This window comes from Megascapheus bottae, chromosome 6, assembly GCF_031878675.1.
Source record: "Megascapheus bottae isolate mThoBot1 chromosome 6, mThoBot2.hap1, whole genome shotgun sequence".
Taxonomy (NCBI): Eukaryota; Metazoa; Chordata; class Mammalia; order Rodentia; family Geomyidae; genus Megascapheus; species Megascapheus bottae.
In genome coordinates, this window is record NC_143514.1 from 49787758 (window position 1) to 49929909 (window position 142152).

Genomic DNA, 142152 nt, shown 5'->3' on the forward strand with positions numbered 1-142152 from the left:
GGAGCAGTAGTGAAGTTTGAGGAATGCAGCTTTGAGCAGGGACTGCTCAAAAGGTCTGCATATATCTGAGTGTGCCAAGCTTCTGGGTGACTAGAAGATAGGGTATATATGTTGGACCTGAATGAGTTTTTAGGGTGCTTAAAGTATGTACAGGTATGTATGATTGTAGGATTACAGTGGGACCAGGGAGTTTCCTAGCTGGATGCAGCGATATGGGGGATAAGTGTGCATTTGGTGTAGGTGTGTTTATGCATTGGAGAGGGTGTTTATACAGTTAGATACATGTTATGTTGGGAGTGCAGCTGGGGGAGGGGATAATGGGAGACAAATATTATATAATCAAACATATGTCTGACCTCTTTCCAATAGTCTAAGAAGTATTCAGGGCAAGGATTATCACCCATTTCAGGGACAGAACTGTCTTCCATTTGGACTGTGAGGATGTAGGATGTGAGGGACTGAGCATTCAGAGGAGGCCCAGGGTACTCCTCCTCCCTCTGTGGGAGGTCTTCCATCCTGGACACAGGACAAAGTGTAGCTAGACCGCCATGGATCCCACGTGCTACCGCCCAACTTCCCCACACTTAAGTTTTGTTTTAGAAGTGTGACACAGTCATACTTGAAATTTTACAGACTAGGAAAAGAAAGCAAACAACCCCAAATTTCCTAGTAGATACTGATTTGGTATCAATTCTGATTCCAAGAGACAGCATGCACCAAGTGCCTACACCAAGAAGGTGTTCAACAAGGGCTTTTAACACCATTGCCAAGGTTTTCAGGATGTGAATCCCAGTCACCCCTTATTTCAGATGAGGTGTTGTGACCCAGGTTCCCAGTGGAAGTTGAGGGATTAAAAAGGATTAACATTGTTAAAAGTAGCATTTGAGTCACAAAAACTGGAATTTCATGGCACAGCATAACTATCGTGTGTGTGTGTGTGTGTGTGTGTGTGTGTGTGTGTGTGTGTGTGTGTCAGTATTATAGTTCCATCTGTGGCTTATGGCACAATTTACTCAGCTTACTGTTGGGCTTCTCTTCTCTAGTCATACTTTATAACCAGAATATTCTTCCATAAAAATTGTCTGATCTCCAGACTTGGTGTTTGGTGGATACCCAGATTCAGAGGTCAGAGGGCAATTTGGACCTGACTTCCATGCACAGTCAGCACTTGGAGGCAGAGACCCCCCAAGCTTCTGCTCCCCACCTCCCCAAATACTGCAGGCTTGTAGTCCCAGTGTGATGTGGCACAAAGCCAGGGATGCTCACTTGCTAATGTGCTAATGGTTGAGCTCCCTCTGGTGCTGACATAGTCATCCCAAATCTTCATCATCAATTATTTTTAGTGATGGTTCTAAGCTAGTCTGGAATCCCCATGAGAAGATATTCTTGCTCTTCCCAGTTGGAGCATGTGGGCTTATAAAGAAACTGCCTTCTTCCTGAATAAAATCTAGTCCAGATCTGTCAGTCTGGCAGAAGACTGGGGAAGCCTCATGATCCAGGCTCAGCCTGGTGGTCCTGCTGCCTATTAGAATCCTGTCTCCCTCCCAGGGTCTCCTGCTGCTGTTGGCCCATGCCAGCCCCAGGAGGACTGCTTCATAGGTGGTACTGCTTCAGGATGAGCCATGATCATCTACAATGCCCATGTTTCCACTCTGCTACTTCCTAGCTGGAGTTGGGACTGCTCTGTGATTGCTCATCAGTAACATGTACCTATTGTAGAGGAGAAAAACCTATAGGGCCTGGAACATGGTAAGGACTTCATAAATGTTAGCTGTTGTTTCAGCTTAAGAATTTGGTTTTTGCAGTTGTATTTCTGAGAAAGGGCATATACTTAGACTATCTTTAAGACATCTTATGACTCAGTAATCTCTAGAAATAGTATAGTAGCCTAATTTAAAAATGGATGCAAGACCTGTATGATGTTTCTACAGTGAGATATACTAATGACCAAAAGCATAGAAAAATATGTTCAACGTCATTAGTCATCAGAAAATGCAAATCAGAACTACAGGGACACACCATTTCACACCAGTATGATAGCTCTAATAAAAAAAGATGGTTGATAGGAAGTGCTCGGGGAAATGTAGAAAGCTGGAATCATCATCTACTGACAGTGAAAGTATAAAATAGTGTAGTGGCTTTGGAAAACAGTCAGGCAGTTTCCCAAACAGATTTACTATCTATGTGGATCTGCCAGTACTATTCTTAGGTATTAGCAAAGAGAAATGAGAACAAAATATTCATATAGGAACTTGCATGTAAATCTTCACCACAATATTAATATGATAGTCCAAAAGTGGAAACAAAAACCTCAGTGTCCATCAGTGAAGGAATAAAGACATACTTACAATGAAATATTATTTAAGAAAAGAATTAAAATAGAAGATATTTTACATCATGATGAGCCTTGAAAACACAGTACAAGGTAAGAGAAGCCTAGGATAAAAGACCATGTTATATAATTCAACTTTGATGAAGTGTCAAGAATAAATAAATATGGAGGATACCAGTGGCCAAAATTTATAATACTAGCTACTGAGGAGTCAGAGACTTGGAGGATCACAGTTTGAAGCTAGTCTAGAGGGGTTTAAAAAGAAAAACGGTGACACTCTACTAAAATTAATCAGCAAAATGTCAGACTGGAGGCATGGCTTGAGTAGAGTGCCAGCTATGAGCAAGAACTCTGAGGGGAGGGAGGGGCAGTAGAGAGATTAAGGCTCTGAGTTCAAGCCCCAGTACCAACATACAACAAACAGACAAAGTAGACCTATGGTTTTCTTGGACTCAGGTGAACACCTAGTAACAGACTTCACAGGGATGAATAACATGTGCCACCCCCTGGCACATATGGAGGATAGTGGTGCTCAGCACCCAAGAGAGCTAGCCCTGTGACTGTGAAGGGAGGTAGTAAGGCCTCCAGCAGGACCCACTGGTGCTTCTATTGCCTGCAACCCAAGTCTATCTGGGAGCTGGTGAGGCTTCTTATCCTGGGTCCCTGAATCAGCAGACCGGCTCTGAGTGTCCATTGTCAGGAATTAGAGCAAGGAGCTAATCAGACCAGGCCCACCCTGTGTTTAAAGAGACCCAAAGCTCACAGTTGCAGTGCTGAGTCTGGGGCTTTGATGGACAGAAGAGCATGACTGGGGACCCAAGGAATCAAGGGAGGTGGCTTATGAGCTGGAGCTTAAAGGGTGAGCAGGACTTTGCCAGTTGAAAAGACAGCAAAAGGGTGTTCTGGATTAAGATTGAAGGAAGCAGGCCTGGAGTTTGGCATAGTGGTAGAGTGCTTGCCTAGCATACACGAAGACCCGGGTTCGATTCCTTGGTACCACATACATAGAAAAAAGCCAAGAGTGGTTCTAAGGCTCAAGTGGTAGAGCTCTAGCCTTGAGAAAGTCCAAGGACAGGGCTCAGGCCCTGAGCTCAAGCCCAGGACTGACAAATAAATAAATAAATAAATACATAAATAAATAATAATTTTAAAAAATATTGAAGGAAGCAGAGATATTGTGATGGTATAGGCTACATAGAGTGTACCATCTCTCCCTGGAGTATTGGTATTGCTGGCTTGACCCTGTTCTGCCAGCTCTCATCTGTGTAGTCTTTATAATAAGCCCACAGTTTAACTGTGCCATCCTGAATATAGCTCCAGAACTGGGGTTTAGGTAACATGTCTGAGGACCTAAGCAAACAAATAAGCAGCAGCCCTGGGACTTACACCAGTCTTTCTGATCCAAAGCCCCAACCCATCCAGGCAGCTCAAGGCTGCATCTATTAGGGTACAGGAATCGTGGCTCCTCCCAGTGCTCTGTGCCGAATGGTGCTGCTCAGGAGTAGAGTGTAGCCCTTGGCCTCTCTGTCACTACTAATTAAATCAGCCACTCTGTCTCCCTGAGGTGCTTCAGTTGTCACTAGTCACCACCTGTGACACAAGAGCTTAGCGATGCCCTTTCCATGAAGAGGCATCCATGACTTCTGTACATCCAGTATGTAGACCTCAGAGTCCCTGATACAAACTTAGCACCGTTCCTAGACACAGGAAAGTTGGCTGTTAAGCTTCCCTAATGCTCAGACCCCTTAAGCTTCCCTAATCCTTAGATCCACTCTAGATGCCATGGTGTGGTCTCCATATTTTTATGCAGAAACTGAGTTCAGATTGTCTGTGTCATAAGTATCCAGCAGGCCAGGACTCCACAGGGCGGGTGTGGCCAAGGTCCTGTGATCAGTCACATGCTGAAGTAAGAAATCTAAAATTAAAACCTAGGTCTGTAAAAGTATTACATTGTCCACTACTTTTTTAAAATATTAATAGAATAGCACTATATGAAATAGGAAGCAATGAATATAGCATATGAAGAAGTTGAATGAAGAGAGTGGAATATAAAGGAAAATACTCAGAATTAACAACCATTTAAACATTCGAGAGTTTTAAGCTTTTTTCTATGATGCTGGTAATTGCATTCCTCACTAATGGAGATAATACTAATTTCGTTGTTTGGAATCTTGTTTGTTTATTAACAATGTATTTGAATATATCATTGTGTGCAGTTAGCTGAATGAGTGAATGAGGAGAGGGAGTAATGAATGAACAGCTAGAGAAGGATTGAATAATTTTAGTCTGCTCTTTTATTCTACAATTCAGACCCATTGACCCTGGCCAGACTTCCAGGAGCGTGAGTTTCTGTCCTGTCCTACTCCTTGTCCTTTGTGGCCTTCGATCTCAGGGTCTCCATCAGCACAGGGGGTGCAAGTAGCAGTAGACTGAGCTACAGCACTATCTGGCTCTGGTTTCCCACAACCTGAGGAAGCACCATCCTTATTATAGTGGTGTAGCAAGCACGCTGGAGCCCAGAAGTTAGGTGATTTATACCAGTCACAGACTTGGAAGAGAATCAGGTTCTAAATCTAGTATACCCTGTTCACCAGAATAGCTAGTGGAAGCAGGAAGGGTCTGCCCAAAGACTACAGGAGCTCACAGTGCTACAGCCAGATGGAAGGCAGCCTTGGTAAGTAAGCTCTGTGCTCTCTGTGCTACCTTGGTATCCTCACCTGTAACATGAAGGCCTTGGAGCCAGACCTGACATGGGGTAAGTCTCCACTTTCCTTCATCCTGGTCTGCTAGCCACCTGCTTTTACCTCTGGGCTTGGGTGAGTACAAAGAGAAGTCCAGTTTTGCCCAGAGCCTCTGCAGAGAAAGCCCTTTTGGAAGTGGGCCCTGACACTTGAGGAAACCCCAGACTTGGGAAATCACTGTGAGGTTCAGATGGCCAGATAGTCAGTGTAACTGCAAACTACTAGGGTAAAGAGGAACCAGCCATGGGTAGAAGGGCTACAGAGGCCATAAGGCAAGAGATTGGAGACATCAGGCCAAAGAGCTTGTATCCTGAACCATTGAATGGGTTTTAAGCAGTGACAGGAAGGCTAAAAATTCTGGAATCCCTGGTATAGGGCAGATGGCAGATTTGAGAGATAATGGCCAAGATAGAAGCAAGGAAGCCAGCAAGAAAGAGTCAAGGGGGGCATAAGCACAAAGTCCTCCCTTTGAGGGTCTGGACTACATCCAGACTTCCATCCTGATTTCCCCTGAATGCAGCTGAGGCCTCAGACTCTGTAGCAGCCTCAGGATCCTGGCTCAACTCAGGTAACAAGTGGCAATTTATTTTCTGTAAATTATTGGTGCCCAGGTCATAGCTAAGCAGCTCAGCACAATAACATCATTCTCTTTTTATCCTCAGTTTTCAAAGCCAATGCTAAATGTTTTAATTTTACATTATTCCTGATGTCTTGCTAATGAGTTCCAGGCATCTCCCTGAACAGAACAGTTCAGCTTTGCCTGCCAGCCATCTGTGCGGGCCAGGACTAGGAGAGCTCCTCTTGTTCCCTTGGGCTCTCAGTAGAATGCTTCAAGCCCTTCCCCTCAGGACCTCCTCTTTTTTCAATGTATGTGGTTAGATCTTCCCTATGATTATCAGGGGATGTTTTTCTCTGGCCCATGGGAGGGAGTACTCCTGTGAGAGCTGGGCAGTAGCCTGACAGAAGGGCACTTCTAAGGCAGGACCCTACAGAATGTCCTAGACCCATCCAGAGAGCTCTAATCTAGACTGGGCTGGCTGGCTGGAGACTTATAGTAGTTATTACTGCTAGTATTATATTCTGGTGATGTGTAGATACTTGTTTTTTTCTCTAAGGAATGTCTTTTTTTTTCTGCAGCCCAATTTTTCTTCAGTCCATAGGCCACTCTGTCTTTATTCAATATACATCCTGTAAAGACATCGAGGGCTTTGGTTTCAGACATCCCCGAGCCTTTCCTGATGCTTGCCCTTGAGTGTCTTGAGCTTGGCCTCTCTTAGAGCTTCATTTCCTTGTCTAAGAAAGGGGGTACTGTGGCTCTACTATCTAGAAGCCTCTGAAGAACAACCATGTAAGGCATAAACAAAGCTTCGTAGCTTGACTCAGAAGCGGGGTAGCAGCTGTCCTTCTCCCTTGCCTAGATCCCCTATCCTAGCTGGAGCACTGTTTTGGGGATGAGTCTCCTGGCCCCCTACTAATTTAAAGGCCCAGCATTACTCACTACCTCCAGCTCTGTTCCAGTTCCCCCCAAGAATTAGATGTTTGTTGCTATGTTTTACTACAAACAGATAGTCACAAGAATACTCTGTGCCAGGTGCCGTGCTGGGCACTCTCAGATGGGTTTATTGCAAAAAAAAAATATCATTTGGAATATTAACCGCAATATGACTCATGCCTGTCTCCAAAGTTCTTTCCATTTGGCCCTGAGGCCTAGGAGTTTGAAACCTCAAACTTGGGAACTTGCTGCTCCTCTGCTTTTTGCTTTGTTTTCTCCCCTTCCAGATTTGAGTAGAAGTAGGTAATGCTATTCCACATGTACTCTTCCACAGACAGTAACTGAGACAAGAACAGGGACAGGGGCTCTCTGTAGATGGCTGGCCCAGGCAGCTACTCCACATGTACTCTTCCACAGACAGTAACTGAGACAAGAACAGGGACAGGGGCTCTCTGTAGATGGCTGGCCCAGGCAGCTACTCCATGCCTGAATCTGATAGGTAACCAGATGTGCCTATGCACATTGGATAGAGAATAATTGGGGTAAAGTTGAAGCTGTTGGCTGAAGCTTTTTTCTTCCTTCTGGCAAACCGATTAGCCCTTAGACAGAGGCCTGCCCAAGGATATGGGCCTCCCTTTTCTCAGCCTCCTTGAGAAAAATCACCCAGCCACCATTAGCACTAGCTACAGAAAGAATTATATGGTACAGGCCTACTGTGTACTAGGCACCTTTGTTATCTCACTCTCAAATTCCCAGGATAGATAGTTCAAGGTTAAATCCCTATGTCATTTCTTTCACTACTCAGTGCCCTAGTTTATCCATCTTGAAAGCAGAGACCCAGTCTTACCAATTACAAGGTTACTGTCAAGACCAAAGAAGAAAGGTGTTTTAGAGAAGCAGAGAGGAACCTATCCTGGGGCTAAGAAGATTCACTTCTCTCTGTCCCTAGATTTTCATTCTTGTCATGGTTGGATTACATGTAGCTGGTTTCTGAGTGAACTGGATCTTGCTGATAACTTACTTCACTAGCTCACATGTGTGTGTTAGGCTGCTTATCTGGCCCAGGTTGTCATCATTTTTCCCATCTATTTCTACTGTGTATACTAAATGAGTTTAGGCACTGGTTTCAATTAATGATACTAAGTTATTACATGGAGCTCTGTGGTCTTATGCAAGATGTGGCCCTCAGTTGCTAAGAATGACAGGTGGGACTGGTGCTATGGAGATCTGTGACTAACGTAGCTTGGTTGGAAGGAAAGGTGTGATATTTTAGAAAGTGTGTCTGTTTTTCTGTGTCTGGGTGGCTTAGTAGGGGAAGGGCACGTGTGCAAATACACACAGGAACACCTATCAATCATTCTTGGCTGCCCCTCTGAGGCCCTGGTTCTTAGCAATTCCTCTCTCCATATCCCAATGTTGTCTAGCCACAGCTCAGCACTGGGATCTCCTGGGTCCCACTTCTCCACTGAGGCCCCAGTGGAAGCAGACTCAGTCCCGGGCATCTTCTCCTTTGGGGAGGGCTCCATATACTTGTAGAAGGCCATTGTAGACCTCTGGCTGTCTTCCAAGGACTCCCTCAACTAATGAAAACATATTTCTTGCCTTTCTCGCAGATCAGGGCCTGCATCATTGCATTCCTGATGAGAAGTGGTTAAGATGTCTGCATCCTTCATCACACCTTCCTCCTTCCAAACAGTCACCCCGCTGCCTAGCTCTGGGCAGGAGGCATATGACTACTCTGCACAAGGCTCCCTTGCCTTGCTATGTACTATCTGCCAGCCTCTCTGGATGGTTATAAAGGCTCAGTGAGCTGAGAACATTGAGAAGATTCCATATTGAAGGAATCTTATGAGGTCCATAGTCATGGCTAGCTAGGACAGGAGTGTGCTCTAGGGCACAGAGCTCAGCACTATGGTGAGATTCCATCCTTCCAGAACTGTGGAACCCTTACACATAATCTAAACTCCCTGGCCCTCTGTTTCTACCTCTAACATGAGCTGTTATACTTACCTAACCAGACTTAAGGAAATGGAGCTTAGGAAGGGTCTGGTCCAGTCCCAATTTGCTAGTGTCTGTGATAGCTGCCATAAGTACACAAGCTTCCTCCTGCACATAGCTGCCCATGCATTCTTGTGCCTGCAGCTAAACCACGTCCTGAAGGGTCCCCAGCTCCCAAATCCACAGCATGGAGCCTAGGCCAGTGCCTCCAGACCTGCCACCTCAGCGTTTCATGTTTGCTCCTTCCCAACTATTCCCCAGAGAACTGGAAGAACCTGAGTCTCAGGTAACTCTTGAAAACCCCAAGCAGGATCATAGGTCAATAATATCAGGAACAGCCAGAGGTGGGAGAGGGTGAACAGCAAAGTAAACTTCAGTTCCCAGCTTGCTAGCCTTTAAAGCTGGCCAACCACTGAATTATTTGACATCTTGGAGAAGGATGTGGCACCACACATTTCTCCCATCTAAATCATTGTAAAGTAACTTAAAAGTTTGTACAAAAATGAGAAGTTGATCCCTGAATAGCCTGCCAGACAGTTGTAACCCAATATAGTTTACCCTTAAACCAGAAATGTGTTTGTTTAGAAGCAAGTCACTGGAAATGCCAACACTGCAGGCATTTCCTCCCCTGTTTCCCCTGTACCCTGTTCCCCCAAAACTTCCTCTTTACTCTCTCTATATCTAGATCCTTCTTAGGGCATGAAAAACTGGGCCTTTCCTTTGGGCTAGTTTGGCCACAGGCTAGAAACTTGACGTTCATTAGGCACTAACTGCGTGCGAGCTCCTACTCTCAACTTTTGTTTACTTCTAAAAGATGTTTGTGAAGCTGGGGCATGGTGGCTCACACCTGTAATCCTTGCTTCTCAGGAGGCTGAGATCTGAGGATCAAGCTTCAAAGCCAGCCCGGGCACAAAGGGACCTGAGACTCTTACTCCATCTAACCTCCAGAAAAGGGGCTTGGCTCAAAGGTAGGGTTGTAGTCTTGAGCTGAAGAGCACAGGGACAATGCCTAGGCCCAGGGATGGGGCGGTAACCTTGAGCTGAAGAGCTCAGGGACAGAGCCCAGGCCAAGTACAAGCTCCAGGACCCACACACAAAAAAAGATATTTGTGGTAGACCCATTTTAGAGAAGAGAAAAATGAGGGGGCAGATGGGGTATGACTTATTCACAGCTCTCAGTGGGGTAGAGCCACAGTGTAAACCTCTGAGTGGCTTCTTGCACAGATCACTCATCATATATGAAATAGGCCCTTGATCCTTCACAAGAGGCCAGAGGGAGAGAACATTACCTAGTGCCATCTGTGCTCTGGCATCTATAGTCTGCCCTACATGGTCTTAGCCTTTTTACACAAGAATAAAAAGCTCAGAGAGGGTAATTTGATGATCAACCCAGTAGATTCCATGTTTGACCCAAGCCCAGCAGTTCCTCAGCTTTGGCCCTCCCCCTGCCCAGTAAGTAGAAGGATCCTCAGGCCTGGCTTGGAAAGAAAGATGCCATCCCCTTTTATGATGACGCCTCTCTGTCTTTCATCTCCTTCTCTCTGTCCTGAGAGCTACATGCAGTGGTAACGGATTGCAGTGGACTTTTTTCAATTAGGCTCTGATTTTTCCCCTACTATAAAACTCCAGATGGTCTGGGGCTTCACGGTTCCTGGGGTATTTTCCCCCATTATTTTAATCTTCTTTTGTAACACGCCCCACATGTGGGAACAGGAACTTTCAAGACTTTGTACTGTGGATCAGCCACATTGTCTTCTCCACTATATCACCCATTTTTTTTCTTTTCTTTCTGTGTGGTAGCATGACAGAGATAGTTTCCACCACCAGCTCATGGCCTGGGCTGGGCCTGGCTTTGTCCAGCATCAGAATACATGATGGCCTGGTTATCACACAAGAGGAGGAGAGGCAGACCTCTCACCTCCTGAAGAATGGCATCTCCTTGCACTGGTGGTAGGTAGGATGCTGAGGCCAAAGAAGATGAAACAGGGTCCTGATTCAGTTATCCAGGTAGAAAGTGATCTAGCCAGCAAAAGTAGCACTGGACTCCAGAAGTACCCTTGAGTCACACCATTTTCTGAGCTATGTCAGCAATTACACAGGAGAATTTTTTAAGTCTTTTAGGATCAAAAGTTCATAAACTTACCTACTCTAGAATCCATCTCCACTCATGTCCGTGAATGAAGGCAGCTTTGACTCTTCCTACTTCGCCTCTTCTTTCCCCATTGCCTTCATTCTGCCTCGGTGGATCATCAACTGTTCCATAATCCAACCAATCTCCCTGCTAGTGTTCATGTTTTGCCCTCTCCTTGAAATGGATGATACCCTGTCTGTCCAAAATCTTACCTAGACATCAGTTTCTTCAGGGAGGCTTTTGTAATTCCCTAGCCCACTACTAAAAGCCCCTTGCCCCAGATCAGGCCTTTCCTAGGGCTCTAAGTACATTCATCCCCATGTGGATATGGGGGAAGTGGGGAAGACATACACAACTCTGCAGAGGGGCAACGATCCAGGGAATTACCACCCAAGACAGACTCTACCACTGACCTTTGTTTTTCCTTTTCTGGTCCTGGGGTTTGAACCATGGGACTGGGCATTGTCCCAGAGCTTCTTTTGCTTGAGTCCAGCACTTTACCACTTGCCAGAGTGCCAATTATGACATCTGTTTAGTGGTTTATTGGAGATAAGAGTCTTATAGACTTTTCTTCCTGGACTGCCTTCAAATCTTGATCCTCAGATCTCAGCCTCCTGAGTAGCTAGGATTACTTGTGTGAATCACAGTGCCTGGCCTACTTACCTGTTTTGTGACCTTAAGTGACAGCTACAATTAATGCATTTTATATGGCAGCAAAATCAGAATTTGCTGTGTGTTATTTTAATTTTTACAATCATACTCCACAGTTGGTAAAACTCAACAGTCAGTCATACAAAGGGAACTGAGGCTCCCTAACTCAAAATAATGCGACTAGGATCACTTATTAATTATTCAAAGTAACAGCTGGCTAGTTACAGCAGTCTGTGTCTGAACCACTTTACTCACTGTGCTGTGCCATAGTCACACCTACCCAGAGGGTCATAGAGAAAAGAGACCACATTTATAACAACGCTGGGTCTAGCAGATCTGGACATACCAGTTGCTGCCCTGATGCTTCTCTCCATTTGTGCAGTTGTGGAGCACGGAAATTTTGGCAGATGCTGCAGGTAGAACTCACAAATCCATAAGGCCCAAAGCAAGTCTTGGTTTCCAGCCCTGAAGGGAGTGTGGTTCTGCTAGGTATATATGCAGCATCTTCATCCCAGGGGCAGTACTCCTTCCCCTTCTCTACCTGACTTCTTTTTTAGGTCTATCTGAAGGATAGGCCACTACCATCAGGCATTCCCAACAACCACAGGACAAGGCTGAGTTGACACTCAAAAGCATTCCGTGTGTATGTGTGTGTCTGTGTGTGTACGTGTGTCTGTCTGTCTGTCTGATGGACACTGGTGGCATAGTGTCCTCACACACTCACCATACCAAGCTACCCCGGTTCTAACCCACCTTTGCTGCCATGATGGAGATACTGGCTGTGCTCTCAAATCTGGAGTTGTTGCAAGAAGATAGGGACTACAGTGAGATCCTTCTGCTATAAGTAAGCTTAGAGACAGTGAAGAGGGGATGGGGAAGGTCTGTTTGAAGGCAGTGTTTAGGCAGAAGGGGTATGTGTATGTGTTTACTGAATGAGTAAAGGATGGAAAAACCATTTAGGCTTCAAGAAGGCCTGTGGGAAGGAGATTCCTGAGAGGTTTGTAGACAGCCATCACTCCTTAACAGATATGTGGGGTATGTAAGGATGGGAGAGGCAAAAGGGACCATTTTGGACAATAAGAATACAATCTGTAGATCCTAGACTTTTGAAAAATGTGTGCATTAAATTGTCAGAGAATTGGAAGAGAAGGTGTCCCAGGAGGAGCACATCTGAACAAAGCTGGAGTGAGAACAATTGTTCTGAGATGGAGGGCTGGCCCAGATAGGGATCCATGAACTCCTGGGGGAAGATGATATACTGATCCCCAGAGTGAGCAGACACTCCCAAAGTCAGAAAAATCACGCAACTTGGAGGAGTTATTGCCCTCAGCCGGCCCCATTCCCTCCCTGCACAGACCAGCAAGGAACAAAAAACAAGCTGGATGTTGAGAGGAAGCTCTTCGCTTGAGCCCAGGCTCCTTCATCACACATAGAGGTGAACCTGGCACAAGGCCATTGCAGATGAGCACAGGATTCCCTTCTGGTTCTGATGTATAGGGCAGTCACAGCATCTGGAAATAGAAGGGAGACCATTTCTGAAAAACAGTTGTAAAGGGATTGCCTTGGACTGACCTCAGTAGAGCAAGACCTGCAGTTGTGACCAGGCCTTCAGAAGGTATTATGTCTGGGTCCTTATCTAGCAGTTCTGCCCTGATTCCCTCTTCTGTGAATATCTAGTATAACTCTGTCTCCTCTCCTAGCCACATCTGTCACCAGAAGCCAAGGGTAACTTCCTAGAGCACCTATGTTACCCTGGCCCCTTTCTAAGGCCCTTTTGTGATCCTCACTATCCTTGAGGAAGAATGAAGAGTCATGGCTGATATTTGAGCACTGGCGATCTAGCCTCTGACCTCCTTGCAGGCTCTCCATCCACTAAGCACCTCACAGTACGCACTCCATGTGAGAACAGAGAAATCTCCACAGGAAATCTAATGGAAGTGACCCTGATGCTTCCATACTTGCCCTTCCCTGGCCCACTATGCCCGTGGCCTGTGCAGGTCATGGTTCTGGGCTTAAGCAGAACAGGGGATAAAGGAGTAAATGCGTGGGTGCTGGCATGACTGGATTCCCATACCTTCCACACTCACTCCCCAATTCTTTAGTCCCCCAGACAGCTGTCTCATGGTGCCCAGGCTGGCAGAAGTATCCATTCTGCATTGCCACCACCCATTTACCTCTATAACATCTCAGGCATGATGTCTTAAGACAGGATATATGTCTCCTTTATAGGCTTCTGTGCTTCTGGAGTGGCAGAGTTCTCTCTATAGCTCAATTCACTCCATACAGGCTGGAGCCAATAGGTCCAAATGAACAATTTCATGTCAGAAATTACCAGGTGTGCAGAGCTGCTCTAGGTTAGAACCTTCCCCACCCCACTGAGGGCCAAGGGGATGAGCCAGTTGGACCACATGTCTGATCTCTGCCCACAATCCTCTTTATGAAAAGCCTTTCATTTCACTAACAGATAAAGTAAGTGCCTTTGAAGGCAAAAAAAGAAACAGGTCCCAGCTCAGAGAAGAAGGAAGTCGAGGGTTCCAGATGCAGACACAGATTTGTGAAGCTGTCAGTAACTTCCTTCTTCTGCAGATGAGCTCAGGGGAAGGGTATGGAACATCAGGCTTGTGGAAGCCTTGGAGTTTGGGGAACATAGGCATCCATGCTTTGTCTACTACCTACTGCTATGAGAGCCCTTACTGCCCTTATGCTGATGGCTGGGGTCACTTCATTCCTAGTCTAGATTAGGTGCCCTGGCTAGTCCCTTCCTTCCAAAGGGTCATCTTCCCCTCCCAGAATGGCAGAAAGTAAAGCACCTGGGTTTTGGCATCACACTTAGTTTTTGTCCTTTGTTGTAGTCACTTTACCAATGTCTTTGAGAGGGGAACATTGGTGCTTCATATTTCACAGTTGCATAGCTAAACTCCTAGCACCACATCCTAGCCACTTTTGTGTACATCCCGAGTCTCAGTCCTGCTGAGGAGGTGGAGGGGAGCAGGAAGGGACAGCCGGATATACCACAGGGTTGAGGTCTGCTGCCTCTCCCGACCAGCCTTTGAGCTGGACTTTGAAGGCCAAGGAGGAGGGCAGTGCTGAAGGGCCAAGGAAGAGTTTATTCATTGCACAATCTACAGGAACAAAAGCTGGAAATGGCTTAGCTGATTTCTGTCATTTAGAATATGGACACACACAGAGGCAGCAAAGGAGGGGAGGGTGCGGAGGTTTGAGTACTAGGCCAGAACTATAATCAGGAAGTTTGCTTGAGGTGTCCATTTCTAAGTCACTTGCTTCTGGACAACTGTGTAGACTGGAGCAGAAGAAACCTGGAGGAAAATCATGTGAAAGCACTCCAAGAAGAGAGGTTGGAGCAGGGCAGAGGCCTGCCCACTGCCCAGGATGGGACCTGGTAAATGGTAGCTATAGAACACTAAATAGCTAAATGATAAATCAAAGACATATTCATGTGCGCATGTGGTTGTCTTGCATAGCAGTTAGCATGGAGGATAAGGGCCCTTGCCATTCAGTGTGGAAGCTCTGAGTGCTGGTTCACAGCCTCAAGTTTTTTGAAAACCAGGTACATATAGGACAGAGGGTCCAAAATACTACTGCTGCTTGGGGCAGAGGCCCCTCCAGTCCAGGGTGAGGTCTTACCTTCCTGGCTCCTGAGCTCAGAAATGACCTGCCCTTAGAGTCCTAATTCTGGCTGGGCTACAGCCAAAGCACAACTCGCACTGAAGCATTCTGGAAGCAGTAATAATTCTCTCCCAGCCTGTGAGGCCCATTCTAAAGCAGGGAACACTTTTGAGGCACCAAAGGACTTGATAAAGAGCTGACCAAAACTTCTGAGTGCTTGGGCAGGAGAGCAGAGTTGAGGAACTGGGGTCGAGCAGGTCTAAAGGGACGGTTCCAGGTGAGTGGGCCCTCAGGAAGCCATTCACTCTTCTTTCTTGCAGTTTGAAGGCTGCAGCAAAGCCTTCTCACGGCTGGAGAACCTCAAGATCCACCTGCGGAGCCACACAGGTGAGAAGCCTTACCTGTGCCAGCACCCAGGCTGCCAGAAGGCCTTCAGCAACTCCAGTGACCGGGCCAAGCACCAGCGTACCCACCTTGACACGGTATGCTCAAGAACAAAGTTGGAGGATAGGTGGAGTGTGAACAGCTCCTCCATCTTACGTAGAACTAGTATCTCACAGAGACCCTGCCTTTTCCCTCTAGAAATCTAGAGCAAGTGTGTCCTGTGCATTAGAGGCTGCTTTTTGGTACCCCTTGCCTCTATCCATTAGATAGACAGCAGATTTTCCACCTCCCAGTTGTGACAAATATCTGTAAACATTGCCAGATATCACTCATCTGGCAATGGGATATGAACCCAGCAGGCCTCCAGTTGAGATCTCCTGGTTTGGTCATGGGTACCAGCCTGGGCCCCAGCGTGCTCCTGTATCCTGTTGGGACAGTGTTCCCCATCCCTACATCTTCTCTTATTCAAGTCAGTATACTCAGAACAGTCCACTCCCTGTTCTTTCAATTCATCATCCAGGGACAGACTTGCTCTCCAGGCCCATTGTCTTGTCCCTTGAGGACTATAGATGAAGTGGAGGTGACAGCATGGGACACTTAAGCTCCAGCCACAGAAGCCTGTCCTCCAAGGGCCTATAGTTCTTTCTTCTGCTTCTTCTTCCTAGATAGTAGATAATCCACCACTCTATCCCAGGTCAGCCCAAGACTTCCACTTGACAGAGGAAGTAATCAGGCTCTAGGAGCCACTGTGTCATGATCACCCAGCTGGACAGTGGCAAAATTGATTCATAGCAGTTTTTTTTTGTTTTTTTGTTTTTGTTTTTTTGGGGGTTTTTTGCCAGTCAGTGCTCAGGGCCTGAGCACTGTCCTTGGTATTTCTCAAGGCTAGAGCTCTACTGCTTGAGCCTCAGCACCACTTCCAGCTTTTTTCTATGTATGTGGTACCAAGGAATCGAACCCCGGTCTTCGTGCATGCTAGGCAAGCACTCTACCACTAGGCCAAAATCCCGGCCAATTCATAGCAGTTTTATAGGTCCTGGGCAACATGGCAGGTGCCCTGGAGGATCCCAGCCTTCATATGCAACAGAAGACTGGAGTCTGCAACCAGAATCTATATCTGGGCCACAAGCTCACTTCTCTGAAAATGTTTGGGCAGCTTGGGCGGGGAGGGGGAGGGGAAGGGGGGTAATGCTGAGAGGTCTGAGTGGCTGTCAGGCCTAGCCTATTCAGCATACAGATGAAAAGAGAGAGATAACTCTCTCCACACTAAATAGGAACCATGAACTAGCAGAGGTTGAAGTTGAAAAGACACTTAATGACTCTCTGGTCTAAGCCCTGTGTTTTATACCTAGGAAAACATACCCATGGACCAGGAGTTTGGCCTAGTGGTAGAGTACTTGCCTAGTATGCATGAATACCTGGGTTCAATTCCTCGATACTACATATATAGGAAAAGGACAGTGCTCAGGCCCTGAGCTCAAGGCCTAGGACTGGAAAAAAAAAAAACCAACAAAAAAAACAAAACAAACACAAAACAAACACCAACATACCTAGAATGGAAGATGGGTCAAAAATACAGGAAATAAATGGAGCCAGGGCAGACCCTAGTTAAACATTCTACATATCCCTACAGTCTCACATGTCTGCCCATTGTCTCCATTTTGTAAATGAAGCTGGGAATCACGCAGTCTGTCTCTGTTGACAGAAGGAAAGTGGTGGAACTGGGGTACATACCTGAATCATCTGACTCCAAGTCCAATACTCTTTTCTGAAAAGTTCATCTGGAGGGCTAGATCTGAGAGGATAGGATGGTCAGCCTCTAGCCTGAACCTGACTCTCATCCATTTCGGTCTTGACTGACAAAGGCTGCTCTGTACCTGAAGTAAGATGTGGTTCTAGAAAATCTTTGTCCCTGAGTTACCTTCTCATCCCTAGGGCTCTTGACACCTTGGCCTGCCCTGAGAAGTGTCCTTTGTGGCATAAGATCCCTGGTTATGTTGGGCCACAAGGCATCCCAGCAGTGCCATCTCACCTCCTGACCTAAGGAACATCTCCACAGGCTTATCCCTGACCTACCTTGGTTTATCTCATTCCTCCCTTCCTCCTCAATGCATTTCCTGGACCTAGCCTCAAAGCAACAGGCTTCTGGCCCCAGTTGGTGTGTGAACAGAGCTCCAAGGGCTAGGTTAAGGCAGGCATAGAAAGTACCCACAGGGTTATTCCAGACCTCATCTCCTTACGAGGTCCTTGGGAAATATGGGAGGTGCAGCCACCAGTCGCAGCACCCCATTTGTACCCAGTTCCATGTGTAAAGAGCATAGGCAGATCCTTGCTGTTAGGCCAAAGTCCCAGCCTCTGCTGAGGCCCATGCATGTCAGTGTCTGTTTTCCAGAAGTTCCCAGCTGTGCTCCCTCCTCCACCCCATCCAGCATACAGAATATGGGGCTCCCTATGGACAGGAATGACAGAGTGGACAGAATGGAGAGGACCAGGGTTCTGGTTCTGGTTTGGGCCTTTCCACCTGTCCTAGAGGTCTGAGCACAGCCACCTGACTTCTATGGACTTGGTTTGTTTAAAGATAACATGTCTTTCTCTCAAGATGAGGGAGAGTTGTTGATGTGGGGATGGCTATTGTGGCAGTCCATGTGGTCTGTATGGCCCTTCTTCTTTTGCTACTACTCACAGACTAAATGCCACCCTAATCTTGCCATGTCCCAGGCCTCCAATGGGGGGTTTGATCCCTGGCAGCATGAAATCTCAGTGTAGAACTGAAAAAGCTTCTTTCCAGTTCTTACTCTTCAATTGGTCTGCCTCAGTTTCCCCATCCATAGAATGAGGAGATGATAAACTCTGTTGCCCACTTCACTGGACTGTTCAGGGCTGCAGAGGCAACATCCCAGCCGAAGGACCTACTCACAGTCTTGTTGGCACAACAGAGTCCTCAATTTCTCCACAAAGTGGGGATGAGTCTCATGGGGTAAAACTAGGCTCAAAGGGGCTTTAGCAGAGTACTGTACCTAGCCAATGCTCCAGAGAAAATCTGTCCTCTGCACACACCTAAGAGATTCTGTGAGCCACTGTCGCAGTCCACGCATGATGATGAGTAACCTTGTTGACAGGAATGGAACAGCCCTGGGCTTGAAGCCTGTGTGGGGACTCCAGGCCTAGGGTTTGGCTGGTGGCTTGGGACAGCCACAGGGTTTCCTGAGGGATCAGGGGGAGCTGGGCCTGAGGAATGTTCTATACACGTCAAGCCCTGGAAAAACAAACACAGAGATGGGTCTTGCTGCCCTGTTTCCAGGCATGTGTGCCTGCTACATGGAGCTCTGTTTGTTTGCTTTTTGACAAAAGCGTGTGGATTTGTATCAGCATCCTCAAGGGACAGGGCCTGGAGCCGGCTCAGGGACATGAAAGGGCCCATGATGGGGAGGGGGATGGAGGAAGGGAAGGAGGGAGGGAGGGGGGGGAGAGAGAAAGAGAGGATATGATTGTGTGTATGTGTTTTAGGGGATCAGGGCTCATGAGAGAGAGGGGGCCATGTGCATATGAAAGACACATTGGTGGTGGGCATTGGTCAGTCCAAGCAGGCCTCCCACCTGCCTCTACCTTACTATAAGCCTAGGCAACATCTCACCTCTGTCTCTTTCTTTTTGCTCTCCTCCGTTCTTTAACATGGCAACTCTCCGTGGCAGCTCCAAGGTATGATCACCTCTTCCCACTTTCCCTCCCCTTGAGAGCCCTGGGTTATGGTCACATCTCTCAACTTCCCCATAATCTGACGAGGGAAAAGTGGTCTTGAGGTCTAGTTATATCCATATAGTATGTCTGACAAGACACAGCAGTCCCAGAGAATCACTTTGAGAGGTGTCATTTTCTGCCAAAACTCTCCTGTTCCCTGTAGCCCTGGGAGGCAGGGGATCCCTTCGGTGTGTTTAAAAGAAGAAATATGATGACCTTTCAGCCACAATAGCAGCTAAATTCCACATCAAGATTTTTTGGAAGCCCTTGGAGAGATAAATGTGTAGGTGATTCCTGCTATGGCTGGCTAAGACGGGCTGTATCAGATGGGCCTGTGCCATGGTGGAAATTAGCATTACTGGTGGGGAGAAGCTTGGGCCTGTGGAGAAGGTGGGATTTAAGGACAGCTTAAGAATGTATGCCGAGTGGAGGTAGTAACGGTTTAGGTCAGGTCTTCTAATGAGAAGAGCAAAGGAAATGTACAGAGCAGAGAAAGCCACAGCCTCAAAAGACTGCAATACTAGTTAATGGTCTATGTTTTGAGCACCAGGAAGCCATGAAAGGGGTAATAGAGGCCAGTGTTTGAGATAGGCCTTTGCTAGCATGGGAAAGCACTTAGAGGCCTGAGGACTGAAGGAAGACAAGCAGGAGTATAAGTAGAATCAGTGGGAATGGCTTGGGGCCTCTCCTTTGTCCTCTAGAGGAGCAGTGGGAGCCACAAGTAAGTAGCTGGCAAAAGGTACATGCTCTCTGAGGCTAGCTCCCTTCTGACCCTCCACAGTTGTTAGGAAGAAGACCTCTGGTTGCCATCTAGACCTGCCTACCATGTGTGGTCAGTCCTAGGCTAGCCATGCGGTTCCCCACTTCCTCCTGTTCTTGACCAGGGTAGCCTGCCATGTAATTCCTACTGTATATGCTCAGTGCTTTTACAACTGTAAAACACAGAGGGACTTTTCTCAGGACCAGCCATATTACATAGAGGAGAAAAGTGAGGGTCCATGAGAGGAGGCAACTCACTTGGGATCTCAGATGGTAGAAGAAGATGCAATGCCCCTCTGTAACTCCCTTCTTCCCTTCATGTACTGGTTCTACCCACAAGTCATGTAGGTGGCCCTCTTCTTGAAAGATGGTCCCTTACCTTCTTCCTGTGACTTTCTAATATTACAGAAGCCGTATGCCTGTCAGATACCTGGTTGTTCCAAGCGCTATACAGACCCCAGCTCCCTTCGTAAGCACGTGAAGGCTCACTCTGCCAAAGAGCAGCAGGTGCGTAAGAAGGTAAGATGGCCTCTCAGCCTGGCTGCTTCTCAAGATTTTCTCTGTTGTCCTGGATAGTGTCCAGTATCAGGCCAGGTACCAATACTACCTGTGTATTTATTCCCACCTATACACCTGTGAATGCTACTGCTTGTCATTCATCAGCCCCCCCCACACACAGTTCCAGAGTGTATCTGCTGGCCCACAGCCCCTCTTTACCCCAGCTAGCAGACATTTGCCCAACCACAAACTTCCCCCAGCATCTCCTCCCTGCCAGCCCACTCACTATATCATAGAGATCGAGCCCCATGGTAGGCATGGAAAGCACAAAATAGGAAAGGCAGAGTACTCCTCCCAATAGCAAGAGGCAGGCATTTGAAGAATCAATACAATTCGATAAAAGTATCAGCAGGGGCACGTGAAGTCAGGGGTCAGGGGTACAGATAAAGGGTCTTGGCCATCTGTAAGAAAGAAATGGAGCCAGGAGCCACCCAGGCTCCATCAGTGCTAGCTCAATGGTTCTAGTAAGGTCCCTTGTGCCTCTGCTTCCTGCCCACTACTGGGGTGGGGACAGGGAAAAGAGGTAGTAAAGATTGAGAATATGTGCTATCATTTGTCTTGAGGCAAAATAAGCATGGAGAAAGTGAGTTCACATAAGATCCTCTGGAGTGACCAGTCATAAGCAAGAATCGGCACCTATGCCCCAGCAAGGTCCATGCACACTGCGCTCTGTTGGCTCAAAGTTCTGCCCAGGAGTTGAGTTATATCCTAAGGATAATCAGTGCCATATCTTAAGCAGAAAAATGACATGTCATCTTGAGAGGTCCCTTGGAAGCCATGAGGAGAATGAGCTGGGGTGCAGGGTGCTGGGGAGAAATGCAGGGCAAGAAGTCAATGCTAGGAACAAGCCCTGTGTGGCAGTTAAAAATGGCAGAAGAGTCAGCATCAGAGTAGGGGGACAGCAGACACCATAGAGCCAGACTTGAGCGAGGCAGGTAGCAGGGCAGGGTGGAGGAGACAAGATGGTGGTACCCTTTGATAGGGAAGATAACTGAGCAGGAGAATTTGCAGAAAGAAGCCAGTAGAGTGGTTTCTTTCTAGGAGAGCTACTGAAGGCACCAAGACCCATGGCAGAGGCAGGACAGCAATGTGAGGCAGAGCCTACTGGCCTGGAGAAACTCAATTGCCGAGAGAATGTGGGAACAGGGATACTTGAATGCCAGCAAAGCTGTGAAAGTGGAGAAAAATAGGGGAGCCATCCCAGGGACTCCAGTGTAGCCGAAGGACAAGAGTAAAGAGTCTATTAATTTGTTCAGCCTAATGTATGGAACACATATTCTGTGGGTCGTGTTCTACGGCATTGTTCTATGGGTCATGGACACTAACACAAATAAAACAATAAAGGAATGTGGGCAGAGAAAGCAGACTGTTTTCCCCTACAGAATAGGGCAAACAGGAATGGGGATGGAAGCAAGCAGACCCTGGTACGTGAGGAATGACAACCAGTCCACCTTAGGTAGGTCTCCATCCTGAAGGGAGTAGGGAGTCATTAGAAGCAGTAGAGCAGAGAAGGGACAAGTTGAGCACATGCTCAGTGAACATGCTGGTGAAGCCACCTCCAAATTCACCCGAAGAGTAACCCAGTTGCTTCCCAATTCTCAGGAACCAGACCTAGTGCTTTTCAAACTATATCTCATTTAGACTTTCCTGTGATTCTTTCAGCATGGGTACTCATTTTGTTCATATTTTAGAGAAGTGGGGACTGAGGCTGGAAGTACTAATGAACCAGCCTCAAGTAGTATAACCCAGGAAGAACAGAGCTAATCCCATCCTAAACCACTTGTCTCCAGAGCTTTCCTAACACCGCTCTCAGGTGGAGGGTCCTGAGCAGGGCCAGGAGTGGCCCAAGGTTCAGTAGGCTGGGGCTCCCTGCCTGGAAGGCTTCTGTCCCAAGCACACTAGTGCCCAAGGACTGGAATCTTTCCCTGGTTTTCCCAGGCTCCATGCTTGGCTTCCTCAGAGCCCCCAGGGATTCAGCCGCAGATCTGCAAACTTCCCAACAATAAGCATCCATTAGAGCCATCGGGGATGATGTATCTTTCTGGGTAAAGCGACCCTTGTATTATGACAAGTCCTTGGCAGCCCTGCTGCGTTTCAGAGAGAATTAGAAATGCTTTTCTTCCTTAATTCTCTTCTCCTGCTGTTCCTAATCCGATCGACATTGCGGTCTGCAAGAACATGCCTTGGCCCTCTTTTGCCAAAAACTTCATTTACATGGAAAACAGCTGCTAGGTCAGGCGCTGAGAGCCCAGCAGTGGCAGGCAGGCATGCTGTCCCCTGCCTGATCTTGGCATTCTGGCCTGGAAGGGTGGGAAACCCCTTCGGCTGACTCTCAGTTACCCAGAAACATGGGACAAGGCTCTGGGTCTGTTTTGTCCCAGGTAAAGTAAGTCAGTGTCCAGGTGCCTCTAACTCTGAAATCCAAATTCTGGGATTGCCTTGGGACAAAAGGCCCCTCCGATGCAGGTGTCTGTCCTTTGTTAACCACTTGTCCTGAGGACAACACCCTCTTCTCTTCTGGATCCCTCCAGAGAAGAGATAATGTTCTGAAGTGACTGGGAACAATCAAAGGGTATTGGTAAAGCACTGTTCACGGGACATAATAGGCAGAAGTTATCAGTGCTTTGTTTCACAGGCTGGATAGGTGAGACCCAGAGAGGGTAGATTATCTGTCTAGTGTCATACAGGGAGTAAGAGGTAGGATGAGATTTGAACACAGCTTTTCTGGCCTACCCTTGTATGGAAAAGGAAGAACAATGGAGGAAGGGGAAGAGGGACGGGCACTGCATGCCTGCTGCCCATCATGCCCACCTCTGCAGTTCACTCTTGATGGTAATTGCAAATACCTGAGAGTCATGCTTGTTGTCCCTCCTGACTTGGTGCTTCCATGGGCTGCTCTCAGCCACTGGCTGTGCAACCCTTGGGGACTATAGTTCTTCACCAACAAACCTCTTTTAAGAGACGTAAGAACCCTGACTGCCAGCCTAGGAAGCTCCCCATCAGTCTTTCCCTGGGTTGGTGGCTTGGAGGACACCCAACTTTCCTGGATTCCCTATATTGTTTAACACATGCACTTCCCACAGTAAAAATCTTTGTGTTGATCCCTTCTTAGCTTCTGTTAACACCTAACACCATTTTAACTGTGCAGTTTTAGCCCATTTTACAAATGCGGTCACTGAGGAGGGTCTTACCCTGGGGTTAATGACCTTCTTGCCCTATTCCCTAAACCAAGGGGTCCAATGGGAAAGTCTCCCACACAACCTTGACCTACCTCTGCTTGCTCCTCAGCTGCATGCAGGCCCTGAGACTGAGGCTGATGTCCTGACAGAGTGTCTGGCCCTGCAGCAGCTCCACGCATCTACACAACTGGCTTCCAGCGATGAGAAGGGCAGTGTTGCCCTGGGCCAGGAGCTGCTCCCAGGTATGCAGCGGGAGGCAGGGCCAGGGCACAGGAGGGGAGGCCCTTTCTCTACTGAGTATCCCCATAAGACAGTAGTGCTCTGTGAATCCAGGCCACAAGACACAACTGTTGCAAGGCACACACTCCTTTAGACCTTATTGCCTTACTTGGGGTTCCTTCTTCCATCTGTCTTCTCCTGTTGCTCTATTAGACACTCCTCCTCAGCTCCCGGTTGCCAGTGGAGTAAAACCCATATCTCTTCTGCCTGACTCCAGGGGCCTTCTGGCTTAAGTACTCATGGTTGCCTCTTGCCCAATTTTGGCTCCCTGGAGGTGAATCTCTAGCCACCTTTTGCTCCATTACACTCTGAGTCTTATGCACACCTTGCCAGTTCCCTCTCCTTGTCTCACTAAGGTGGCTCCTACGCTGCAGGCTTCCTTGTGTCCTTTAAAAATTCTTCCTCTGGACTATCACTGTTTCCCATCTCAACCCTTCACCAAACTAAGGCTTTGAGCTTCTCCAGAACAACTCAGGTTGTCTGCCTCTTCTAGGCGTCACTAGCATCCAGCACACAGGTTATGTGCAAAGCCATATGCCTTGACCCAAACATGGTTATGCTCACGAGTATAAGATCCAGTTTCAACCTGTGGCCTATCTGCTGGATCACCTGCAGGAAAGAACCACCTTTCTTCCCTTTACTTTGCTTGGAGTCAATCCTGCTATAGTGCCCAAGGAAAATGGAAGCACTGAGAGGGTGGGCCTCTTGGCCAATCACATCCACTCACCATTGAGCTCTATGGCCTGAGATGGGACTCCCTGAGCCCCAGACCACTGAAGGTCCAGCCAACTGACCATCAAGATCTCTTATCCAGCCCAAGAAGCCTGCATGTCCGGCAGCTACTGCCCATGGAGCAGGCTCAGGCCACAGCAAGAATTCCTGGCCTCGTGGCTTGGGAATGCAGTCCAGATAAGGGAAGCATGGCCTTTACATTTGGCTGGCAGTTCCTGTGTTCTGCCCCTAGTCCCTTTAAAAAAAAAAAACAACCAAAAAAAAAAAAAAACCACAGCCTCAGAACAGAAAACTCTGCCTGCCCTCTGGGATTTCTTGAGTTACTCCAATCATTCAAAACATTTTTCATTTTCTAATTTTATTCTTACCCTTCAACACTGAAGTAGCAACAGATTTTAAAATAACATCAGAGTCCTTACTAAATAGCTCTGGAAAAGAATGCATTTTCACCTTTTCTTCAGGCCCACCAGACAAGAACACTCCATGGTGCTATATAGTCCTCTTAACCAGAGCTGCTTCTCACAGGGCCAGAATTCTGAAATGACTGACCAGACTGGAAGAGACTATACATCCCATAGCCAAGGATAAGGATATCCCCAGGGCCCGAGTTGAGCAGCAGCTCAGGAGAAGGGCCTACCAAGATTAGCAATAGTGGCCTATAATTAAGATCCTGCAGGCACAACATGTGAACCTTGGAAGGACTAAGGCTGCACAGAAGGACTAACCCAAAGTCATCTAGAGAATTAACATGAAATACAGGATATTCAAGTCAGGGTTGACCCTGTAGATGGGGACAGGACCAACAGTAACCATCCTTTCTAAACACCATCTTACCTGTCCCCAACTGTGAACCAAGCTGTAATGAAAAACAAAGTCAATTGAGGTGGAGGGATCTTGCATTCCCACACCTACCAGACTTGCTGCTCTGCCCTCATTTTCTCTCAAAGGCCTGTTGTAAGAACATATGCCAGAATGTCCCAGCAGCTATCTTGAGCCTAACCCTATCTGTGTTAATTTCATACTGCTCATATAAACTTGAAAATGACTGTGCCCTTCCTGGCTAGGAAGGGGCTATACAAGACCTAAACCATGGCTGCATGCCTGAAGATGCCCTCTTATTCATTCATTCAGCCACTCATTCATTTTGCTGGAATTAGGGTTTGAATTCAGAGCCTTGTACTTGCTATGAAGGCATTGGCATTCTGCTACTTGGTTCACATTCCCAGCCCTTTTTGCCTTAATAGTTTTTTGTGTTTGTTTGTTTGACAGTCGTGGTGCTTGAGCTCAGGGCCTGAGCACTGTCCTTGGACTTTCTCAAAGCCAGAGCTCTACCACTTAAGCCTCAGCACCACTTCCAGCTTTTTTTCTATGTATGTGGTACCAAGGAATTGAACACTGGTCTTCATGCATGCTAGGCAAGCACTCTACCACTAGGCCAAACTCCCAGCCCCTGCTTTAATAGTTTTTAAGTAGGATTTCATGTTTATGCCAGGGCAGACGTGGATTATGAAAATCTTCCTGTTTATACTTCCTATGTGATAGGATTATAGGCACATGCCATTACACCCAGTTTTTTATTATTGATAGAGGTGAAATGTCATAAACTTTTTGACAAGACTAGCTTCAAACTTTCATCTTCCTGATTTCTACCTCTCAAACAGATAGGATTGTAGGTGTGGGCCATCATTACTAGCTGAGACTGCTGTCTAATATGGAATCTGCCTCTCACTCTCCCCTGCCATCCTGAGCTTCTCCTGGTCATTTACCACCATGCTGTCCCACTGCCCTCCACTGTAGCAGGTAGAGAAGGAGTAGCCTGGAAAACCCAAGCTAGACTTCCTGCCTGGGCCCATCGGGGCCCTCTACAGGCCACATGGCAGATGCCTGAGGCACAGTTGGGAACAGATGTTAGGGCCAGAGGTTAATCATTTATGGCTGATGATTGATGATGCTGTTTTACAACCTGGAATGGTATGTTTTGGGAGTTGCTAGATAGGGCTGGGCCCCCCCACTCCCACGGCCCCTCACATCCCCATTCACTGTCTAGTCATACAGTGTTCAGTGTCTCCATTTCACATACTTGGTCACTATCATGTGTCTATCCTCAGTGGGCTGTATAGACAGGAGCCTAAACTAGGGCAGCAGAAAAGGCTGAAGACTGATCCTGGGAGGGTCAGGGAAGATAAGGCTAGGACAGATGTGTAGAGGAAGAACTGGAGTGGAGACATTAGATTGTCACTGTTATCAGAGGCCCCTATAAGCTGTTCATTCTCTGCAGAGGATACAGACCTGAAGTCCTTGTCTAGTAGGCCCTCTATAGCAGGCTTTGATATTGTGATGGGCAGTGAGGACATGAGAAGCATGAGGTCAGCATGGCTGAGGGACATATCAGGATTCCAGGCCCTTCCAGCTGTCAAGCCCCATAATTGGTTCAAGATGGTCAGGCAGGAGGTACTAAGTAAATAGTAAAGACTTAGCAATACTGTTCCAGGCTTCTTCCATAATCTTCCCCTCCAGGTATATATCTGAATTAGCCAGGAAGACATGAAGATAGGGGATGGATGGATGGATGGATGGATGGATGGATGGATAACAGTGCTGCCTGTAGGGACAGAGGTCTTAGGCATGGGGAGTGGTAAGGCTATAGTGAGAGACTAGAGGGCACCTGGGGCTTGTCTAAGATGTGGGATCTCACAATCTGCTGGCACAAAGCCTAGAGCAGAGCCAAATCCCTCATCAGCACATCTAGAGCCTAATGAGCCACAGCCCCTGACATTCCTAGAACTGGCTCAGACTTTCTCCCCATATCATTTGGGAGACAAACTCTTATTAGCTGTTCACTGTATGACTTTGGCAAGTCACATGTAGTGTTTTTTTCTTTTTCTTTTCTTTCTTTTTTTTTGCCAATCTTGGTGCTTGAACTCAGGGCCTGAGAACTGTCCCTGAGCCTCTGTGTTCAAGGCTAGCACTCTATCACTTAAGCCACAGCATCACTTCTGGCTTTATCTGTTTATATGGTACTGAGAAATCCAACCCAGGGCTTCAAGCATGCTAGGCAAACATTCTACCACTAAACCACATTCCCAGCCTTCACATGTAGCATTAATATTAAGGTTCTTGGAACCAGGTGTAGTGGCATGTGTCTGTTGTCTCAGCTACAGGAAGATGTTTATAGGTAGGAAGATTTATAGGCAGCCTGAGACCTCAGTTTCCCAAAGCAGCCTTCTGAATCTTAGGCCTGGGCCAAAAGGGCCAGCATGGTATGAGCTAGCCTTGTAACCTAGCCAGTGGAACAGGAAGAGTTCCTTCCTCGGCTTATCCATGAAGAAACATGCTATGTACTTATGTTGCTCCTTATAGGATGTTAAAAATCACTGGGTATGGATCCACAATGACCAGAGCGACCTTCAAAGTTAACAATTGTCTAAGGCACTGGTCAATTAGAGTAGATATTGCATCAGTGTCCCCTAGAGCACAGCTCCAGGGACCATAAGGTCCTTCAGTGCATCCTTCAGTTCTCAGATATCAGGAAACATGATGGCACTTACTCTTCAAACAAACATGGTGACATTACGATAGAACACAAAATTGATCCCTATTCATTTTAGTGAAGGTGGTTAACCCTACAAGTGTGTCCTATAGGTTTAGAATCTGAGACTTGAGCACAGCTTTTTGAATGTCCTCAATTGGAACAATGGGGACCTTTGTGTAGTAGGCAGCCTAGACAGCTATATATGCAGTCCTATTCAGGGCTTTCCCAGGCCAGCTGGTATAGTCATTCCCTCCCTGGAACAGTGCATAACAGAACCCCAGGCTCTTCTTGGACACCTCTGAGGATTACAATTCATTCTTTCCAGAAGCTCAGTGTGCTATAGCAGCATTCCCGGCTAGAAGTCAGTCAGGTCTAAACTCCTTTCTGTCTCACCTGCAACAACATTCCTAGCTAGAATTCACTGTCAAGTCTGAACTCCTGTTTCTCTCAAGCTGCTCTTGATTCCAAGGACCCCATTAGTTTCTGGGGATACACAGAGCAGTTATTTTTCCTAAACAGCCCCATAAACGTTTGAGATAGCCATGTCCATGTAAGCTCTTACCCCAGCACACACATGCACACACACACACACACACACTCTCTCTCACACGAGGTATGACCAACCTTCATCTCTGGCAGCCCCTTTCCTGCCCACCTCTGCCATTATAGGAGTCCTTAACGCTGGACATGGTCCTTTAGCCAAGCGGAGTAGAGCTACCACCTTCTTTGTTTGAACCCTTAAACTCCTATTAGTACAACAATACTCATTGTCCTTCTTGTCATTCTTCCTTACAAACCATCGTGCACTGCTCCTGCTCATCATAGCCATCTCTGGGAGTGGAATAAAGCCCAATGATACTTGCTTGGTTTCCTGCAGGTGTGTATCCTGGCTCCATCAACCCCCACAGTGGACTTGCTTCAAGCATCCTTCCCTCCACGCACGACGTCCCTTCCAGGCCCCACCCACTGGATGCTCCCAGTTCCCACCACCATCTGTCCCCTCTGCCGACCACTGAGAGCACCAGGGATGGGTATGTACCCCAAACCAGTCTTCCATGGGGAAGATGTGGGCACTTACTTGGGAGGTGGGTAAAGCAGGCACTTCATACAACATGTGTTGTTAAAATAATAAGAATAGCCCACATTTACAGAGCTCTGTACTTTCTACCAAAGCATTTTCTGCTTTCTACCAAAAACATTCTCCACATATCATGTTGCCAGTGGTTCCCAGTGACCTAAAGGCAGGAAGTATTGGTATTTGAACTTTGAACACCCACCCTTTGCTCCTCACTAGAGGTCCTGGGAGGAGGCTGGGCTCACACCTGCTATATCCAGGCCTCCTTGAAATCTCCCTTGGTGTCTCCATGGCTCCTTTGTGCATTTGGTGAGCAAATTTCCCACTTCCTCTCCAGAGAGGCTTATTTGGTCTTCACCCATCTCTGCCACTGCAGCTGTGGCAATGGCTTAGCCTACCAGAGCTTCATTGGAACTTTACGGCAGAGTCACACCTTTTCAGCATCACTGTACCCACTTGAAGTCTACACATAGTAAATGTGCCCATTTCTAACCTCCGACAATGCTGGAATCTGTGTCTTCCCTGCATGTAAGCAGAGGAGATTCAGTCCTACATACCTGTCCTCCCATCGCTCATTAACAGCAGTGACTTGATTAAATTTGTCACCTAAAGTATGGCTCCAAAACTGTTTGTGACCCCAATACTTCCCTCTTTCTCTGCCCTGTTACCCTCAGACTGCAGCCCTGGCCTTAACCAGTATATACATGGGGCCAGCCTGGCTTCACCACCAAATTCACAGCTCCTACCTGGGCCCCTCTGCTACCAGTCATCCCTTCTTTTAGCATTCAATTGAGCCTTGAGAGTAGGCTGGGCACAGTGCTGGGCTACTACTGGCTCCATCCTGAAGCAGCCATGTGAAGGTGAGAAGGGTGGATAGGCTACAGAGACTGGCTGTGCAGGACTAGGTACTATGTGGGAGGAAGCAAAAAAGGCTGTGGAAGCCCAGAGGATTCCATAGGAAGACTGCCTCGCACAGGGTGCTAAGCTAGCCTATAAGGTGAAGCAGAGCTTTATAGGTGGACAGGTTGAGGGAAGGAGCAACAGGGACACAGACAGAGAGCTGGTCCAAAAGTCATCACGTGGGTGTTGGATAGGTTGCCATAATCAAGGCGCAGAGAATAAAGATAGCTAATATTATAATTTTTACTAGAACATTCAGATTATAAAAATAAAACTTAAAGAGAAAAATGTTTCCCTCCTCTAGGAACAGATGTGAGTTAGTCACATGTGCCTGGCATTGTGTGTGTCATTTGGTACAGCTCTTGGGACAGAAGCCTCTGCCTCCAACCTACTCCCAGCTTAGGGCACCTGCTCACTCACCAGCCAGTCCTAACATCTCTGGCCAAAGGAAAATTAACCATATGAGCTCTTCCTGCCCCAGCCTGTGCTCTGCGCAGCCTCTAATCACCTGCCTGCCACCTGTGTAAGTGCCTGTCAAAATTCCTGCAGTGAGAGGCAGAGTGATGACAAGGCAGAACCCCAGCCCCCTTGCCCATCACTGCTGGCAGAGTGGGTCCAAGACACATCTTCACCAACCAAGCACCCAGCCCCTCCGCTGCAGGAGAGAAGGGTCCTCGTGCCTGACACCAGTCTGAGGCTTGGCCTGAATGGGTTTATTTTTTCATCCACTGAGGAGAGAGGAGAGGGAAGGGCCTTCAACCTCCCCGTTCTGCCAAAATCAACAGAGAACGGCCACTTGAGGCTCCCCAGCGGTTTGCTGGTACATTTAAATAGCTTGACAGAATTATCTGATTCTCTCAAAACTATGCTAAGAGGGCCCGACTCCATGACCAAATGTATTTACCCTGGCTCAGAGAAGACGCCAAATAGGGTGGTTTTTTTTCTTCCTAGCTCTGTGCTTGGTATGAAGCCCTCTGTCTGCCAGGCCAGTGAGGTTTCACATTAATTTTTATTGAATCCAATTGAAGCACAAGTATTTGATGTGGGAGTTATTTCATGGCTCAGAAGGAGGCTCCAGGTGACCTCCTCTCTTTTCAGAGTCCAGGTGGAGCGGTGCAGCTTGGCCTGAACGTCATGTTGGCTGCGGGCAGAGTTGTGTTCTGTTTAATTTCACTGGCTGTGAAGGTGGCAAATGTGAATTTATGGCAGGGTGGAGACAGGAAAACCCATGTGTTTCCCCCTCTGATCTGTTCTTCTTACTTCTGCATGATAGTTCATCTCTGGGGCTTGGAACTGAGCAATTCAAAAACCCACTTAGTGTCATCCTTTGCCACATACCAGGCCCAAAGTTGGCCTTCCCCAGATGAGCTGCTGGGGAGAGCTGGCTTATCAGTCCGCAGATGGGATGGGGCAAGTCAAACACCACAGGCCTGAAGGAAGAAGGGGAACCACTCTCTTGGCTGTATCTTGGCCCAGCTTCCACCAGAACTGACTATGAAAATCCCAGCTTATACATAGCCCTGCATCCTCTAAAGGTCACCCTGTCCCACTAAGTGAGGATTTGGTTCTTGAACTAAAGGTCAGGAACCTGGGACAGACAGAGGGCCCCTTTTCTACCCTTCATGATGGTACATGTATAAGACAGTGCAGTGGAGAAACAGTGGTCAGATATAGGGCTCATGATGGAGGCAGCTGCAGATGGGGCCCCACCTTACTCCAAATCTCCTGCTCCCTCTAAGCAGGCATAATTTGTCCCATTAACACCTCATATGGTCTTGGAGCAACTCATAGACTTCAGGGAAGCAGGCAAGTACAAGCTACCTGGTACTATTTTAATGTGGATAATCCAACAAATCTACAGATCCAACAAGTATATAGAGACTGAGCATATTTTCTCTCTCTCTCTCTCTCTCTCTCTCTCTCTCTCTCTCTCTCTCTCTCTCTCTCTCTCTCTCTCCCTCTCCCTCTCCCTCTCCCTCTCCCTCTCCCTCTCCCTCTCCCTCTCCCTCTCCCTCTCCCTCTCCCTCCGTCCCTCCCTTCTTCCCTCTCCCTCCCTCCCTTCTTTCCTTCTCCCTCCCTCCCTTCTTCCCTCACCCTCCCTCCCTTCCTCCCTCTCCCTCCCTTCCTCCCTCCCTCTCTCCACCTTCTTCATGCTGTACATAAATACTTCCTAGGCTGCAAGCCTTCTGCCTCATCCCAGAGCCCAACTAACCCCAGAGTCCCTTTTGTCCCTGTGAACACACCCAAGGCTGAAGTGGGAGCCTGGTCAACATCAATGGCAGTCTATTTTGATTGTGCTTTGAGTGGCTGGATTAGGATACCTGCCCAGCTCTCAGCCACATGATCTTCCAGTGAGCATAAAATGGAGAGTCCCTATCACAGGAGGTATACAAGTAGAAGGGAGATGTCAGGACTGGAGATGGAGAGAAAAAAAAAAGGCCAGCTTAGACATCAGACAAACCTACTGCTAGCTCTTCTTGCTTCTGGTTGATAGAGTAGCTATTGTGTATCTGGTATTCACTGGGTCTTTGTACACATTGCTTTGATTTTGTACAACATAACTCACAAGGTTGATACTATGTGGCTGGGAAGAACATGAGTGACTTCTGTAAACCTTGCTTTTCTGATCTACAGAAGGGCATAAGAAGCCTGAATAAAGAAGGCTTGGATAAAGGGAGGGCAGTGAATGGTGATTTAGAGCTATGGACTCTTCTGCCAAACACTTTCCCAGGCTTTCAGTGTGGGCTGTCCAGAGCTCATCCTCTAGATAGCCCAGATGGTACCCAGCGTTGAGCACCCAGCGGGGCACCTTCAGTAATGAGAATTGTGGAGTGCCAGAAGAGTACAGCTACTTGTAGGGAACTAAGGTTCAGAAAGGTTACATTTGCCAGTTTGCTGGTGAGAGCAGGAGTTTGTCTAGTGCTCTGTGGCTTCCAAAGATTATGTGCATTTCTGTGGTTCTTTGCTGACTAGCTACTCAGATGCCAGGCTCACAATCAGCATTTAGTTATCACTTGAACATAACTGCACAAGGCTCTCTCTTCTACTTGCCCCACTGGGAGGAAGAGCCTCCCAGTGAGGGCCTCAAGGCCTCAAGTGCTTCTCCCCGGGGCCCACCTGCTCATGTGGTCTGTTCTCTCCAGGTTGGGATCCAGCCTCCTCTCGCCCATGGTCAGCCCACTGAAGGGGCTTGGGCCCCCACCATTGCCACCGTCTTCCCAGAGCCAGTCTCCAGGGGGCCAGCCCTTCCCCACACTCCCCAGCAAGCCACCCTACCCACCCTTCCAGAGCCCCCCACCCCCACCTCTGCCAAGCCCGCAAGGTAAGCCCTGCCCTGACCTTTTCCTGACCTCTACCCCGATTCCTGAAGGAGCAACACACAAGCCTGGGGGAGGTCGATGAGTCCTCAGAGAATGACATCCAGACATGGAGACTCACTGGGAGAAGCTGCTGGGAAATAGTGACCCATAGCACCTAGCCATAGTTCAGAGGAAGTCAGTCCAAAAGGTGAGGAAGGGCTCTTTGTCACCGTCCACAGCAGGAAAAACCATGTAAGGGAATGGCATGGAAGGGCTCTGGCCTTTTTCGTAGGTGGGCCAGGTGTGCTTGGAGACAGAGAAGGATTTGAGAGGGAGTGGGAAGACCAGGGCACCATGGTCCACCTGGAACCCCCTCCGTGCTCCTCTGTCACAGACTCCTAGCCCCTCCACTGCCCTGTACTCATTCCTCTTGTTCATAACCACAATGGACCAGATCATAGGCCTGAATGGTACAGTAATTCAGTCCCCTCACTTTCCCTTCATTAATGCAACCCTGGCTGCCCTCTCCTCCAGGCTACCAAGGGAGTTTCCACTCCGTCCAGAATTGCTTCCCCTATGGTGACTGCTACCGAACAACAGAGCCGGCTACAGGTGGAGACGGACTGGCAGGGGAGGCCCATGGTTTCAACCCACTACGGCCCAATGGCTACCACAGCCTGAATGCACCTTTACCTGCCCCAGGTACGTGCTGCCTGCTCCAGCACTATGCCACTTTAGATAGAGTCCTACGTTCTTTGAGAGTCCTGTGTGAGAGATCCTAGCGTGTACAAAGGCAGACACACAGGCTCATAGGGTTCCACAGAGCTGAGATTTGTATCCAAGACAGTAGATGGTTCTGCTGTATCCCCACACAACTGTGTGTCAGCTTCAGGTTTCTGAAAACCCAGGGAGTACTAAACTGAGGCTCACTGCAAGTGTTGATTGAGCACCTACAGTGTGCCAGCTCAACGGTAGACCCTACAGATATAGTAAGGACTGAGTCAAACACTGATTCCCAGTTACAAAGAGAAGACTAGGGCAGGCATTGCTTGGGGCTCACTTGCTCCCTGCAGGGCCTGGGATCTGAGAGGGGTGGAGGGCCTGTCTTCCAGTCCCTGGTCAGGTGAAGAAGTCTGATGAGGGAATAGACTCTGTGGGACCCATGCTGAATCAGGCTCAGCCCAGCACACAAGTGGGTGAGACCTCTTGGAGTTCCCTAAGCCAAACTCTGCCTAAACCAGCTTCAGGATCAGGTCTAGCTAGAGGCCACTGGGGCCCAAAGGGGAAGCTGCAACCTTGCCCCAGAGGGCTCTCAGGTAGCCAGAGGTCTAAGGTCAAGCACCTGGGTCACAGACAAGCACTCAGACCTGTGTGCCTGCCTGTGTTGGTCCACGTGTGCATTCCCCCACATTTGCTTCCTCATCTACGCGCGTCCTTCCTGCATGGAGGCACGTCTGTGCATGTGCACATAGGGCTGGACCAGGTCGCTCTGGGCAGTCTGAGGAGCTCCCAGAGCACATGCTCTTATATCTGCACACTTGTACTCCAACCGTGCCAACTGATATGCCACATCTGTCTCTGTGCACATTACATCATCCACCTATAACTACCTCTGCGTCTACAGACTTGTGTGTACCTATTAGCAATGTGAACTGTTTGCGATGAGTTTGCTGTGTGCCTGTATGTTGGAATACAGTATATATAGGTGGATGTGTGTCACACTCCTGCATGACAGAACTGTGTGTGGTCACCTGTGTGGTGTGTTCCAGGTTTGTGGGTATACTGATTGGTGTGTGATCAGACGTCAGTGCTGTGCCCACCCTACCAGCACTTACCATCCTGTCTTCCCTACCCCCATTCACCTGGGCAGATTTCTCTGTTTAGCAGCAAGGCCTGACATCAGGAACTTTGAGGAGAAGGGCAGAGAGCTAGAGAAGCCCCCAGCCAGAATGAGAAGCTTCTTTTGGCTTCTACCTTCCCCAACACTCACTGTAGCACCGCTTCTGTCAGCCAGCTCCCCTATCAAGATGAGCTTAGTTTCTCTGCTGTCCCAGGTTCCTGAAGGGTCAGGCTCAGGACTCCCTCCAGCCCTCTCCTTACCGTAGCCCCATCTGGACAGGCCTCATGGAGGGAGCTGTGAGAAAGGACCCTGGGCAGGCACCTGAGGTCTAAGAACTGACCCTTTCCTGCCTTCCTACAGGTTACGAAGCCCTGGTCGAAGTCCCATGTCCCATAGTGCCGCCCCCACAGTCAGCCGAAGATGTGTCCAGCGGCCCTGAGGACTGCAGCTTCTTCTCCAATGGGGCCTTTGACCACTGCTTGAGTCACATCCCGTCCATCTACGCTGACACCTGAACGAGGGGTCCCATGCCTGCCCGCCCAGCTCACAGACTCTGCCTTACCTTCTTGCCACGGGATCCTGCCCCCTGCACCTGCCAGCACCAGCCAAGTGGCCATCACAGGGAAACCTGGCACCGGTGGGAGAGAGTGGCTGGCTGAGCTTAGAGCTGCCCACCAGCTCCTTGATGGTGTCTTCTGTCTCTTTCCCCTATGGTTTTAAAATCACAGACCTCGTGTATATAAATTGTACAGAACTTGTTTTCCATTTCCCTGTCAGTTTTATATTTTTGGTTTTACCAAAAAGGCATTAAAAACTGGAAATGAGACTTGGAAGTCTGGTTCTCTTTTGGGATTTGACCTAGAAGCTAAGACCAGGAGTGTGCCACAAAGAACCAGGCGCTGGAGACTTCAGAGGCCCCAGGGAAACCAGCTTAGCTCTGGGTTCCAGGTGTGTAGATGGGAACTAGTGTTAACTGCCCCCGACATGTTGTGACCTTACAAACCCCCAGGGAGGGGTATAACCACAGACAGGTAAGAGACTGAGGCTAAGAGGGGCTCAGTGACTGCTGTGGTCTCACAGTCAGAGTGGCATGGAACCCAGGCCATATCCCCAGGTACCTGCAGGCTGCTGCTTCAAGTCCTCAGCCAGTGGAAGAGTGAGCCGAAGCTCTCCTGCCTGGCCCTGTGTAGACCACTAATGCCATGGGAGGCTAAAAAACGGCCTTTGAAGACACTCAGCAGCAGTAGAAGGAAGGAGCACAGGTGGGTCCCTGCAGACTGGCTGGAGCACAAAGGGGTTCCTTCATCCAGGAAGCTCCACATCCATCTCAGTGGCTGAGGCCCAGGAAGGCCTTGCCCAGCTCTGCCTCCACTCTGTCTGCCCAACACCCACACCTGTGCTGGTGAGCTGGATGAGGTGCATTTCACCTTGTCCCAGCGTGAGTCAAAGTGGGAAAAGATGAAAGAAAGGTCCTGCCTCCTCTCAGCTCAAGAGACACAACGCGAAGAGGTCATTTCCTCTGTACACCTAGTGTGTGGCAATCCTTCCCCACTACATCCTTCCCTTCTCTACATCCTAGAGATGGTCTCCAGCCCTCCCCCAATGCTTAGGAGCAGCTGCCAGACCCGGACACAGGTCAGGAGGCACAGCCCTTGTGTCTACAGCAGGCCCCATGAGATGGAAAGATTAAGTCCAACCCCTTCACAGGGGAAACTGAGGCCTACAAGGCCACCTAATGAAGCAGTGACAGAATTCCTGTTCTCATCACCTAGGGACATTCAGCTGGATTACACCTGAGTCTTTCAAGAACCCGCTGAAAAATCACGGTGCCCTGTCCTGTTCACTGCCTCCCCACACACACCTGCACCTCCCTTGTGGAGTTACATTCAGAGACTGCTTTCCTCAGTCACTGAAGGACCCCATGTGGGAGGGAGGTATAGGTGCAGCTATGTCACATTACTCACTCCCATCCAGGGAACTCTCCACCCAACCCTCTAGTTATGGTAGGGGGCTGGGAGACTCCAACTGTCAGAAAGCCAGGTGTTGTGCTTTCTTTTGTTTGCTGGACACCTTTTTTTTTTTTTTGCCAGTCCTGGGGCTTAAACTCAGGGCCTGAGCACCATTCTTGGGCTTTCCTCAGGCTGGCACTCTACCACTTGAGCCACAGCACCACTTCAGGCTATATGCGGTACTGAGGAATTGAACCCAGAGCGTAGTGCATGCTGGGCAAGCACTCTACCCCTAGGCCAAACTCCCCGCCCCTCCACACCCTATTTAAACTGTTCTCTACCACCTTAGTCTGAGCCTCCTCTGACTCTAGATGATATTTGTCCCCATTTTACAAATTCAGATTCCAAGAAATGGTACAGTAACTTGTCCCCATACTGCACCTTTTGCCCCTTGAAGACTGGGGCATTCTGGCTCCCCACTCTCACAGCCCTGGCTGCCCAGTGTGCACCCAGTTCAAGCCCCCACTGGTGAGGGTCCCCTAGCCAGGGTCCCTCCATCCTCTTGTCTCCTCCCCCACTGGTTTTATGGAACTAATTAGGCTGTGGCGAGATTCCTTTTTCAGGGATGCTCAGGAATCAATACTGCATGTCATTGTAAGTACTTAATCCACTCCAGATAAGCAGAATTAAACTGTACAATGAGGACATATTTCTATTAATAATGAAAAAGGCTGAGCCTCGAGCAGAACACACAGGGAGCTGGCAGTTGGATCTCATTTAATTTCAGAGAGAGAGCAAAGAGAGAGTGAGAGAGAACAAGAGAGCAAGCGAGCGAGCAAGCGAGAAGGGGGGAGGGAGGGAGGGAGGGAGGGAGAGAGAGAGAGAGAGAGAGAGAGAGAGAGAGAGAGAGAGAGAGAGAGAGAGAGAGAGAGAGACCTAAAGTGGAGGCAATGGGCTGGAGGGATCCAGACTTTTTACAGCCCCAGACTTGGGGCTGGCAATGTGATTCCTGCCTCACTGGGTCCTGATGCCAGCATAGTCTGCTATTTATCCAAGGTGAGCGTGGCACAGGAGGGCCCTTGGGGCAGGACATTAGAGGCACCTGAGCTCTTGCCCAGATATCATCCTAGCAGCTCATTTAGAAAAATGAAGTGCATCCTTTCTTCCTTCCACCCTCTATGGAAGGGCATGGGACATGCCACCTCTATTCCCAAGGGCATGATTACTGCCCTAAGTGGCAGGGAGGTGTGACTGTCACATAGCTGAGGGTTACATGGTGGTGGGGAGGGGGAAGCTGTTGTTTTTCACTGGGGGCCAGGCTGGGGTTGTGGGCCTGTGAGTATACAGCGATGGACGAGAGTTTTCCCCCAGAGACCCAAGGTACCAAGACATTGACCTCGAGTGCCAAGTGACTACTGTCCCTCCAGTCCAGCCCTGCTGCAGCCCAGGTCTCTTCCCACTGTAGACTGAAAATGCATGCACACATACCCACGCACGCATCCACACACAGCTTCCACCTTTTTGCTTCCCTGTCTCTTCTCCCTTCCTGCTCCTCTTCTTGTTCTCTACCTTCTGGTCCCCTCTGTCTTAACACTGCTCTGTCCTGGCCCTGATAACTTCTTTTTCTCCACCCCACCCAATTCTCTGTGGTTTGCTTCTTTCCTCTTTTTTACGCAATTTTTTTTTCTATCTCCTACTGCCACAGTGTAGGTGAGAACCCTTTACACTACCCAGATCCTGTCCGAGGTCAGAACATAGTTATCTCTCCTTCTTCCTGTCTTATGCTTCCTCCTCCTCACTGTCCCCTCTCTGTGGCCCAGAGAAGCCAAGGGACCAGCCCAAGGCGATAGAAGCCTAGTAGCTGGGGACACAGTTTAGCATTTGGGAGTGGAGGTCACACCCATCTCCTGTCCTCCATGCTGCCACACCCACCACCTCCTACAGACCAGAGGCAGCCCCAGTGCTCCAGCAGCAAGGCAAGTGTTGTAGCCCATTTTACAGAGGGCAAACTGAAATTTAGATGATTTGCTTGAGGCAGTCAGGCAGAACTAGAACTTGGACTCATCCCTCCTTGATGGTCTTCATCACAAACCTAAACTTGGGTCCCTGGACATGCCTGAGGATTTCTGGCACGCGCCTCTCTCACCCGCCCAAAGGGGACCATTACATTTTTACAAGTCCTGATTTATACACTCGCTTGGGCTGCAACCCTGCCAGGGATTTATAGGTTTCTAAGTGGTTCTGTCTCTAGGGGAAGTGCAAACAATGCGAGTCCGGAAAGAATTGCCAGCCCTTGTCAGCCGGCGGCTGCAGAGCCAAAGCTGAGGATTTACTCCCAGGGGCCCTGGGCCTGAGGCCACTCATCCCACTGGGGAACCACTGCCTTCAGGCGCTGGATGTGGGCCTGGGGAGACTGTCGTTAGGGCAGATAGCACAGAGCAGCCAGGCATCACCATACCCTAGATGGAGAGGCAGGCGCTGACCCTGGGGACGGTCTGTCCCGTTGGTCCCTGCAGTTGGTTGCGCTTAACTCTTGGATGCATTTGGAATTTGGGGGAAGAGAGTGTAACAGTCCGGTGTGGCCAGGCTGGGATCTTCTCTCTTGCCTGACAGCTTGGGCAAGTTCAGGAGACCCAGTAGGCTGGTGCAGGCTGAGGCTTGAGTTCACCTTTCCTGTGTGACTTGGTCATTCTTTCAGGAGCCCGGTGCCCAGGGCATAGTCTAGTTTATAGTTGAAGTTTAGTAGAGATTTCTTTGAGTTGATTTGCCAGTGATTAGAGTACATGCAGAACTCAAGCCAGGACATGTCTAAGGAAGCCGAGGGAGAAGGCTGAGGAAAATGGAGACTCTGGAGTCCTTATCCTCAACTGGGCAGGGTGACCTGAAGAGGGACCAGACTATGCTAAGAGATCCTCAAACAGGTTGGGAGACCTGGGTATGGGATTGGAGCAAATGTCAGATTCATAAAAGACCAAAACCAAGAAAGTAAACATGGACTTCTCTAGGACCAAAGGGAGCTCCCCAAAACTAGAAGGATGCAAGCAAGAGTGGACAGGAAACAGCAACACAGCCCTCTCACTGGGTCAAGGCCTGGATTGCACAACTTCTAAAGGCCACTTCTTGGGCCTACCTGGGACTCTGTGGCAGCAGTTTTCTCCCAGCTATCTAGGCCAGCCATTCCAGCACCATTCCTGTAACTGCACATAGGACAGGAACAGCCAGGTGATGGTGTGTTTGTAAGGAAAGCAGGCAGCCAAGGCTCAGGTTACTACCTGAATGTTTTCTTAGGAGTTCAGTGTTACAGAGCATGTGCCAGGCAGCTTTCTAATGCCTGACATCTCCCAGCAAGGAGGTTGCAAGTTAGGAAGATAAGCCTGTTGTAGAAGCCATCAGAAAAAATGAGGGCCAACCCAGGGCTGCAGGCTGATCAGACACTCAGTCCTTAGAGCCTTGGAGGCTGCCAGTAACTGGGTCCATATTTCCCTACAATCATACTTCACAGATGGAAAAACTGAGGCTCCAAGAAAGGTCCCAACAGGGCCTCCATCTCTGTAGTGTGCGGCCAGGGGTGGGCTTGGTTTCTGTTTATGGGAGGAGAGATCAAGTGCTAAAGAAGGAGGACCACGGTGACCCAGCAGGCCTTTAGCACTGGGGCCTGAACACCTGTCTCATCTGCTCTCCCTCAGAAACCCAGAAGACCTGTGTGCCAGTTTGCCTCTCAAAGACTCAGTTTACCCATCTGTACAATGACCTGCTTGAAGCAATGCCATCTGCTCTGCCGGTTACATTAGACCCACTCAGGGGTTCCCACTGCAGACCAGTGCTCAGCACCAGCTGTATCCACAGACTTTCCTCCAGGGAGCCTTTTGACACCTACCGGACATGGGCTTAAACTCGGACATTACTTCTAGCATTTCCCTTGGAGGGTGGTAAGTGGGGAGTAGAAATCATGTACTCGATAGATGACAGCATGGAATCCTGTCAGCCGCCAAGCCAGAGATGCTCAAAGTCAAAGACATCACCCCGAGGTCTGTAATTGTACTGCCTTTCTCGTTGCACAGACTTGGACCCTGTCTTGCAGACCTTGCTCCCACAACAAGAGGCTTTTGAGCCTTCTGATATGAACACTTGACATTTGTTCACTCATTCACCCTTCAAACAACCTAGAAAAGTTGGAAATCTAGCCTCAGAATGCCAGCCCAGGCCTCCTGGCACTTGATGTTAATGCCAACAGAATTCTAGAAGGAGGTTTTTCTTTAAGCTCTAAGGAAAACTGTAGGCAAAGTGACACTTGAGGTTCTTGCATGGAGAAGAGAGTGATTCACTGACAAAACCTAAGATATTGGCACCTGTTTTCCTTCTTTGCCACGGGAGCCTGTGGAAAGAGTTGCTGTTCTAACAGAGATTTTTTTTTAAGTCTGTTCATGACAGATTTTTTTTAGATTTTTAGAGAAAAATTAACAGCTAAAGGGCCAATCCATCAACAAAATACAACAAGCATAAACACATATGAGCCTTACAGTACAGCAGTGCATAAAGCAAAAACTGATGGAATTGAAGGAAGAAACAGATAAGTCAACAATAATAGTTGAATATTTTAATGACCTGCTTCAATAATGCATAGAACAACTAGGCAGAAGTTCAAGGACCAACAAGAAAATAGAGGATGATTAGAAACTACTAGCTCCAACCAATAAGTATAGCATAGCCCATTTAATGTTAGATTCTACATTATTTTGAGTTTCCCAGAAAACATAAATAAATTTAAGATCATTAAAATCAAGAAACATATGTTTTATGATTATAATGGAGTGAAATTAGAAATTACTGATGTAGATAAATATGGAAAAATCAATCAATAAATGGAAGATAAACACTCCTAAGTAACCAAACAGGTGATCACAGAAAAAATTACAAAGGAAATTAGAAAAATACTTTTTTAAGATGAATAAAATATTGTAAGTAAGGACTGTGTACCAAGATGCTGCCTAAAAACAGTATCTAGAGGGAATTGTAAATGGCTATATTAAAAAAGAAGTCTAGAAGAGTAGATCAAGATGGAGAGTGTCTGCCTAGCAACTGTGAAGCCCCAAGTTAAGAGGAGATGGAGGGCCAGGAATGTGGCCTAGTGGTAGAGTATTTGCCTAGCATGCACGAAGACCTGGGTTCTATTCTTCTGCACCACATACCTAGAAAAGCCAGAACTGTTGCTGTGGCTCAAGTGATAGAATGCTAGCCTTGAGAAAACCCAGGGACAGTGCTCAGACCCTGAGCTCAAGCTTCAGGACTGGCCAGTAAATAAATAAGCTAAAGGAAGAGGAGTGAGAAGAGGAAGGAGGAGGAGGAGGAGGAGGAGAAGAAGAGGAGGAGGAGGAGAAGCAGAAGGAGGAGGAGGCAGAAGAAAAAGATCTCAGAGTATATTAAGACATAGGAACAAGGAGAACATGACTAAGATTAGAGTGGAAGTTAAGAAAATAGAAAAACAATAGATAATATCAAAACGTCAAAACTGGATTAAATAAAAGGAAAACTGGCAAACCTTTATCTTGATTAAGCAAGAGAAAGAGAGAGACAGAGAGAGCAAGAGAGACTCAAATTACTGAAATCAGGAGCAAAATGAGGGCTATTACTATTGACCTTACAGAAATAAAAGGATTATAAAGAAATGTTATAAACAATGGCATGCTAACCAATTAAATAGCTTATATTTAAAATAAAAACGATCAGGACCAGGAGAGTAGCCTAGTGGTAGAGTGCTCACCTAGCATGCACAAAGACCTGGGTTCAATTCCTCGGTACTACATACACAGAAAAAGCCAGAAGTGGTGCTGTGGTTCTGGTGGCAGAGTGCTAGTCTTGAGCAAAAAGTGTCCAAGGATAATGCCCAAGCCCTAGGACGGGCAAATAATAATAATAATAATAATAATAATAATAATAATACCAATTCCTAGACATGAACTAGTGAAACTGACTCCAAAAGAGTAGAATGTCTGAATAAAGATATAACAAGCAAAAATATTGTTATTAATTTTTTAAAGTCCAGGTGTAAATGGCTTCAAGAATTAATATAAACAAAAGCAAACTCTTCTCAAAAATAGAAGAGGAGGAAACATTTTTCCAACTCATTCTGTGAGGCAGGTATTACCCCATCTGCAAACCAAACCAGGCTATCACAAGGAAACCTCAGCCCTATAACCTTTATGAAGGTTCAACCTTTATGTAGATTCAAAAACAGCAAAATGAGCTGGAGGTATGGCTCAAATGGTAACATGTCTTCTTAGCAAATAAAAGGCTTTGAGTTCAAATCTCACTACCACCAAAAATAAGTAAAATTAATAAAAGCAAAAGGGGGCTGAATGCATGACACAGATGATAAAGGTACCTTCCTAAGAAGCATGAAACCCTGGATTTAAATCCTGTTATGACCATTCATAAGAAATTTTGATTTAAAAACAGGTAAATTGGAAGTAGAGTTGTGGCTCAAGTGGTAGAGCTCTAGCTTTGAGTGGAACACACCCAGTCTCTGAGTTCAAGCCTCAGTACTGGCATGCAAAAAAAAAAAAAAAAAACAACCTATTTTGGTGGTACTGATGGCTCATACCTGTAATCCTGGCTACTCGGGAGGGCTGAAATCTGGGGGTCACAATTCAAAGCCAGCCAAGGGATAAAAATTCAATAAACTCTTGGCTCTAATTCACCATTTAAAAGCTGAAAATGGAGCTATATCTCAAGTAGTAGAGTGCTAGCCTTGAACGAAACCAGCTAGGCCCTGACTTCAAGCCTCTGGTCTGGCACAAAAGAAAAAAAAAGCACTAATTATAGCTAGTACTGGCGGCTCATGCCTATAATCCTCACTACATAGGAGGCTGCGTTTGTTGGAATCACATAGAAAAATGAGAGATTTCAAGGAAGAGCTAGACACAGGGGCCACACCTGCTATCCTAGTCCCAGGAAGCCTCATATAGGTGAATTGTGCCATGCAAGAAGGGAGACTTTGTCTCAAAAAAAACAAAAGCAAAAGTCATGGCTGGAGGCCTACCTCAACAGCAGGAGCGCCAATCTAGCAAGCACCAAAATTAGAATTCAAATCTCAGTACCACCCCCCAAAAAAAATCAAAACAACAAAAGCAAAGAGCTACTTATAGGATTACCCTTTTACCTATAGCCATTCATCTCTTAGGCAGAATAAGAAACCCTGTGAAACAAAACTGTGTCTCCACACAAGAGCATTTTTCATAATAGCCCCAAAGTGGCAACAACCCAATATCCATCAGCTGATGAGTGAGTAAACAAAGGTGGCATATCCTCACAGTGGAATATTGCTCAACAATAAAAAGAAATGAACTACTAATACGTGCTGGGACATGGGGTGAATCTTCTAGACATTGTGCTGAGTGGAAAAAGCCAGACACAAATGATCATACACTGCATTATTTTTTCTGTGAAGTGTCCAGCTGGACACAGACAGACAGACAGGAAAACAGACTAACAGCAGCTCAATGGTATCCAGCAGTGGGAGCTCGAGGAAAATGGGGAAAAAATGACCATGGGAATGAGGGTTCTTTTGAGGGGGTGACAGTATTCTAAAATCAATTGTGACAAGGTCACACACAATAACACCAAAAGTTAGAAATTGTGTGCTTGAGTACCTACTTGGAGGGTATATAACTCATATTCATTAAAGCTATTAGTCAAAATAAAGGATTCATGTGCAGACCGCGTTGCTTAGAATGCTCTTGATGATGACTGAGGCCCTGTAGTCTAGTTAGAACAGCAGCTGCGCAGAAGTGCTATTATTTCCCCACTGGCACTGCACTTCTCTGTCCCTTGGTCACCTCAGAGACAGAAAATGAACAGGTTAGGTATTAATTACGGAAAAACGAGCCTTCTCAAGTGGAAAAAGAAATAGCCAGGAAGAATGTGCCTCCCTGGCCTAGGCCGGGGTCAATCTTTCGACAAACAAACGTTGTTAACAGCAAGGGTCTAAGCCATCGGAGAACGTGCAGAGCACACCTCTAACAGATGCAGGGAGGAGCTGCCCAGGGAGAGACAGGTGTGAACAAAGCTGCCCCCCCTGGGGAACTGGAGCTGGGGCTGGGTGAGATAAGTTGGAGACTGGTCTCATGTGACTTTCTGTATTACTTTGAGAAAAAAAGAAAAATGAATGTTTCCTGGGTATGACTCTACAACTGAAGGCATTTGCTCCAGGTCCTACCTGGCCATGTCTGCCTGGGATTTTCCATGTGGACCATTGCTCCTTGGAACACCCCAGGCCACCATCTGCTCACTTCGCTGCCATAGGTGAGCATCGCCCCCTCCTGACCGTGGACTACTCAATAGCTGGACCCTTATGAATTCTCTGAGCAGCGAGGGCCCTGTGAGGACTTTCCTGGGCAGGAATTGATTGGTGTTTCTTAAATGAAACAAAAAAGGGATCACCAAGCCACCTTCCCACACACAATGGTGTTTCCTGATGTTGTTTTATAGTCCTGGTTCACAATCCCTTGAGACAGCACCTGCAAATGCAGATTCCCAGCCCCTAAAGACCTTGAAATGTTTGAACATCCTGTCCTGGCTGCACCGGGGTCCATGCCCTTCCTCTAGGAAATTCATCCATCTCCCCTAACCCTGAGGAACGAGTTCTGAGTGGTTTTTACCTTACTATTCCAAAGCAAGCCTGAAGAAACAGAGTCACCCTGGCCGCAAGGTCCCATGCATAGCTTATCCATGCAGTGAGGGTCTCTCGGCATGTGAACTCGAACGCACTCAGTTCTCTGAGCCTCAAATCCCTCAGCAGCATAGTCAGGACTCTTTCTGACTTCCCAGCTTTTGTGAAGACTGGCCAATGCAGAAACAGGCTCAGCAAATTCCAAAAAGGCCCCCAGGACTAGGAGGCAGTATGGCAGTCCACAGCACCCAGGGAGGATTCGGGTGGACAGACGGTAGGCAAGGTAGGTGTGAGATCACTGCAGTGCCCTCTTGCAGCCAGTCTGTCTCCCACTTCCCATTCCTACCCAAGAAAGGAAAGCATGTACCCTTGACCAATGGGGAAATCTAAGGCCTGAAGAGCCCTGGCAGGATTTGCCTAGTTTTAGCAGAGCTGGGGCTCGAGCACGGGCAGGAAAGGTCCTGCTCCATGACACACTTTTTCACATCTTCATCACGGCTCCCCTGGAAATACATGACACTGTGGGCTCCACTCAGACCAGCTGGTTGAGTTGGGGCCTGGCGCCCCCTTGTGGCCCTTTCTTTGGCTCTCTCCAAGGCCCAGCTGGAGGAGGAATCACAGACATGGGCCTGACAATTGTAGGAAGCTGTCCTGGGTGGTCCATAGACAGAGCCAGAGGCCTACAGCTCCCTCGGATTCACTGAGAGACCTGGCCAAACTAAGTGATCAGAGCATGTGTGGGCAGAAGGACCTCCGAGCATGGCGATGCCCTCCAAACACTCATTACTGAGAGGGGGGAGAGGCCTGAAGACTAAGACAGGTGTGATACCCGCCAGGTTCTAGGCCCAGAGGAGCAGGGAGGGCATGGCATCATGTTCCAGGTGGTCCTAGAGATGTGTCTCAGAGGTGCCAGAACCTGCCCCACCCCAACACTTGCACCCCTACCTGACTGCTGCCCAAATAGACCCCAGTGTCCCAGAACAGTCTCTCATATTCTCCATGGCCCCTCTCCCCCAGCCCAATCTAGATGTGTGAAGGTCACCAGGCAGGCTGGGGGTGGGGCCAGCCTCCACGCTGCCCCAGCTGCACACATGCACATGCATCTTTGTGCCCACAGGCCTGTTTCCGTCCCCCACCACATCATAGCTCAGTGTCTAAAAGCTGGGCTTACACTCCCTCACGGCTCCTTCCTTCTAGCCTTGCTCAATCCATTGACTCCACGTCCTCACATCTCAAATCCCGTTCTTATTCTTGTCGCCCTCGTGGCTTGGTTGCCTCCTTCCCGACCCCCTCTCCCTGTCTCCAGGCAGTCCTTTCCACCTGGGACTCCCCCATTCCTGTGGCCCACCAGCCCTTCTTAGCTCAGCCCCAGCACCACCCATAGCTCCTCATGCACCCATTCTCAAACTCCAGCCCAAATGTGGCACCGGGCCGCCCTGGCTCCTGACCGAAACTCCTCCCAGAAGGAACCTAGCCATGCCTGGAATGGCAGGTGGGTCACAGAGCTCTCTTATTCACCACTTTCCCGACTGCCCCCTTAAGTGAGAGCTGGCAGCACCTCTGGGAGCTGGAGTAGACGACATGTGTCAGGGTTGGGCATCCCCTGGTTAAGAGAGGGAGGTGAGCCTGCCCAGTGCAGCCCAGGCAGGACCTCTTCTCCCCACACCCAACACAGCCCAGCCCAGAGCCAAGCACAGGGGCTGTGTGGTAAGGGCTTTCCCAGCCCTGAGCTCCTGAGAACAGACGCTCCAAATCTGGTTTAGATGGAAACCAGCCTGGAGCTGCTCCCCCACCCCCTCCAGCCCTGGATGGAAGCCGTGCATCCCCTTTCATGCTGTTTATTCTTTTGAACAAATTGTGAGTTTTACAAGACATTCAAGGCCTGTGGTGGCAAACACATGTTCCCGTGGTGAGAGTCATTGACTGCTGGGGTGAGGGCTGTGAATGCAGCCCAGGGCCACCCAGACCCACACCGGGCCCTGCTCTTCCCTAAGGGACTCTCATCCTGCCACCCTCAGGGCCACCATAGGGAGAGCTTGTCTGCACCTGGTATGGCCTTCATGGCCCCTGGCCTCCCACACTCGCAGGAATCACCCCACCCCCTCTCTGCAGAAGTCAGGGCCTCCCAGCATCCGAGCAGAGGCCCTGTCAGAAGAGTGGCCCTCAGTACAGGGGACACAGCTAGGAGAGGGAGTTGACTGGTCCATGGCCTCATGGCCCATATGGAGAGACTAGGAACTGGAACTCAGTCTCCTAGCACCAAAGCCAGATCTCTCCCATGTCCTCTAAGTCTTTGGGACAAGGGAAGCAGAAATGCTGTGTGTCCTGTCACCTCGTCCCGAAAGAGCCCAGTAATTTGGGAAACAGGGCACTACATTCCAGGCCAGGCTCTATACTCACCTCCCAGACCTCCATTCCCCTATAAAGAACAAGAGGGTGGGCCCTGACCTCCCCAGACACCCTCACGGCTGTCAGGTCCCACCCATACCCCTGACTGGGGTCCCCAGATGGCTGGTGGTGTTGTTGTTTGTTGAGGCCTCTCACAAGCTCCTTTCAACCTATTTCACAGGCATCTATGGGAGCCTCTGAAGACGTGGGGTTGTTTCAGTCAAGTGCATTCTCCAGCCAGAACGTGGCCCTTCAGAGTGAGGTAACAAATGCACCACATAGCATGGCCAAGACTCAAATAGGTGGCAACTCACACTTTTTTGAAGGATGAGTTTAGAAAACAGCTTGTTTTATGTTCAGACCAATATGGAGGCTGGCCTGTGCCTGTGAGGAAACAGGAACTTCTAGCAACAGCTGTAGGGAACTGACTTTTTCCAGTAGCCCAGATGGATGTGGGAAAGGACCTCATGCCTTGGTTGAGATTGCTGCCATGCTTTGGGCCTGGTTGACATGCTGGGCAGAAAACCCAACTGAGTTGTCCTAGAGCTACTGGTATTAAAAAACTGTAGGTTAATAAGTGCATGTGATTTTTCATCCACCCAGTGGGAAGATCCTCATGTCTTGCACCCACGGCTGAGAGGATCTCAATGATTGGGTGCATACGATTGCCCATTCTACGCATGCCACCTAACCCCTAAGTGATCTTGGCAGCAAGTGTCTTAGCTTAGGCTTCCATAACAAAATACCATATGTGGGATGTCTTTAACAACAATAACTTATCCTATTGGAGGCCAGGAAATCAAGATCAACGGAGACAGCGTGGATACTGTAAGGTTTACAGGAGGAAAAGCCACACAGTTCAAGAGAAGAGGGTTTATTGTGTGAGGGAAAGAGCAGACCTCCAGTCCACGAGATGGAGTCAGGTGGGGGGAGGAGAGAGATTATATAGGGGGAGGGGAGTGGCCACAGGGGAAGTGGAGGTGAACTCAGAGAAAGGGGAACTACCTCAGACCTCCCACTGCCCCAAGGCATGCCAGTCCCCAGGGTGATGGGTTCTGGGCAGGGATTTCCAGAGTACAGGAGGAGAGAGCCAAAGAAGAGGCCATTTCTTCCCCGTGGACCTAACAGATACCCTGGTGTCTTTTCTAATAAACAATGCTAATCCTATTAGATCAGGGCCCCCTCTTTATGATCTTCTTTTATTTACTTAGCTTCCTTAGAGGAACCCGGGTGCCCTCCCCCTGTATGATCACTGGGGATTGGAGCTTCAGCATATGAATTTTGAGGGCACAGAAACACAGTCCAGGCCAGCAGAAGCAGAGGCTTGTCAGAGGCTAAACAACCATCTCTGGGGCCCAGTGTACCCGGAGCGCAACCAACACTGATAGTGGTGCTCAGGAGACCACAAAGATAGCCAGTTGATTATATTGGATGCTTTCCATCACGAAGGGCAATTAGACCTTGTAGAGTCCACCTTCCCTCATGGAGGCCATCTGGGGCCATTACCATATCATGTGGCCTCCAATACAGGAACTCAATTAATAGCAAGACAAGTATGACAGTGGCTTGCACCTCACAGCCAGGCCAGGTGGAGCGTGGAATAGTGAGCTGAGGCTCTCTTGTTACCAGCTGGGAGACAGTTCTGGAGAAAGCTGGGGGCCTGGGCCTACGAGGAGGCACATTCCCTACTGTGTGACCAGTGTTCAACAGTGCTGTCTTTCACCAGGCCTGTCTCTATTCACTTACATGTATGTTTAATGTAACAGCTTTATTCAGGGCTCACGTCTATAATCCCAGTGATGTGGGAGGTGGAGCTTGGGAGGATTTAGGTTCAAGGTCACCTTGAGGAAAAAAGAAGGAGGACTGGAGGTGTGGTTCAAATGGTAGAGTGCTTGCTTAGCAAACCAAAACCTTTGAGTTCCACCCCTCAGTTCTGTCAAAATTAAACATAATAACAGCTGGAGATGTAATTCACTTGCCATATCATTCACCTATTTAAAGTACACACTTCTATGATTCTCAGTCATTAACACAGCTGTGTAGCCATCACCCAGCCCACTCGTTCTTGGACTTTAATACTGTACTTACAAGATTTTTATTTCCCATCTCTGCAATGTAGCAGATAACACTGGAACCCAGCCAAGACTCCTTCTTTCCATCTTCGGGCCTCTCATGCTTGCTGTGTTTTTGCTTCCAAAAGCCACATCCAAGGCTCTTTTTAGAGAACATCCCTTGGGTTCCTAGAGCCTGTTTGGCCCACAGGCCCAGCAGCTGCAGGTGTCAGGGACTGTCTTTCCTCCCCCCCTTCCTCCCTCCCCCTCCCTCTGCCCCCCCCCCAGCATCGCTTAGCCAATGGCCAGGACAATAATGAGGGCAAGGAAGGCTGCTGCAGCCCAGTTCCCTCCCAGCACCTCAGGACCGTGCCAAAGTTTCCCTGTGGGCTGAGGCTGAGGATTGCTTGAGCCTGCTTCCTTCCTTGGTCTCTTCCCCTACCTGTCCTCATTCCCCACGCTGTCTTCCTAGTCTCTTCTGGGATTACATCTATAATAAATCACTTGCACACAAAATCTCATCTTGAGAAGTCTGAGTGCTTTCAAGAAATCCAAATGAAGACAGTAACCTGGTGCCATCTCAATGTCTGAAACCCAAAACTCTTTGAGTACAGGACTGATGAGGAAAAATGTCATATGTGACCTCATGTGACTTGTCACCATAAACACACACACACACACACACACACACACACACACACACACACACACACACACACACACACACACACACACCCCGTATCAGGCTATGTTTAAGGACCATGTTCGAAACATAAGTGAATTTTGTGGTTAGACTTGGGACCCATCTCTGAGATCACTCTGTATACATATGCAAATCTTCCAAAAATCCTAACACTTGGGCTAAGGGAAACTCCACCTGTATATCCCTATACCCACAGCCCGCCCTCCCCAGAAGGCACACCTTCCTCCATAGGAACCAGCCAGCACTGGGCTCTGGGAACGTGATGTCCTCCCCAGTCCCTTCTGCCCTGGTGGGGTAGTGGGGGAGGGGAGAGTCCTGTGGCTAGTCCATTAGGGGCTCCTTATTTCAATGTTCCCTTAACTCTGAGCACAAGTGAGTGATCCCCCACTGAAATCTCTTGAAACTTGCAAGCTGGCACCTTTCCCGAATGAACCTCACTTCAAGGTCACCTTTTGTACATGTGCAGAGAGAGGTTGAGTTAGAAGGGCAGTCCAGGGCCTACCTGGGTTGTCCGATATCCAGGGTGACAGAGAAGGAGGAAAGAGCTGCAGGCGAGAGCTGAGATTACTGTCCTGGAAGCCTAGAGGAACATGCACATTAGGCAATGGAGGGAGCAGAGGACAGGAAATCAAGCCCTGGACTTGGGGCACGTTGTTGCTGAGGATCCCAGTGGGTGGGTCAGACGTGGTATTGATCTATGGGGAACCCACAGGAAAGGAGATTGAGAGAATGGAAGGTCAGGGCAGGCCTGGCATCAAGGAGAAAGAGGCTGGACTTCTGAATCCAGGCACCATGGAGTGATGACAAGCCAAGAGGCAGTGCCATGAGCAAAGCCTGGAAGTCTTGAGGGAAGTGCTATGATGTTCTGACAAAGAAGCATAGCACACTTCAGACTGGCGTGGAAGAGGCCTTGCAGGTTAGCCTGGGAATGTGGGGAGCCAGGTAAGGCCTTCACGTGGGGGAGAGCTTGACCTGAGGATGAGGGGACTGTCCCTCTTGTCCCCAGAGCCTGACACATTGTAGTGAATGCGACTGTGCATAGCACACGTCTGTATCTGATGTTGCAGGTGGTAGCTGACATCACCCATGACTGATGTAAATATGCCACGGGAGTAAAAAAGCCACTCCAAACCAGAGACAAAAAAATAAAATAAAATAGGGGCCGGGAGTTTTGCCTAGTGGTTAAAGTGCTTGCCTAGCATGCACGAAGACCCGGGTTCGATTCCTTGGTACCACATACATAGACAAAAGCCGGAAATGGTGCTGAGGCTCAAGTGGTAGAGTTCTAGCCTTGAGAAAGTCCAAGGACAGTGCTCAGGCCCTGAGCTCAAGCCCAGGACTGGCAAAAAAAATAAAATAAATAAAATAAAGAGCCAGATGTAGAAAAACACCAACTTAATTAAAGACTGACAACTGAATGGCCAGGGCTTCAAAGCCAGGAGAATTTCACATATCAGCACAAGGTGTTCTGATCTCTGTTCCCCTGCAGGGGGCGGGGGGAGGGAAGTTGTTCCAGCAAGTGGTGGACTGTGTTGGGAGGCAGGGCAGAATTTTTTGGGTAACTGGATTATAGCTGGAATAAATGGCCCATAAATGTGGGAAGACAGATAGGTTTATACTGCTTTTGCAAGGGAAGGGAAGGGGAGGGGAGGGAGAAAATGAAAAGAAGGAAGGAAGGGGAGGGAAGGGAAAGGAAAGGAAATGAGGGGAGGGGAGGAAGGTAGGGGAATGGAGAGGAGGGGAGGGAAGGGAGAAAATGAGAAGGAAGGAAGGAAGGAGAGGAAAGGGAGGGAAGGGAAGGGAAGGAGAGGCAAGGGAAGGGAGAAAACGAGAGAAGGAAGGAAGGAAGGAAGGAAAAAAACATTTTCTGATTCCAATTTTAAAAGCAAAAGATGAAGAGAAGACACCACCCGCTGCTAATTGCTCACAGACCAGCGCCTGCGCTAGCTCAAATGCAAAAGCTGACATGATAAAAATGTTAGCATCTTGCGATCTGCTGTTAATAAACTGTCGCACAAAGACACAGAGGAGCCTTACATCTGCTCACAGAATGCTGCACATCTCATGGAGCCGTGCGCAGCCCGCCTACTCCATCGATGGCTCACCAAGTTGCCTGAGAACCTCCCTGTTCCCCCGCTTAAGGAAGAAGCAAAAGGTGTCATGGCACCGAGGGTGAACAGTCTGAGGAGGGGAAGGACTGGGGTCTACCTTGTGCAGACCAGATCAGCTGATGACAAGTCACCAACCAAGGGTGACTCAGTGCTGAGGGGTCATTGTGGTGGCCCTGCCACAGAGGCAGTCGGAAGAGAAATCTTTATGACGTTAAGGTAAAAGTAATAGCAAAAAATTAGGACCATCTAGCTGTCTCTTAGCAGAAGACTGGGTACCTATGTCAAGTAGTATAGATTCAATGAAGTATTACACGGGTAATAACAAGAATGAAGACTATACAGATCTTCAAGCTCTGATACAGAAACTTATAGTGGGGGTCTTGAAGCAATTTGAGAGTTCTGCATTTGAATGGAAAAAAAATCACATCTTAATTACCTATAATTCAGTCAGTCCCATTAAGACTAGCTGGGCCAGGCACTGACAGAGATCACAGAATTTCTCCCAGCACTTTACACACTTGCAGCAAAATCTCAGATCAATCACAGAGCAACTTAGGAACTTTATAATCATTAGGCCTTTGCTAAGTCTGGCTGTTTAATGTGTTATGCAAGAAGTACACATATGACTATATCACAAATCTATTTATTTTGACAGATGTGCTCAACTTAATTGGTTTCTTCTGTGACTTTATGAATTATTTTTCCCATGGAAGGCACCTCTCTGAGAAAGGGTCACAAGCTTTGCCAGCTGATCAAGGGAGTCATGTCACAAAAACTGAGTAACATGCAGAACCATGTAACACGTGTGTGTGTGTGAGAGAGAGAGAGAGAGAGAGAGAGAGAGAGAGAGAGAGAGAGAGAGAGAGAGAGAGAGAGAGAGAGAACAGATCATTTGACTCTAGAGACAGGCCCTCAGAAATATGCTCAATTGTTGCTTTTTATGTGTGCTGATCCTGAAACTTGAACTCAGGGGCTAGGTGCTGCCCCCTGAGCTTGTGTGTTCAAGGCTAGCCTTACTACCTGAGCCACAGCTTCACTTCCAGCTTTAATGTAGATGATTAGAGATAAAAGTCTCGTGGACTTTCTAAGCTAGGTATGAACCGAAATCCTCAGATCTCAGCCTCCTGGGTAGCTAGGATTATAGGTGTGAGCCACCAGTGCTTGTCTTGATTAAATTTGACAGAGGGACAGCAAAATCCAGTGCCAAAAGCTAGAGAAACTGAAATACGTAAGCCAAAACTAGAACCTCAACCTAGAGCTAAAGTAACTCAATACACAATATAAAAGTGCACCTAAATAGGCCAAGTGGATTATGTCAACCTCCTATGATACTGTTTGAGTTTTACACACTATTATCAAGGTAGCAACAATATATACAATTTCTCTGGATTATTTCTTTTTTCTTATTCTTTTTCTGGCAATTATGGCTTTTAACTCAGAGTCTCATACTTGCTGGGCAGATGCTCTACCACTTGAGCCATGCCTCTAGCCTCATTTTTTTCTTACTTTTCAGAAAAGGTCTTGTGCTTTTCATCAGGCTGTCCTAGACTGTGACCCTTTTACCATGCCTCCCACACAACTGAGAAGACGGAGGTAAGCCATCGCATCTAGCTTGTTGGTTGAGATGGGAATCTCTCAAACTTTTTGCCAAGGTTGGTCATGAACTGTGGTCCTCCCAGTCTTCACTTCCCAAATAGCTGAGGCAGAGGCAGGAGCCAGCTCTGTATATCTTTACAACCACATACCGTTGAAGAAACAAACATAACTAAGAGCAAAACCAGAACAAAACAGAGTATGAACTAGTGGTAGAGGGCTTGCCTAACATGCACAAAGACCCAGGTTTGACTCCTCAGTACCATATACATAGAAAAGGTCAGAAGTGGTAGTACCCTATTCTTGAGAAAGCCTAGCTCAGGCCCTGAGTTCAAGCCTTGGGATTGGCAAAAAAAAAAAAAAAAAAAAAAAAAAAAAAAAAAAAAAAAACCCCTAGAATCCTAAATTAGCAGATTTGTTCTACAATACTAGTACTTAAACTCACGACTAATAGAAAAATGCTAACTCAATTTTTTAAGGGCTTTGCTAGAATTAATAAAGTAGAGCGATCTACTACCCTGTTAACTTGACACCTGAGATCAAGGGGATGGAGGGAGACCTGGAAGGGCCCTTGCCTAAGTAAGTGACAGGCCTTGAACCCAAATCCCTGAAGCCTCCTCAGATTCCTGCCCAATTCAGCCCTCCACCAGAATTTTGAGAGAACAGACTGGCCACAAGGATTTCCATTGCTCATTTTATTTCAACAGTTAACTCTTCCCGGAAAGGAAACCAATGATGTGATAGACGAGTCTATTCTGAGAACTACTTTCATGCTTATAAGTGGCCTACGCTAAAACATTCAATAGTAAAACTTGAACAGATTTTTCAAACCAGAAATGATGCCTACGGCAGCTTAAGCTTCATGCAGGGGAAGTGAAGCATCCACAGGTTCAGTGTGCTCTCTAGCCAAACCATTGGAGAGAGGGGGGGACCAGTGGCCGAGTAAGGTGGGATATCGTAGGACACTGCAGACCAGCTGTCAGCGCCCGCTCCTGGCTGCTGCTTGCACTGGCCATCTGGATGGGCTGGGGGCCTGATGTGTGTGGTGCCCCATCCCTAGGGAGCAGGCAAAGGTGGCAGAAGACTGAAATAAATGGTGCCTTCTGTCCCGAGTGGAGCCTGAGGAAATCAAAGGCCGCGTCTGGTGGAATGCCTTGAAGGGCGTACCCCCAGGATGGTTCAATTCATTCAGCAACCTCCACTCCTCAGAGTCCTGGCCCTCCCTCCCAAGTTAAGTTTTCCCATGCCTCTCTTCAACGCCAGCCTTCCAAGTTACTCATCTTCCATCCTGAATGGAAATCAGCTGCCCTCTTAAACCTATCACTATCCTTCTTTCCAACACAACAATGAACACAGACAAGAAAATCCTGGACCTAACACCCTTGACTTCCCTGCCACCAGAGGTGGCCTGGGGCTTAGTCAGACTTCTCCTGAGACAACGGCTGGCTGGGCTCTTGGGGAGCCTCTGCACCCTGGTCATCTGTGAAAGACAAGGAAGACAGCCAAGTTAGAAAGTGTCAGTTACCTGTCCTTATGTGCAGAATTTTTTCAAGACTTTTCTACCATTCCCAGCCCTGTGGCCAGTGAATTGGCCTTAAATATGCCAGGTGGAAAACTTGCATTCCAGCCCTGGACACACAGTCCCGATGCCAGCTCTACCTCCCCCTCTGTTCCTCACTCTCAGAATTGCACCACGCTTGGTCCACTTTTGCAGATGCTGAATAAGGCCCGGAGGAGAGAAAGTGTTCCCCAAGTCACACAGCTAGAAGTGCAGGAACCAGGACTCATGTCCAGGCCACCAGCATTGAGCCAACGAGCTTCCAGCCACCTAGGCCAGCTTGTACAGGTATTATAGACACATCAAGCATGCAGCAGGCCTCTGTTTCTTTCCCCTTTAGTAAAATGGGGTTGGCCTCATCTGACTCCCCAGATCATGACATGGGGAGTCACATTAAAGACCCCTGTTTAAATCCAGTCCATGAACATAGAAGTGCTTGGGGCCTGCAAAGCCTGTGCCCCTCCTACAGAAGCACACTTATGGAAAATGGATGAGGGTGCGGGGACCAGCAGCTCTGATTCTGTGCCCTATATCCCTTCTTTCCACCTGCATGTCACATTTCTCTCCTTCTTCCTGGCTCTTCTGGATGTGGGAAGACTCACCAGTGTTCTCCCTGTCTGTATCTTCCAGGACAGCCAGAGAGAAAGGTGGTGGTGACGGTGGCGGTGGAGGTGGTGGGAGGAAGTGAAGTGCAGAGAGAAAACCTGGTGGCAGGAACTGGGGCTGTGGCACCGGGGGCGGTGCTGGTGGCGGTGGTGGGTAGTAGGTTGGCTGGAAGTCTCGCATTGGTTCGGACACCTGAGTGACACACACAGCAGAAAGGTGAAGGCCAGCTAGGTAGGCAGGCCAAATACGCTTCTCCTTCCCCAAAATGGGTGGCTCCCCGTAGTGTAATCACAAGCATGGGGCCCTTGGAGCAAGTGTTCATAAACACCAGCCAAAGTGACTGAAGGCTAGAAGGATTGCAGGCCTGTTCACCAGACCATGGCACCGAGTGCGCCTTCTGCATGTGCCCACGTCCTTAAGTACTAGGAGATGAGTTTTACTGTTACCTTGGCCCGCCTCATAAAAAGCAGGTTCAATGAGAGAATGGGAAAGAGCCACCAAGCCAGTCAGACGCAAATCAGTGAGAGCCCACAGTGAGAGTCACAGTGCTGCCGGAGAGCCAGGTATAACTTGACCCAGGACCCCCTTTCTGATACAGGAGATGAGTTTAACCTATGTCAGGACGCCTTTTGGTAAGATGTCAACAACCTGGGTGTAACCTGGCTGCTCCTGGCAAGGGAGGCTAGGAGACCTAAGGCTAGTAGCCTCAGAGACCAGACGCACATCTGGGCTCCTGGTGGATGCTAAGCCCCGCCCACTGAGAGGATCTGGAGGGCGGATACAGAGGAAATATAGAAAATGGTCATGTATTTGACTCAGGCACCACTAGGCCTCTGAGGTGCTGTGAAGTGCTCCTTAAAGTGCTCTTTGTCAAGTGAGTTTGAGAATCCTTACATCCTGTTCTCCACATTGGAGACACTTTCCTTACATGAAACCAGCATTTCCTGACTTGATTAGATCATCAGAAAAGGAAAGACTTCATTCTTAATCAGATGCTATGTTCCACACCCTGAGCGAGGCATGCCTCACTGAACCTGTTCGTGAACAGGTGGCCCTGGGGCTCTGTCACACTAGGACCTCACCCCGAGTGATCTCCTGGGAGGTCAGGACACTTGTCTGGGGCACAGGGGTGAAAGTGCACCCTGAGCCTGACCCACTTCTAGCCTGGAGGAGAACAGAAGCAGCAGGCGCAGCAGGAGGACAGGGACAGGACAGGGAAAGGGAGGGTGTCCCTAGGGAGTGTCCCTAGCCTGTGCAGGGGCAGCAGAACACAATAATACGACCTACCAGCTTTCGAATGGGTTTGGGTTTGAAACAGCTTCACCCACATGTCTGATCCTCCCTCAGATGTGACTGGGATGAAAGGGGCATTATTAGCACTTTAATCCCAAACTGCTCAGCGCCTTCCAGGAACCTGTGGTAGGAGCTCAGGCCCAGATAACTGACAGAGATCATAATCACAACCTCATCAGTCACAGCCCTGCCCTGGACGCCAAGCTGGGGCTTCTGTGTGAGTAGAAGGAGAGTTGTTGGCTCTCTTTGACTACAGACTCTCTCTCTTTATACGGAGGCTGGTGATGCCCTGCTTCTTTGGCTGCAATGGGGGAGCCAAAGGCCACCCCACAGGTGCTAGCCACCAGTGGCAGCATGTGAAGGGCCAAAAACCCAGGTCTGCTCCATCTCTTTGTGAGATACACACTTGGGGCAGGAGACAACTGCTGGGTGCCAGAGTCAATGATGGTGGTACACATCTTAGCTACCCACGAACCAACTGCATGGTCTGAATCTCAGTCCCTCATTCATGCAGGAAGCATGAAGGCCATTCTAGAAGCTGCATCCCTCGGATCAAAGCTGTGATCATCCCATGCTCTGGAGCCTTCTAGATTTGAAAAGTACACGTGCAGCCTATATCACAGGCACAGAGGGGCGTCCCCCTTTACATAGGGCCCTCCTGACATGGGCCATTTATGACCACTGGCTTCCAAGGACTACAAGCCAATAAAGGCAGCAAGGGCAGCTAGGATCAGGAGGAAGAACCATGGGAAGAGTTGGGGCTGAGACTCACCAAGCCTCCTCCATGGTAGTGACTGCAAGAGACATGCCGGAAGCCTCTCTGGGGGGACATCCCCAGGCCTGGGGCTGTGTCCTGGTATCCCAGAGAGAAGCTGCAGTAGGAATGCATGGTGGAGCAGCTGGGGTATAGCTTGGAATGCTCTCTCTCCATGTACTCGGTACCCACCACACAGCTGGAGTTCATGCTCAGAGGATGGCCTGAAGAAGAAAGGCAATGAGAGAAATATTATAAATAGAGCTGGGCCGGGCGTGGTGGCTCATGCCTGTAATCCTAGCTACTCGGGAGGCTGAGATCTGAGGATCACAGTTCAAAGCGAGCCCGGGCACAAAAGAATCTGAGGCTCTTATCTCCAATGAACCTCTAGAAAACGGAAAGTGGGGCTTGGCTCAAGGGTAGGGTGACAGCCTTGAACTGAAGAGCTCAGAGACAGCGCCCAGGCCAAGTTTAAGCCCCATGACCCCCCCCCCAAAAAAAACCCAAAAAACAAAAACAAATAGAGCTGGAAGGGAAAGGCTTCATGTTACTGTCCCAGGGTAATAATATATCAAACACTCATACCCAACTAAAGAACTCTAACATTTTGAGATGAACTGTGGTGGCTCATAATAATACTGCTAGCTACTTAGAAGGCTAAGATCTGAGGTTCATGGTTCAAAGCCAGATGGACAGAAAAGTCTGTGAGACTCTTATTGCCAATTAACCAGCAAAAAGCTGGAAGTAAATCTGTAGCTCATGTGATAGACACAAGCCTTTAGTGAAAAACCAAGCAAGAGCACAAGGCTCTGAGTTTAAGTACACAGTAAAAGTATGTGCATGCACACACACACTCACACACACATGCACATGTGTACATACACATGCACACGCGTGCACGTGCACACACACACACACACACACAGAACTCTCAATATTCCATATACTTTCAACCTCACTGCCCTTTAGTCCTTCAATCACACCCCTCTACTCTTACTTCATCTCAAGGCCTTTGTAGATGCTACCCCCTCAACTTGCAAGGCTTTTTCTACCTATTTCACCCTGCCTCCAAAGTCCTCAGCACAGATAGTGCCTGACTTTCCATGGTTCAATTTAATGATTTTTTATTTGTCCATGGTGTAAGAATGGTATACATTCTAGAGAAACCAGAAGGTGTTTTGATCTTTTCCTGTACTGGTGAAATGCAGTAATATATTTTCCTCACGGTTCCAATCATCTACAGAAATGTGCAGTTTTCTCCCAACCAGCCAGGTAGTCACCAGGAGAAACAGCCACTGTTCCATATGAACTGCTATTAAGATTAGCATGTTATATGCAATAAATAGATTTTTGACTTAAGTATTTTCAGCTTATGTTTATTAAGACAAGGCCCATCATATGTTGAAGATCATTTGTATTCTCAACTAAACCATCAATGATTAGAGCTCAATACATTTATTTGTGTGATTCTTTGATCACTGTTGCAAACACACACACACACACACACACACACACACACAGATCCAAGAGGGCAATAAAAGTATTAGTCAGTTACTCAGTCCTGTGACAAATACCTGAGATATAGTCAGAAGGAAGAAGGATTTACTCTAGCTTAGTTTCAGTTCATGCTCCCTGGTCATTGTTTCTGGGCTGTGGTAAGGCAGAAGATGGTGGGTAGGGCATGGAAGAACAAGCTGATCACCTCAATTTCTGTTTGTTGAGAGATGAATAAAAGAAATGGAGCCCCTTACTCTTGCCAAGTCCTTAAACTAGAAAGATGGCATTTTCTTAGAATTGCTGTTTGGGGTCTGTCCTCCCCATTATAAAGCTAGTTTTTTGGGTACCTAGGTTTCCCAGAAAGTTCCAAAAGGAGAAATGACTTTTGCAGCTCTACAAAAACCAATCCTCCTGAATACAAAAGGAAGAGATTGCCATGAAGGAAGACGCTTGTCCAAGGCTAAAGGGTGAACAGCTCCCTGACTCTGACCTGTGCCTTTCTACACCACCATGGAACAAAACACCAAGAAAACACACTTATGCTCATTCCAAGCTATTTTTTATTTTTAAAACCTCAAATCTGTCTGTAGTTCTAGCTACTCTGGAGGCGGAGCTTGGGAGGATGGAGGCCTGAGGTGAACCTTGGGCAAAATCACCATGAGCTCAAAAAGTTCCATCTCCATCACCTTTAAAATAACAATCAAATAAACAAGGAAAAAAAAAAAACTTTAAAAGTTCCGTTTCAACCAAGAAGAAGTTGGGTGCCGCGATGCCATCCTGTCAACCCAGCTACAAGAAAAGCATAAATAGGAAGATCCAAGTCCAGGCTGCCCCAGGCATAAACACGGAAACATAAAGCAAACCCCCAAGGTTGTGGCTCAAACGGTAAAGCGCCCGCCTAGCAGGGCGCACGGCCCGGACGCGCGCTTCAGCACCTCGCACACAGTGAAAAAGCCTCCCATCCACAGACGACCTGAAATTACGCGGAGCACGGGAGCGAACGCAGCACAGGGAACGTGCACCAAGGGAGGAGAAAGAACGTCTCCGCAGCCCGCCACGGCCCTGTGCAACCCCCCAGGAGCTTCGGTGGAGCGCACACCCGGGAAGGGCGGGACGGCCCCGCGGCGCAGCAGAAGGGTTTCCTGCGTGCGCAGGACGGGGAGGACGCGCAGGACGGGGAGGACGCGCAGGACGGGGAGGACGCGCAGGCGCACTCGAAGCCTCACCCGTCCACCCACTCCGGCCTGACAAAATGGCGGAGTTGGGGGGGGGGGTGCAGGGACAAAATGGCGGGGAGCGTGAGGGAAGGTCTAGACCCTGTGCAAAGGAGGGGAGTCACGCATGCGCTCTACGGCTGTTTTACCCCCCCCCCCATGTCCCCATGGAGATGCCACTGCTGGACTGCACAGGCGCCATGTTTGTTTGTTTGTTTTCTTCTTGCAAAAGGGGGAAAAGCAAACAACAAAATCCCGGCGTCTAAATACTACCAGGCCCTCGGTTTTCATTTTTGCAAAAGGCCTCCCGCTCATCCCCCACCCCGCCCTGGGCTCCCCGGCTCCCCGGGAGAGGCACGGCGGGCCGGGCCGCAGGGGAGCCCAGTGGCCCGGAGGCCCCACGCGCACGCGCAAGGCCCAGGACTTACGGAAGTCAGCGAACGGCAAGGTGGGCACAGGCCGCAGCGGCCTGCGCAGCTCCGGACGGCAGGGGAAGGGCCGGGCCACGGGCTCGGGAGGCAGCGGGGGCGCCACGCAGCCGGGCAGCCATGAGGCGGTGGGGCGATCGCTGGGCCCTGCGCGGCCATGGCCGCGACTGCCCAGCACTGGTTGGAAAGCGCTGGGCCCGGGGCTGCGGCCTCGCGGCGGCCTCTCCATAAATCGAGGGGCCCCGCAGCCCTCAAGGCCCAGGCCGACGCCTCCGGCCGCCGCCAAAGGAGGCGGCAGCAGGTGGAGGCCGGGGCCAGGCATGGCGGCCGCAGCAGCAGCCGTGGCGGCCATGGCCGCAGGTACAGTGGCCGTGGCCCCGAAGGCAGTGGCCGTGGCCGCAGCTGCAACCGCAGCCCCGGGAACCATTTGCGGGCCCTGCGCGCACAGGGTCGCCTCCGGCTCCTCCTCGGCCGCCTGCTTCTTGAGCACCTTCTGCGCGGCCATGATCTTCTGGCGCTCGGTGATTAAGTAGCACTTCTCGCAGGTGCAGTGCTTCCAGCTGCACTTGCCAGAATGGCCCTTGACCGGCACCAAGAAGCCATGGTTCCGGCATCTGGAGCATTTCGGGGTACGCAGCGTGTTGTCCGCCAGCTTGGCAAGGTCCGCATAACACACCCGCCACCTTTGGGAGCTGCAGGGCGAGTGGAGCAGGAGGGAGAGGCGCCCCACAAGTCCGTGGTGCCCAGGGCGTTGGATACACTTGTAACAAAGTGGCTCTGGGGCTGTCCCGGGAGCGGCTGCAAGACGCTTGCATTCTTTTTCTCTTCTTTTGCAGAGGATCTGTGCATTGGGCGATTAAGTGCAAGCGATTGGGCTGAATAACTTATTAAAAATGGAATGCTTTCGCTTGGCATGCTGTCTGGGTTATCTGAAGTCTTGGGCGCTTAATTTTCCAGACTCCCTATTCCTGCCAATTCACAGAAGGTGTTTTTAGTTTAACAAAACAAAACAAACAACTCAGTGATCCATAGATTTTAAACTCGTGAGGAAACAGCTCTCTGTAAACCCGTTCCAGTAGAAAAGCGTTGAAAAATGCAAGCCATTATTCTCCCTATAGCTGCTGCTTCTGCTTTATTTCATTCCCTCCCCCCTGGTGGAGAGGCCGTTCACAGAGATGCTTCCAGGACGTTTTCAGGAGCTTAGTGCAGTGCGGTAGACCCTTACAGATATTCGCATTTAAGAGTCTCCTGGGTGTCAGGTACGTTTCTGGAAGATAGGGTATTCCCATTGTTAATTCCTTCTGAAGTAAAGCATACTTTAAACAAACAAACAAAAATTTTTTTTGGTCAGTTGTGGGGCTTGAACTCAGGGCCTGAGCATGTCCCTGTGCTGTTTGCTCAAGGCTAGCACTCTACCGCTGGGGGCCCCAGTTCTACTTCTGGTTTTGTTGGGGTTTTTTGTTTGTATTTTGGGGATTTTTTTTTGTTTTGCTTTGTTTTGGGTTTTTTTTTTTTTGAGTGATTAATTTAACATAAGAATCTCACAGGGACTTTTCTGCCAAGGCTGGCGTTCAACACCAATCCTCAGATCTCATCCTCTGGCTTAGCTAGGATTACAGGTGTGAGCCACCAGCACTGGGCTTAAGACAGTTTCAAAATAAAATAGATTGGGGCCGGGAGTTTGGCCTAGTGGTAGAGTGCTTGCCTAGCATGCACGAAGACCCGGGTTTGATTCCTCGGTACCACATATGTAACAAAAAAGCCAGAAGTGGTGCTGTGGCTCAAATGGTAGAGCCCTAGCCTTGAGAAAAAAAATCCAGGGACCGTGCTCAGGCCCTGAGCCCAACCCAGGACTGGCAAAAAATAAAAATAAATAAGATAGATTTAGGATACTATGAATTAGCTTGACTCATCATTCAAATTCTCATTGATTTAGTTATACTTGTAAAGCAAGGGTGGGGAATCTTCTTTCTGCCAATGGGTGTTTGGCAGAAATACATAAAGTCAGGAGTAGGTCATACAAAATTATCAACTTAAAAATGGGCCTGTTATATTTGGCCAAATATTTAATGAATCCACCCCTGTTGTTATCTGGTATTGATGCTGTTACTTTTCTATGTTTGGTCAGTCAGGCTGGAGTGCAGTTGGCTGTTTTCATTGGTAAATTTTGAAAAGCACTCACAGCTGTGAGCCGTTCCAGAGACAGACACTGATTTCAATGGATGGCTACTCAATGTGGGAAATCCATGATTGTTGGGGACTGACTGTGGGGTCAGTGACCTTGGACCCGCACAATTGAGTACACAAGGAAGTAAGCTCTTATCATGATTTTGGGCTGTGTCAATAGCTTCTCATTTAACCTGTTTGGGACTTGATAGCTTCTCATTCAACCTATTTCAGACTTGATACTGTTTGTACGAATGTAGCCCCTGGCAGTTCCCTAGTTTAAAGATGTGTATTTAAGATTGAGAACTGGAAATAAACTGGGCTACGGTCTTGGGCGACAGGCTTCTTAAGCTGTGGCTCCTGATTTGGGCTGTAGCCCTCCTGAACCCCATCTGTTTGTCTCTCTTCTAATTTTTCCTAGTCCTTGCCCCCTATTTCAGGACCCCAATCTGCGAACCCTGGTTTGCTGCCGGTTGGCCCTGGCACATGATAGCTTATCTAACACAGAATTGAAAGAGTGAGAGGCTGCCTTAGCTTATCATTGCTTTGCTGTTGAAGGATTTCATGTTATCGGGCACATCAGCTAGTTTCTCCCTCAACTACTAGTGAAGATGTTCAGCTCTGTTTGTTAACCTTTCACATCTTTGAAATGTTCATTAATTAGATTCTCAAATTAGCTTCTCACATTCTCCAGCACACTGGAGTAAGGAAATGCATCGTGTTATTCAAGTTGTCTTTTTCACAGCCTCCATTCAGCAAATGATTTCACATTTAAAAGCAGGGAGCTGTGCTTAAGAATGTCATAAAAATTAAATAAGTAAACAAATAAATCAGAGGGATGAGAAGTTGGTTGGAGCCCTGCAACTTGATATTCAGCTCTGAAAGGTACTGGGTAATCTCGTGGTAAATAAGAGGTCATCCAGCCTCTTGCTGTCATTGAGTTTCCTGGCAAGTTTTCCCTTCATTGCTAGGAACTAAATTCATCCTGCAGTTGATGAAACCTCATGAGATACATGTTCCCTGATTTAGCCACCACACTTGACAAAATCATTGATTTCTGGTGGCTGTTCAACCCTCGGCTTTTGACAAAATTCATACAGTCCTTGTTGGTATCACATTTTTAAGCTGCATTTGACTGTGCACAGAGACTTCTTCAGTATCATATAATTAGTTTGGATCAAGACTGAGATGATTCAGTTGTTCTTTCTTGACAAATACCATTAACTGTTTTTTGAGCCAATCATGACTGTATCTAGTTGTAGTAAAGCCACTAAACTTTCAAATGTTCACACTTTTTAAAAATTGTATTTACTTTTTAATCGTATTTTATTGTCAGGGTAACGTTTAGAGGGGTTACAGTTATATTTGTCAGGTAGTGGGTACATTACTTGAACATTGATACCCCTTCTGATGTTGTTCTCCCACTTTTCCTCCCCTTACCCCTCCCAATCACCTTGTTTTTCCCCTTCCCTTCCCTATTTCAAATAAACATATATACAACATACCAGATAACAAAGTCAGGTACAGTGACCAGATGAGATTAACCATGTGGGGAAAAAAAAAGAGAAAAGAAATAACTTCACATTATACATTAAGAACAACAACCACAAAGATAAACCTCGTGTTTCCATATCTTAGAGTTCATTTCCCTTAGTCTTATTCTATGTGGCCATATGTACATAGCTTTTGAGGTATTGTAATCTCTGCTAGGAGAGTCCTAGAGGAGTACGAACTATTACAAGTGAGGGAAACCATGGAGCCTATGTTCCTTTGGGTCTGACAGCCACCATCCTTAAGGAGTTCTCCATGAAACATTTTAAGGAAGTACATTTGGACAAATAGACTAGACATGTGCTCCGGAATAGCTCTGGAGCAATTCCATAGGGAGCCTCAACAATGCTGGTTCTGGCACATCCTTGTGCAGAGATCTTTATTTACATGCTCTGTGTTGTGCACTGGTCATTGGAGGTTTAAAAGGCACCCAGATGATTCTAGTACACTCCAAGGAGGAGAGCCACCCCTTTCAGTGGCTTTTCAGCAGCCTGAACTTTAAAGAACTGTTGTCAGTTGCCTGACAGGCTGCGATTTTAGAATCTTCATTTGATGGCAAATGTTTAAGTAAACATTAGTCTTCATCTGAATCATCTTTCTCTCTTAAAAAATTGGTAGTATGGGGGCCTTGCACTTGTTAAGTAAGAGCTCTCCCACTTGAGCCACACCTCTAGCCTTGTTTTACTTTTAGATTATATTTTAGACAGGGTTCACACTTTTAACTGACAAAAACAAGTCTCTCTGAGCAGTGTCCTAAACCTTAAAAAAGAAAACAAAAACTGAAGTCTCTCACATCCCCACATCTTTGTGGGGGTAAGGGATTGCCAGTGCTGGGGCTTTGTTTTGTATTTGTGCCTATTTTAGGGCTTGAACTCAGGGCCTAGGTGCTGTCTCCGAACTATTTCACTCAAGGCTAGCATTCTTATCACTTGAGCCACAGCTTCACCTCTAGCTTTTTGCCATTTAATTGGAGATAAAAACTTTACAGACTTTCCTGCCTGTACTGACTTTTATCCTTGATCCTCAGATTCTTAACCTCCTATGAAGCTCACATTACAGGCAGGATACACCAGCCCCACGTCTAGGACTATACGTCTTCCAACGACAGCAGTTTCTCTCATGTGTCAAACTCTCTAGTTATCCAACCAACAAAAATGGGCAATTGGGCAGTATTTGTATTATCCATTGTCTTATCACAAGCTAGAGAAAAAGGAGTGGATATCTTCAGGATCCTTCAAGGTTTTTCAATATTTTGTCCTGAGACAGTACTCTAAGACAAACCAACACTTCGAAACAATTTTATTTTGGTGATAACTCTACAGCAGCCCCATATACTCTTCATCAATTCCCCTCTACATGGGCCTATGATTAGCTTGCTTACTATATAACTCATCTGAATAATGTCTCTGTCACAGTGAGACCTAGTGAAAGCCACTTGTGATTCCAAACTTCACTGAGGAGCACTGATTTTATCCATATACATTTGACCTCCAAATTCAATGCCTATTTTGAGCTGAAGTGGTGCTCCAGATTGGCTTTCTGCCATTACTACTAATTTAAACGAGACACATAGGTTTGCCTTTCACTTCAAAAACTAAAACAACAACAACAACAAAAAAATCATGTCTATTTTCCTTGGAGAGATCACTCTATATAGCTTTTATTTTCCTGTAGTCTCCATTTGTAGGATATTACACTACTTAGGTTTTATTAACTGTCCAGTGTGTGTCTGTCACCAGCAATTCAATTAGTTTGCTTTGATCTCTGTTCTAATCCTCTTGAATTTGGACCATCTCAACATTTGCAGGTAACTTTCCTAATCTTCATCTGAGCTCCAGTTTATGTGATGACTAGTGATCATGGGTGTTTATAAAGGTTAGGTGATCTTCTATGCTGACATGTCACTCCTGTTGGAGGTGAGTCATCAACATCACAGAGAATCACCTCTGCACAGCCTTTCATCAACCAGTAGTGGCAGTTTCACCACAGGATTTTGACACCTTCATAACAGATACACTCCCAGCCTGCTTGAGTTCCTGCAATGCAGGCAGAGGGCCTTGGGCAGCATATGCTTTAGGTATCTATTCTGTCCTGTGTGTGTTCTGTGGATCCCGCATGGACATGACTTGTCTTTCAAAATTGATGTTATTTTTATGATTCTTATTATAAATTTATATTGCTGTGATAGCTCCTATCATAGATGCTTCATCAAATAAATGATGGAGCATCTATTTTTTTCCAGTCCTAAGTCTTGAACTCTGGGCATGAGCGCTGTCCCTGAGCCTGTGTGCTCAAAGTTAATACTCACTTGAGCCACAGTGCCACATTCAGCCTTTTCTGATTAGCTTGTTGGAGATAGAGTCTCACAGACTTTCCTGTCCAAGCTGGCTTTCAGCCACAATCCTCAGATCTCAGTCTTCTAAGTAGTTAGGATAACAGGTGTGAGCTACTCATGCCCAGCCACCTATATTTATCGAATTTTCACTCCTGACTACAGTTGCTTTAGCAGGGCTAGACCAAATGACTTTGCAGTTGCAGGCTGAACATTCTCTATCCTTGCTATAAAACAACTTAAACTTGGGGAAAACTGGCACAAACTTCATAATGTAGTTAAGGACATAAAATGTTTCATATTCTTTTCTCATTTTTTTGCCGGATCTGGGTTGGACTCAGGACCTGAGCACTATCCTTAGTTTCTTTTTCTCAAGGTTAGAGCTCTAACACTTGAGCCTCAGCACCATTTCTGGCTTTTTTCTATGTATATGGTACTGAGGAATCAAACCAGGGTCTTCGTGCATGCTAGGCAAGCACTCTACCACTAGGCCAAACTCCCGGCCCTATTCATATTCTTTTTTGGCAGGAATTTATGATACTCTGAGGTGTCACAGAGAGGGTGCACTAGTTGCTGGTCATAGTGGCTCATGCCTGTAATCCTAGCTACTCAGGAGGGTGAGATCTGAGGATTGTGGCTCGAAGCAAGTTTGGGCACTACAAAGTCCATGGGACTCATCTCCAATTAATCACCACAAAACCGGAAGTGGTGCTGTGGCTCCAGGGGTAGGGTGGTAGCTTTGAGCTGAAGAGCTCAGGGACAGTGCTTAGGCCCAGAGTCCAAGTCTCGTGACCAACCAAAAAAAAAAAAAGTATACTAGTACTTAAGCTGAAAGTATACTGTAGATCAGTAGTATTTAAGGAGGTACTTATGGTCCATACTTAGCTAAGTATGGATTTTTCACTTTCTTCGAAATCTCTGGTAATAGAATGGAAGTAGTAGCCTCAAACTGGGAAAATCACTCTTGATTTTCCTGCGTGTCTGAGTGAAGTTCTACTTTGCACTTCCTACCAGCTTCCTAAATAGAGGAAACAGTTGCCATTCAGTGCTTTACTAAATTTACCTAAAGGGCTGAAGAGGTTTATAAATCCCATTTGAAGAAATTTATATTCCTGACCAGGTGTGATAACGTATACTTGTATTCCCAGTTGCTCTGGAGGCAGAGATGAGGATGATTAAGGTTTAAAGCCGGCCCTGGAAGAAACTTAGTGAGCCCTCATGCTCATTTCAATAAACTAGGCATGTGCACCAGTCATCCCAGTTACAGGCAAGCCACGATGAGTGAGTCTATCTAAAAAATAACCTGAAGCAAAAGTGGCTCAGGTTTGAATATCCGAGGCAGATATTCTACCACTCTGCCTCTTTTTTATTTTAGTTATTTTTCAGATTGGTCCTTGAGTTTTTGCTTGAGGCATGCCTCTAAGCACAGTCCTCCTATCTAAGGCCTCCTCCATGCACATCATGCTTGACTTATGTTGAGATGAGTTCTTGCTAAATGGTCTTTCTTTTCTCTTCCTTTCTTTCTTTATTTTCTTTCCTTTTCTCATGTGCTAACCAGAACTTCATTTCTCCCATTCTCAGCTTCTCAAGTAATTAGAATTACAGGTGTAAGCCACCACATCTTGCTAACCAGTATGTTTTTATTTTCATGGTACTGGTGTTTGAACGCAGGGACTCATTCTTCCTAAGCAGGTACTATACTACTTGCCATCTCCTCATCTTAACAGAGGGAACAAAAATATGTTCCTTATATTATTTGGCCCTTAAGGAATTTCACAGGTAGCTTTACATCCATCTAAGCAAGTCTAGCTTTGTCTTTGCTTTTCTACGACACCTTCTATATTAATTTTATTCTTGGATTTTTAAGTCCCTTAGATTAAGAACATGCAAGCTTTTTCCAATCTGCTGTCAGAAGATTGGGATCATATGCTGCATTGTTCCACCATATTACAAAATATGGTCATTTAGCATTATCAAATTTAAACTTGAACCTTAAATAATGCTGGATAATAATGCCTTAAAAAGAAAAAGTCGGGGTCGGGAGTTTAGCCTAGTGGTAGAGTGCTCACCTAGCATGCACGAAGACCTGGGTTCGATTCCTCGGTACCACATACATAGAAAAAAAGCCGTAAGCAGTGCTGAGGCTCAAGTGGTAGAGCTCTAGCCTTGAGAAAGTCCAAGGCCAGTGCTCAGGCCCTAAGCTCAAGCCCAGGACTGGCACCAAAAAAAAAAAAAGAAAGAAAAGAAAAAGTCATTTACATTGCATGCTTGGCCACCCACATGTTTTCATTTTCTCATCAATGACTTAAGAAAAATTCAACTTAAAGCAGGTCATTTGAGTGAATATGTTTTAGCCTTGTTTAAATACAAAATGCTACCATATTCCCTTAATAGCATTAGGTAGGAAATATCCCAAGGTGTTCAGAATTTGCATAGTGGTTCAAAGACATTAATACACAATCATATATCTTTTTAATCAATGGTCACATCATAAAATGCAGAAACTCCAGAGTTTATACAGTAAACAAATCCCCAAAGTCTCAATTTGTGTAGGTAAGTTTCAACAGCATATTATTTATTTAACTCTTGGAAATGTAGGCAAATTGATAGTTTTATTTAGGTTGATGGCTGAATATTTCAGAGGCTGCTGCTTTAAAAACATCTATGCACACATTTCTCTAAATTGTTACTTAAAAAGACAGTGGCATGGTATAAATGTAGGCAACTAGAAAGCAAAAAGTGAGGAGCTCCTTCTCTACACTGGAAACCTAGGGCAGCTGTTTCTGTACCGTTCAGGCAATAGTTAGAAAGTAACAGCTTTTGAGGACCCTAGAGCTGTGGGTGCTATGACTGAGTGCAGTATGCTTCAGTGCCACGTGTGGAGAAAGCCTGCTGCCAGCAGAAAATTGTTGGCTTGTGTTTGCTAGCTGATGTCTGTTATCTTGTGTTTAAGCAGAATGTGGCAAAGACACAGAATTTCTGAAAATGACAAGGCAGCAACACAGTAGCTCACACCTGTAATCCTCGCTACTGGGGGGGGGGGGAGATGGAGATACTGAAGACTGCATTTTGAGGTCAGCAGACCTTAAAAGAAGGAATGCCTCATTCCAACCTATAAACTGTAATCCTAACTGTGCAGGAGGATTTATGTAGGAGAACTGGGATCTGCGTGCGGTGCTGGACAAAAACAGGAGACCCGATTTGAAAAAAAGAAGGGCATAAAGTTTGGCCAGGTAGAGTGCCAGAGTGGGGGGTGGTATGTGCCAGGAATTTATCTCTCAAGAGTCCTTTCCATTTTGTTTCAGAGGGCAAGTTCAGTCCACACTAAATAGAAAGCAAATGACAAGAAATACTACTCTAATGACAAGCATACTAGGTAAAAATCCAATTATTAGTTATTAGCTGTTACATATGTTATTGCCTGACTTCTCTGAGCCTTAGTCACAGTAGTAATAGCTTACAATGATGTGTGCAAGTACTGAAATGATCCACGTTTCTCTCACTTGGCAATGTTAATACTCAATGAATGATAACAGCTTTGCAGGCCTGGTCTCATTCGAATGACACACCATCATCTAGAGGGAAAGCACTTCTCTTCTATCTATTGGACAAGGGATAACTGCAGCTTAGCATTAAGAAAAGCCCTAGCGAAGCTACACTGGAAGTACAGAAGCACCTTTGCGTCCCCTCCCAGTGTCTTCTTCCTCCCCCTCCACCATGGTGCTTTCATTTCGCTCCTTCACTCACTTTAAATCTAAAAGGTAGATCTCTAATTCTTACAGAGGTGAATTATCCACTATAGCATGGGTACCTGGCAGCTAGTTAGCATGTTTTACATGAGATCACAGAAAGAACAGGGCTGGGGAGGGAATGAGGAGGAAGTAGTATCTCTAATTCACCCAAGGTCACCTCCCATCACAGCGTGCATTCATCTGCACAAGCTTTTATGTGGCATTAGGGATCTCTTAGCACAGATTAAATGCAAGCTGTAGAATGCTGCAGCTATCACCCTTTGTAGCTTGTGAGCCCTGTGTGGCCAGTACAAATTCAGATGTGCTGACAGGATAAACACATTCCACATTCCAAAGCCACAAGATTTAAAAAAAAAAAGCAAGATATCTCAAATTTTGTGTATAGATTGCATGGTGGAATAATATTTTGAATATACTGAGTTAGGTAACATTTTGATGTGCTGTTTTCTTTTATTGTTTTAATGTGGTCATCAGAAACTTTGAAAATATATCTATAACTTGCATTTTCTTTCCACGGGGTAACGCTGAACAGATTTGTCTACTCAGTTCTCTTCCTGAACTGGGCTAAGTCAGGATACTCCACCTTCTGTGGATGGCACCACCATCTCACCCATCCGGCACCAGAGTGCGGCACCTTCACTAGCGTGAAGCTCTGTTCTTCATCAGAAGGCCATTAGGCCTTCCTAATGGAAGCAAAATAGGGCCTCATGTCTTACAACTGAAAATATTTCCCTATTAGAATATGCCAATAAGAAAAGAATCTAATAAAACTCATTTGCATTTGAAACCTCTAATGTAATGATGTTTTTATAATATTTTCATCTTTATCTTGTGAAGCACAAATTACCAGTAATATACTATGCAAACTTGCAGAGAGAGAAGAGTGTCACTTAGTAACACAAGATGGCACAGTTTGCCTGAGATTCCATGACCTAGAAGTTGTCTAAATAAATACCCAGCCAGAGGGCATAGGTTGCATTTGTGCTACTTGAGCTATGGAGCCCTTGGGACATATTATCTTGTGAAGAACTCCGAAGTTAACTGTGTGTGTGTGTGTGTGTGTGTGTGTGTGTGTGTGTGTGTGTGTGTGTGTGTGTTTAAGCTGCTCCTGGGGCTTGAACTTAGGGGCTTGGTTCTGTTCCTGAACATTTTTGCGCAAGGCTAGGTTCTACCACACGGGCCATAGCTCTACTTCCAGCTTTTTGGTGGAGATCCGAGTCTTACTGACTTTCCTGCCCAGGTGGCTTTGAACCACAATCCTTAGATCTGAGCGTCCTGAGTAGCTAGGAGTACAGGCGTGAGCCACCAAGCTCTGGCTGGGAAGTTAACTGTTAATCTATTTGATTAATGATCTGGTTCTCCCCAGAGAACCACCCGGGGTCAGTAAGTGCTATTACTAGGAGTGCTAATGTTACTTTGCACAAACAATTCCTTAAATGAAAAGAGTACAAAGATGTATTATGTACAGATTTCTTCTGAGTATGTAGAGGTTTCCTTCCACAATATTTTCTTTAAACATGATTTAACTTAATCAGTTTGAAGATTGTTCCTTTTTTTTCCTTTTTAACTTGCCAGATAAGTCAGAAATATTTATTTTAAGAAACAGTTTAAGGAACTCCAGAATCCTCAATCTGTCAGTTTTACAAATAAATCTCAGTTGACTGCCTATCATTGTTTCCAGTCTGGTCAAGCACACACACACACAAAGTACACAATTCATCAGAATAATTAGTTTATTGGAGTTGAATAATTCTAAGAATAAACAATTGACACTCCCCCTCACCTTATGACCCCCATGAAGTGAGAAGGATTATAAATTAAATGTACAAGATAGAAAATGGTCCAGATACACACTTAACATTATTGTGAGCATGTGGGAGGCATTTAGATAAGTAAGAAACCAAGTGTGGGTTTAGAGTGCGACCATTTTTCATCAGTTGCTTACTGAAACTTTATGACTTTGGTGTGTGAATGGGGGAGGGAAGCAGTATGTTCTGGAAAAGTAGAGGAGTGACAGCAGTGCCCCCTGCTGCCTGATGGCCACCTCCCTTCCCTGCGACTCCAGGCTCAGGAAACTTGAAAATTTTTAGGGAGAAAGAAACATGCATTGTAAGCATTATGCCATTGTTTAATTGACTAATATGAAGTTCATTACAAATTCGGGGAAGAATGAGATGTAGTCTTATAGAAATCAACTGAGGTTCAAGAGGGTTAGATAATATTTACACATTTCATTGCCACAAGCAGTGATTAGTCCAGGATTTGGCCTTGGGGGATGGTCGGCTTCAAAACCATTATAGAGTGCTCCTTACACCGGAGCACACTGCCAGAGGCTGGAGGCCTTGAGCATAGCTCAGACTTCTAAAAGAATGACGATAATCACCTTAATTTGCTAGGACTAAGAGATTTCAGGGACACTAAAACTGGGAATGTTCAGAGGAAACCAAGAAGAATGGGTCACTAGCCAGAAGTCACCTGAACAAAGCACCAGGTGGAAGAGGTCCCTGTGGCCAAGGAGGCAAGCTACCCCGAGGTCCGGTCCCTCCCGCTGCACAGGCTGCTGAGCGATCACTGTCTTGCTTCTTTTATGCTTTGACATATCCTGGGGCATGGTCAAAGAAGTTCACATCTCTGCCAGTTATGATTTCCTCATAACTGAGCCATCCGTCAGGAGGAATGTAGTTAACTGAATCATCCACTCCATTGGAGGGGAAAGAGCAGAGACTGTGAGGGTGGAGAGGGCTAGAGAGTGTCGGGAGAGTGATGGGAGCATTGCTCAAAACCTGAGTTCCCTGACCCCAGTGCTTCAGGCATGCTGTCTCACACCTCTATGCACTTTATTACAGCCCTAAAAGGTTGTTACCATCAACTCAAGTCCACACAGCCAGGAGAACGAGTAGAATTTATGTCTTCCATTGTATTTTTGGCTTTTATTCTGGGTCCTGGCTTGGTCCCTATGACCTTTGTGATTTTCTGGATGATATGACAGGAACATCTTCTATTATAGTATTTGGCTTTGGTTACCAGTGAGGAAGGAACTGTGGGAACGTTGCTGTATAGCTGGTAAGTCAGAAGTAGGGGAGGCCTTGAACTAGCCCTTGGTGTCTGAAATGGGAACAGTCCTATGCAACTGAGTCTAAGGGACCTTCTCAAACTTGTACACTATTGACCTTTTCCAAGTTCACCAGTATTCCCAGGAATATATACAGCAAAAGATTTCAAAAAAAAATATTTTATTCTTTTTATGGGAGGGGAGAGGAGAGAGGATATCAGGAGGCATTGGGAAACCCAGTACATGTTATCTGCCTCCTCTGTGCTCTCTCTGGCCAGGATCCCATAGTTAGGGATTTAAAGCCAGCCAAGGTGTTTTTTTTTTTTAATTATGGTTCACATCAAGTGTGCAGTGCATTCTAATCATCTCAAGTGCACAGCTGTATACACATTTAGATCAGGATATTGGTTCTGAATTCTAGATCAGAAAATAGTTTTAAAAATCCTTGACCTCCCATTCATCCACATACTGTGGATTTTCAAACTTTGGTGATGTTTAGTTGAAAATGCTCCTAGGATCTAGTTAAAAATCACAGACCCTGGGTCAGGAGTTTGGCCTAGTGGTAGAGTGCTTGCCTATCATACAACTGAAGACCCGGATTCGATTCCTTGGTACCACATACATAGAAAAAAGCCAGAAGTGGTGCTATGGTTACGTAGTAGAGTTCTAGCCTTGAGAAAGCCCAAGGACAGTGCACAGGCCTTGAGCCCAGGACTGGCAAAAAAAAAAAAAAATCACAGCCCTCTATTCTCAGAGATCCTCAGTCAGAGGTCCAGAGTGTGAGCTGAGATTTTTAAACACTCCAGGCCAGGTGATACTGAGGCAGGTGGACTGTGGGTTACAGTTCTGCCTGCTCTAGAAAAGTCAAAATCCTAAGCAAGATATTAAGGTCTTCCCTAATGTAACCCAGTCTCATTTTCTCCAGATTGAACTGCAGGTTCCCATCAGATTGAATTGCTTACCTATCCTTGGTTAGTCACTCATTTATGTTTTCCTTCTTTTCCCATGGGGTGGCCTTTCCATCCTCCTGCTTACACTACAGGACACAGCTACACTGTCACCTTCCCTGGAGTCTACCCAGTCTCACCAAATTGTAATAGTACTTACAATACTGATTTTTTTTTAAACCCCTTTGTTTAGAGGTAAGCAGGAATACATCTGGCTTGTTTGTGTTTTTTTTTTCTAAACCCTAATTCTACATTGTGAATGATGAATGATCTCATGTTGTTGACTTACACCTGGAGGCACTTACGTCTCATTTTCCATTCTCATGACAGTGCAAGCTCCACAAGACATAGAGTAGGGTTCACATTCACTTTTGTGTTCAAAGCCATGGCAAGGATTCAGAGTTGAGAGCTTAGGTAAGGGGTGAAAATAACCAGCATTCACATGCTCCCCAGTTTAGAGGAGGGCGGGGGGGGGGGGGCCGCTGGGGCAGATGTCGTCTGTATGGGAAGAATGTTCTGCAGGCCTGGAAAGCACAGAGTGGGTGGGTCTGCAACGCCAGATTCCTGTTGCCATGGAGGTGACCCCCACCCCAAGGGTCACAGTTAACCGAGGCCTCCAGAAAGTCCTACCTGGGAAGATCACGACGCGTGGAGGGCCGACACTCCCTTTCTACCCGGCAGGAAGAGGAAGAGGCGGTGCTAGAGGGGCCAGCTGCGGGTTTGCTCGGTCCCCGAGGGCCCACCCCGCCCGACTGCGCAGGCGCACGCGCTCCCTCTCCAGGACGGTTGGGCAGGCGGGCTCGAGGGGGAAAGCGCACGACGCCGTCCGTCCGCGCCCGCTCGCCCGGGCCGGAGGAGGCCTCCCGAAGGAAGTATGTGCCTGGACGGGGTGGCCAAGTGTGAGGCCCGCGGTGGCCCGGCCCAGCAGGCAGGGAGCGCGGGCCGGGGCGTCCGCGGGCGTCGGTGGGCGGCCGTGTCCCACGAGGAGTACAGGGTCAAGTTTGGCTCCCCCGAGTACCTGCTGCTGTGCGGCCTGGGCGGGATGGTGAGCTGCGGGCTGACGCACACGGCCATCGTGCCCCTCGACCTGGTCAAGTGCCGCATGCAGGTGGACCCCGTCAAGTACCAGGGCATTATCAGCGGCTTCAGCGTGGCGGTGCGCGAGGACGGGCTGCGGGGCCTGGCCCGCGGCTGGGCCCCCACCCTCTTCGGCTACTCCATGCAGGGCTTCTTCAAGTTCGGCTTCTACGAGGTCTTCAAGATCCGCTACGCGCAGCTCCTGGGCGAGGAGCGGGCCTACGCCTGGAGGACCGGCTTGTACCTGGCCGCGTCGGCCACCGCCGAGTTCTTCGCCGACGTGGCACTGGCGCCCATGGAGGCGGTGAAGGTGCGCGTGCAGACGCAGCCGGGCTTCGCCGGCACCCTGCGGGAGGCGGCGCCCAAGATGTACGGCGAGGAGGGGCTGTGGGCCTTCTACAAGGGCGTGGCGCCGCTGTGGATGCGGCAGATCCCCTACACCATGATGAAGTTCGCCTGCTTCGAGCGCACCGTCGAGGCCCTCTACAAGTACGTGGTGCCCAAGCCGCAGAGCCAGTGCACCAAGGCCGAGCAGCTGGGCATCACCTTCGTGGCCGGCTACATCGCGGGCATCTTCTGTGCCGTGGTGTCCCACCCAGCCGACTCGGTGGTGTCGGTGCTGAACAAGGAGAAGGGCAGCACGGCGCTGGACGTCCTCCGGAGGCTGGGCCCCGTGGGCGTGTGGAAGGGCCTGTTCGCCCGCATCATCATGATCGGCACCCTCACCGCCCTGCAGTGGTTCATCTACGACTCGGTCAAGGTGTATCTCAAGCTGCCTCGCCCGCCCGCGGTCCAGGCGCCCCCATCCCTGCAGAAGAAGAAGAGGAAGAAGAAGAAGGAGAAGGAGAAGGAGGAGAAGAAGGAGTAGGGCGTGGGTCTGGGGACTCCTGATTTCCAAGTGAGGGGGGTCTGATAGGCAGCTGGTGTGGAAAATGTTAAGGCACTCAGGGGCAGGAGACGTCATAGGCAGTCGGAATGCTTATTGATTTATTTTGTTTTTTATTGATTTTATTATTCTTTTTTTTAAGGACTGATTTCCTTGGTTTTGGCAGCCCAGGGGGACCGCGCACGTTACGTTTCACTCTGGGGTTGTGGGGGGAGGTGGAAGCATTATCTCTGGGGAGTTGGCAGTGGTTGCTTTAACTGGATAGCTTTCAGGAGTCAAAGGGGGAAAAAAGGGACTCACAGGAAGTAATGTGAGGTGGTTTAGCGCGCCTAGATACATCTCTCTGAGTCAATGCCCCTCAGACCTTGTCTAGGGTGACTGCTGCATACCTACCACTCTATGGAATAGGAACAAAGCGAGGTTCTGGCCCACGGTGTTGGGCTCAATAGAGGCCTGTATCCATTGAATAGATAAAGGCCTCATTGAATGGCTCTCGTTCCTGTCCATCCAGGTTAAAAAAAAAAATTACTAAAAGTAAAATTGAGCTTTACGTTGCCTGATAGAATGTGTTCGCTGCTTTGAGAGCCATGAGAAGGTCTGTATTTTCTCATTTTTCTTTGTCCCATCTCTTCCTGATGTTGCTGATTAGGCCTAGCTCTCTCCAGGAAGCACTAAAATTGGATCAATCTGGAGAGTCAAAATGAGATGAAGGGCAGGCTCTGGGAATAAATATGTAAAGAAAAGCCTCTGTTCTCCAAAGATTTCTTTTGTATAACTCAGCTTTCAACAGCCATACATCCAAAGAAGACAATACCACCCCGACATTAAAGAAAAAGATCCTACAAATTCCTACAATTTTTTTAATATTAAAGAATGTTTTGGTGACTTTAGAAGGAAAATCGTACTTGAAATGTAATAAATACTATTCACATAATTTGGTAGATGTTTCAGTGATCTTTACACTGGTGGAAATTCAAGTTCTGAAACAATTCCCTATAGCTTCACATTCTTACAGAAATTATAAAAATCAGTGGTCGGCCTTGAATTAGAGATGTTTGGAAAAGGTGAATAAGAAATAAATCCCAGGCATACTGGAGATTCATCTAGGGTGGTTAGAGTTAGGATTGGGTGGGAGGGAGAGAAAAGAAATATATATTCCAAAATATTTACCAAATTGTTACATGGTGACCTTAACAATTTGTATTAAATTAAATTACAAGCTTCAAATGTGTTCACATTTTAACTTTGATCGTAAATGGTTTCATGGTTAAAAAGGTTTATTTTTTAAGTGTCATGGTTTATGTAAGCTGTATTAGATAATATGAATTTAGAAGTCAGCACTTGTGAATGAGATAAAATGAAGCTTATTTATATTTAGTGCTTCCGTATTGCTTAGTCCTTTTGTATGAAGAAGGATTTTTATTGGTTTAGTAAGGCACTTGAACTTGCTTCAGGAATTTAGTGTGTACATTTATCGAGAAGAAAAGTTCTCAGTGAAGGACAGTGCTCAATTTAATGGAACTTAATTGTGCAGATTGTTTTTCAAAAACTTTAAATATACATTTTTGTCTAGTGTTGGCTTGTAAAATACTTGTAGAAAGTTTTTATAGTTATTTTATACATACCTTACCAAACAGTTCATGTCTTCTACTTCCCCACTGATCTATGTTGTGATTACTTTTTATTTAATTATTTTCTATTTTGTAGGAAGTTTCTTGAGTCAACAGTTTATTAAAATTCCTTCTACTAGTAATATAACTCAAAAAATAGCTCTGAAATCCATGGATTTCACAACTAAAAGATCACTTGTTCTGGTCTGTGATATTTCATGGTTATTCTGTTGATAACAGCAGAAAATTTTGTGGTATACATTGTGTATGTTTAGAAAAAGCAATCTAAGGAGAACTGAACAGCATAATCCTGACTGTCATGAGTATATACTGTCAGGAGATAGTTTTCATATTCAGTCTATGTATTTCTATTCACAGTGTTTTAATTGGTGGTTTACACATGTCTATTTGAATAAGGTCCTGGATAGCTGACAAGCCAGAATAAAGTGCAATCTAAAGACAATGTCAGTTTGGATTTTTATGGATTCTTTTCCTAGTTGCTGTTTATTTAAAATAATGTAAACCTTTCAGTGTTTTGCCTTGCCTGTGTGAAGACCAAAATGTGCTACCCCAAAATATGAAGGATTGTGAGCTGAAAACAAGCAGCAGCAAGAACATTCAAGAGATCTTTTTACCATCCCTGGATTTTCCAACAAGCAGCTGAGCATAGATTTAGAAAGACAAGAAGTCTCCTTCCTCCCCTTCCACCAGACAGAACAAAGGTTATCCAGCAAAGGCAGCTTGAGGCCTGGATTGGCTTTGAGATAGTATGTGAGGTATCTCTATTAATACGCTTCCTTAAGTAGCTTTATCCATGCATTTACCTCATCCCCCTTCCCCTCTCCAGTGGCTTCTTCCTCCAAACACTCAAAGTCCTTTTCCTGAATTTTCTGTAAAATTTGTCATTCTTTGTTGAAGATCTATGTTAGCTGGCATTCAAAATCACTTCTTAGCCCTTTCTCTTCTGGCTTCCCATGTATATGTGAAATATACGTGGAAACTTTTTTTTTTCCTCAGTCTTCTTTTTTTTTTAACTAACAGGTCCATTCCAGTTAAGAATGTGTGGGGTTATTCTTTCTCTACAGCTGTTAATTAGCACATTCTGAAATCATGACTTACTAGAATTACAAAAGCCATTACATTCATCTGGTTTTATTTGGCATTTTATATTTGTTTCCACATATAATCTCAATAATTCTTGCAATAGTCCATTTTATATATAAAAACAGACTCTGATCCTAGATGACATGTTCAAAGCCATAGCTAATAAGCGATATACAGCCAGAATCAGAGTCTATGTTGTCTTCATTATTCCAGCTCAACACCTGGATATAACCAATGACTATCCTTTTCATAAGTCATAGTACCTTAAAATTATTTCTAACTTCACACCAGTGGAGTTTGTAATGTTTCCCAACTGAAAATGTATAACATAATTTCTTAGAAGTAACCAAACTACAAAGAAATAACTTTTAAGGTATTTTATATACCAGGTCAGTGTCAGTCATAGCTTGAAGGGACTGATCACAAACACTCTGTGTGTGTGTGTGTGTGTAATAAAAGGCTTTCTATCACATACTGTTACTTTCCTTTTCTAATCCTCAGTTCCTACTGCTAGGGAAACTTGCTCAGGCTATTTATCTTTCCTCAGGTGGTGATTAAAGTCTCTTTGGCAAGTATTTGAAAGTAATTTCATAACAGATCTGTAATCTCATCCACAGATCTGTCCTTTGAGAAATGAATAAAGGGGGTAGGTAAAAATCTTGAAAAACAAAGGTCGTGTTTACATGTTAACACCACATGATAAAGATTAGAAAGAACGTAGTGATGTATTTTTCCTTGTACAAATGTGTCTTTAGAAAGTGTTTCTTTTGAGCTTTTCTCAAAGGTGAGAATCATCCCTGGCATCAGAAAGATCACATTTTGCATCCAGTTATTCTATTATGATTTGCTTATGGTGTTTTATCTTTTCCTGCTGGTCTTGGGGCTTGAACTCAGGGCTTCAGTGCTGTCCCTGAGCCTCTTTGTGCTCTGCCACTTGATCCTCAGATCTCAGCCTCCTCAGTAACTAGGATTACAGGTGTGAGCCACTGGCACCTGGCTAGGATTTTGTTTTGTTTCATCTTAATAATTTTAAAGATCAGTTTTTGAAATCATGAGCAATGAATTATGTTCAAAGAAGTTTAAGTTTCAAGATTGTTTAGAAGCTCTGAGTTTTACTATTTGGGAAGAAGGGTATTAACAATGAGACTATAACTATATATATGTGTGTGTGTGTGTGTAGATCAGTTTTAGCTTATTTTCAGCTTCTTTGATTTTAAATTTTTAGTGCCATTTTGGTAATTCTACTAATGTCCTAGAGGTGTACAACACTACGAATGGGCATGATGTATGTGTCATGCATTGGCAAGGCTGAGGGTCATAATATTGGGCCTTGCCACTGTGGAATTACAATCTAACAGGAAAATAAATTACAAGTGTGTAAAAGTGTCAAAAAGAATAGTAAGATTTACATTCTGTTTAAGAAGAAACCTTGAGAATAAGCAGGAATTTGACACTAGGCACGACTTGTGCACCTGCCCTGAAGAGAAAGCAAGCCTGGTGGTTCTGAAAACCAGGAGCAGTGCACATTGGCACGTGTCATTCAGTTGTTCAGAGGGTGGTGGGAGACGTAAACACCAATGGAGCTATGCAGGCTTTATAGTTTATATTAATAATTTGAACTTACTTGGGGAGAATGTCAATACTGGGATTTGAGCTCAATCTCTTCCCCCCCGCCTTTTTCACTCAAGGATGGCATGCTACCATTTGAGCCATACCTGTAATTCCTGACCATCTGAATCTATTCTTAAAACCATTGAACCACCTTCAAACTGCTGTAAGAAAAGTGGAGCAGAGGAGAGATGGGCCAGTTACAATGTTATCATAAAAATCTAGGTAATGGTGACACCAAGCAGAATAGTAAGCAGCTAAATGACAATGAAGCCAAATACTGCAAATAAACCACTTGACTGGGCAGATAATTATGACACCTACATACAGAGGGATAGTATTACACTATAAAAAGGAACAAAATACTGATACACACTATGACATGAATGAACTTCAAAAACATAACGCTAAATGAATGAAGCCAGACAGAAAAGGTCATAGAATGTATGGCTCTCTTTACGTGACCTCTCCAAAAGAGGAGAGGGCCTGGAGGGACAGAAAGTAACAGCTGCTGGGGAAGAAAGTGTGACTATTGGATGGATATGAGATATTACAATTTTTGTCTAAAGTTTTGAAAGTAGAGAAAGAGATTGAACAACATTGAAAGTGCACAAAATGCCACTGAACTATACACTTGATTTTTATAAAACTGTGGGTAGCATAATTAAAACTAATCAGAATGTTAGTGTTATACGAATTTCACTTTAGTTAAAAGAATCATGACAAACTTTATTCAGAATAGCCCCCAAGTAGAAACAACCCAAATGTCTATCACAAATGAATAGGTAAAAATGTTTGTATGTTCATACACTGGAAAGTTTTCACCAAGAAAAGGTATAAACTGCAATGGAAGCATGGCTCAAATGGAAGAGTGCTTGTCTAGCAAGCTTGAGGCCTGAGTTTAATCACCAGTACTGCGCCTGCTAGCAAAAATGAATAAAATACTATTTTCCATAAAAAGAAAGAAAATACATGCTACAATAAGGGCAAACCTTGAACTCATTATGCTGAGTAAGAGAAGCCAAATCCAAAGAGCCACATGTTATATGATTCTATTTATATAAAATATCTCAATTGGACAAACTCATGGAGACAGAAAGTGTATTGGCACCAGAGACTGGACTGGTAGGCACAAATGGGAGGGGAAATGGAGAGCGACTGCTAGTGGGCACAAGATTTCTTTGGGGTGATGAAAGCACTCAAGAATTAATGGAATTAATAGTGCGCATTATGAATATACTCAAAACTATAGGTTGTGTGCTTGAGAAGACTGAATTTCATGGCATGTGAATTAGATCTTAATATAGCTACTATAAGATATCATGAGACTGTAAAATGCACCTCAGTACCTATTTAATCCTTAAGGCCAAACCCTTATCTCTGTCTTCTTCAAGCAGGTTGACAATTGCATAAGGAAACTGCTGGTTGTGACAGTCACATTAAATGCCACCTAAATACGTGTTTAAAAAACTCACCCTGATGGAAGAAGTGGAAATTACCTCTAAGGGATGAATGACAAGTGAAGTCTCTACAGATGCAGCAATCATTAATTTTAGAGAATCATGTCACAGTGTGAAGTTGAACTTCTACTAATTTTATTTTAAAGAAGGAAAGAGAAGCAAATGGGTTTTTGAGAAAAACAGGTATGTGGATCACATATAATGATACCTGAGTATCATTGGTGGCTTACACCTGTAATCCTAGCTACTCAGGAGGCTGAGATCTGAGGATCGCGGTTCAAAGCCAGCCCAGGCTCTAAAGTCCGTGAGACTCTTATTGCCAGTTAACCACAAGAAAACCAGAAGTGGGGCCAGGAGTTTGGCCTAGTGGTTAAAGTGCTTGCCTAGCATGCATGAAGACCCGGGTTCGATTCCTTGGTACCACATACATAGAAAAAAAGCCGGAAGTGGTGCTGAGGCTCAAGTGGTAGAGCTCTAGCCTTGAGAAAGTCCAAAGACAGTGCTCAGGCCCTGAGCTCAAGCCCAGGACTGGCAAAAAAAAAAAAAAAAAAAGAAAACCAGAAGTAGTGCTGTGGCTTAACTGGTAGAGCACTAGTCTTGAGCTGAAGAGCTCAGAGTCAGTGCCCAGGCCCAGAGTTCAAGCCCTACTACCAATAAAACAACAACAACTATAATAATACCTGAGTTAATCAAAATGTTTAGCTTACTGATTTCATGTCATCAATTGCAAAGTAAGCAGAAATGCCCTGTTTATGTGTGTCACTTTGTTTTGTTCTAAGACTGGGACTTGAACTTGGTACCTGATGCTTTTTCTACTGGCCAGCAACTGAGCCATGCCTCCAACCCCACTTACAATTCTTGATTTTTTTTAAGCTTACTTGCATTTTTTAGTAGAATAGATGTGAGGAATATGGTTTAAAATTCAGTGATTTGTAAAGCTTCACAGACATCAGTTACAGAAATCAATGATTGTCACATAACACTATCTTAGGGGCCTGTATGGGGCTCTTGGGTGGGGGCAACTGCCCCTAAGACGTAAGTGGATATAGAGGTTGAGAGTACATGTCTTTAGACCTAGTTCATAATGTACTGTAGAATTATTTATTCAATATCAATTGTATGGTATTATCTCCATTCTGCATGTACCTCTACTATATATATTGCCTCTAATCCAATATATGCATTATTTTACTTGTTCTAGGAGGTGGTTTTTCAAAACATTAGTCCTTTCATGGGTTACCTGCATGTAGTGATGAGTGTTGCCACAGTGACCCAAACTTGCAGGCTCCATGTAAGGAAATTATTATTTTTTCTCTGTGTGTGTGTGTGTTGCCAGGAATTGAACCTTGTCCATGTTAGATAAATACTTTACCACAGAGCTATATTTTAGTCCTATATTTTTTTTTTTGTCAGTCCTGGGCTTGAGCTCAGGGCCTGAGCACTGTTCTTGGACTTTCTCAAGGCTAGAGCTCTACCACTTGAGCCTCAGCACCACTTCCAGCTTTTTTTTTTTTTCTATGTATGTACCAAGAAATCGAACCCAGGCCTTCGTGCAGGCTAGGCAAGCACTCTACCACTAGGCCAAACTCCCGGCTAGTCCTATATTCTTAAATTCTATCCTTATATGTCAGTGTATCTATCCTTCCTACCATAGAGAAAATTTTCAATGTTTTTGGACGATACTAATAACATGGTATTCTGGAAAGAGATTCTGTAGGCTTGTTAGGCCTCATCTTGCATGCACAGGGTGCTTTTTGGTTGGAGAGAGTGGAAGGGAACGTGGCATGGAATCATGATCCTTTCTTTCCTCTTCTGTTTTGGCTACAGGATTTGTTACTATAACCATCGTCTTTGCCTTGATGTCTCCCCAACTATACCAACAAGCATACAAAGCTCTTTTATCATACTAAAAACTAGTACCATTTATCTTGCTTATCTGTATTGTGTTTTCAAGCTTTTTTCTTGTGCTGGTCCTGGGCCCTATACCTCAGCTTCTTTGTCTCCAGGCTAGGGCTCTACCACTCAAGCTGTAGCACTGCTTCCAGCCTTTTCTGAGTAGTTTATTGGAGAAGAGTCATGGGGAAGTAGTGCTGTGATATAAAGTGGTAGAGCACTAGCCTTGCGTAAAAAAGCTCTGAGACAGGGTGCTGGCCCTGAGTTCAAACCCCACAACCAAGAAAAAAGAAAAAAGAAAAAAGAAGTATCTCATGGACTTTTCCTGCCTGGGCTGGCTTCCAGTTGTGATCTCAGCCTCCTGAATGGCTAGGAGTCACCAGTACCTGGCTTCAAACTTCATTTATTTATTCCCCGTGTATGATAAATGTTACCAATATTTATAGCAGCTATGCGCTATGCCAGGTATTGTGCTCAGAACTTTACATAACTCATAAATATATTACAACCACATGTGAGGTTGGTATTTGTCTACATTAGGATTTTTTAATGCAAATAATGTAACACCCTATATGTAACAACTATAAACATATTTATCTTTACAAAATCTAGAGAAGGGCAGACCAAGGTTGACTCCAGAGACCATAGTCCCCCCAGACCCAGCTCTCACAGCCTAGTCCTTCTACCCTGCCTTCTGTGAGTCAGGGATGTGTTCCCTCACATCCAGGACCACCATCCTACACCTTCCCATCTCAACATCAGCGTGCAGTTGGAGATCCAGGAAACAAACACTCATGGGCTTTCTGTACAGGTGCCATTCTTAGTGGAAGCCCGGAGCACATTTCCCCTTCAAGCTCATTGGGCATCCTGTAGCTCCAGCCTTGACCTGTAAGAATAAAGCCCCTGGATCAGGTCAAAACCCACCTTCTGGAGTTAGGTACCTTGTGTCCTGAACAAAGCTGAGCTTCTTTTTGTTGCTGTCCTTGATGCTAACAACGTAAGAGGAAGGTGGTCCTCCCCCATTTTATTTGCCCCATTTTGTGGATGAGGAAACTGAGGCTCAAGAGGTCAAGTAAAGTCAGACTCCAGTGACCAAGGTAGGCTTCGGTGCCTATCGGCCTGCTTTCCTTGCTCAAGCTGGAAATCGTTGAAAGGCAGTGACATAGATCCTATCTGAGGGATTTATTGCTGAAAGTGTCAAAAGCTCTGTAACAGTGACCAGCACATAATGAGGTTTCAGAATGAGGCCATGTAGACAATAGCAAGTTGCAGATGCCAGGATATGATTAAATATAAACTAATATCATGCCCTGCAAAGGGATAGTAGGTGGAGGGGAAAAACACCAAGGAAAGCATCTTTAAAGAAAACAAATGTTCTTCATAATCCTGACTGTTGGGAGCCAGAGTGGAATCAAACTGTACCTTGACTTGCATCAGAAGATGGCTATATTGTCTTATTGCTTTCTGGCCCTATTCTATGTAAATGACCTGAGAATTACCATATGAATGTAACACCTGGAGGTTGCCTGGGAGAAGAGGAGGGAAGAAGGGGGAGGGGAAAATAAACGCGGCAGTCTAGTGAGTCTTTGCCTGGACTGCGGACATCCCGGACCTAGTGTGTCTGTCTCTCTTCTTTTTCTTCCTAGTCCTTGTCCCCTATTTCAGGAACCCCAATCTGCGAACCCTGGTTTGCTGCCGGTTGGCCCCGGCATCTGGCGCCCGAACAGGGACCCTGAAAATCTGGGACGAAGGTGAAGGACCCCTCCCTGTGGTGAGTAACACATCGTAGGACTATTAAGAGAGTATAGTCAGGAGTAAAAATTATGGGTCAAGCTAATAGCCATGGGTTATTTCTACCGATCTTAACAGGCCTATTTGAAGCCCACGGAACGCGGGTGGAAAAAGGGGTGCTTCAGAGCTTCCTACAGTTTGTCGAGGAGGCATGCCCGAGGTCTATAGAGGAGGAATTCCAAAAAGCCTGGCAGCGGATAGGAAAAAGAATTCTAGATTATTATGATGTATATGGCCCCGAGAAGACCCCAATAGAGGCTGCTACTGTATGGAGTTTAGTAAGTGAATACATAGATCCTCTACATGAAAATGCTGAACTTAATCTTGAATTAAGGGAACTTTATGAGTTAAAGGACCCTTCTGAAAAACCTGAGGCTGAGCCATATGCCGCAGCCCAAGAGAGTCTAAGTGAGATCTTGAAAAGGGAACAACAACCAGTAGATATTGAGTATCAGAATTCAGGTTTGAATATCAAGGAGGAAAGTTATGATGAGTCAATGGAGGGCCGAATGGCTACGATGGAGAAGAAGTTAGAAGAAATCCTACATTTTCTATCGAAAATGGGGACAGAGCAGAGAGCCCCCCCAGAAGTAGGAAAGAAATATGACCTTCAGGCCACTATGGTGTCTGATTCTAAACCTTACCCCTCACACCCACCGCCTCCGGCTGCAGCCTTACGGCCTCAATCCCTTTCTCAACCTTTAGGCAAGCCTAAAGGCCCTAGCAACAAGTCCCTTTTAACAGGCACTACAACCAGGCACAGTGCATCGCAATTAAACCTGACTCAGGCTGCTAGAGAGAGGGAAGGTATTTCAGGGCCTCGATGCTTCCCTAGTTTAGTTGATTATGATGAACAAGTAAACCATCAACCTGTTCCTGTTAAACTATTACAGGATTTAAAAAATGCCTGCTCCCAATATGGGCCAACTGCCCCTTTTACTCAAGTAATATTGGAGGCCGCGTGTGCTGGTATTGCATGCCCAAATGACTGGAAGCGGCTTGCCAGAGCATGCCTTAGTGCAGGAGAGTACTTATTATGGGAGACAGAGTTCACTGCACAGTGTCGGGCTAAAATTGAAACAAATAGGTCTAAGAACCTGCCTTACACTGTTGATCAGTTGTTAGGAGAGGGAACCTATAAAAACACCAAAGATCAATTGGGTTATGCAAAGGAGGCCTATTTACAAATAAATGCTGCGGCGAGAGAGGCTTGGAAAAAGTTACGCAATTCCAATCGTACAAAAAATCTAGTAGAAGTTAAACAGGGACCAAATGAGCCTTATCTAGAATTTTTGTCTCGATTAATGGAGACTGCAGACCGCCTAGTACAAGATGAGAATGCAAGGGAGATTATAGTTAGACACATAGCCTATGAAAATGCCAACGCCGCCTGTCAGGCAGCTATCAGACCCCATAGGAATAAGGGAGGAATCACGGACTTTATTTCACTGTGTGCTGATATTGGACCCTCCCATGTACAAGGCCTTACTTTAGCCGCCGCTCCTCAAGGAAAGACTGTTACTGAGTCTCTAAAATATAGAGGTCAGCGGCATTCTCGGGCTGCTAGACCCCCAGGGCGTTGCTTCTCTTGTGGACAAATAGGACATTGGATGACGCAATGCCCACGCCAGGCCAGGCAAAAGAGAGAAAAATCACCTGGCACATGTCCACGCTGTGGTAAAGGGAAGCACTGGGCTAAAGATTGCAGGTCAAGAACAGATCGCAATGGCCGCCCGCTTTCGGGAAACTGGAGGAGGGGCCAGCCCCTGGCCCCGCAAAACCATGGGGCAGTCCCTCCCTCTTCTCGGCCACAAGTGCATCTTCTAACAACCCCCCAAGATCAGTCTCCGGCCTCCTCCGTGCCACCCCAGGAAGTGCAGGATTGGACCTCTGTTCCTCCACCTGCTCAGTATTGACCCCAGAGATGGGGACACAAGCTCTCCCCACGGGGGTCTTCGGCCCCCTTCCCCCGGGAGTGGCTGGATTGCTGTTAGGGCGAAGTAGCTCAGCCCTTAAAGGGATACAGATTACACCTGGCAAAATTGACCAGGATTTTACTGGAGAAATCAAAGTTATGGCCTCTGCCCCGAAACACGTGGTATCGATCCCAGCCGGTCAAAAATTAGCACAATTAATATTTGTGCCTTTACCTCCCGGGGAGACTGCTAATTCCCCATGTGGACAGAGAGGATTTAGATCTTCTGATATCTATTGGGTACAAAGCATAAAACAAGAGAGGCCTGAGATGACTATATTTATACAAGAAAAGCCCTTTAAAGGAATATTAGACACTGGAGCAGATGTGTCTGTGATATCTAAAAAACATTGGCCAGCCCAATGGCCCCTGACAACCTCTATGACTTCCCTACAGGGGGTTGGGCAAGCAACTGACCCACAGCAGAGCAGTGCGATCCTTGTTTGGAGAGATGAGGAAGGGCACTCTGGTCATTTTCAGCCATTTGTCTTGGATCATCTGCCAATTAATTTATGGGGTCGTGATATCATGGAAAAAATGGGAGTGTATATGTTTAGTCCTAGTGCTGCGGTCACTAGGCAGTTACTTGATCAAGGCCTCCTCCCCTTTAGGGGACTAGGCCGAGCAGCACAGGGGGAGCTAGAGCCACTCCAACCCCAGTCTCACCCTACGAGACAAGGATTGGGGTATCCCTTGACGGGAGCTGTCGTTTGCCCTCCCCCACATGCTGATCCCATAAATTGGCTCTCTGAACGACCGGTATGGGTTGAACAGTGGCCTCTTTCACTAGAAAAGATCATTGCAGTACAGCAGCTAGTACAGGAGCAGCTGGACTTGGGGCATGTGGCCCCTTCTAACTCTCCATGGAATTCTCCAATTTTTGTTATAAAGAAAAAGTCAGGTAAATGGAGGCTGTTACAGGATTTGAGAAAAATAAATGCCACAATGGAACTGATGGGGGCCCTACAGCCTGGCTTGCCTTCACCCATGGCAATCCCAAAGGATACTTATAAGATTATTATAGATTTGAAGGATTGTTTCTATACTATACCCCTGGCGCCTCAAGACTGTAAGCGCTTTGCCTTCAGTGTCCCCTCTGTTAATTTTAAAGAACCCATGAAGCGATATCACTGGCTTGTGCTCCCACAGGGCATGGCAAATAGCCCAACTTTATGTCAAAGTTTTGTGGCTAGAGCCATTTCTTCCACTCGTGAAAAATTTTCTTCTGTTTATATTGTTCATTATATGGATGACATCTTGTTGGCTTGTTCTGACCCTATCGTCGTACGACAAGCCTTTGGACAACTAAAGCAGGATCTGAGCCTCTTTGGCCTTGTAATAGCAGCTGAAAAGGTTCAGGAACACCCGCCTTTTACATATCTAGGCCATATATTAGGCCCACACTATTTTAAAAGCCAAAAAATACAATTAAAAACTTCACACTTAAGAACTCTTCATGATTTTCAGCAATTCTTAGGAGATATAAATTGGCTTCGGCCTTATCTAAAGCTCTCCACAGGAGAGTTAAAACCCCTCTTTGATCTCTTAAAAGGAGATACCAACCCTACATCCTTGCGCGAATTAAATCCTGACGCCAGGAGGGCCATCCAAATTGTAGAAAAGGCAATTTCCCAGCAACAAATGACCTATTGTGACTATTCTAAACCCTGGGGAGTTTACATTTTAGCTACTTCTCACTCCCCAACTGCTGTATTGTGGCAGGATGGCCCACTTTTATGGCTTTATCTACCATCAACACCCGGCAAAGTGCTGACCCCCTACTACGAATTGGTAGCTAATCTGATACACATGTGCCGAGTGGATTCCCGTAAATATTTAGGTCAGGAACCTCATTTTATCTGTGTCCCATATAATTTACAACAACAAGATTGGCTATTCGCCCATTGCGATCCTTGGGCCATTGCTTGGGCCAATTATACGGGAAAAATTTTGCATCACTACCCGTCTAACAAACTTCTCCAATTTGCTGCGTGTCATACGTTTCTATTTCCTTCCATAGTACAGGCCTCGCCTTTATCCTCTGCCGCTTTGGTATTTACAGATGGATCCTCAAATGGAACGGCTGCTCTGACCATTAATGGGAAAACTCAATCTTGGGTTACAGGTTTTTCCTCCGCCCAAGAGGTGGAGTTAGAGGCTGTTTTACAGGCACTCGTCCTGTTACAAGACGAGCCCTTTAACTTATACTCAGACAGTCAATATGTAATCCGTGCTCTTCAAGTCATAGAAACTGTTCCCTTTATTGGAACTACTAACTCCAATATTCAGACCCAATTTCGCCAAATACAAACTTTGCTTTGTTCTCGCAACCACCCCTGTTTTTTTGGCTTTGTTCGAGCTCACACTAATCTTCCTGGCCCTTTAAGTGAAGGCAATGCGGTCACTGACTCCGCCACCAGAGTTTACTTAACTCAGGTTGAACTTGCTAAGCAGTCACATGCCATCCACCATCAAAACAGTCGAGCCTTGCGCCGACAGTTCAAATTATCTAGGGAAGCAGCGAGGCAAATAGTCAAGACTTGCCCCAACTGTGTCCCTTTTTCACCAGCCCCCCATTTAGGTATAAACCCACGAGGACTGCTTTCTAATCACATTTGGCAGATGGATGTCACGCATGTTCCATCATTTGGCCAATTAAAATATGTTCATGTTACTGTAGATACTTATTCTAATTTTATCTTGGCCACCCCCCTTGCTGGGGAAGCCACTAAACATTGTATCTCTCACTGCATTCGATGCTTTGCTGTGATGGGGATTCCCTCGCAAATAAAAACAGATAATGGCCCTGGCTATGCAAGCCGAGCATTTCAATCCTTCTGCCGTTCCTATAATATCACTCATATTACAGGCATTCCTTACAATCCTCAAGGCCAAGGCATCGTGGAGAGAGCTAATGGATTATTAAAACATCAAATTGCTAAAATACAGAAAGGGGAGTCGTATCCCGCTACCCCTGTGAATATACTTAATCATGCTTTATTTGTTTTAAATTTTTTGAATTTGGATTCAAATAATTTATCTGCTGCTCAGCGATTCTGGGAAAAAAGAGAGCAGCGTGCTTTTGCCTTAGTAAAGTGGAAGGATCCCCTAACTGGTGCTTGGCATGGACCCGATCCTGTTCTAACCTGGGGTCGAGGGCATGTATGTGTTTTTTCACAAGGAGAAAATGACGCCCGCTGGCTGCCTGAACGCTGCGTTCGGATCGTGGAGAGTGACAGTGGCCATCCAAGCAGCGACTCACTGGGCCTACACCCCCAACCCTCCAGTGGTGCATCCTGCGACGTGGAAAGGACCTGAGTTATTTGTGCATGTCAATCGGGACTGCTACTGATCCACTTGTTCCACACATTCATATGAGCTGTGTTTCTCCTCCTTTTACTATTATGTAGGGACCTTTTAACATATTCATTGACTCTACACAATTTAATATGTGACATTATTTTGTCTTTACCATCCCTCTTCTTAATAACCTTTTTTATAAAAGATGCCCAGGTGAAAAGCAAAGGCCTCCAGAGGTAAGTAGAAGTCGGCCGACCCCCTGTATGTCTGTGTTTTGTTTTATTTTTTTTATTCTATTTTATTTAAAAAAAAAAAAAAAAAAAAAAAGGGGGTGCACTGTGGGCCTAAAATAGAGGCCTGGGTGGTCAAGGGACGCCTTGACCCCCCTTCCCCTTCTGAGTTTCTTGTCAATATCAAGGCATACCTGAGAGTCCCACCAGCAAGACATGTCTAAATCTAAAAATAACTGTTTGGTGAAAACATTCATTTGAGCTCATGTTTTTTGTGTTAAGTGTATCTGATTGAGTCCAATTTTCTTGTTATATGTCAATGTCTGATTATTTAAAAGTCTCCGTTTGTCTTGTTCGTGTTACATATTTTTCCTTGTCCAGTTTTGTCTTTAAAATTGGTACCATTTCTAAGTATGGATCCTTATGGTTTTTCTGTGCGTACTCAAGCACACATCCTTGTTATTTATTTGAACATTTCTGGGCCTGGTATGGCCCCTCCCAATCCGCTGCAGCTGAGGTGAGCAGAGGCCAGACAAAGCAGCTGCAGGCTTCGTTCAGTTTCCTTTTTCCTACAACCTGCTGAAGTGACAGTCTAGAGACACTTGGTGACAGGACACAGACTTGTCTTAGTTCTCCTAGGTTTAAGACTCCCACCCAACTTTCATCTGCAAAAAGTAATATGTCTGATATCAGAAACAAACTCTGGAAGAATAAATTTCAGCTAAGTTGCCTTGTTAGAAAGCTTTGTTTAAAAACAAAAACAACAAAAAACAACAACAACAAAAAAACCCTCATGGTACTAAAATTTCCGGAAAATGAACGGCCGATATTAATTTTGCGCGCTTTAAGATCTTTGAGTATGAATGTGTGTACGAATGGGTGTGAGTGAACATGTTCAAGGTTAAATTGTCAGCATGCTGTATAAAACAATGGTTGAGCTCATTTGAAACACAAAAGCAATTGGGTAAATCTAAGTCTAAACTTCAAGAAAATTAGTAGGTTTGAATGTTTCCTATGTCTCAAAGGATTATTGCATTGTCTTAAAGAAAAACTGGTAAATATTTTTCTAGATCCTGAAATCTGCATTTTATTGCAAGGCATACAACTGTTTACATTGTAAACATTGTATCCTGTTTAGCACAGAGATGTTAGGGAATTTGGAATTTATTACTTTAAGTTAAAGTTTGGAAACATGTATTAGAGATTTAAATGTGAAATTGTTCATTAACGTCAGAAATTTTGCCTGTCTGTCTTTTCTTGCAAATCTGATGGTAAAATGTGGATAATGTGATTAGTATTTTAAAGGAATGTTTAAAGGTTTATCTCCATGCTATTGGGTGAAAAAAAAAAAAAAAAAAAAAAAAAAGAGGAAACTAAGTCCAGACCTAGACTTTTGGTGCACTGATGTCTATAGTTCTTGCATTAGGGAAAAACTGTTATTTGAGTTTAAATTGTTGTTGGAGTTTAAGACAGTAATCTAAACTGCAAAAAAAAAAAAAAAAAAAAAAAAAAAAGCCCTTTTCTAAAAGGCAAGAGGAGTGACTTGAGCCCTAGGGGGCCTGAAGGCAGAAGGAGTTCTTTGTGCCCTTAAAGGTTTTTCAATTGCAAATAAAGGCTAAGGTGTTGATTGTTTAAGCCAGTATCAGCAAAAGTTTTAAGAACATTGGAAATGGGTTTCTAAACAATATTTGAAAGTGAAATTGTCTTAAATGTTTAAAGAAAGAGAAAAAAGGAAAATCAGGACTACCAAAGTAATTGCTTAATTGCTATTTCAGCTTACTCTTGTAAGTTACTTTATAGCAATCTCCAGAAGGCCCATGGAGAAGGACAGCAGATCCTCATTCAGATGTAAGTTTGGCCCTCACCAAGTTCCAGGTAAGATCATGCTTAGAGACTATTTCTGTATTGACCACCTTGTTGCTTCTAATTGGAGTAAAGTGGCCTTTTGTAGACTCATTGATCTGAAAGCCACAGTTTTGAGCCTGCCCGGGCAAAGCAAAGTCCCTGTGAGACTGTGGTGTCTAATCTGCCAGCAGGATGCTGGGACAGAGTTGCTTTGGAGCTCGAAGTGGCAGAGTGATAGCTCTGAGCTGAAAAGCTGGGGGGAAGCACTCAAGCACCAAGCTCGGGACTCACAGTGGCAGGGCGCTAGCCTTGAGCTGGAGAGCTGAGAGACAGCGCCCAGACCCTGAGTTCAAATCCAGCAACCAACAAAGTGAATTGCCAATGGGATGTTTATCCCTGTGTGGAGAGACACTACCGGGACAGGAAAGCCTCTGCTTGGATGGCAGAGTTGGTGTCAGATCTTAGAGTCACTTGTGCTTGGCCATTCAAATTAATCAGAGCCGGGAGGTCATAGAATAGTTTGTAAGCATGCCTTACTAATGCCCGTGCCTTTCATAACTGGGCAGGAACTTGTCAATCTTCTGTGATAGTGGGTAGTCTAAAGTCCTAATTGAGCGAATTTTTTTTATTTTTGACACCAGCCACAAATTCAGGAAAAGTTTGTGGATCTGAAGCTTGTGTCTCTATTAATCTGTTTAGATCTGACAACTGAAGCATTGTTAAGGTTGCAGAAATTTAGTTCCCCAGACAATCAAGAAAAAGCCTTTGCAAACGGGTGCTAGGTAGGCTGCGCTGTTGTGGCCAAGGATGGTTTGTGCAGTTGTTGAATGTCAAGTATGATTTCTAGTTTGGAGTAGATTGTTGTTCCTGGTGTCTAATCCTTGCAACCCCTTGATAAAACAGGCTAGGCTTCTTAAGGTCCCTGGTCAAGCGTGGAGACGGCGCCCCTGAGTCAGCTTGAAGAAGTCACGGAAGTTGAATCTCCGCCCATCAAATCCCCGTTGGACCAAGGGACCAAAGTCATTTTTGGAAAATGCGACAGGATAAATTAGGGGTATAGAAAAGAGTAAAAATTGCACTTGTGTTTCTTTTAAAATAAAAAACGGGGGACATGTTGGGAGCCAGAGTGGAATCAAACTGTACCTTGACTTGCATCAGACGATGGCTATATTGTCTTATTGCTTTCTGGCCCTATTCTATGTAAATGACCTGAGAATTACCATATGAATGTAACACCTGGAGGTTGCCTGGGAGAAGAGGAGGGAAGAAGGGGGAGGGGAAAATAAACGCGGCAGTCTAGTGAGTCTTTGCCTGGACTGCGGACATCCCGGACCTAGTGTGTCTGTCTCTCTTCTTTTTCTTCCTAGTCCTTGTCCCCTATTTCAGGAACCCCAATCTGCGAACCCTGGTTTGCTGCCGGTTGGCCCCGGCACCTGACTAGGTAGGAATCCATAGCCCTGTAATCCAGTACTTTTCCCCTCTCTTAATTTACCAGAAGTGGTTAATTTCTTTCCAGCGCTGTAGAATGGAAAAATCCAAAGGATGCATCAGATGAACCAATTTCAAAGAGCCACTACCAAATTTGTTTTCCTTTGAAGAAGAGCACCAAGGGGAGCATCTGATTTGCTGCTGATAACGACTCTGTAAGTCGCATTGTAATTAAGCCCCAACAAACCATTCTGTGTTTGTAAGAACACAGCTGGGCTGGCACTGAGTTGGTGACGGAATACAGGCACAGAGTGGGGCTCTTCCATTGCATCTCAGCCACTATGGGTGCAGGGGGGACTTCTCCTGCTCTTCCCAAACCCCACTGTATCACAGGCTGGATTCATAGGCACCTTTGCTGAACATTGGGACTGGCTGTCCTGGTAAGAAAAAAGAAAACACCATGCATCTACTAGCATGATAGCTCACCCAGACTACTAAGTTGCATCCAGGGAGAGGACGATAGCATCATAGTTTGCAATAAATCTGAGGAGAGAGGAAGTGGGAGGAAGAGTGGCTGGAAAGGGCTGAGCACTCAAAACTAGGTTTCTAGACTTGATTTTTCCCCCTCCTGATTTACACAGATCTGGCATGTGACTTTACCTCCCCGTGCCTCAGTTTCCTCATCCGTAAAGCTGGGAAGCCACAGCACCTTCCCTCAAGACAGACTGTGAAAATAAGCAACCATCTGGTGTGGAAATAAAAGTTCCATCTAGAGTAGCACTTATAATTATCTTTACCAGCCTCTTCATAAACAATGGACAGGCTCTTAGCAGGAAGGATGTAGTCTCTGCTATTATTGTGGGGGCGGCTGTTCTTGACTATAGCTGCTTTCATTTTTAACGCATCAAGAAGTACATAACCCTTTGTGGGGAATTCAGCGTGGAGGAAAATGAAAAGCAAGTAGCCTGGGGCTGTTGTGTATGTAGAAGCCACTAGTGGCATCCAGGTCTCCTTCTAGCAAACAGTTTTTTTTTACAAATATGTTTTTGGTATGCAAATCACTGTATGCAGATTTCTATGTGCAAAACACAGCATAAAAAATGGCCTCCTTGCCAAGGAAGAGAGGAGATGTTGGCTATCGTCAAAGGAAACTGCAGTGAATTTCAGATTTCTTCCCCTACTGCTCTTTCTAACAATGTATGCGGAGAACAGATTTTTGGCACATGAAACTGAACTATTTTGGCTTTAGGTTGTGTGTTCTTGTGATAAAAGTGTGCTTCTTGAAGCCTGGATCTACTCTTTGAAGCCATAATAATGTGTGGTGTTATTTAATTTCTCATTTCACAACAGTGTACCACCTCCAGCTAGCTAACGTGCCTGTCGTGAAGGCACACATGCACGTGGAAGGCTGGGTTGCTGGTCTCCATGTGCTTCCTGCTTGTCTAAAAAGAATTGTGCTTATTCAGTGATTTAATTTCACAAAATGTCTTCTCTCTAGTTAAAAGAGGTCTTAGGAAGTAAATGGAATTTGCTTGATATTGAAATCATCCTTTTTTTTAGCTGAGCAAGTGAAACTACTCTTTTCTCAAGGCAATATCATTCAGGAACAATAATCATAATACACCTTACATCTTGTGATGTTACGTGTGTGTGTGTGTGTGCGTGTGTGTGTGTGTGTGTGTGTGTGTGCGTGTGTGCGTGTGCATGTGCCAGTACTGAAATGTGAACTCAGCACCTCAAACTCCTGTTAGGCTTTTTTGCTCAAGGCTGGTACTCTACCACACTTAAGCCACAACTCTACCGTTGGCTTTTTGCTGGTTAAGTGAACCTAAGCCAAAACCCTCAGATCTCAGACTCCTGAGTAGCTAGGATTACAGGTGTGAACCATCAGCTCTCAGCTTCATGATGTTTCTTACTGATTTCCAAGTCTTTTCTCATTGACTCCTCTTCTGAGCTATCGGGAGTAGGAGCAGTGAAAGTTGATCTTCAGTCACTTATGACAAAGACCTGGCCCCAGTCTCAGGGCTAGGCTTCTTCTATTCTCCATCGCATTCACAAAAGCAGCCAGCATAAGCAGTAGTTTGGCCCACACTTCCTCTCTCCTCTTCTTTCCTTTTCCTTCCAGTCAACATTTGCTACTTGCTCTACGTGTTTCAAGCTTCTCAGATCAGTCACTATTAATGTTATAAAAATGAAGCTGAATTCAAAAGCATTTCTTTCAAGAGAAAGGACCTGATCTGAAAGAATAGCAACCATAGCTTACTCTGTAAGAAATCCCAACAGCTAGAAGAAGGAGGAGCTAAACATCTTTGCTCATTATTTATGCATTTACTCATTCGTGCCGGCACTCCTCTACTCATAGATGCACTCATCTATTCATGCATGCATTCACTTTTCATTTATTTATTTGGATCTGCATTTACTTGGCTTCCTGCTCACAATGTGTCAGGCGTTGCCCCAGGCCCAGGAACACAAAGATGAAAATAGTCCCAACCATTGAGGAGCTCAGTGTCTGCCAGGAGCAGCAGATGCACAGACTACACGGGGCATTGCTGCCTTGGCAGAACTATGCTCCGATGTGCACGTGTGCACAGGTGGAGTCCTGAGCTCCATCACACCACAGACAGAGATGCCCTTCAGAGCAGTTACATCTAGTAAACTAGATGGGTGGGGTAGGTAGAGAATAGAGCACTGGAGACAGAGTGAACAGGTCACTCAAAGGCACAGTGGACAGAAGCTGCCACGAACAGGAAATTCTTTCAGCTGGGGAATTTCTTCAGCCTACATATGGAGGGAAGGGTGATGGTACACACCTGGGGAGACTGAGGCAGACCAAGAGGTCAGAAAGGCAGACGTGTCACACTGTGAGCACACAGTCCCAGCTAGACTGCAAACCCTGGGAGATGTGCTGGTCACCTTTGTACTCTCCCAAGCTCCCCACAGCACTCACACCACAGAGCAACCCAGAGAAGCCAGAGGTGGAGGAAGGATGGAATGTCCCTAAGATTTTCAAGCAAATCCCTCCCCCGTGGTGCCCCAGGCTGTACATCACTATCTCTCACAGTCCCTCCTCACCCCCTCCCCATGGAGTGGCCTGGTCTGTGCCAGGCAGTTGCTCCGTAATAATATAAGTCAAGGGCAGAAGTGGATTTGTGTCTCAAAATTTCACTGGGTAAACTTTGCTAAAAGGCATCTAGTTGCAAGCCCAAGGACATTCTGTCTGGCCAATGTTGTTGAAACATGCAGAAAATGATTCATTGTCCAGACAACCCTTTCACAGCCATTTTAAGTGGGGGCAAGTCTGACAAGCATGAGAATGGGGAAAGTAAACACTAATTTGTTGATTAGAAAACCATAAAGTGTCAGAGGTGAATTGGAAACATTTCAAACAGTAGAATGTTTGCCTCGCAAGTGTGAGGCCTTGACTTCAATCCCCAATACAATTAAATAAATGAGTAATTGAATAAATCAGTAGATAAGGTGTTCAAGGGTGAAGACTAATGACCCCTTTTTAATTCTTGCATGAGAAGAAATGCAATCCTGTGATGAAAGGGTGACTTGAGCAAGATGCATTGTATTCATAAACTGCTTTGTTGAATAGCAGCTCCTTAGTGCTAATAAAGATTATATATATGAATCAGTAGAAACCTTGGGCTCTCCTAGCAGAGACTTACAATAGAGCAAACCTAGATACATAAGGCCATATAGGATGACGCTAAATGAAAGGATCTCCAAGATATAGAAACAAAAGCCATATAATGAGAGATTGTTGTCCTCAATGTACTATATTATCTCTCATCTCTTTTGCTGTCCCTTGGTTATTTCATATTGTTACAGTTTTTACCTTGTTATCTGATATATTGTATATATGCTTATATAGGATTGTATATATGCTTATATAGGATAGGGAAGGGGGGAAAACAAGATGAGGGGAGGAGAAAAATGGGGACCAAAACATGAGAAAGGGTATCAATGTTTGTGAAGTAATACACCTTCTATCTGGTGAATATAATGTAACCCTTCTATTAATTACAATAAAAATATATGAAAAAAGAATAAAAAATTCAAAAAAGATCATATATGTATATGCATATATGTATTATGTTCTTAAAGAAATGCAGTCTTGAAAGACAAGTGAGTCTATCCAAATACTATCCAAAATCCAGTGAGACCTGATAGTGTTACTTCCCTCCTCTGAAGTTGTTTTGCAAATAAACACTTGAAAGTCTGCCCAGACGGCTATAATCTTATTAATCTAACAAAGAGACTCAGTAACAGCCTCAACCAGGGGATCTGCATTTACCATGTAATTTGTAACAAGCGGATAAACACGCTCTCACCCCATTTGAGAAAAAAAAAATCTCCTGCTCCCACCCAGAAAGCAGTTGGCAGAAAACAGTGCTAAAGGATTAAGCCCCCTCCCAAAAGACTGTGGTTTAGAGTCCCGGGTAAATATTTGCTCATCTCCCCACCCTTGGCTTCTTGGGCCCTGCCCTCTCCAAGTTCAGAAGCACAGTGAGATTTTCCTCTGGGTCTCCCAGTCTGGAGCGCCAGTCCGCTGAGATCTTGCCTTGTGGGATTTCTGTTTTCAGGTCTTACTAAGAGGCTCTGAAGTCATTCTCAATTATCTGGCAGATTTTGGAGAGCTCCTAAACTGACCTCTTACACTAGTCTGAGGGTGTAGCAGAAGGCAGCATCCTCTCCTGCTGGTCTCTTGATGCATACAGTTGGACAAGAACTTGTAAACTGGCTCTGTGTGGAGTAGGTGCTCACAGAAGCCTCTGAATGAAGAGAAGGGCCAGCAGCATCCGAGAAGGGGAAACAGCAAAGTGATACCAAGTTACCTACACAAGACAATGTGGCCCCATCACCCCGCTAGGCCCCTGCCACCCATTCCTGCCCTCACAAACTTGCCATCCTCTCTAGGAGTAAGCATAGCCCTCAGGTTTCTGTTCTGAGCCGGCCCATACCAGCCTTCTGCCTCTCCTGCACTGACTAAGCCTCCTCACTCACCAGGACCAGAAAATTGGGCAGGGAGGAGATGGACACACCTACCACACATCCCATGAAAACATGGAATGCACTGCTCAGCATGGCAACGAATCAGTCCTTGAGTCCTTACAATAAGCCTGTACATAAGAAACAGCCACAGACAAACTAGCACTCCCAGGGTCACACAGCTGGGTGTGCCTCCTTCACCCTGGATTAGATGAGGCCATTCTGTACACAGCATATGAATCTTATCTCCTTCCAGCCTCTCTTATTTCTAAGTAGCTCCTCTCTGCTCCTCTTTAACTTCTGACCCTTCTCACATATCTGTTTCAGTTTGATTTTCAAGCCATTGATTCTCCAGCTCACTGAGCCCATCTGGGCTCTTAGCTGCTCCCATCTCTACCAGTCCTCTTACCTGGTCTGTGCAAGATCCTTTCTGAGTTTACCTGGTGCTCAAGAGTTCACGTGGAAATGAACATATATATTCCACCACTGCATGCTAAATACCATCCTAGTCAGAGTCCAAATTAATAAGTGAAAAAGCACACTGGACTTTACAATAGAACGCTTCTAATCAAAAATGTCGTATCAATGAGTGATTGTAACCTGTGCAACTAGGTGATTTGGCCTTAAGGGAATTCTTTTATTTAAAAGATAAGCATGCTTGGAATCTGACTTGGTGTGCATCTGATCAATATTTATAGCATTAAAGAAGAAGAGAGGCCTGGCTGATGCAGGGTTTATTGAAAAATCCACATTCTTCTCATGAGTCCCTTATAAACAAAGCCTCAATTTCAGGATTTTTTTCAATCCTTTCATTATTTATTTCTCCTTTTCTATCTCTTTTCACAATACTGATTATCTCCACTTATACTATTGGGACTGGGCTTTTATGTTTATAAGCTATTTTGGTGAACACACACACACACACACACACACACACACACACACACCACATACACATACACACAGTGAGAGAATTCTTCAGGTCCCATCCACCACTGAGATCTGAGCATGACTCTTCCAATTCTGAATCTACCAGGCAGGAACTGTGGGTGTCTTCTTCTGTAGCCCAAAGAACCCCACTGAGATTTCTCAGCAAGAAAGGATCATTAGCCATAATTACAGTGGGCATGGCTGTGTGATATAGTTTGAATGTTAAACCCATCCTTCTACACATAAAACAGCAGTTCACTTTGCACATCTACTGTGACTAGAGGTACTTGGCAAACTCCCCGAACTCAGCTGAGTGAAATTTCACAATACAGATGGGCCAACTCTTTGAAAGTACATGTCTTTGGAATTTGATGCAGAAAGGAACAGAAAGGCCTCAAGACATCATTTCCTAAAACAGAGGGAATGCACTGGTTTCCACCACCTCTTCCTCTCCTGAAGGCGACCAGTAGAGTGCATCCAGTCACTCTGAAAACATCTCATCAGTCTCCTGCCACAAAGATGGATGGCATTTTCTTCAGACCCTCATCCTACTGCCCTCAGCAAAAACAGCTGCCAGGCTGTGTTAGAGGTGGCACTCACACAGATGGCAGTGCCTGGCAGCGGGGAGAGGTGGCTGTCCCACCGTGCAGGCCCCCTTTCCTCCTAGACCCTTCCACAGGTCACTCCCACCAGCGTGGTTCTGTCTTTTCTGCTGTCAGGAGCAGAGCCATGGTGGAAGTGCCACAGTCAGGTGGCGCAGATTCTGCTAGGACACCAGGAACCTGCCTTGGCATATTACCACATAGGAGGGGCATTCGATTTGATCTGCAGCTGAAAGGCAAGCCCTGGGCCACGTGTCTAGGGGATCTCACTCCTCCCAAGGGTTTCATCCCATCCCAGCCTCTCTCCAAACCAGCCTCCCTCCTGCCCCCGACCTTGGGTTGCTTTTCACATTGTAGGTCCTGCAGGAGTAGCTCGGGTCCTGGTGCCCAGCGCACCTAGCCCTGATGAATCACATACCTGATGAATCCATTTAAACCTCTGGGGCCCAGTGGAAGGAACTTCTGAGGGTCCTCTGAGGTTCTGGGTTCCCGGAGAGCAGCACAGATCCAGGGCCAAACGATTGTGGGTTCTGATTTCCAGAATTTCCTGAGGATTATGTTGGCAAAGATTAGCATAAGAAAGCCGGCCAGTTTAGGCATACACCTGTGCCTGCCACGATGCCCACTGACATGAAAAGCTGACTTTCCATCCTCCCCCCTCCAGGGGTTCAGAGGCAGCAGTGCTTACTTAGCACAGCCATTTTCAGAAGCCCGCCAGAGCTCAGCAGCCCAGCAACCTCCATGTGGCTGACAAGAGCTTATGTCTGCACAATGCAGCCTGTCTGATAAAATGTGCAGGAAAATGGAGCCTTTCGACATGACAGAGTTTTCAAATATTATTACTGCTCTATAAATAGCCCACACCCACAGTGTATCAGGTGCCACGTGGGACATAGTAGATTCAGCTGGAGAGTTTTCTTAAAAGACATATAACTGTACCACATGCCAGTCATCATGGATAATATTTATGTGCATTCTGCAGCAGCAAAGATTAGCTGTGTCAATATGTAGAGAAAAAGCCCACCAAAAAAAGAGTATGCGGAATGTGTACTATCCACACACAACGGCAGTGCACTTCCTTGCTTCTTTCAGAGCTCTTTCACCCAGAAAAGCCACAGGGGTGAGGAATTAATGCAGCAGTAATGGGGGGATTATCAGAGGTCCTGGGGGTCTCCTAGTAGCTCAGATCCCCCACCACTGAAAAGAGAGTCTTCAAGCTGTGAAAGCAACCAGCCCTTCTTATTGTCCATAATGGATCACAGTGCATTCCTTTTTTCCATTGCGTGGTGGGGGAGAAAACCAAGATATTTTAGGGTAGATATGAATGACTATCCCAAGTGCCAGGTTGTACTTGAGAACTTCAAGTAGGCAATCTGACATGTCCAGCAGGGGGTTTCTGTGCACTGAATGGTGCCTCCAATTCCTACTTTGGAGCCCTAAGTCCTCCTCTGAAAGTATTTGGAAATGAGGCCTTGGGAAGAAGTTCAGATTAGGTGAGGCTGAAGGGGGGGCCCTCCTTCTGGGATTGGCGCCCTTAGAAAGGATGACCTTAACCAGATGCCGTAGTGCACATCTGTAATTCAAGCACTAAGATCCCACTCTCTCTCTCTCTCTCTCTCTCTCTCTCTCTCTCTCTCTCTCTCTCTCTCTCTCTCTCTCTCTCTCTCTCTTCTCTCTCTCTCTCTTCTCTCTCTCTCTCTCCCCAAACCCCTCCCCCCCGCCAGTGAGGACACTGGACAAGGCAGTTGTCTGCCACCTGAAAACCCTCCTCACCAGACCATGCCGGCATCTAGACCTTGAACTTCAGTCATGTGAGAAAATAGATTTCTGTTGTTGAAATCACTTGGTCTCTGGTATTTTGTTATGACAGCCTGGCCTTCCCAATACCATGAGTTGTTCCCCTATGAGCTTCCATCTATGATACCTACAAGATCAAATCTGGGGTTGCATGAAGCATGTATTCAAGTGACTGAGTCTTGATAGAGCTGATTGTTAAGGACCAAAAGAAGATGTGACTCTCTGGTAGAGAGTCAGTCCTGAGCTAAAAATAGAAAACTTGTCCTATTGTACTAAACAGTGAAAATTGAATGCCAGTGATGCTGGCATTCAATGGTAATATTATAGAAAGCAGGCAGGTGAAGGGCAGAGAGAGAGAGAGAGAGAGAGAGAGAGAGAGAGAGAGAGAGAGAGAGAGAGAGAGAGAGAGAGAGAGAGAGAGAAAGAGAGAGAGGGACTTAGTTTATTGTAAATCTCATTTTCTTCACTGAACAGATTTATTTTTAATTGCCTAGTGTCTGGTTGAGCAGTTATTAGTGAAATTTATTTTTGTAATAAAAGGTCTTTTTTAAATCACGGTTTTTATTAATAATGATGGATACTAGATTTTGCTGTAATAAGATACTGAAGCACTTTTGCCCCTCAAGCATAGAACTACCACTTGAGCCACAACCCCGCTTCCAGCTTTTTGGTGGCTAATTGGAGATAAGAGTCTCACAGACTTTGCTGCCTAGGCCAGCTTCAAATTATAATCCTCATATCTCATCCTCCTGAGTAGCTAGCATTATAGTTGTAAGTCGATGGTGCCCAGCTTGAAGCACTTTTAAAATGTGAAAAACAAATCTTGCTCCCCTTCCTGTGCCCATGCCAGCCCTGTGCTTACTCTGTCTATTTCTTCATGACTCAGCCTGGCCCCCTTTTACCAGATATAGGCTCCTGCTTCTGTCTACCAACCTGGCTGCAGGGACTGAAAGATTTGGAATCTCAACATGTGGGCTCCAATTCTGATTCTGGCTTTGGACAACTTTCCAACACTCGGTTTCCCTAACGTGAAAGTTATCTGCCTATCTTGCACTATCATTCTTGGATTAAAAAGAGTGCTTATATGTGCCTGACACTCAGTCCTCAGTCTCCAGTGCTCTGATTATTGCTACATTTAACCTTCTCCTTGCTCTTTCTCTCCTGATGCCTGATTCCCCTCTCTCTGCCTTCCTCAGTCTGTGTCTCTGCCTCTCTTCCCTTTTTATACTACTTTCCCATTCTCCTCATTGGCCCCTGGTCACATTCCTCCCCGTCCTTGCTACTAGGTCCTGTCTGGAACATTCTATTGCTCCTCATTTAAGACAGGGGAAAACAAAACAATGTTCGTGATCACACTACGGATTTCTTTCTGAGCTTGTTGATTAGATCTGCCTGCCTCTTTTTTTTTTCTTTTCTGACAGTCCTGAAGCTTGAACTCAGGGCCTGGGCACTATCCTCTACAGCACTAGCGTTACATAGGCTAATGCTCTACCCTTGAGCCACAGCACCACTTCCAGCCTTTTCTGCATATGTGATACCGAGGAATCCAACCCAGGGCTTCATGCATGCTAGGTGAGCACTCTACCGCTAGGCCGCGCTCCCATCCCTAGATCTACATTTTGCTCCAGTATTTATTGTATTTCTCAAATCATCATCTATTTTAAGAGTTTCATTATGTAGCCCAAGATGACCTCAACTTTGCAGTCTTCTTGTCTCAGCTTCCCAAGTGCTAGGATTACAGGTGTGTGCTACCATCACCATATTCAAACGTTTTTTGGCCAGTCCTGGGGCTTGAACTCAGGGCCTGAGCACTGTCCTTAGACTTTCTCAAGGCTAGTGATCTGCCACTTGAGCCACAGCACCACTTCTAGCTTTTTGCTATATATGTGGTACTGAGGAATCAAACCTGGGCCTTTGTGCCTGCTAGGCAAGCACTCTACCACTAGGCCAAACTCCCAGCCCTCTTCAAACCTTTATAATGACATTTGACTTTTTGTTCTTTTGAATTCAGCCCTTGGGAGTTAATTAAAGAACTGTGGGTGTTTCCATCTTCTGAGGAAAGCTCAAACTGAAACAGGCCGATTAAATCAGCTTGAGTCCATCCTCTCCAAAGCAGGTAAGGAGTCAATACTGTACCTCTGCTAACAGGACCCCCTCCCTGACCAGCTGCTTTCCAGCCTGGTTTCTCTCTTCTGGGCCTTATTTGTGGTGCATCACCCTTATTAAAGAATATAGATTCAGGCTAGGAATGTGGCATAGTGGTAGAGTGCTTGCCTAGCATGCATAAAGCCCTGGGTTCGACTCTTTGGTATCACAAAAACAAACAACAAAATTAATTAATTTTTTTTTAAAAAGAATAGATTCAAAGCAGGCACTGGTACCCATGTTTTTAATCCTATTCAGGAGGCTGAGATCTGGGGATTGAGTTTCAAAGCCAGTCCAGACAGGAAAGTCCTTGAGACTCTTATCTCCAAATAACACCAGAAAACTGGAAGTGTTAGAGCACTAGCCTTGAGCAAAAAAGCTCAGGGATAGCCCTCAAGCCCTGAGTTCAAGCCCCATGACCAAAAGAAGATAGATAGATAGATAGATAGATAGATAGATAGATAGATAGATAGATTCATAAGTCTAAAATAATTACCTAATCAAATCTGGCAGTTTATTAAAGGAATAATAAGCTATGACCACATGGGCTTAGCACAGGGTTTAAGGAAGATGGTAAGAAACAGACCACTGATCACCACAGCAAAAACAGACGACCAGACAATGACTCAGTTGCAGGTGTGTGTGTGCTGTGGATCAGGAATGACAGAGCAGTGGCTGGCCACAGTGAGGGCTGCAGGGGCCGGAACTATCACATGGACAGCAGAGGAGCCTTTGAAGGACAACAGATACACTCACTGTCTTGCTGGTGACAATGGGTGTGGTCAACACACCAAACTGCACATAAAACAGATCAGAGGCTGGGTGCGGTGGCTCGCACCTGTAATCCTAGCTACTCAGGAGGCTGAGATCTAAGAATTAAGGTTCAAAGCCAGCCTGGGCTTTAAAAAATGGAAAGTGGAATAGAGCAAAACCTTGATACATAAGGCCATATAGTATGAAGCTAATTGAAAGGACCTCCAGGATATTGAAACAAAAGCCATATAATGAATGATTGTTGTCCTTAATGTACTATGTTGTCTCTCATCTCCTTTGCTGTCCCTTGGTTATCTCATATTGTTACAGTATCTCACTTTGTTATCTGATATATTGAATTTATTTATATTTGGTTATTTGAAATTTGATAGGGAAGGGGGGAAAACCAAGACTGGTGGGGGGGTTGGGGGGAGGGAAATGGGTACCAAGACATGTGAAAGGGTACCAATGTATGTGAATTAATGCACCTTCTATCTGGCAAATATCATGTAACCCTTTTACTAATTACAATAAAAAATTTAAAAAAAAAATGGAAAGTGGGGTTTGGCTCAAGGATAGGGCGGTAGCCTTGGGCTAAAGAGCTCAGAAACAATGCCCAGGCCCAGGGGTAGGCAGTAGTCTTGAGCTGAAGAGCTCAGGGACAGTGCCGAGGCCAAGTTTAATCCCCATGACCTACCAAAAAAAAAAACCAGATCAGAGAAGGTTCCACATTAGGAGGGCTGATAGTACTAGGTGTTGATCGGTCTTGGTGGAAGGCATACAATGGACAGTTATCTGGGGATGGTAGTCTACAATAACCTCCCCCTCCAGGCTTGTCCAGCAACTAAGGATTAGGGAATCCATCTGCAGGGCAGCTTGTGCTCTATCTTTGCAGCTGGCCTTTAGGAGGTGAGGCTGTAACCTGGGTACAGGGTGGTTGGAGAGTGAGAGGAAAAACAGTAGCCAGAGGGCGCTCACCTCCCACCTGCTGAGGGGAGAAACACCCTCCTAGCCTGCCAGATTGTCTCCAGACATGGGGATGGTGACAAGAAAGAGGGTTCAGGAAAGCCACCCCAACCCTCAACACCTAACAGGGTTCTTTTTTATTGAGAAGCCCCTCCTCCCTGGCTTTCCAGGTATTGCTTTGTGATCTCTGGGGAAGGAAAGCCTTTACTCAAAAACAAACATATTTTAACCATTTGAAAGGCACCTTGACTCTGTGTTTCAAAAGCTGGAAGTAACAATAAACACAGCATAATAAAATAATACACTTGAAAAGAAATTCAGATCTGCATTTGAGAACAAAGGAAGTCTCAATGCTGACCCAGGACAAAGGGGAGCTGCCTTTGTGGGAGCTAAACATTTAGGGGGTGTGTATGTGTGACCTGTTTTGAACCTTTTTGAATAGATCATACAGTTCCTTTGATCTAGAGGGCTGGTTCCAGCACAGAGACATGCCAGGAAGTAGGCACAGGCTGAGGAATGAGGAGGCACTGCAGAGGCTCCACCAGCCTGCCAGGCTGGGCCTCTTGCAGTGGGCTTGATTGATGATTTGAGGTGGGAAGCTGCATCTCACTAATAGCCTGAATGACGAGACAGGTTCTGTCTGTGTCTGCTCAAACCACAGAAGGACCAACCCTTCATCATCATCATCATCATCATCATCATCATTGTCGTTGTTGTCATTGTCGTGGTTGTTGTCACCATTATCAGCATTATGGAAGGAAGCTTACAGCAAGCATCCATCCTCTCCAAGCACTGCTTGAATTCCTGAGGGGTTTCACACATGTCTCATCCAACCTTGACCAGCACACCTAGGCCATTCTTCAGTAACTTCTTTTACAGATGGGAAACTGAGGCTTGGAGAGCTCAGGCTCACACATGCAGGACAGGGAGAGAGACGGAATCGGAGATACAGGCAAGAAGAGTCAATAGAAGGAACGTAGTGGAGCCGAGGCTCAACTTGTAGACAGCTAGCCGTGAATTGAAAAAGCCAAGTAAGAGCGCAAGGCTCTGAGTTTAAACCCCAGTGCCAGCACTTAACACAAACAAAAAAGAGACTCTTTTATTCCTCAAGCCTTCATCTAAACTTTTGACTAAGAGTATTCTAGAAAGATTCAGGCCTAGGGATACTCCCCTAATGTGTGGCCATTTTAATGATGCTCAGGAAAGAGAAGTAGGAGGAAGACAGAGCTCAAGACTTGGCCAAATACAGAGTATAGAGTGAGTCCAGTTTTTCTTCTTTTCTTTTCTTTTTTTCTTCATACATGGTGACCATACACTATGCAGTGCAGAACCTGGACTTGAACTCAAGTCCATAGAGAGCCAGCATCTCCATGACTCTTGGATAATGACGAGAGTCCTCTCTACTTTGTCCAGGAACTACCTTGATAGTCACATGAAGGATCCTTTAAGGGCCCCACTCACATTTCTGTGAACAAAATCCTCAGGCCTTCAGAACAAGCTGGACTGCAGCCCTCTAAACCTCTCCACAGAAAGGAAGCTGAGCTCTGAGACTGCCATTTGCAGATACGGCCACCAGAGGGAGCTCCAGGACAGTCAACTTCTTTGTACTCTCACACTCATGGCCCAGGAATTGTGTTTAAACATTTAGTTATGTGGCCCAGCTCTCCCTCCTCTTCTCAAAGCACAGACAGTCTGGTGTCATCTGTAGAATGATTTATACAAACAACTCTATGTGTGTTATCTTTAACCAAGCCCTCTGCTTTGGAGAGAGAGGTTAGGGAAAGCCCTCAGTAGGAGAAACTTTATTCGAGATAACTGACCAGTCCATTTATCAAGGAAGGTATCAGAAAATCTTGGGGTAAGGACTGGAGAGATGATAATTCAAAGATTTTCCCCCGGTCCCCCTGTGAATGTTCACCAGGTGGTCTCTATTCAACCCAGTAGGTCCCTCACTCTCACGGGGTCTGCATGGCAGAAGGGGTATCAGAGCTTGGGGGAACCCCTATTATGGGGGTACCCATATCGAGGACTCCTCCCTACCCAAATCCAGAGGAGATATGGCTCTGACCCAAGGTCAATGGTGTATAGATCAGACTTATCACAGTTCCAAGACTGGTTGGAACCGTCCTGGGGTAGACAGTGTGTGCTGCCAGCCTGGAGGGAGGTCTGCCACAGTTATTTTAGGGAGCCCAGCTCAGGGGAGCCCACTGTGTGGTACACAGCATAGGAGCAGAGTTCAGTGCTGTAATTAGCACATACCACTAAGTTAATCCCACAGCTACTTAAAGCCATGCGGTGGTGATCGTGATGCTTACGATGGTGATAATTGGGGAGAAGTAGGACGCACGTTGAGCAATGAGTGTAATTAATGCCGCCTTAGCTTGGTAGGCTTTTAAACAGCTTCCTGTTCTCTGCTAGTTTTCCCATCACAAGCAGGCCCGGTGGCTCTTTCTTCTCATCCTGGTTTGGTGGTCAGCCTAGCCATTAAAGCAGAAGCATGGATCTCCTGGGCAAGTCCTCCTGTCCACAGTGCATGTGCTTTAGGTAGTGTCAGCTGTGACCCTCACGAGCCCCACTGGAACACTGCACACACATGCACGCTATGACTAGTGATTGATGGATGTGCAAGCCAGTCCCAGTCTATAAAGCTCAACTCCTAGATGGTGGATAGATCTGTAGGGGAGAGACAGTTCTCTTCCTGCTGCCTTCGGTGGGGGGGACTGAAGCGGGCCCCTGGAGGCAGTTTGTCTGAGAGCTATTCTGCCAGGAAGGAAACAACAAAGAAAGATCAGATCCTCTGGCCATTGCTTGAGTTCCTGGATCCAGCCAGGCCAGAAGTGGTCCTTGGAACCCTTTGATTAAGTGAGTCCAAAAATTCAATCTTTTCCGAAGCCTACGGAAGTTTGGTTTGTGTCCCTTGCAATTAAAAATCTCCCACCTGTGGGCCGGGAGTTTGGCCTAGTGGTAGAGTGCTTGCCTAGCATGCACGAAGACCCGGGTTCCATTCCTCAGTACCATATACATAGAAAAAAGCCAGAAGTGGTGCTGAGGCTCAAGTGGTAGAGCTCTAACCTTGAGAAAAGTCCAAGGACAGTGCTCAGGCCCTGAGCTCAAGCCCAGGACTGGCAAAAAAAAAAAAAAAAAAAAAAAAAAAAAAAAAATCTCCCACCTGCTATGTCTTAGGGAAGTATAAAGCCAAAGGCAGCTGAAGTGTTGATGGGGATCCTGCCATCAGATAGGAGAGCCTGGACGTGAATGGGTATCAGAGGGGGCAGGGGTGAGGGCTGGGATGTCTAGGGGTTCACGAACCACATTGTCACAAAAAGAAGCCCCCCCACTCTCTCTCTCTCTCTCTCTCTCTCTCTCTCTCTCTCTCTCTCTCTCTCTCTCTCTCTCTCTCTCTTTCTCTCTCTCTCTCTCTCACACACACACACACACAGAGAAGAAAGTATCAGGACAATTATAGAGGCCCTACCCCAGCCACTATTAGTCCTCCTTAATCCTGCTGACAGCAGGTTGGCAATGCCAGGACGGGGACAGCCTCTGGCTCTGCCCTGGTGGGTCCCGGCACTGGCTGATACCTGGGCTGAGTGCTCAGTGAACAAGAAAGGGGAAGAAGGGCTGGTGGACTTGTCACCAGATGCAGGGGAAGGTTTGTGATGTTTCCTTTCAAAAGTGGGGATTCTTTGCATCCTTGATGCCTCAGACTGACTAAATAGTAATTTGGTTCAATGTCTTTCGAAAAATTAATCAGAGTGAGGCCTTAGGAGACCAGGTTGGTGGGTTGCTCAAAGAGAGCCCCTTTGTCTGGCACCTCTGTGAAGCCTGTCTCCTTGGATTTCAGGGCCAGAGTCCTCCCCCACTCCCTACCCCCCTTCCCTTCCTTATGCTGTCTCAAGTCACAGCCAGGAAGGAGCTGGCAGGGAAACATGTTGCTCCATTTCATTTTCCTTTCAAGAGCTCAGTCCTCCTTTAGTAGAGGTAGCTCTCAGCCCCAGGCCCTGGCCCCTCTGTCCTCTCCTCCTGTCCCAGGCAGTGTCACCAATACCCAGGGCTGCCAGACCCTCCCCTCCTCTAACCCCTGTGCTGTCTGAGCTGTCCTGGGGTCTCTGAGGCTGATATGTGGCCAGTACTGGACCAGGGCCAGCATGCCAGACTACCAACCAACCATCATTACAAAATGTAAATGGGCTTCTGTGTGTACTTGGTCCCTGATAGCTGGGTGACCCAGATGGTTCCCTCCCCGCCTGTGTCCTCCATCCTCTCAAATCCCAGTCAGTCCTCACGTCCCCTCAGTGCTCCTTTTCATCTACATGCTTCCCTCTCTCAGTCCCTGCCTGAGTTGAGGGCCCTGTGTTGACTGCCTCCTGCTCTTTCCTCCACATCCCTTGTTGCTCCCTGGGGGGTCTGAATGCCAGTGTCTCCCTTAAATTCCTCGCTGGAACTGAATTCCCAGAATGACACTGTTAAAGAGGTGTGGCCTTTGGAATGGAATGAGAGATAAGTTCCATGCATGGGGTTAGAGACCTTATAAAAAAGAAGCCTGAAGCAGAGTGTGATGGCTGAAGCTAAGGCAGGAAGAACTCAAGTTCAAGACCAGCCTGGGCTACATAGCAAGACATTCTAGAAATGAAAGGAAGGAAGGAAGGAAGGAAGGAAGGGAGGGAGGGAGGGAGGGAGGGAAGAAAAAAAGGAAGGAAAGAAGGGAGGGATAGGTTCGAAGAAACTCCCTTACCCCTTTGGCCTTTGTGAGGACCAAGCAATGAAAGGACTCCATGAGAACAGGCTCTCAGCAGACACCAAAGCTGCCAGTACCTTGATCTTGGACATCCCAGCCTCCAGAACAATAACTGTGTTTCCTTCTGCTTTTTACAGCAGCCTGTGTGGACTCTGACAGTCTAGCAAGCGCCCTAGAGACACTACAAATGCAAGTGCGAGCCCTCCCCACCACCCACTACCACGGGCCCTGCTGCTGCTGTTGGCTAACATGGCCTTTGTTCTTCCAGCTCCTCCCTCAGCCCCAACTGGGCTCCAGACACTGCCCTGAACAATGGATGGAGCTAACTGAGCTCCTGAGCATGGCAGGTGGGTGTCTGGGGTGCCAGGATGGAAGCTGTAGGTGAAGAGAGACAGATGGCCTTGTTCAAATGCAGGGAGTGGGTGAGCTCACTGAACTGCCTGGGGGCAGACATAATGGAACACACACTTGCACCATCTCAGTGGGTGAGATGGTGTCTCCTCTGGTTTTAATTTGCATGTCCCTAATGAGCAATACCCTTGACTATCTTCCTAGGTGCTCGTTCGCCATTCATCGATCTATTTTGGTACAGTATTGGTTTGAATCTTTTGCTTAGTTAAAAAAAAAAAAAGAATTGTTTTATTGAGTTGCAAGGCTTGTTTATATAATCTGGATACCAGTCCCTTGTGAGATATTTGGTTTTTTAACGCTTTACTGAGAAATTATAGTTCACATTCCTTAAATTTCCCCTAGTTCAAATGTATAATCCAGTGGCTTTTAGTAATTTAGAGTTGTCATAGTTATCACCATGTTTTGCAAATATTGTCTTCCAGTCTGTGGCTTGCTTTTCCATTGTCTTAACAGATTCTTTTGAAGAACAAATCTCCATGATTTTTATAAAGCCCAATGTACTAAGCTTTTTTTTTTTTTTTTGTAATTTGTACATCTGGAGTTCTAATTTTCCAAGCCCATGGTCATTTGTAGTTTTTTCTAAGGTTTTAGAGTTTAGACACTTGGAGACCCAAGTTAATTTTTGTATATGGAGTAAAAATTGAGATTCATTTTTTTGGTTGTATAATTGATCTAGCATCTTTTGTGGGAAAGAAAGGACACCCTTTCCCCCTTGTTTAAAAAAAATGGTTTGTGTGATGTGTCTATGTTTCTTACTGTATTCTCATGGCCTTACAATGTCTTAAAACCAGGTAGTATATGTTCTCCAAGTTTGTTCTTTTTCAAAGCTGTTTTGGATATTTTATATTCTTACACATTTACATGTAAGTTTTAGAATTAAACGTCAACTTTCACACACATAAAAAACTACTGGATTTGATTAGGATTACTGAATCTATAGATTCGTTTTTGAGGAAAATTGAGACAATTTAGAATGTTTTGATCCATGAACATGGTATATCTCTCCACTTTTAGGTCTTAATATCTCTTAGCATTATTGTATAATTTTAAATGTTTAAGTCCTGAATATCTTTTTTTTTTTTGCCAGTCCTGGTGCTTGAACTCAGGGCCTGAACACTGTTCTTGGGCTTTTTTTTCTCAAGGCTAACGCTTTGCCATTAGAGCCACAGCATCACTTCCAGCTTTTCTGTGGTACCAAGGAATTGAACCCCGGCTCTTCGTGCATGCTAGGCAAGCACTCTACCACTAGGTGAAACTCCTGGTCCCAGTCCTGAATATCTTTTAACAAAATTTATCTTTGACAAATTTACCCTTTTTGTGATGCTATCATATACTATTGCTCTTAAAATATGAATTTCTGTTTCTAGTATATAAGCATATAATTTCTGTATTTCTAGTATACGCCATAAAATTCTTTCTTGAATGTTGACCTCAGATACTTGTTGAAACGCTCTTATTATAAATAGCTATGTTTGCAAGACCTGTAAGATATTTCTCTTTTATTTGCCCAGTGACACTGTATTTTATTTTGTTTTGGTAATACTAGTGTTTGAACTCAGTGTCTCATGCTTGCTGGGCAAGCCTCCTGTCACTTGAGCCACATTGCCAGCCCTTTTTACTCTGGTTTTTTTTTAGGGGGGGCAGTCCTGGGGTTTGAACTCAGGGCCTGCACACTATCCTTGGGCTTTCTCAAGGCTAGAGGTCTACCACTTGAGCCACAACACCATTCTGGCCTTTTCTGTGTATGTGGTACAGAGGAATCAAACTCAGGTCTTCATGCAGGCTAGGCAAGCACTCTATTACCAGGCCAAACTCCCGGCTCCCTTTTTACTCTGTTTACTTTTGACATAGGGTCTTGTTTTATTTCTAAGCCAGGAATCCTTCTGTTTATGCTTCCTCCCATTGATGGAATGGCGGGCAAGCATCACCATGCCTAGCCTTTTCTGTTTAGATGAGCATCTTGTAGAATTTCTACCTAGGATAGCCTAGAACTCTAATCCTCCTAACCACAGCCTTCCACACTGCTGAGAGGGTAAATGTATACCACTACTGTGTGAGATGGGGTCTTGTGAACTTTTTGCCTGAGTTATCCTCCAACCTTGGTCCTATTGATCCTGAGTAGGATTGCAGACATGAGCCACAAGAGCCAATGGTCTGTAAGATGGTTCTGCATAGATAATCATATCCTCAGGGGATAAAGGAGTTTTTCTTCTTTTCCAATCTATGATCATCTAAATCTTTTTCTTATTGTATGGCACTGGCCAAAGCTTTCACCATAATTTGAATTAAGGTGGTAAAGAGAAACTTCTTGTCTTGTTCCTGATCTTAGAAGAAAAAATTTTCAGTCCTTCATTATTGAATATTATATCTGCTAAAGGATTTTTGTAGATGTCTTTTATTAGATGTTGAGTTTGCTGAGAACAATTTAATCATGAATGGAGACTAGCTCTTTTTTGTTGTTTTTTGGTTTTTTGGATGTCTCTTCATCAGCCCTCAAGCCTACTCACGCCTCAGCTAAAGGCCCGAAGGCAGTTCCCTGCAGATCTCTAGCATTCTCTCTGAGCAGTTCCCTCTCCTTGGATATTCCACCCTCTGAATTTTAGTGCTTTAGCTCCTTCGGCTTTCACCTTGTCCCCAGGAAGACCAGGTTCCCCGCGTACACTAACTGAAGGGGGTGCAGGGAACGGATGTTCTCTCAAGCAGGCCTCAGGGTAATCACAGACCCACTCCATTGCCTCCTGTCTTAGAGGCACTGTCACGAGCTGCCTGATGTTTAATGCCTTGAGTGCATTGCTTTACACATTTTGTATGATATTCTATTTCTTGGGATAGGAGGTTGATCTCTTCTTTGCTACTCCACCTTGGATGGAAATATAGTTCGGGTCTATTTTTTTCTTTCTGAGAATTTTTCTCCAATTTTAGGTAATTAGAATCATTTGGCTAGATAATTTTATATCCCATTCTTCTCACCCAACATTTTAACATAATCTTTCTCATGTGACTGGTAATTTTGCATAGATGCCACTTTAAAGAACATGACCACTGTCAAGGTTATGGGCAAGATTCACTGACTGGCCCCTGAGGCTGCACAATCCCCAGGCCAGCGAGCTGAAAGGAGCCGCCCTTCTCCCAGTGTGTACCCAGCCTTCTGAGGCACTTCCATACAGGAGCATGCTGTACCCCAAACTTCAATGAGGTGGTGATTGCAGACTGCAGAAGAAGCATTTTTCAATTTAAATCTTTTTTGTGTGAATGGAGCAGGTGTTTGGAAGTCACAGGAATAAAAGGACCACATTATTCACAATTTTCCTGTAATTCATCTACTGTCTGAATGAGGCTCTGCACCCAAAATAATAACCCAAAAATAATAACTTGGGAGCCCTTGCTGGGGCTCAGAGCTGGGCTGGGTTTTCCTCTGCACTGGTGATTCTAAGAAAGCCTCTGCCCAGAGCAGGCCAATGCCTGTTGTTGGCTGAAGTCCTTCCTGATGGTCTCAGTGGGTGTAGAGAGGAGATAAAGGGAGCACAGAATCAGCAAGTTCATAAGACAAATCGAGTGACAGCATAACACTAATTACTACCATTTATTAAAGTTTGATATTAACTGTGTAATCTTCACAAAACCCTATGAGACACAATTATGGCTCAGGGAATTGAATTTACTTGCTTAGTTCACACAGTTAGTGATGGTGGCATTCTAACAGGGACAATCTGACTTTGCAAAGCCATGTCTTCTACAATGTGTTTAGCTGATAGGAACCTATCAACTCTCCTTGAACAAGAAGCCCAGGGGAGCCAGAGGCCAGGAGAGCCTGAGAAGTGCCAACCCCCACGAAAAACTTTAGTCCTGGAACTGGCCACTGGCTGGCCTGTCATGTAGAAAGTCAAGAGCCACACAGAGGCCTCACTTCCACCCTGGAGGGAGTCAGGTAGGCCCTCTATCCAGCACAGGCATCTTCTGATATCACATCTTGCACTCAAACCCCTAGTCCCAGCGACCTTTTTCTGTTCTGACCTCCCAACGAACAGAAAATTATTTAGTGAGATCAGTTACTGTCCTGCCAACCAGCACCTGCAGTGTTGTGCATTACAGTATTTTTTTTTTTTGCCAGTCCTGGGCTTGAGCTCAGGGCCTGAGCACTGTCCTTGGACTTTCTCAAGGCTAGAGCTCTACCACTTGAGCCTCAGCACCACTTCTGGCTTTTTTCTAGGTATGTGGTACCGAGGAATCGAACCTAGGTTTTTGTGCATGCTACACAAACACTCTACCACTAGGCCAAACTCACAGCTCCTACAGTATTTCTTAAGAAAGTCTTTGGGTATTATTCTGATCAGAAAACTAAAGATAGTACCTAAGAGATAACTTTCCAAAGAGAGTGATGGAAACATGATTTGAACTGAGGTCCCCTAAGAATACTGTTAAGCTATAGTGGGAAATTTTTTATAGCTTATCAAGTTTTTTTTTTAATCTTATTTGTGAATCTACAAATATTGCTTGAACAAGAAAGAGACAGAGGGTGAGCTGTGCCTCCCCGGGTGAGAGTAGAAGGATCAGGCAGATAACGGATATTGCACTCTTAATCCCTGGCAGCCCTGACCATTCAGATTGATTTGAAGCTTCCTCTAAAGCTATTCTATGGATTAATTACAGCATGTAGGGGTCAGGGTCCTTGGAAAAAGGCAACAGACACAGACTTAATGAATCAAAGCAGAAAAGCAGATTGTTGAAAGGACACTGGTTTGAAACAAGGGTGGCTTGGCTGATGACAACCATCTACACTGGCCTTAGAATCAGCTGAGAGTCTCTCCAAAGACTTGTCACCATCTTGGGACCCTGATGTTGTCCCCATCACAAATATCAGCCAGCTAAGCTTTCCTGAGACCCATCAGGCCAGGCATTCCTGAATTAACTCTGTTGGGGCGAAAACGGAGACAGCTATCCAGATAAACACCCAAGAAGCTGGGAAGTGGTAGGGGTGAGGTGGCTTGAACCTGTCATCCTAGCTACTCAGAAGGCTGAGATCTGAGAATTGTGGTTTGAAGCCAGCCCAGGAGAAAAGTTCTAGAGATCCTTCTCTCCAATTATCCACCAAAAAGCCAGAAGTAAAGCTCAAGAGATAGACTACCAGTCTTGAGACAAAAAGCTACAGGATAGTACCCAGGCCCTGAATTCAAATCCCATCAGTGGCACAAAAAGAAAAGGATCAACAGTTAGTAAACAGAAGGATCAAGATTCTCCTGGCTGGTTAGCCCTGAGCGCACACTCTAACCCCTCTAATCTCTGCCACCTTTATTGTCTGCCATGGTATTTGATAGTTCCTTCTCCTTCAGGAGTTTAGGTTCCTGCATGCTTCCAGGCCTAAACAAGGAAACTACCTGCTCTGCTTCTGTTTCCAAGATGGCAGGAAAGACTCTCTGGCTGAGCCATCCTGAGATGCCCAGCAGATGGGAGTGATTTTGTTGAGGGCAAGCCTTCCATAAACAAACAGCCCCTATTAGACAGAAATAACTCTTCCTCGTGAGGGCTGTTCACCATGTCTAGCTCTCAAAACCTTAGGCCAACAGGTGAGAATCAAGGTACCCAGACATCTAGGTCTTAGCAAATGGGGTTGTTCCAGGGTTCTAGAGTACACTGGTAAGAATGATAACCTTTGGCATGAGCTGATAGTCTGTTCTAGAGACAGCTGGGTGGGGTCACCCCCAGGCAGGAAGCCACAGTTCCAGATAGTGCCAGCAGCCCTTGCCCCCAGAGCCATGGCCTCACTCACCGTTTTCCTGAAAGCAGGGGGATGGGTTGGGGGGAGGGGCTCAAGGGAATGGGGGAAGGGTGTCCCCAATCCCTGGAGGCCCATCTCAAGGAGAGAAGAGCTGCTACCTTTGCCTGGCATTTTTCAACGTCAGCAGTAAATAAATCTGCCCATAGGGCTGTTTAATTGCAACATATATATATATATATATATATATATATATATATTCATGCTTTTTCAAGGGGGGGAGGAGTGTTCTTCACTCCTTCAGTTTCCAGTACAATCCTCTATCTGATGATTCCTTCTCATTTGAATCCAAACAAGCGCATTCATCATTCCCCAAAGTGCCACTCAAGTGACTGCTCTCCACAGACTCATATTCTCAAATGTTCCCCAGCTCAATTAAGCCTAGCGCAAGCCACTGAACCCCAGAGGCATGGTCTCTGAGGGGAGACTCTCCCCAGGCTCTCTAGAAAACGCTGTGTGGCTTCTCTGATCCCCCCAGGCAAGAAGCTGCCCATGCCAGCTTTCACCCAGCACTTCCCTTCCTCTCTCTGGGACTCCATTCCCTTTCTTCACAGTCAGCTCAGGCCCAATCAAGGGTGGCAAGCAGAGGAACCATGTGCCAGGTTCTGCCTAGCCTCCTCCCTGTCACCCTCTGTAGTTTACTTCCTGGCCTAGATTTCATTGGACTCCTCCACACAACTCTCAAGGCCAGGAGCGCACAGCAAAAGGGTGTTGCCACCCCGGGCTGCAAGAGTCCCCTGGGTCCTTTTCAGTGCACACACTTGAACTTGGAGAGCCATAGTGAAAGCCAGCAGCCCTCCTAGTGAGCTTTCTGTGGGCCAGACAGCATTCCAACTGCTCTGCTCCCCGCAAACTCCACACTTTATGTCCTATGATATGGATGAAGCACAGATAGGTTTACTGGCCCAGGGTGGCACAGCTGACAAGTAGAGGAGTTGGAATTCAGGCCCAGGCCACCTGGCTCTAAAATTTTAAAACATTTTTTTTTCACTAGGGTTTGAACTCAGGACCTAGTATTGCTAAGCAAGGTCTCTACCACTGGAGTCCACACACAAACACACACACACACACACACACACACACACACACACACACACACACACACACATCTCTCTTTTTTTGCTGGTATCCCTTTATTTTTCAGGTAGCATCTTGAGTTTTTGCCCTGGGCCAGCCTTTGCCATGATCTGCCTGTGTATTCCTCCCAAGTACGTGGGGCTGTAGGTGCATCCCATTCCACTCAGCTTGTGCTTGGAGATGGGATCTTGCCAACATTTTTGTCTAAGCTGGCCTCAGACCTCCACTTCCAGATCTCTGCCTCCTAAACTGCTGAGATAACTGATATCGGTGACCACACTCAACCTGGATTTTGACCTCTTAACCTCTCACTGGGACATACACATGAAAGCCATCAATACAGAAGCCAAACTCTGGGTAGAGACAAGGCCCACATATGCGTTTCTTTCATGCCCTTAACAGTGTCTGAGAAAGCAATGAGTAAGTGAAGGCAGAACAAGGAGAACCTTGGGTACAACACAGTACTACTGATATTATCGACAGATGTTACTTATTAAGTGTTCTGTAGAGGATGCATACTCCTGCTTGAGGGGAACTCTATGACCATTTATTGAAAAACTAGGTACAGGGATCCATGTTTTCGGTGTTCCTTGCTGACCCCTCTTTTTCTACCGCCATACCAAGGCCTTGAGTCTGGCCACACTTATGCAAGGCCCTTCTGGTTATTGTTTGTTTCACTGTGACCCATAGAATATTGCCTTTATACACACTAAGATACCAGTTCCACCAAGCAATAGCTTCCTTTTCTAGCTGCGAAGTTGTTGTTTTTTTTTGTTTTGTTTTGGTTTGGTTTTTTTTGCCAGTCCTGGGCTTGGGCTCAGGGCCTGAGCACTGTCCTTGGACTTTCTCAAGGCTAGAGCTCTACCACTTGAACCTCAGCACCACTTCCGGCTTTTTTCTATGTATGTGGTACCGAGGAATCGAACCTGGGTCTTCGTGCATGCTAGGCAAACACTTTAACCACTAGGCCAAACTCCCGGCCCCCTAGCTGCGAAGTTTTATGATAACTCCCTGTCCTATTCCACGCTAGCAAAACAAAACGCTAGGGGAGACCCACTAAGTCAATTTAAAGGCCCATTAGTGGGCTGTGTAATTTGAAAACCATCACATTGCTGGAAGCTTATACATGAATAGTAGCTAGCACTAATTGCACACTCATAATCCAACTGCGCAGCTCATAGCCACCGGATCCAGCCATACACAAGAGTTATTAGGCAGGTTGTTACTATCTCTAAGATAGAAACGTGAGGGGGCTGAGGCCCAGACAGCCTGAGTGATTTAGCAGTTCATCTCTGTTGCGGGGATCAGCTACTGCCACAGAATGGGCAGCTAGAAACATTGGTGGTACAAACAGGAAGCACCTTTCTCCTGAGTTCCACGGCTAGCTGGAATGGCTAAGTGCCACATGCGTCTTGGCCTCATGCTGGGACCACTGGACCAGCTGGGATGTGCTGTCTCCATGGTAATGCCAGTGGTACAAATGGCTTTCCCCCCCACTGTGAAGCACTTTTCCAGCCTCCACTTGCTCCTGTCTGCCACCTCCCATAGGATGCAGTGTTGGACTTCTAATGAAGGCTCGGGGCTTTTCAGAAGAGAAGCACAAAACCACTCCTGGTTTTGTGTCTTAGCACAAAACCACTGGATGGCTTTGCTCAGACTGTTCTGGGGATGTGGAATCAAATCCAAACTGCACTTGAAAGTCACTCATGTTCATATTTACAAGACTTGCAATTCTTTGTTTCTGTGCTCCCAGTGAGTCCAGTCCTTCGAGGAGAAAGAGGGAGGGAGAAGGCTGATACACAGGAATATAACCTTATAATGCTTAGCTGACATTTCTTTACCTTTAAAATGATGACACAGATGAAAACATTTCAACACACTGCCAAGTGACAAAATTAGGTTAGGGCTTAGCATACAGAGTAAGCCCTCAATTGTGCCACACTGTACCTGTTCTTATTGCATGCATATGCATGAGCATACATCCTTCAGTACACAGGGGAGATGTCAGCGAAAGGGTCGTATGAGTCTCACCAGCACTTAACTCACAGTGACAGGATCTAAAGTGGGCAGTTTTCTCTGTGTCCTGGTGCTGGCCACGTCAGTGCCTTCTCCAGGAGGATACTTGACATAGATCATTAGATGAAGCGACATGAGCAGTCATATTTTGCTAAACAACACCAAAACTATCCTCTTTGACAGAGGCCATCTCCAACCACTGACTAACTCCTTTCTGGAGCCCAGTCCTACTTATCTTTCAGATAGGATGCCAGCCTCGGCACATCCTGGCCACATCCCAGCCTCACATCCTGTTCCTTCTGCTCTGCACCCTGAGCACTCTGCACATTTTATCTTTCCCATCCCATTTCCCAAGCATATTACCATGACCTTTAAACAATGGGGAGCTAATCACCACCGATGCCTTGAGAGGTTGAAATTCATTCACTCATTTGCCCAAACATCTACTCACTGTCCACTTAGTTATCAAATATTTCCTATGCCCATTCTGTCCCAAGGTTTGTTCTGGCTGTCAGAGACTCAGAAATAAATTAGATGTTCATTCTCAAAGACATACCAGAGAGATAGGTTCCAATAGGTACATAAATAAATAATAGCCTAAACAATGGCACAGACCAAGTACAACAGCAGCACAGGGGAAGACTTTGTCCTGGTCTATCCACCAAGGTCACAAAGGAGGAAATATTACCTTCTTACACAGATGAAATAATCAGAAGCCACAGTGTTGGAGCTAGAAGGTACTGAGGACTGCAAATACGTGTTCCCTGCCACAGCACTCCTCCCCTCTCATGACCATGACAGACATTACTAATCAAACAGGGATCTTTCTCCATGAACCTTTGAATCAACAGCAATATAGATGTGTCTTGATTTTTAAAGAGAATTGTATCCAGAATTGCTCAATAGGTAGCTAAATCCAGTAGGTGTTTAATTTCCTTATGTGGAATGATACAATATTTGCCTATAACCTCCACATGTCTCATCTAGATTATTTATAATACTTAATTTCAAATGCAAATGCTATGTAAATTAGCATTAAACTTTATTGTTTAGGGAATCATGGCAAGAAATAAAGTCTGTGTATGTTCAGGATAAATGCAATCTTTTTCTCCCAATATTCTCCATCCTTGATTGATTGAATTTGTAGTCCACAAAGATGAAGACCGGCTGTGCTTTGCCCCAGACAGCCATCTCAGGCAACTGGAGTTGGTATTTGTGTCAAGTTCGATCCTAGATGGGAGGCTGGATGATGGCCGCTCAGTGGAGTGACATTCTCATTCTTGCTATTGGCCATAGAGACTGTGCCAAGAGTCACTGTGCATACATAGCTCCACCTTCTTCCCTGCACCACTGACAGGTGACCCTCCTGATGGGAGAGGAAAAGGGATGGCCCTCAGCTAGAAAAATCCCAGGAAGCATTATGGCAGGTGGCTTTTTAGCAGGCTTCATAAATTGCCAAGAGGATTAGGAAAGATAAATAAGCCGGAAGGCACCAGGCCCACACACAGTAACAGGCCCCAGCTTGGATGTATTTCATTTCTGATCATGCTGGAATGAAGCAAGAATTACGGACAAATATGTAACCATAAGCACCCATACCTGATCATTTACGTGGCTCACTGGCATTTTTAATGCCCTGCATCTGCCTCTCTCCAATTTGAGAAACACTAATCCCAGATGCTTGAAAAGGCACCTGATGCTTCAATATACTAAAATGTGGCTGGTTCCCACGGAAGCAGCCATGCCGGGGAGAATCCTGGGTCCTACTCCAAGATTCTGCTGTAAACTGGAGTCTGGCAAATAGGGCGCTTGCCCCATGGCCTGTATTACACACACACACACACACACACACACACACACACACACACACACACACACACACCCTTAAGCCCCTCTCCACAGCCCAGCCACACTGGGCAGAAGGAGCCGAGACTGGAAGTATGGCTCATGGGGTAAACTGCTTGTCTACAAGGCAATTGAGTCAAATGGCCTTGGAGGTGACTCCCAACCCCATACTTCTGAGTGGGGGCTTAGGATAAGGCTTTTAATCCCACCTTCAGATCCCTCTCGTTCCCAAGTAGCTAATAATACTCCTTTGTGTGCTAACGTACATTATGCATATGGAGAGTATCTGAATAAGGCTCAGCACTAGTATTAACCCGATGCTTGATCATTACAGTTAGGATTCGTGTTCCAATACAGGATAACAGGACAATGGATCTGCCTTCTGGGGCCTGTCTGAGCTACCCTCAGGGTAGGCTCGCACAGACTCCCAGTTGACACGGGAGATGGACTGTGTGTGTATATTAGATGGGTGGGTGGGTGAATGGGTATGTGGAAAGATGTCTGAGTGGCACTTGTTTCTGAAGCAGAAATATCCATGGAGATTTGAGCTGTTTGGTTTTGACACCGTGATGTCAGCTTCAAAGTCACAGGAACCCTCCACATTACACAGATTCCCCCAAACACTTTCCCACCCTATCCAGACCTCAGCAAGCTGACCTAGACCTTGCCTCGCCACCCTGCTTTGCTCTACCACATCCAGACTGAAGCCCTTACCTTTGCCTCCAAGGTGACTACACCAGGCCTATGCACAGGTCTGCTGGGCTGGTTACAGCAGGTGCTCCGTGGAGGACAGAAGTCCCACTCTGGTCAGGATCATGGCAGCAGAAGGATGATCTGCCCGCTGGTAAGATGGGCAAGCTCTGGGTCCCTTCCAATTCTGCAGCACATTCAGGGTCTCAGGCTCTCCGCTCGGTCCTTCCCTGAGGCCCGTTCCTCCCCAGCCTTCAGCAAAGGCTCAGCAGTCAAGGTCTCAAACAGCAGCCCATGGTGGCTCAGGGCGGGCCTTCCTCCTATCTCCTGTGGTCACTTGACACACAGTAAATTGCTTTTCATGAACTCAGGCAGGAGGCAGGCCAGGGGGAGCCGCTGGCTCGTGACGGGTGACATTCGAGGCTGCAATCTTCATTCCGCACAGGCAGTGACAGCAGAGGCTCTGAAATACCACAGCACCGGGGCACCTGGCCTGGCCTCCTGGTGAAGAAATGTCACTGAGAATGCTGAAGGAGCTGTGTACCAGCCTGCCTTACGGGAACACAGTGACCTCTTCCATTTTGTTGGACTACTTTGTGCGCGAACCGAACAAGAAACACAGTGATGGAAACCTGGGAACAAACCAATGCATCCATGAGCTGCCTGCCACCCGATAGGCCTCTATGAGCCCATGAGCCTTGTGTTCCTGTCTTCACAACACAGGTCTTGGATATGTGGTAGGTAAGTGAGCAGGAAATGAGCGAATGGGGGGGTGGATAAAAGTTGGGGGCAGGGCTTGGAATTTGGCCTAGTGATAGAGTGATTGTCTAGCATGCACGAAGACCTGCTTTGATTCCTAGGTACCACATACATAGAAAAAGCTGGTATCCCCAGATGTCAGCCTCCTGAGTAGCTAGGATCATAGGCATGAGCTACTGGCCAGTTCTCACTTCTTTCTGGTTTGTCTTCTAACACAAGTTCCTACTGTTCCCCCTTTTGGAAGCCCAAGTGCTCTCCTCATCAATCATCTCCACTAAAACAAATCAACAAAACCAAATACAGGTTCTCACCCAGAGAAAAGGAGTTCACGCAAGTAAGGATAAGAGAAAGAAAAAGAACAAAACCAAACCTTTTGGGCATATAATATAGCCCCGCACTGAAGGGCTCTAGCCTTGAAAAAGCCCAAGCACAGTGATTAGTCCCTAAATACAAGTCCCAGACTGGCAAAAGAAAGTTGGGGACACATGGGCTCAAGATATTGTTTAAGTGGTAGAGCACCTGCTTATTAAGCATCAAGCTCTGAGTTCAAATCCTGGTAATGGTCCACCCCCCGCCCCAGTCTTGGAGGATGCATGTTGAACTGTAAATCGATGTCAGAACAAAAGACTGACTCCTGGCCTGTTAGTCCAGCTTCAGAGACAGGCAGTGGAGGCCTGTACTTGGGCTCAGTCTTCGAGAAGCCTAGGTCCTGAGTAAGGAACTGAAATGGGCACATAAATAATGGAGGAAGTAGCCGAGCACAGTGGCTCACACCTGTAATCCTAGCTACTCAGGAGGCTGAGATCTGAGGATCAAGGTTCAAAGCCAGCCAAGGCACAAAAGGACCTGAGACTCTTATCTCCAATTAACTCCTAGAAAATGGGAAGTGGGGCTTGGTTCAAGTGTAGGGTGGTAGCCTTGAGCTGAAGAGCTCAGGGACAACACCCAGGCCCAGGGGTAAGGTGGTAGCCTTGAGCCGAAGAGTTCAAGGACAGTGCCCAGGCCAAGTTCAAGCCACAAGACACACACACACACACACACACACACACACACACACACCACACACAAATAATAACGGAGGAAGTTGATTTCTTCATATTCCAACTAAAGACGGAGAGCCATCCCTCCCCGCAATACCTGACACCATCACCTGTGCCGTCTCTGTCTCTGGAGGTATGTGGGTCCAGGCCTGTGGCAGGAAGGCTGTGTGGGAAAGCCCTGCCTGTGGATCTGTACAGGATCTGTACCTGCTAGCGCAGAGGCAGCACACCTGCAGGAAGGCGGTACAGTGTGTATCCCCTGGGTGCCCTGGACTGGCTCAGCACTCCACTGCTTCCTCATCTCTGCTGGAAGCAGCTTCTCACATCAAAGCTCAGCCTCCTCCATTATTCACTAAATGCCCCACCACCACCATGGGGCGCTCCTTTCTGGGCACCTGTCACCCTTAGAGCTTTGATCATCAAACGCTTCTCTCTGCATGCCTATTTCATTTTTAAATATAGTCATTCCCTAACTCATCTCCTAGTCCATCAGCAGGGACAGCTTTTTCTTCCAGTCAGTCAGGCCCATACCTGGGGATTATTCTGGAAGAATTGCTCCCCTCTATTCACACCCATCCAATATCCTACTGCATCTCTTCCCTAGCCTGATCCTTACTTCCTTCTAGCCATTTCCCATGCCCTATCTTCTCAGCTCAGCAGCTGTAATGAGCCTGCTCAGAGGGTCAGGTCACACCCTCCAGGCTTGAAACCTGGGTGACTCTCAGCTCACTAGGGCAAAGCCAAAGCCCTGAGGTCCCACCTGCCCAGGCCCTGGCCTCTCTCTGAATCTCATGTTCCTTACTAACCCTGCTGATCTCCTACATGCTACCTCCAGCCACTGCCTTCCCCGCTCACCTCTGCCTTCCATCACAGTTGACACCATCTGGCTCTTTCCTAATTTGCTCATTTATTGTCTCTTGTTCCCTCTGCAGGTCATCAAAAGCACAGATTTTCATCTGTTTGCATTTCAAGGCCTAGGTGCACTGTAGGCACTTAATAAATATTTTCCAAACAAATAAAACACAGGGAGCCAGGAGTTAAGCCTCGTGGAAGAGTGCTTGCCTAGCATGCACGAAGACCTGGGTTCTATTCCTTGGTACATAGAAAAAAGCCAGAAATGGTGCTTTGGCTCAGGAGGTAGAGCTCTAGCATTGAGAAAGCCCAAGGACAGTGCTCAGGCCCTGAGTTCAAGGCCCAGGACTGGCAAACAAACAAGCAAACAAACAAACAAATAAAACGCAGGTTGTTAGTAGAAGTAATCTAACAGGTTGCAAAAAGTAGAGAAAACAAAAGCCATAGAAGAAAAACACAGTAGTATTACCTAAGCACACAGCTTATCATCAATATTTGTGGACAGGAGCTGGGAGTTTGGCCTAGTGGTAAGAGTGCTTGCCTAGCATGCACAAAGACCAGGGTTCTATCCTCAGTACCACATACATAGAAAAAGCTGGAAAGTGGTGCTGTGACTCAAGTGGCAGAGGGCTAGCCTTGAGAAAAGCCCAAGAACAGTGCTCAGGCCCTGAGTCCAAGCCCTACAACTAGCAAAAAAAAACCCCAAACATATATATATTTGGGGACAGTGCTTCCCAGGCCCCTTTTGTTAAAATTCATATCCGTACCAAGAATTTCTTGTCTATGCTCTGTCCCAGCTTATTTCCATCTTAGTATTTATCATATTATATCATCTTAGTCTTTCCTGCAACAAGACAAATAGCAGATGTTATTGGTTTTTCAGAGGAGAAACAGAAGCTGTGAGATGACCAAAAGCGCCCAAATCTAAACAGTTGTCTTCACAATAATGTTAATATTGGATATCACATATTGTATCTAGACCTTAAAAAATGAATTATATCATGATTATTTCTCCATGTCCTGAATAGTTTTTTTGTGTGTTGGGTGGGGGGATGGCTACCAGGGTTTGAACTTAGGAACTCAATGCTTGTTCAGCTTGTTAGCTAAATTGGCACTCTACCACTTGAGCCATGCCTCCAGCTCAGCTTTTGGCTAATTATTTTTGAGGGCATTTTTGTTTTGGCTTCCCTTAAATCACATTCCTCTCCCTCTCAGCCTCCCAAGTAGCTAGGATTACAGGCATAAGCCACCATACCCATGTATAAACATCGTTTTTAATGACGATGAAACAATTTGCCGAGAAAACACGCTGCTAATTCCCTACCCAATCCCATATCATTTAGGAGTTAGAATATTTCTAACTTCTTATCATTATAAATAATATATGAGAATTCTTAACAACCAAGCCTTTTCCACATTCTGATTATTTTCTTCACCTATATTTCTAGAAAGGAAATCCCCAAAGATAAAGTTGGACAAACTTTTAAGATTCTAAGTGGTTGTCACTAGATGCCATGTTATGACTGTGATGACACAAGTTGGGGGCATGAGTGTTGGGGTACTGGAGGGGGGTTTGGGGGAAGGGGAATTCTCATGTGCTTTCCTGTCATACCTCTGCCCTGTGCCTGGGCCAGAATGGTTCACATTTCTCCCTGCAGGCCCTCGTTCATTATTGAAGCATCAGGCTTCTGCGTGGCTGCAGCCAAGGTCTTTGGTCCAGCACATTAATATTGCAGGCAGACTCTGAACACCTAAATATTTGATCAGAGTGTGCTAGGCTGTCAATGAGCTGCGTTCAGAACAAGTTCAACCCTCCTCCCCTTCTGCTGTACTGAGGGCAGCTGGCTTGAGACTCAACCACCATCAGAAGATGTAGCCTGTAGTCTGTGGAAAGCTAATCACTGTGGGGAGCAAGTTAAAACAATAATGACACGTGTTACAGCAGCCCCAGGCTTCACCCTTGATATTCTGCATCCGAAGCCTGCAGCTATACCCTGCTGTCTGAGTAGGGGTGGAGGGGGGGCGGGGCCCACAGCACTCAGCCCAGGGCCTGGCATGCAGGACTTGTGCTCAGATACTGAGGTTGCTTTTTCAATTTATCCACTCGATGTTTATTAGGCATCTACTGAATACTGGGCTCCATGCTTATGTATCGGACAGATATTATTTTAGTTGCACTTACCAGGGTGTTGAACGCATAGTGTCCCAAAGGGGTTACTATAATATTAACCGGAAGAGTAATAAATGCTACTTAGTCTTATTATTGCCTCAATTCTATAAGGCTAGACTAATCATTATTTCCAATTTACAGAAGGGAGACAGGGGCTCTCCGCCTCTGACAGGGAGTGGAGAAGCTAGCCACAGGCCTTTCCATTCACTCCACATGTAGACCAGGATTCGACGCATGGTCCTGGTCCAAGCTCTGCGGCTTCTGGGACTCTGTATTCACCTGTGCAGGGCCTACTGCCCAGGTCTTAGCACCTGCCCCTTAGCCAGCTTTAGCCATAGGAAGAGAGGGCGGGGGAACTCTGTGGGCTTGTATATCTGCTTTGCTCTCCCCAGACAGGCACAGCCCTATCCAAGGAGAGACTCTCATTGTCTTAGAGAAGGGTCCAGTTTCTCACCCTTTCCATGGCTTGTGTGATGAGGGTCTGCAAGGAAAAGAGAAGGAAGGAATGGACATGACTGAGGGGTGGTATGGAGGAAGCAGAAGTGATGAGAGAGCCCTGTGACAGAGAACTCGCCCTTGGGGACACTAACATAGAACTGACACCCCCAAATGAGACTGTGGAGCAGCCACATCCCAGGCTCAATGGAGAGTGAAGATCACCCTGTTCAGGGGCCAAGACTCGCCTGGGTGCCTGAGGGCCACCTCTCCTCGCCCTGGGCACCACTGCCCTCTGCTCACTCTGTGCCACTGTGTGCCATCTCAGGTCCTAAGAACCCTAATCTTACTCTGTGGAAATAACCAAGGACACACACAGATTTCGTCACACTGGTGGTGGAACGGCGACGCTAAATGCACATGACTGGATCGGGCTGCTCCATTCATCCTTCCTCCAGCCATTCATTCTTCCTGCTTGTTGAGAGGGGTCCCTTAAACCCAAGAGACTTCTCAACCACGTAGCATTGAAACCATACTCCAAACACCTCGCCACGGCCCATCTCCCCAGTGTGTCTGTTTTTCCACAATCCACTCCTTCTCTAAACCTTCTCCCTGGTCTTCCCTCTCTCCCGGCATGACTCCACCTCTGCTCATTGTAACCTGTCACTCTGAGTTGCCCAATAAGGCATCTCACTTTGGAAGCTACTCTTTATTGTTCTCTGGAAGCTTCAAAACCCCCTGAGACTAGGGGGACTCGTCTTGTTTCTTGCTATACCCCAAAGGTTGCACTCATGCCTGACACATAGAAGGAAAGAAGCGGGGCCAGGCACTGGTAGCCCATACCTGAACTCCTAGCTATTCAGTAGGCTGAGACCTGAGAACTGCAGTTCAAACCCAGCCTGGACAGACAAATCAGAGAGACTCTTATGTCCAACTCACCAGTAAAAAGCAGACAATGGAGGATTCTACATGTTTCCGGACCCATGAGTCCACGTGTAAGGTCTCTTTATTGGGTTTACCCCTTGAAAGAGTAGCAGTTCCTTCACCTAACTTCCAGACAAGCCTCCACAGAAGAAACTGGCAAGGATAGGCCTGGAGGCCCCGGCCATGCTTACTCCAAACAGCCAGGTGAGCTGCTTGGCATGCTGGCCACAGCTTTTCTCTCATGCTTCCCTTGGCACCAGGAGTAGGTTTGTGATAACATCCAAATAAATTATTGAAACGATTTTCTGCAAGGCTTGGATGAGACTCCAGGCCGATAGCCACTGTGGGTGGTGGGGGGAGAGGCAGGGAGGGAGTCGGGGGAGCCTCAGCCCTGTTGGGTCTGCCCAGGTCCAGTTCCTTCCCAGGTCCTGCTGGCTGTCCTGGCCTCTTCAGAGGTGGCAGCAGATTACACCAGGGAGCTCATAATAGGACAGTCCTCACCCTGGCTTACAGAACCCATAAAGGGAGGCCAGGCCAGGACCTCAGGCCTGAGTGGATGGGGTGGGGGGGAGCCCCTGACAAGTCTCTCAAATGTGGGCAGTGCCTGCTCCTAATTGGAGTGAGGACTTCCTGCAGGGATGAAATAGAGGGAAGGTTGGGGGTCACCTCTTGTGGGAGCGGGGTGTAGCTGTTTGTCTAGAGAGGCCAGGATAGAGGCTGGGCATCCCAGGCCCCTAGCAAGGCACACATGGGACCAGGGTGTGCTGTCACATGACCGGTGTGAGGAACACAGGCTCCGGAAGGTCACTGACCCTCTCCACAAGGGCCCTGGCCCTCAGCTCAGAGGAGGCAGGGTGGAGCCCCAAGATGTGTGAATAGTACCTTCCTGTTCCTTCCAAGAATTGAGCTCATTTGCCCAAGAGGAAGAGCCTGCCTCAGGCTAAGGGCCAGAACATCCATGCCAGCGCCTGCCAGTCCTTCCCAACCCCTGAGACTGGCATGGCGAAGGCTCTGAGTCTAAGGGGAACCTCCGATCTGGAGGGGACAGAATCCTGTGGCCACCCAACCTAGAGTCTTGTGTAACAAGCAACCCCCAGAGAGGGCTACTGTAGTTTCCCTTCCCTGAAGGAAAGTCCTTCCTCTCTCATCCCTCAGCTGTCCTCCAAGTCTCTGTTGCAAGCATGATTTCTCTAAGGAGCCTTTGCAATGCACATGAGGAGGCCAGTGTTTAGCAGACCTGCTCTGAGTCAAACAGCACTCTGCTTGAGGGAAGGAAGGTGGTGGAAAATACTGTGCACAAACAGCTGCTCAGATTACATTCCTCACCCATGTCATGGCCCCGGCTGCAGCAGGCTTTGGTGATACCAAAATATATTCTTCTGGTGTACTCTGCTGAGTTGGGCAGGGCAGGGCAAGCAGCCTTGAAGTGGTAGTAATGGTAAAGCAGAGGATTCTTAGCTAGAGACAGGCACCTGAGTCTTGGGTTTCTTTCTAGAAGTGCCCAGGGCAAGTGGGTACTTTACTGTCATGTTCTGTTCATTCAATGTTTTCCTGAAACCAATAGTACAGAGCAAAGCACTCAAGACCAGAAGATTGAGGACCTGGCTACTGTGTGCCGGCTGTGTGACCTTGGATGGGTTACCTGACTTATTTGAGCCTTTAATCTCTTTATCTGTTGCTTTAGTGCAAAACATCTTCCTGAAGTGAAGCCCATTCTCTCTTCCTCATGGCCCTAGAGCTGGCCACCTGACTCCTCTATGTCCCCTCCCCCAAGAACCACACTGCATGAACGCTGCACACATGACACTGGCCATGAAGTGCCGGTCTAGAGGACACAAAGGGGCCTAGCCACAGCTGAACCCTTGCTAGGCCTCAATTTCCCTGCTGTCTGTGGAGATCTTAGCCTTGTCCTGCCTACCTGAAGGGCATGGGTGAGCTGACCCTCCCAGAATGATCTGAGCCTGCAGCCCTAGCTCGTTTAGTTCATCCTGATACAGGTGCGAACACAGATGTATAGCCAATAGTGGCTGGTTGGGCTGTGCCAGGCTGCAGTGTAAGAGCTCACAGTCATACCTCGGTGGGGGTAGGTTAGTTTTCAAGTTCTTGGGTTGGAAGGCTTCAAAATCCAGATTGTGACAAGCCTGGCCAGGGCCACAGAGCCTGCAAGTAACCAGGCTTCCCAGACTGGAACAAGTGGACTGTCCCACAAAGTAGACTTGGAGAAACTGCCACCCTGGATGGAGGCTGTGGGTGGGGCCTTTGAGGCAGGGAGGGCAGGTGATTTGGGGTGGAGGTTGGACAGATTGCTGTCCAAAGGCCCTTCCATCACTGGCCTAAGGCAGGTCTGGGTCAGCCATCCATCTCTTAACTCTGCCAGAACCCTGGAAGATTGAGGGGTTGGCAGAGGTGCCTGAAGCCCAATAGGAGGTACCTGCTCCCACCTGGAAGAGGAAAAAAGGAAGTAATACCCCCACAAAGCCCTCACTGGCTAGGCCTAGGGAGGTTTAATCTGCCTTGTGGATATAGAGAACAAAAACCAGGGACAGGAGAGTGGGAAAGAAACATAGTCAGGTCTCCACATCTGTGAGTTCCTCCAACTGCAGATCAAAAAATGTGTAGAAAGCTATTGTGGTTGTACTGATCTTGCATAGATTTTTTTAGCCAGTATTCCCTAAGCAATACAGGATAACAACTATTTCTGCAGCATTTACATTAGGTATTCTGAGGAATGTAGAAATAATTTATTCAGGAGGACATACATAGGTTATATGCAATATCATAGTATTTCCTGTGAGAGACTTGAGTATCCTTAGACTTAGGTATCTGGAGGGGTCTGGGGGTGAGGAAACCACTGCCCCACAGATAAAGAGATAATGATAACAATTGAAGGCCTAGAGGCCAGCCAGCACGGCAGGCCAGCCAGCAGGGCAGGTCAGCCAGCAGGGAGGGAGTTGGCAGGCTGGGTTGTGCCAGGTAGGAAGATACTATGTTGCACACATTTGAAAAGCTAAGATCATTTGCTGAGTACCTTTTCTGTGTCTGGCAATGTTTCTGAGCTCCATTTTTCTGACAAGGAAACTGAGGCTTAGAAGAGAGTAAGAGAAAAGTCCCAGATTCTACAGGGGCTGTATCTGAGTTAGTGACTTGCAGTTTTTGCCTTCCTGGAAGTTGTTGTCAGTGGGAAGAAACAGATTCCTATCACAAAGTCACCTGCTGTGGGGGAGCCATAAGCTAGGCCTTTAGAGGACAGAAAAGGACAGAAGAGTTTAAAAAGAGTTTCTTTAAGAAAGTAACATCTGACATGGGCTGCTGTGTGCCTCCCCTGAAGAAGCAAAATGTCTGGGGGATGGGAGAAGGTGCACCTATTTTTCCTGCTACTGGAGTGGCTGAGACAAGAGGATCACTTATGCCCAGGAGTTCAAGGCTAGTCTAGACAACAAAATGAGATCCCCATCTCAAATAATAAATAAATAAATGACAAGATGAGCATAGATAGGACACAGGGCAGAGACGGTATCCCTAGGAGGGGTACCAGGAGGCTGGGCCCTGACCTGGAGAGTCGTGGAGATGGGACTCTGCGCAGTCCCCTGGTGTGTCCTCAGGGAGCCTTCTGAGTTTGAGCTTGGGAAGCAGCGTGGGAAATGACTAGAAGAAAGGTGCACAGGGCCAAATCACAGAGAAGAGATAGAACGAGACTGGACATGGACTGGGACACCAGCTGGGGCTTCTGCTTGTGACATCCATGTTGTCAGTGTCTTAGCCTCACTGCAAAGGGGGAAATGACCATGTGCTTCCTCACAAGGTCTTGGGAATGGCAAGATGGGACTTCCCAAGGCTCTTCATTTGACCCTTAGACCTAGGAGTAGCGGCTGTTGTGATCCCTGGTAGTGGGTTAGTGGCTGGTAGTACTGGTCGTGGCTGGAAAGTGGCAGGTGTTCCCACCTACAGTGGTTAATTGAAATGGGCCTACCTGCTCCATGTGTGGCTGCAGCCCTGTGCACCTGCTTCACTGCTCAGTCTCCCTTTACCTAATCCTCATCCCTCCTCTCCCTTTCCACAGGCATTGATCTTTAATAGATAATCTTCTCCACCACAGGACTTTCTTCTTTGTGTGGTTATCCTACTCAGTGATGCAGATTCATGGGCCAGCGTCACCCTGCACTCAGCTCCCAACACACATGAACAACACGACTCTCAATGCCCTCTCCATGGCCCCACATCTATAAGAGACAAGGGCTAACCTTACTGCCGGTAAAGAGAGCCAGAGAGGGGCCTTGGAATCAGCATGTTGATCCCTATAAGGCTGCATGGTTGCCCCCAGAAACAAAATGTCCATGAGTAATCTCCAAAACATAAAAATGTTACTTCATTGCAGGGCTGGGGACGGGGATCTTTGTAGATGTAAATAAGGATTTTGAACTTGGGAGTCCTTCATGGATTATCCAGTGACTAGTGTCTGTGCCAGAGTGAGAAAGACAGAGGCTTGAAGAGGAAGGTGATGTGAAGACAGAAGATTGAAGTGATGTGGCCACAAGCCGAAGTAACCAGAAAACATCCAGAACTGGAAGAGGTAAGAAAGGGACCTCTCAGAGCCTCTGGTGGGAGGACTACCCTATGAACTCTTGGCCTCCAGCACTGTGAAAAGAGATTTCCATTGTCCTGAATCATGAGGTTTATGGTCATTTGTTACAGCAGCTCCAAGAAACCAATACAGTTTCCATTTCTCTCCCTTAAGAAACTCCCTTCTGCAACTGGAGTCGGAGGGGAGAAAAATTTCTGGGAGGGAGTCTTTTATCCTAAATTTGACCTTCAGCAGCCAGTATTCAGGGTGGATGGAAAGAAGTCAAGCCAGTGAGAGGGATACACTTTGGAATTGAGAATCATGGGGTTTTCTAGAGATTGTAACTTGTAGATACCATGGGAATGGAGAGCTTTAGAAGATAGAAAGGGAAGACATCATTTGACAGGGGCCAGAATCCAATCACAGAGCATAAGCATAAACCTTCCATTTGTATTAGCCATGCAAAAATCATCAAGCACACAGACTGTTTTAGATCAGAGTACTCAATATCTCATGTAGCTTACTGACAGAAGGTGAAACCAGGATGATGGTAAGAGGGTAGGAGACACAGGGTGATAGGGAAGGGGGAGAAAAACAGAAAACCTGACACCCCAAAGACCCTGGCAATAGAACCCATCACAGAGTTTCAGTAATTTCTGATACTCCTAGCCTCATCTTAGTCTCTTTGCTGACTGAGAGTTGTTGTTCACTTCAGCTGCCCAGCATCCACAAAGTGTCTTACTGCACGACTCTCACTTACAAAAGACCAAAAGACCAAACTTAAAGGTGCCAGTGGCTCATGCCTATAATCTTAGCGACTCAGAAAGTTGAGATCTAAGGATCACAGTTTGAAGCGAGGCAAGGTAGGAAAAATCTGTGAAACTCTAATGGCCAATTAACCACCAAAAAGATAGAAGTAGAGCTGCAACTCAAGTGGCAGAGCACTAGCTTTGAGCAAAAATGCTAAGGGACAATGCTTGACTTGAAGTTCAAGTCCCAGTATTAGCACACATTAAAAAAAAAATTAGGGGCTGGGAGCCTAGTAGTAGAGTGCTTGCCTGGCATCCACAAAGACCCAGGTTCAATTCCTCAGTACCACATACGTAGAAAAAGCTGCAAGTGATGCTGTGACTCAAATGGTGGAGCTCTACCCTTGAGAAAGCCCAAGGACAGTGCTCAGGCTCTGAGTTCAAGCCCCAGGACTGACAAAAAATTGCAAGTATAGTATAGTAAACTTAATAATCCTTAGTGACGAGTATAGTGAGTTTTCATATACCCAGTTTCTTCCTTTATGGTATATGGTCAGTGGCATAGTGATATTTGTAACAATCAATGGATTTGGGAATATTCTTTTTTTTTCTATGTATGTGGTACTGAGGAATCGAACCCAGGTCTTCATGCATGTTAGGCAAGCACTTTTAACCACTAGGCCAAACTCCGGGCCCTGGATTTGGGAATATTCTTATTAACAAGAGTCTATACTTCATTCAGATTCATGAGTTCTTAACCTAACTAATCCTTTTTCTGTTTCAGAAGCCCTTAATTCTACTCTTAGACAGATTTTCTTATTTTTGATGAACTAGACAGTTTTGAGAAAAACTGGTTTGATATTTGTGGAATGACTGTACTTGGATTTGTCTGCTGCTTTTCTATTAGGAGACTGGGGTTAGGAATTTGGGACATGAAGCTCTCAGAGGCCAAGAGTCATTTATGACATCAACTGTGCTGCCAGCTTCATTTTCTGATAAGTGTGTGTGCAGTGTCAACATGACTTGTCTCTACTCCTGCTGACCTTGCTTACTGGCTGCCACCGTATTTCTTGGGTTTTTCTACTGTAACTGTGAGCTCCCTCTTTCTCTTTCTCTCCTGTTTTCTTTGAAAGAAGGTCACCTAAGGAAAGGGAATGATATGAGTATTTTAAAAGGAAATTTGCATAGTCAGCTTTTCTTAAAATTCAATGCTGAAAACTATCCTTAAAAAAATAAGCAAGGGTTGGGGGGCAGGAAATGGTCTAGTGATAGAGTGCGTGCCTAGCATGCATGAAGCCCTGGGTTTGATTCCTTGGTACCACGTACACAGAAAAAGACAAAAGTGGTGTTGTGGCTCAAATGGTAGAATGCTAGCCTTGAGAAAGCCCAAAGACAGTCTCTAAACCCTGAGTTCAAGTCCCAGAACTGGCCAAAAAATCAAGGGGAGGGCTGGGAGTTTGACCTGGTGGTAGAGTGCTTGCCTAGCATGCATGAAGACCCTGGTTCAATTCCTCAGTACCACATACATAGAAAAAAGCCAGAAGTGGTGCTGAGGCTCTAGAGGTAGAGGTCTAGCCTTGAGAAAGTCCAAGGACAGTGCTCAGGCCCTGGGCTCAAGCCTAGGACTGGCAAAAAAAGGGAGGGGGGCAGGGAACAAAATGCCAATGCTGAGCCAGGCACAGTAGTACATAGATATTATTCCCCAGCATTCTGGAGACTGAGAGAGGAGGATTTCAAGTCTATGGCCATCTTGGGATACATAGCAAGAGCCTGTCTCAATAACAAAACAGAACAACAAAAATCCAATGCTGACAAAGATGTGAAGAAGTAGACACTCTTGTGTTTCTGCCTGGTATAAGGTAAATGGTCACTACAGACAATTTGGTATACCCATCAAATGTCAAACACACATGCTCTTTGACCTAGCAAGTCAATCCCACATAACTGCCTGCTCATGGGCACAGTGGTACTAGAGCAAGCCTGTGATAGCCCTTTTGGCAGACGTCAAAGTGTGACCCTACTGTATGCTCATTGATAAGACAATGAGCAAGAAAACTAGTGTATTTGTACCATAGAGTATTAAGCAGACATCAAAAAGAAAGCAGTAAGGCCAGCTAATAGACATGTTCCTGTGGCCACATAAGCTAATAAAACAGATACTACCAGATGTGTGCATGTACATGGCATGCATGTGAAACTCCTTCCCGAATTTCCCTTCCACCTTCGTTGAAAACTGAAACTTCGTACTGCATTGTACATAGCCAAGTGAATTTCTACAGCATGTATCAGGTATATGATATGATAGAAAGTTGCTTTAAATGAAATTTAACTGTGTGTGTGCTGGTACTAGGACTTGAACTCAGAGCCTCATGTTCTCATTTGACTTTTTTGTTCAAGGCTGGTGCTTTACCACTTGGGCCCCATCTACTTGGCCCAGCTTTGAACCTTGATGCCTCTTGAGTAGCCTCTTGAGTAGCTAGGATTATGAGTATGAGTCACCAGTGTCCCATTAAGTTGGAATGTATGTATGTATGTATGTATGTATGTATGTATGTATGTATTATATATACATTTTGTATGTATTTTGTGATGGTTCTATAGCTTGAACTCAGGGCCTGTCCCTGAAGCACTGTCCCCTAACTTTTTAGGTCAAGGCTGGCTCTCTACTACTTAAGCCACAGCTCCATTTATGGATTTTACGTGGTTAATAGGAAGTAAGAATTTCTCAGACTTTCCTTCCCAGGCTGGCTTTGAACCACAGCCCTCAGATCTCTGCCTCCTCAGTAGCTAGGATTATAGGCATGAGCCACCAGTGCCTGGCTAAGCTTAAAATTTTAATCAAAAAGAAAGAAAGAAAGAAAGAAAGAAAGAAAGAAAGAAAGAAAGAAAGAAAGAAAAGCAGTACACTATGTATGCAGATAAGAACTTCTGTGAGACCTAAATTCAGAAAATCCTTGCAGCTTGATACAAACAGAAAAGACCTACATTTAAATAGTCATGCATGATGGACTCATAAGCAGCTGTCATCCAGGCACGCTCTGAGGGTCACAAGGAAGGGACAGGGATTCCAGCTTGTCACTTCACACTTTTCTGTAATGCTTGACATTTCGTACAATAAGCAAGAATTGCTTCAGTGAGGAAATGCTTTTAATATTTATATTTTTGGATGATTTGAATTGGAAGCACATGGTCACTTGTGAAGGCAGCATGAGTTGGGGGGAGGGGACCAGAGTTGCGGCAGGGTCGGTCCAGGTAGGAGCTTCCATGCTCCAGTGACAAATCGGGGAGCCAGAAGAGAGAGGTTGGGGAATTATTTAGAAGGTAGAATTGAAAAGACTTGGGTGCTCTTTCTTTTTTGATTGGGGGTGATGTTTCATGCAAGGTCCTGCAGGAAGTAGACCACACATCTAGGTGGACACTGGCGGCCAGTGTAACAAAGGGACTGCTCTCAGGCATCTAGGCAGGCTAAGGGAAGCCAACGGGATTGGTATAGAGTGAGTCAGTGGCTCATGCCCATAGTCCTAGCCGCTCAAGATGCTAAGACCTGAGAATTGCAGGTCAAAGCCATCCCTAGGCAGGAAAGTCCCTAAGACTCATATCTCCAATAAAATAGTTAAAGCCAGCTGTGGCTCTTGCCTGTAATCCTAGCTACTTAGGAGGCTGAGATCTGAGGATTGTGGTTCAAAGCCAGCCAGGGCACAAAAGGACCTGAGACTCTTATCTCCAATTAACCTCTAGAACTTGGCTCAAGGATAGGATGGTAGCCTTGAGCTGAAGAGCTCAGGGACAGCGCAGCACCCAGGCCCAGAGTTCAAACCCCATGACCCACCAAAAAAAAAAGTCAAATCAAGCCAGAAGTGGCACTGTGGCTCAAGTGGTAGAGCACTAGACTTGAGCAAAAAAGAAGTTCAAGGAGGAGGAGGAGGAAGAGGAGCTGGAAAAAAGATTGCATTAGAACTTCGATCCCAGTTGAGCTAGCTCAACAGTGGATCCCAAGGCACCCTTTGAGGTCACTCACCCTCCACCCCTGTGAGCCCAAGCACACAATGTCCTTGCCTGAGTGTCGAATTTTCCCCAGGTGGCATGCACTGGGGAGTGGGGAGGTTGGCTCTCTGGATCTGGTTGGATCATTGAGGTAGCTGCAGTAGAAACTGAGGAATGTGGATTGGATATGCCCTATACATACAGCCTAGGGAACCAGGGCTTCAGGCTAAGTTGCACTAGGATTTGCTCAGGTCTGCTGTGCTGGGAGGCCTTGGGCCATTCCTTGTGCACAGGCAAGGGCCATCTTTGAAGAGCATACGGAAGGGTGAGCCGTATGAGGGTCACCATCACAGCAGTCTACAAGGGCCGGTAGTCCTTCTAGGACAGACACCCAGAGCTTTGCGAATAAGCATCTACAGAGAGATCAAAAATCTATGGAAACTGTCAGAACATTCCATGGGATTCCTCAGTCAGATGAGTCCCAAGAGGGCTTCGAGTAATGGATTGGTGGAGTGAGGAGAGAAAAATGGACAAAGAACAGACACTGGGCAGAATTTTCCTTGCCTGGACTACCTCCAGTGTCTGCAGTCTCTTCAAATCTTCCCTTCCAATTGCCCCTTTGCAATCATAAAGGAAACTGAACCTCTAGGGAGAAATTGCTACAAAAGAAAAAGGTTGATCAATGACATTTTAAAGTGAAAAACTTCTGCTATCAAGAGACTTCACTGAGGAGAATGAGCAAAATAGCAGTTTAGATCTTCCAATAATCCAGAAACACAATCTCCTAGAGACACACCAATTCTATACCAAACAAGCTTCACAAGTCCAACCTGAGAAACTGAAGACGCTTTAGAGTTGATTGAATCAAACATCTCAATGAAGAAATGCCCAGTGTAATGTTTGAGCACTTAGGTGGGTGGCTCATACGTTAGGAGGCTACATAATTAACAGACGGCCTCGAGTTTCATTCCTACTACCAAAAGGAAAATCAAAAAAAAGTTGTGATGATTGGTCCCCTCATCAGTCCTCTTCAACATCTGTGAAGTCCTCTTTCTTGGAAAAATAGAAAACCTTATGATGGAGCCCAGATTGCTGATCAGATAGAAAAGTTGTGCCATTCTTTTCTTATTTCACCTGCACTATGTGGCTGAATGCTTGTTCAAATTACCTGAGAAGCAGAGAAAAGAATTAAGCATCAAAAAGAAGTATTCTCTGAATGCAGATGAGTGCAGAATTGGGAGATTCAGAGATTAAATAACAAATGACTGCCAGGAACTTGATTTCCCAAACAACTGTGAACAAAGAACCACTATAGATTCTTCCAGATAGTTCCAACTTCTAGTTTTTTAGTCTTTCCAATAGCTTATCATTTCCTGCCCAGACACTGGAAAATGAAACCTGTTGTTTAAAGATACTACTTTTCATTCCAAACTCTTCAAAGAAAAACAACATGAACAAATGAAAATAAAGTACCTAGCAACAATCACCCCATGATAAAAGTGATCAGTACTGCTCTCTACCATTTTTGTTAGCATGACACAAGTAAAAGAGTTTCTGTTTTTAAAAAGATACCACTGAGCAAGTAAACAGACTACAGATTGGTTAGATAAGATTTTCAAAGCATACATATGAGCCAAAAAAATCAGTATCTAGGAATATAAAGAACTCTTACAACTCAACAATAAAAAGAAGGTCTGGTTTCAAAAATAGGCCACAAGTTTCAGCAGATTCACAAAGTGAAGTTATGCAAAGAGACAATAAGCTAAAGAATAAGAGTTTAATACCATTAGTCATTGTATAAACACAAAGATATACCACCACAACAAAGAATTGAATAAATCGACAATACCAAATACTAGCAAGGTTGTGG

The 142152-nt window shown here is 46.4% G+C and overlaps 2 protein-coding genes, 1 long non-coding RNA gene and 1 pseudogene across 4 annotated transcripts in view; 3 read left to right on the forward strand and 1 right to left on the reverse strand.

Annotated features, from left to right (window-relative positions):
- The window catches only part of Glis1 (GLIS family zinc finger 1), a 68447-nt gene extending 32374 nt beyond the window's left edge, over positions 1-36073 (forward strand). The window contains exons 2-8 of the mRNA XM_090333745.1: positions 15293-15454; positions 20262-20372; positions 23700-23832; positions 29011-29164; positions 33252-33430; positions 33942-34109; positions 35608-36073. Coding sequence (XP_090189871.1) covers positions 15293-15454; positions 20262-20372; positions 23700-23832; positions 29011-29164; positions 33252-33430; positions 33942-34109; positions 35608-35762 — 1062 coding nt within the window. The 3' untranslated portion in view covers positions 35763-36073. The remainder of the gene's footprint in view (positions 1-15292; positions 15455-20261; positions 20373-23699; positions 23833-29010; positions 29165-33251; positions 33431-33941; positions 34110-35607) is intronic.
- A 19567-nt stretch (positions 36074-55640) lies between these two features.
- Positions 55641-74472, reverse strand: Dmrtb1 (DMRT like family B with proline rich C-terminal 1). Its single transcript, XM_090333990.1, has 5 exons — positions 74389-74472; positions 62061-62901; positions 58940-59145; positions 56871-57066; positions 55641-56190 (listed from the first exon to the last, which is right to left on the reverse strand). Exons 1-5 carry the CDS (start codon positions 74470-74472, stop codon positions 56126-56128), a joined length of 1392 nt encoding a protein of 463 aa, XP_090190116.1. The 3' UTR covers positions 55641-56125.
- A 2011-nt stretch (positions 74473-76483) lies between these two features.
- Positions 76484-116688, forward strand: LOC150061805 (uncharacterized). Of its 2 annotated transcripts, none has more exons than XR_016535947.1 (5): positions 76484-76732; positions 83540-83788; positions 96156-96282; positions 106406-106510; positions 116426-116688. It is a non-coding gene; the product is annotated as an uncharacterized LOC150061805 (long non-coding RNA). The 2 variants fall into 2 exon arrangements; XR_016535948.1 differs by lacking the exon at positions 116426-116688 and adding an exon at positions 108920-108952.
- On the forward strand, positions 76714-79491 carry LOC150061806 (solute carrier family 25 member 3 pseudogene; annotated as a pseudogene).
- Positions 116689-142152: the final 25464 nt, after the last annotated feature.

Coding starts and splice junctions, on each gene's coding strand:
- Dmrtb1 (XM_090333990.1), bottom strand. CDS start 74,472: ATGCCCCAGGATATGTCAAAGCATAAAAGAAGCAAGACAGTGATCGCT. Junction 62,902..74,388: donor GGGAGGGACCGGACCTCGGG/GTAGCTTGCCTC, acceptor CCCAATGCACAG/ATCCTCTGCAAAAGAAGAGA. Junction 59,146..62,060: donor CTTGCCGTTCGCTGACTTCC/GTAAGTCCTGGG, acceptor TTTCTTCTTCAG/GCCATCCTCTGAGCATGAAC.